At 46.1% G+C, this 130444-nt stretch overlaps 4 protein-coding genes across 8 annotated transcripts; 3 read left to right on the top strand and 1 right to left on the bottom strand.

The window, feature by feature from the left end:
• Positions 1–36127: 36127 nt before the first annotated feature.
• Positions 36128–46349, top strand: cdc37 (cell division cycle 37 homolog (S. cerevisiae)). Of its 2 annotated transcripts, none has more exons than XM_015349261.2 (9): positions 36128–36220; positions 36352–36510; positions 38358–38639; positions 39909–40014; positions 40367–40482; positions 42200–42322; positions 42632–42814; positions 43364–43435; positions 44105–46349. In XM_015349261.2, exons 2-9 carry the CDS (start codon positions 36403–36405, stop codon positions 44243–44245), a joined length of 1131 nt encoding a protein of 376 aa, XP_015204747.1. In that variant the 5' UTR covers positions 36128–36220; positions 36352–36402; the 3' UTR covers positions 44246–46349. The 2 variants fall into 2 exon arrangements, with proteins under 2 accessions (XP_015204747.1, XP_006631546.1); XM_006631483.3 differs by having other exon boundaries at positions 36135–36238.
• Positions 46350–49466: 3117 nt separating this feature from the next.
• On the top strand, positions 49467–93331 carry tyk2 (tyrosine kinase 2). Of its 2 annotated transcripts, XM_015349140.2 has the most exons (25): positions 49467–49676; positions 50253–50404; positions 60504–60724; positions 61360–61483; positions 66026–66182; positions 67191–67354; positions 68156–68543; positions 69458–69649; positions 70298–70455; positions 71047–71164; positions 71469–71661; positions 72778–72896; positions 74441–74629; positions 75291–75378; positions 75997–76124; positions 77083–77218; positions 80548–80699; positions 81373–81523; positions 81693–81787; positions 82593–82785; positions 83603–83721; positions 86107–86279; positions 88138–88255; positions 89157–89267; positions 89813–93331. In XM_015349140.2, exons 3-25 carry the CDS (start codon positions 60544–60546, stop codon positions 89954–89956), a joined length of 3591 nt encoding a protein of 1196 aa, XP_015204626.2. In that variant the 5' UTR covers positions 49467–49676; positions 50253–50404; positions 60504–60543; the 3' UTR covers positions 89957–93331. The 2 variants fall into 2 exon arrangements, with proteins under 2 accessions (XP_015204626.2, XP_006631654.2); XM_006631591.3 differs by lacking the exon at positions 50253–50404.
• A 1409-nt stretch (positions 93332–94740) lies between these two features.
• Positions 94741–110408, top strand: raver1 (ribonucleoprotein, PTB-binding 1). Of its 3 annotated transcripts, none has more exons than XM_015349247.2 (15): positions 94741–95111; positions 96744–96810; positions 97287–97756; positions 99286–99477; positions 99781–99901; positions 100414–100514; positions 101634–101720; positions 103195–103285; positions 103402–103682; positions 104114–104213; positions 104591–104751; positions 105617–105697; positions 105932–106066; positions 106781–106864; positions 107765–110408. In XM_015349247.2, the coding sequence occupies exons 1-15, from the start codon at positions 94797–94799 to the stop codon at positions 107909–107911; spliced, it is 2433 nt and encodes an 810-aa protein (XP_015204733.2). In that variant the 5' UTR covers positions 94741–94796; the 3' UTR covers positions 107912–110408. The 3 variants fall into 3 exon arrangements, with proteins under 3 accessions (XP_015204733.2, XP_015204734.2, XP_015204735.2); XM_015349249.2 differs by lacking the exon at positions 94741–95111 and adding an exon at positions 95970–96243; XM_015349248.2 differs by lacking the exon at positions 101634–101720 and having other exon boundaries at positions 94742–95111.
• A 3175-nt stretch (positions 110409–113583) lies between these two features.
• Positions 113584–127108, bottom strand: LOC102685525 (intercellular adhesion molecule 2-like). Its single transcript, XM_015349203.2, has 5 exons — positions 126949–127108; positions 122120–122389; positions 120641–120964; positions 118299–118550; positions 113584–116249 (listed from the first exon to the last, which is right to left on the bottom strand). The coding sequence occupies exons 1-5, from the start codon at positions 127010–127012 to the stop codon at positions 116140–116142; spliced, it is 1020 nt and encodes a 339-aa protein (XP_015204689.2). The 5' UTR covers positions 127013–127108; the 3' UTR covers positions 113584–116139.
• Positions 127109–130444: the final 3336 nt, after the last annotated feature.

Genomic DNA, 130444 nt, shown 5'->3' with positions numbered 1-130444 from the left:
AAGATTCGGTACCAGGAGGTCAGTCAAAATGCTTAGAAACACACACAAGAAAATACTACAGGCTACTCAATAGTGAGCATAGGTTGGTGGGTGAGGGAACTTTAAATGCTGAAGGGAAATGGATGTGGTTGGATAATTGGTCCAGGAGTGAGAATTTGTGGAATCTAGGGCATGTGGGAATGTGATGGGTTCAATTAGGAATGAGACTGTGAAACTGTGTGGGTTTGGGAATGTAATGGCGTTTGCAAGGGAGAGTGTGGGAAGTGCCACTCAGCATATAAAGGTAACCTATTGGGAACATAAATCCAACATTTGGATGGATTTGGACCATCAGTCCCTTAATTCTACTTCCTGAAGAAAGTTTGGAATCTTGTTTTCTGTTCCTATGAGACAGTACCAGTCCACAGCAGAAGTGCTGATGGATATTATTTAGTTTTTATTTTAATGGAAAAATGACTTAATTTTGGGGGGACTCTCTTTGTGAAATGATGTCACCACATGTCTGCAGAAGATGCAAGTTCTTTCCTAAAATCATTAATATCCATCACTTGAGAGAACCACTGGAGTTGCTGACTGTCAGACAAGACTTGTTCTAAGAGCTCACTAAGGTCATGATGAATTCATATTAAAATGAAGGCTATGATGACAAGGCACTGTGGTGTGGTGGTTCAGGGCACCTTCTGCGTGGAGTGTGAATGTGCTCTCCATGTTCCTGTGTTTTCACTGGGTACTTTGGTTTCCTCCCATGCTACATAAATATGCTGGCTACAATAATTGCTATCTTAATTGCCCCTTTGTCTGTGTCCTGTGAAAGACTATCACCAAAAAATTGTCAAAAATGGCACAGTTCTGAACAGACACCAGGTGGCCATGGCTGGCTTTCTGATAATAAATCACTACCTTTTTCCAAAGGAATAAACTGAAAAACAAAAAAAACAAACTTTTATCACACACACTGTAGACACATTTGAAACGCATGAGTGAGACGGGAAAAAAAAACTAAACAATACACACAGAATGTCACGGAAGCAATAACTGACACAAAGTGTTGTTGGAGTCTGGAGCAAGCTTCCAAGACACGTTGTCAAAGCTGGTGTTCTTGCTTCAGTCATGAATAAATTGGATGAAAGAGATCTTGGGACACTGGGATTTTTAGCACCCCTGCTACTATGTAGCTTCCACCCTGAAAACAAATTCTACCTAGAAGCATCCCTCTTTTAAGAGCAAACATTTTTGCTCCCTGCTTCTTTTTGTCACCAAGTAAAAGTTTTTTTTCAGTCTTGGCTTGCTTTCCTTTTATACTAATGAACCTGCAGTGCTGCCAAGAAGAAAATTATTCTGCCTCGGAGCATAGAGTATTTTATTTAATAAAGGCGCGTGAAGCATTATCAGGATTGGTTGAAAGAAAAAAAGAAGGCACTCAAAACTCCCCAGAGTTCAGTTAGTGAATACAGACACCTCTTAAAAAGCACTTGATTTTTGCAGGGCTGATGAAGTCACAGGTGAGTAAAATCTTTGCTGGCATACCGCTACATGATAAAAGTTTATTGCTGTAAACTGCATGCAAAGCACAGTAAGGTACAATATGGTACAGCACAATCCAATCACAGTGAAGGTGTGGTAACCCAGAGGGAGAAGCAGGAAATCACAAGAGGGAAGCAAAGTAAAGTGTTATATTTGCCATGGCACACTTCCAACAGAGTTGTGCAATGGATCTAGCATGTGTCATTTTGCACATGTGTCACTTTAAGACAATAAACAATAAGAACATTACTGCCTAGAAGAGAGCTGGGGCTTCCTGGGACATGGAAATGGAAGTGCCATCATCAGGCAGTTCCAGGGAAATGAGCTGCAGTAAAATGCCCTTCTGTTCCAGCTCAGGGCTCTGAATGTTTGCCTCCCCTTTTCTGCTTTCCCACAATTCTCACCACATTCTCAACACACTTGCAAGGGATGGAATTCTGAGGGCAGACTTTAATAATTAACGTTTATTGAGAAAAGAGAACCCCAGAGTCTGGGATTGTGCAGCATTGCTTTTAGCACTATTTGCCAAGCTGTGTGCCCCCTGGCTGGCAGATATACGCCAACTGTCTGCTTCGCTTCACACTGAAGCAGGACAGAGGTTTTTCTGACACTGAAATATTCAGGCAGAGTGCAGTGAATAAGAGAGATGTACATGAAGACACAATTCATTAACACTTGAAAAGAAGTTATACAATTCCTGCAGGATACAGGCATAAATCATGCAGTTTTTTTCTGGGACAGAATCCTTGGGATTTCCTGCACATTTCTGGCAAAACTCCTTTGGAACTTCTTCCTGTGAGAACTTCAGGACGAGTTGCAATTTGCCCCTATCTTCAACTGTTTCTTTTTTTGAAAGCAAACAGCAAGTGAATTATTTGATCTGTTGCAAACGGGTCACCCCAAGCACATCTGACAATAGTATCTGGCTTATTGGCTTCTTGGCAAAGTGACTTGACTGGGGATAAACAAACATGCTTTTACAAGTGACGTACTAAAGAGAAAGAAGCCTTTACTCAACGATGATAAATTGAAATCAAAACCAAAGCCTGATTCAGTTTGCTGGACACTGTAACAGCAACAAAGAAACAAATAACCTATACCGATGCCAAACTTAATTATTGCAGTTGAAGAATGTGGTCTATCATAATTTAATTTGGAAAAATGAAAGACCAGACAAATTTCCTCCAAATAACATTGTCTCAATGCCTACCAAGTCAGTGCTTGTATCATTTTAAGAATCAGAAATATTTTCTAATATCTCCCAATTTTTTGTCTAATATATAATTCTTCAGTAGTTTTTCTTCACTACTAGAGATTCAATAACTATTTCCACAGGCAGTGTACAAAAAACTCAGCAGAGCATCAGAAATCTCCCTCATACTTGTCAAGTACTGAATTCCACATAATGTATGTGTTGTGTAATATAACCAGTAACTACATAATGCTGGAGTAGAAAGTACAAATTTCCACTTAAAGAAGCCTTTTGTATGGTAGGGGTGAGAGATAATGGATCAATCACTACATCATTCTTTTCCTGAATACCGGTGTAATTGCATTGAACAAATTGCGCCAGTGTAATTTTGTTCCTTGACACCAGACACCTCTCTCACAATGGCTTAGTCCCTCAGAGGGAGGAAACTGTGGTCCAGGGGAAGGGAGGGATGGGGGGATCTTGCGTTCCAATACACACAGCTCTGAGTCAGCAGAATTTCACAACTGTAATCACAGGCTAGGCCTGCTTGAGGACCAAGAAGGGGCAGGAGCTGCCCACTGCAGTGGTTTGAAAAGATGTCGATTCCCAGCGCGGATCTCACTCAGGGTACTTGATGTTTCTCAGGTCAAAGCACCAGGCAAAAGAACAAGACTAAACTCAGATTGCACATGGGATTCCCTCAAATCTAGCAATCTCTGCTTAAGGCTATTAACCTACATTACTGAAACCTGCCTCTTCCACACTGGGTGTTCATTACCAAAACTTCTGACCATCTCCTAACTGCACCTTCTTCCTTCATCTTAAAGAAAGGCGGCCGACAAATTATCTCCACCTGTACACAGGGACTCCATTTGCAAATCTGCATAAGCAGACTGAAAGCACCTGTTTAAGTCCATCAGATAATCATTTAGTTTTCAAAGATCCTTCAGTCCATGTACTTTTCGATGCATGGCCCTGGCCACTTACTAATATGCCACGGCTGTTTCTCCATCTCCTTTTCAAACTTTTTCTTTGCTAAGAGGTAACAATGAAATAATTATGGACACTTGCTCTGTTATGTCCTTATATACATAGCAAGACAAAATCCCAACACTGTAAAGAAAAAAGAAGCAACTGATTTTCTAAAAGAGACAGAACCTCAAACAATAATCTTCGACCACTAGTGGTGATGATGATGATATAAATTGTAACTCTTAGGAGTTAGTCACTTAAGTGCCATAATTAAGTGCCATTTTATTCACAATACTAAAATGTCCAGATTACTGGATGTCTGACATGGAACAACATTTGCTGAGATGAGTAGATTTAGTGTAAGAGTAGTCAATTTAGTGTAATGCGTAATGCTTACATTACTCAAGGAAATATAATTTCATTTATACATTCCACTGCACATATAACGAGTTTTATATATGAGGAGTGAGAAATATTCATAGAATAATGATTCAGCTACAATGACTCAAGAGTTCAATGAAAAAAATATGTATTTCTATATGGTAAAAATCTGTTATTTTATTCATGCAAAGGATAACTCTGCAGAATGTGTTCCTTGAATGTAGCTCAGATTCCATCTTTTTAGGAACACACAATTCACATCTGGCTCTTTGGGTGATGAACACTGGCCAGTGTCCAGCTTGATTCCACAGTCTAATATCTTCAGCCAATACTTTGTAGTCCTGTCAGGCCAGATGCCCACATTCAGAGACACACTTTTTCTACAGGCAGTACTTTCAGGTCCCAGCCTTCTACAAAAGTTTAAGGAGAACTGTAATACACGCACAAATTCCAGGATCAGGACACCTCTGATCTACTGTTGCCAATTTGCTTAAAAAATTATATACGTTATTATACATTACTTCAAAGGCAGAGTACACCCAGCCTGGACTGAAACAGTCTCTGTTGTCTTTTCCTGCTTCAGGGGTTGAGACAGAAAAAGAAGAATCGCTCAAAACAGGCACAGTAAAGAATTTGAGTGGAAATATACAGTATGCCAATGATAAAAGGAACTCTTTTAAGGGTTACCAACACTACCAAACATTTCTTCTTTCCTAATTAGACTCATGTGTTGCAGGGGGATGCAATTGTAATAAAAGTGCGAATGACTCTGCATTCTAATCACAGAGTGTTCCACGTCTCAATTAAAGGCTTAATTGAAAATATCACATCCTCCCTAATCCTATTACTGCAGGGAAGGAGGAAGGAATCTGGGGGTATTAATGGATTATTTTAGAGTGGGTTTGTCTCAGTTGCTTGCAGTATATCAGGCGATGTGCTATCTGTGCCTTTTCTCATGAACCTGAACGTTCTGTTAGCTGAGAGTTTCCTGACTCTCTGGGAGTGTCTGTGAGAAGAAAGAGGCGATTGATCTGTTTCCATGTTTACAAAAACACACTTCTTCTTTCTTAAACTGTCCTTAAGGATCATTTTAGTCCTCCACGGTGCCTATAAATAAGTTATAGACTGCTGCTAATGTCATCATATCTACAGCATAACATTTTGTACCACCATCTGAAAGTCCTCTGTCCTAACACACTGCAATGACAGCCAACTGTTGACTAGCGTTCCGTCTAATGGGCTTGGAAGAGGAGGGGCTCCTTCACATCTGGAATAAGTCAATCAAAGCCAATGAATTCTGCAACTGTGACAAAAATATCTAACATTGGGAAAGTGCTTGAATGTGTGTTGAAAGGCACAACCATCTGGCTGGATTCAAAGTTTTCTGGCATGAGAGCTGAGAACAGTACTGATTTTGTGCTGGTTAACAAATCAAGGAGAATTATAGCCCTACAACTGTGCCCTGCAGACAGAACACATTTTCTAAATCTTTCCATTAGCTCTAAATTTCATTGTGCACTAACATGTATTATCTATCAGCCAGCTTTCATCACTGCACTGCACTGCATATGTGGAGAAATGGGGAGATACTCCGGATGTGATACGATTGGTATCAGTTTGCCATGTGTAATCCAAGGAGGAGGCCACCGTAAAATATAATCACACTTTGCTGAAAACATCTGTAAGATTCAGCCCCGATCAATGAAAATCTGCACACTCTCTCACAAAGCCTCCCTCCCCTCCGAGCTCAGTATTGCCAAGCAGGAGATCTCGAGAATATCAATTCGACAAGACTTCAGAATTAAGTCACAAGATACATCCAGGCAGGAAGGCATATTATTCACACCTGAGCAGATTATTTTGCAGACAGTCATTTCTGATCAGGTCACGTTCTGAGGTGTTAGGATGTCTGTACAATGTATTTTTTTGTTGAGTAAACTCAGTGTAATAGCTTTCTTTTTTTCTAGCAGATCAAACTTGGTACCCATTTTATTTCAAAATAGGAATGCAGTGGAAAAAAAAGGTTGCCATGCTCATGACAAATGACCATCCAATATAGAGGAATTATCAATGACATTTGCCCAGATGAAAAACCCGGAGACTGAGAAGCAGAGAGAGGATGAACAAAAGCATTCCCTGCTCATCTCCCTCTGTCTCTGTCACTGAGGGATTCTTCAGCAGCGTGTGGGGCAGCCTCAGCTCCTGACGCATCACTTGCTCAGGAGAGCATGGAGAGCGACAAGCCTGACACCAGTCTTCTATTAAAACTATCTTTTATATTATTTTATAAACCAAAATTTGGAAGTAACAATTCATTTAGCTAAAACATGGCCACCCAATCTAGAATTACCAACAACTCCTGGGAGAATGAGGATCAACTGACATGTTCCTCCAATGCTTCACTTGTAAGAGCCATTCAAAACGCTGTAACAGCACTTCCAAATGTTGCTGGGAGGTTTTCGTTTGCTGATGGTGCCTTCAGAAATGGTATTGTGGCCACATTCTAAATTTTTACATTGTGTGTTTAGAACTACTGTAGTTGCCTAGGGATATTTTATACACATTACTAAGACGGCACACTTACAAAATTTCAAGTTGACAAGTGAATATTTCAAGGTTTATTTGACGAAATTGAAATAGAAAATGTCTATGCATTGTTTTTGTTTAGGTGGCTTCTATACACACAATATACAACATAAAACAATATACTGAGAAATATCACTAAATTACCAATTTAGTCATTACTAAATTACCAGTGCCTGCAAATAACCTTATAAATAATCTAAGGTAAAAAAAATTACCTTACTTATAATTTAATATGGCTTATTATTCATTTCATCTCCAGTGTTCACCTTGCAATTCCTTTCTGTGCTCAGCTATCAGTATGTTCAGCCTGCTTCTGTACAAAAACACCCAGGGGAGACTGGAATCCATCAACAGTCGGAAAATGTTCTTCCCAGACAGCCCTTCCAACACAACGTCAGCAGACAAGCAATTGAACTGATAGCCAGAGAAGGTGTAGTAAAGAAAAGGACAGTGGAGGGGGTAAGAGTCTATTAGCTCTGAATGGCAGAGGAGAGTTAGGGATGGAGGGGATGACGGGGAAAAAAGCAGAAGGGAGGTGAAGACATAAAAATGCAGAGCAGGTGAGAAGGTGAGACTGTTGAGGGAGCATTAAAAAAAGTGTCATCAAAAAGGGAGGAAACCAGTCTGAGAGAAAGACAGAGGCAACACAGCAAAAATCTTTTTTCTCCTCCTTGGTTGATTGTTTCCATTTCAATATACTGTTTTCATGGCACATTACTTTCATTATTACTCCAACATGCACATATTTGCACAGTGTGTCCTGAACTTCAGATTAATTTTAACCAGAAATCTGTGTAAGTTAAAAAAAAACAGATCATCCTTCCACAGATACATGCCAGAATCTTGTTTTGCAAAACTCAGTTAGATTCATCTCCAAATAAATAACACTACCTGTTCAATACCTACTTAGTTATTTATGTAACCACAGTGCATTTTCTAAATGAAACAGGGGAAAAAAGTGAACCAGGTGTGAAGTCAAGTGAAAAAAAAAGAGCATTTAGGGTAAGCTTGGCCTTTTTGAACAAACAAAAATGCTGACAATACTGATTTTTTAAAGTCTAGCCCTTCATCAGCAAAGTAGCTGAAGATTTAGGGACATAATTCAAGCCTCATTCCTAATAGTGCCACTCAGGGATCAGGAATGAGTTGTAATGTTCGGGGCTGATGACTGACCAAGACCTAGGGTGAGGTTCTGGGCTCATTAATCTTATGTTAATGAGGAAATTTCCATTCACTGCTGCATGTAAAACTTTCTTATTTTTGCAACCATTCACCTGCATGTTCTTACTATTACAATTGTCTGAATTGTTTTTAATGTAGAGTGTTTTGTGAAGGAAAGTCCTTGGAAAAGTCGCAATGCAACATAGAATTGATGTATTGAAAGATCCAGAACTTCTCTGTTGCACTCAGCTTGGTCTGAAACTCTTGTATGGTTTTTATTATATTTTTAACATAAAATCGCACAATACTGAAAATGTCTTTAGAAAGATCATTCGTGCTGCTAACTTAACAAATACACCTCTCGTTTCTGTTGTTTTTTTAGGCATCAGGAACACTTAATTAGCTAAAGTAATTAGAAAGCATTGAACACTGAATAATCCAGTGTGCTGTACTGAATTCTAATGGGAGCCTGCGGTTGCTGGAATCTGAAAGGAAAGGACAGGGGAAGGGGTAAGGTTTTTCATTGAGTCTCTGAGCTCTGAATGGAACGAGACGGGGGGATAATGGGAAGATGTGGTATCTTGCTTTACAGTTCCAAAAAAGTTAAAATCCTTTCTTAGAATAGGTTTCAAAGTTTTACTGCAAGAAAGAGGCTGGATAGTCTCCGAATTACTCAAACCTTTTTTTCTATGGAAAGCTGCACACAAGAAACTTGTACATAACATCCCTATAGCTGCAAATTCTGGACCACTAGAAAGAGAATGAGACATGTAGAAGTGCTCCTCCGACACATCCACCTGCAGTGCTCTACAGTGTGCGACTGCGTCAGTGCTGTCAGGCCAGTTACCTCTGACTGGAGGAGCAGTATGTCAGGCACAGACATCACTGCAAGCCTGAAGGCACCTGGCAAGCCACGGCTGCTCCTGTCTTGCCAGGAAGTACAAGAGAGCCCTGGCTGGCTTGTAGCCGACAGCTGTCTGGTTGAGACACTCAATTAACCTTAAAAGGACAGTGATGCCCCCTTAAAAAACAATGGAATGTCAAATGTTTCCAATGGATTTTTACATCCATAGTAAATATCAGCATCATAATGTCAACATTAGTCTAAAAGATGTTCCTGTTTTTGTTGTTATCTTATCATAGTTAAAGTTTATAGTTTAAATGTTTCTCTCTGAAAAGATACACTTTTGTGCCTACAGCTAAATAAGCATTACATCAGCTGAACAAAGCAAGGCAAAAGCACAGTAAAGTGTAGTAAATAAAGTAATGTACAATACAAGGATCCTCTGATCCAATTACATACTAACGACTTAACAAGCTAGGCAGGCTGAATGACCTCCTCTTGTTTGGGAAACCATGGTAAAGCAATCCAAGAGCAAGCTAGAGGCATGGGAAAGTACAAAAATCCCATACAGATCTGATCATGGTAAACATCCACAACAGTTACTATGCTACTACTATTGATGTGAGCAAGAAGCAAACAAAAATGGTCTTGCAATACACAGGCCAGCCTGTAATACAGCCGGACTAGCTGAAAGTCAGGAGGACCAAACTGCTGGGTATTTGAGTCTCTCTGTGCCACGCATCCTCAGGGGACGCCAGCTATCAGAGCTTTCGAAACCCTGCTGGAGAAATCTGCTCTGTAAATTATTCAGGAGAAAATGGAGAAAATTTCAGATCTGCAAGCAGCCAGGACGTTTTTACACATTAATGCAACCTCTTCCCTTTCTCCTGTTGACTGTTTAATGTGGCAAATTAATAACCCTATTTCTCATCACACAACTTGCAACCCCTGCCCACACAATATTGGGTCAGTGTTGTATTCTGTACTACAGGCTGGACAACTCTGAACAAAACAAAGGCTTGTGTAACAGTAAAGAATTCTCCAGTATTTTCTGGGAAGTTACATAACAATGTGCCTTCTTCTACCAAACAGTATGACAATCTAAATGTCTCTATAGCATTCAGCACATATACAACCTTTTAATTCCCAGTCCACTTCCTGCAAATCCGTGAGTGCTCTACCTGACATCTTTGGCACTTTCTTTTTTTTCACCTGGTCTAATACTACATGATTAATTTTTGTCTTCACTGGTTTCCCCCCCAAGCCACAAGGCTGCCTTCTACCTACTGTGATACTATGAAAACTAAGTTTTATATTTTAAAAAAACTTTGTACAATAAAACTGTTTTTTTATTGTATGAAGTATATATATGGTATATTGCACTATTGTATAATTATTGCACTTAACCTGTGTTGTGATTTTTTGCAACTCAAGAGTCTTTTCACATGGTGATCATTAACCAATGAACCAAACTGTTCACTGGCAAAGAACTCTCAGTGAAAAAAACATTAAAGAACTCAGAACTTCATTTTGTGTTCACATATTAATGGAGTTACACAGTGTATATACATTCTCTTCTGCTGATTCAGTTCAGGATTGCTGTGGACCGAATTCATTCTGCCCTCATGCTGTGATATTTCAACGGACTTCATACAGTAAATCTCAACACGTGCTGCATCCTGAAATACTGGTAAAGATGGTTGCTTAGAAAACCTTATCTTTTTTCAGGTGTACTTAAAAGTGCATGTAGGTGCATAAAGATATTGTTATATACATTTTATGTATGTTGGCATATTGGTACAAAAGAGCACAGCTGACCAATGAATCCCTTACCTATTAAATTGTTTTCTTTAAGGACAAACAAGATGGTTTCTCTGAAAGTGTATTTACTTGCAGTAAGGTATTGTGTACCACACTTATCAAACTTCAATTTTCTTTTCTGAATAGCTTTCCTTACATATAGCCCAGAAAGGCTTTATACGATATGTCACTGCAGAAAAACCCAATAAATTTGTTCTTGTTTAAGTAACAGTACCAGTATACCTTTAAAAAGAAAGAAAGACTAAAGAGAGACTGCTAGTGCATCTCAAAAGATTATGGAAAAAACATTTGAAGTAAAATAAAAAAATACTTATTGTGTCAAGAAGACAAACTAAAGAGACGTGCAGTTCAATCCTATTCTTCTGAATCTGAAAGATTTTGAAAAAATAATCCTCGTCAGTCATCATTCTATACCTGATGATAGATCCTTGATTGGAGACATTTACATTACATTACAGGAAACATCTCTATAGATGAGAAGTCTAAGGTGGTTAAACACTTGGGGAAGAGAGGCTATTTGAAGTGCAGGGTCAAAGACCTCAATGGCCCAAGCTCTTGTTGGTTGGTTACAAACTAGGTTGATATATCCTATGTTCTAAAGCACAGGGCAAATGAGAACTGTTACTTTGCCACTTTTTTCTGGCTTTGGTACCTTATGGATAGCACAGTAATATGGCAGTTATCTCTGCAGCCTCACACCTCTTGGGTCTTGGGTTCGATTCTGAGATGAGCTGTTATCTGTGAGGAGCCTTCATGTTGACCATGTGCATCTGCAACAGGTGCTATGTCCTTCCATCTCCCAAAGACGCACTGGCTAGGTTGGACTGGATATTCTAAACGGACCAAGTAGGGAGCTGTGTCAGCATGCGGAGGCTGCACAGGAACAAGTGAAGGTTTATTCCTTGCTGAAAAGAGAAGAAAAGAAACACAACGTTTCAGCTGTGGAGCCTTCTTCGGGTGTGAAGAAGGGTCTGAAGCACCCGAAGAAGGCTCCACAGCCGAAACATTGATTTTCTTTTCGTCTCTTTTCACCATGGAATATAGTTTTACTTGATCCTTTGAATTCTTAACGCCTCCCACCTCAAGTACACTAAGACGGACTGGCTTCCCCGCCGAAGATGGGGAGGGCACTCCTGTGTGGGACAGGTCATCAGAACAAGAAGCATTCCAACAATGCACATCTAACAGCCAAGCAGGAGATGTACCTTTCCCTTCAGTGCCTTAGCGGCCACAGGGAATACCCTCGGGAAAAGGCAGCAAGCACATCAAAATCCCATCAGAGGAATCTGATGAGCACATCTGTCAGCCCACAACACAAATGTCATTATTGTCTATTCATTAACAGGAGATGAATGAGGCAATCACCCTCATCGCTAGCTCTCTCACCCCAGCTGTGACCAGGAGGAGAACAAGCTTGGGGTAGATCTAGGAAGCACAATATGTAAGTTAATTTTAAAATGGCATGTGCTGAGAGAGACATCACAAAAGCCAATCCTCAACTCAGTCTAAGTCTCTTCTGTACCCACCAGCCAGTATTTGCTAAGAAAGAAACCGAAATCTTACAGTTTTTCAAGGAAGCTGTAAAATATTTAAAGAGAGTATCTACCAAGAGATACATATGTTGAAAAAATAACAGATAAGGATATGGTTGCACTACCTTTCTCCCATTAGGAGTCTTTTGGGAAGTGAAAAGGTAAAAAATAATACACACTCATAAAACAAGACATGCACCCTCATTAGAATTAACCTACTGTTAATTTTTAATTCAATTAGATCTTAAAGAAGTTTGCAAATGACAAGAGGCTATTTGTCTAGCTTCTTTAGCTAATGCAGAGGACAAAGTCTCCACCTTAAACTCATTACCACAAACATGTAACCTACAGTTACAGCTGTTCTCATTCAACATTAAGAAGGTTCTTCAAGAGTTATTTCCATGTATTGCTCTGGAAGGGTGCTTAAAACAACAAAAACGAAATGATCCATGCTGAGATAGCAGCTGTGCGCGACAGGATGCATCGCCACCAGTTGCAGCTAAAACAAAGCAAAAAAACGCAGACTGCCGTTAAGCAGCATTTGGTTTTTCAGTTTAGCGTGGCTTAATGGGTGTATCAATTACAGCAATTCATTTAAGCACACATCAACACAAGGTTAAACATCCGACTATGCCAGGCTGGCACACTCCACCTGCTGTGTGATCAGCAAAAACAGGCAGACGGCGGTGATTTCAGTGCATCGATCGGGGAAAGGTCAGAGGTGTCCCCAGGGTGATATTGTTTTCAAACTGCTTAGGAGGGGAAAGTTCCTGAGGAACATGTGTGGGGAGAGTGATGGTTGGAAAAAGGATTGTTACCAGTCAAGTCAAGATCATCATCTGCTATGATGATATGATTAACCTGTTATTGGACCAACATTGAAACAAAAACAAATGTAAATCCCATCATCGTCAGGATCCAGATAAACCGAGACATTAACTAATGGTAAAAATGTGTCACGACCGCCAGCCAGCAGAGACCAATTCTTAAGCGATCTAATCAGCACCAGCAGCGGGTTATTATTAACAAGCGCCGCCGCACGCGTTAACACACCTGCAAGCGCTCTACCGTGCGGCACGCCGCACTATTTATACCATCCTAACCTGCTTCCCGTTGCTCGGTATTGAGTCTACTCCTTGAGAGCTCTACCTGGCATTTTCCCCCGTACGTCGTTTATTCGGGATTCTGGACTCCCCTTCTGCCTTTTTCGACTTTGGACCTCGCCTCTAGTCTCGGACTGTTTTCCTCCTGTGTTCTCTCCGGATTACGACTTACCTTACCCCATTTGACCATGGCCTTGCCTCTTGCTTCGTATTGTTCACTTCTATCGCGCTTCCTGGTTACTGATACACCCTTTTCCTTTGGACCACAAACTCGCCTTTCGTATTGGATTGTTCGCCTGCCTTGTCAACTACTCACTCCTGCGTCTGCACAGGATCCTCGTATCTACCCGCCTTGGATTCCTAACAAAATGTAGACCTGCACCACTAACATCACAAGCGATAAGCCTCTTGAAATCTGGCTCACAGATTTCTGAATCTGAACTTCTGAATCAGAGAACTCTGGCTCAAAGATGATTTAAGATGGCCTTAATCACAGTCAGAGAAGAGAAACCCCAGCACTTATCTGACAGTAGTACTCGGCCCTGTTATAATTACCTGATCTGTTCATACCATGCCAGGATGTGCCTGAAGTCTACGATGGCTTTATGACTCCAGGAACTGCCACAGCTTAAGAGGATAACAGCTGGGCCTTGTCTCTATTGCAAGTTGACAGATAAACCCTTAAGTCGATATCATAAATCCAACTGGTGTAAAGCAAACAAAGAGGATTTGCTCTGGATTTCCACTCAGCTCTGAGGCTGAGGTACCTGACATTTTTACGAAGTGAGATGAAGAGAGTGGGAAAAAACACTAGAAATAAATCACATTCAAAATAAATGTACTGTATGTACTAAACGATCATAAATCATAAATGTATGTACAGTCTTGCAAACAAGGAGGTAGAGGAGACAGGCAGCAGAGTCCCTCTGCTCTTGGACAGACAGTTATTGAGCACCAAACCTGGGCAGGGTCCAAAGGAGTTCGAGAGACACCTTGTCCATAGAAGTAGGACAGAGAGACTGTGAAAGAGTAGGCAGTGTTAAGGAAGATATGACCGCTGAACAAGCAGAATGCCTTCAAAGAAATGACAGAGAATTTGCCTCACAAAAACCAGCACACTATCTGTCACCATCGCAGAAGAAAATACAACACTAAAGAAAAAGAAACAATGTATTTTCAGAGGGGGGTAATCTCAAATAAGTATAATAAAAAACTTCAGATGTGAGTAGATGGCAATAATACAAAAGGCTACAGTATAATTGTACAACTTAAAACAAATATTATGGACACCAATCCGTCAGAAATACCTAGAAATACAGTATGATCTCTTCCGCCAGCTTAAATCTGTTTAGCCTGTAAAAATGAGATGCAATATGTTCTTTGGAAGAATGGCTGGCAGGATTTTTACTGCTGTCATCATCACTATTACTATTTCAGTTTACACAATATATGACACAATATAACACAATAAGCATTTTTTATTTATTTTGAAAAAAACAGTACTCTAAATATATTAGCCTTTTTAATTAAACCAAACAAAATTGTAAAGCCAGAAGGCATTTCAGAATTGTACTCAATCTGGCCATGACCTACAGTAGGCAAAACATGAATTGATCCACCTCACTACGGACAGAAAGAAGCACACTGTTATCTACTGTCAAAGGGAATAAACCCACAATGATTTATTAGGAGACACTGCAGGGGATTTGACTGAAAACCCTACTTAAATATCTGCACATGTCAAATCTTTATTCTACATAACACCCAGTCAAGTCCAAGCACAACCCCTTTGGTTACTAATCGACCAGTCCGCCACAAGATGTTCTGGAACCAGTCTGCAACTTATCTTGCAACAGTAACAGCAAACTATTCAAGTAACATGGATTTGAAACTTGGAAGCCAAATCTCCCAGTATGGGTCGGTCTCTAAAACCCCTTGGAGCAGACAGGTGTCCCCTGAACTTTTTTTTACATTTACACACTTCTAACAAGGGAACAGTGTGCTCAACGGAGAAAACCAAGCGTTGTTGCTGCAGACATAAACAGGGATCCTGAATCTTCAAATAAAAGAGTTTTAGAAATATTGCCAAACACTAGGCAAAAAGTGGGGAAGGAGGATACTATCGTGCAATGATCTAAACCCCATAAAGAATAGACTAGGGGGGAAAAATTACTAATACCGTTCTATTTGGAATTTCCTCACATCCATTTTAAAGGCTTTTTTCATGGAACAGGAAGCAATCTCAGGAGAAACAAGACCTACTTGTGTCACATTACAGGACAGGTAACAGGTTAGTTTAATGGATTCACAGGAGAGTGCGGATAACATCATCCACTGTTTAACCATGTGGCTTTCAAAGCTTCTCTGCTCTATTGGAGAATTTTCTTTCCCACTCTTACTTTACGACTTTGTGCCAAAACCAAATGATAAACAGCAGGTTGTGGCTGCCAAAGGTGGTGGACAATTGCATCACTGCTAGGTCCAATAGATGAAGTAAAGCCTCACCTATCAGAAAGTACATGCACTGTTCCAATGCAGCTATTTAAACAAATATACAAGCAGGTGGACAAATAATTATAGTGACAGGTTTAGGGGGTTGACGAATGCATATAAAAATGACAACATCTGCATTCCACCTACCCATCTCCTAATACATAGCCAGAGCCTATTCTGGCAAGCAATGGTCACAAGGTACAGTCCATTGCAGGGCAGACAGACACACACACTCACACAAGGGTCAATACTCCCGGAGGCAAATTGTATGCATGTAAGCTTGTCTTTGGACTACCAGAGCAAATGTAGGAAAAACAAATGGACATGGGGAGAATATACAAAATCCACACAGTATCACTCCAGACCAAATGCATGGCCCCAGCACCACAAAGCAACAATGATAACCACTGGGCCACTGTGTTACCCTTACTTGCAACCCAGCCTTGATATTCCCCTTAATACCATTATGATTCTATGAGTCTCTCAAGCAAGAGTACCTAATCCAGAGAGACAATCAGGCATTTTACAACAATGCAGTGCGCATCAAAGCAGGAGAGATCTTAAGTACTATCTATTCCACTTAGCAACCAGTCAAGTTAAAGCCTATTCAATTTAGATGTAAATTAATCTAGGGTTCTGGTGCAGCTGATGTTAAATGAAGAGTAAACCTTGGTATCCTGAGTAAAAGGCTTTAAAATAACTGTCAGTAGAACTTCTGGGCGACTTTACAAAGCAATTTCCTTTTAGGATCTCTAATAACATTAGAGGTAATATTAGAACAATAAATGGCGCCTAAAAGTCAGATTCAACCAGATGCTACAGAAAATCCTGTTTTATAACATCCTATTCTTTAACAATTACCACTATTATTTACTTTGAGGTTATCTCCAATGCTTTCCCATTGTTATATGGTACAAGTAGGTTGCAGGAAACATATGTGGTTGGCCTTTTCAATTAAGAAATTAGATTAAACAGTTGCAAAATTGATTTTCCTGTGTTAGCCCTCTAAGGCACATATACAGTAATTCAACTGCACATTGTGGTTCAGACAAAATTAGGGCTTGACGATGCCACTCCAAGTCTAAAAGAGGCCATCTGCTTTTTCAATGGCATGTGCAGGCAAACAGCTGAGGCTTTAGTGCCAACTAAGAACAACTAAGAACAGACAGCTCTGGTGTCTTGATAAATCACTCCAAAAATGATCTGCTGGGCATCTGACCATTTGACCTTTTAACCACAACCTACTGGAGAAGGCAATTTTAACATTTGCCATGGCATATCTGCAATGTAGCTTACTTCATTTTTCCCATGCTTAGAAGATACGTTTGCTTTGCCTTCATGATTTAGAATGTTTTATCGTACAAGTTGTATTATTCCTTTTACTTAAGATAGATAATACTTTATTAATCCTGTAGGGAAATTGATTAATTTTATCTTACTTTATCTCACTGTCCTTTACTACGCCCTGTATTTTTCACTCTGCACAAAACCTTTCATAATCATTGTTCAAGGAAGAGAGAAAGATAACAACAATCACTAATGGATGGCCTTTTGCAATGCTTTTACCTCAGGACAGTTTTGGGTTTTGGAAGGAGGGGTCTGCAGTGTCCAATCAGACAAACAGTCCATGGACATCATTCCATAAGTGTCTATAAACAATTGGTTAGCTGTGTACCATTCCTGGTCTCAGTGTGCAAAAGGCAAAAAATGAGATTCGAACCAGCAATCCACAGGATTAAGCTATACAGCAAATCATTTATAAGGTAGTTCTCATGAATTTTTATCTCTTGCCTCCACTGTGCTTTACCCTTCCTCTGTCTCCCTCCCCTTCCACCATTAAAAGAGCTCAAGTTGAACATAAGGAATCGAAAACTGCCAGAGCTGTCGTATAAAAATGAATGTTTCTATAAAAATCCCTTGTGAAATATGGTACTATAAAAGGGAAGTGATTTTCTTTGTGAGATCTTAAAAAATTAATGTAGAAGAGGCTTAGAATTAAATTAAAGAACAGGCAGATTGGCATTTTACGAACATTGTTCATGCGTCCAGTACGTGGGAAATCTGAACAAAGTACCAGAGCTTTTAAAACCTGGGATTCAAATACAGACTGATTAAGTTTGCACTGGCCAGTCTTTTGTTCATTTGCAAGAAGGAGCACTTTCATTGTGAAGCAGTCATTATTCCCTGCAAGATCTGGAGTACATCATGCATTCAATGAAGCAGCAAGTGCTCAAAATGTTGCAATATTCAGGGTGATGATTTACACAAAGATTTTTTTATTATTGTCTTACATGCCATGTACAACGTACTACATACAGAATAACAGTATCTGTCTATCCATCTAATCAGTTAAGGTGAAGTTTAAGTTTGGCTTAAATAGGGGTTGCCCTATAACAGGAGGAGAGGGAAGCACTGTTTCAAAGAGCTTTCACAGCACTGCCTACAAGCTGCTCAGGTCATCAGCCTTCTTGTTTTAACCTAATTTAAGTTCAGAGTTGAACATATATTAACATAAATCAAATTAAGGATTTCCAAACTAAAATCTTATATTTTTCAAAACATGTACTATTACTGCCCTTGGCTTTGTGCTGTAATATAGTTTTCATTTGTTTTCATTGGTAAATGATGCATTATTGTTAAAAGATTATCATGTAAATGCTCTCCCTGATGTAATACTGTATATGTAGCTCTGTTTTATAATTAGTGCCTTACAAGACTCCAAGATGTTCAGAGCAGTATCTAACTGTACCCTTTGGTTACTTCACCACCATGACACCCTTAGAAAGCTCCTGACAGGGTTCTCCATGACAGTTCTTGATTAGCCCGTAGATCCCTTGCCAAATAAGTCCAAGTAGAACACCCACAGGGAATGGCCCAGACTGCTACACAAACGTCACTCCCTTCTAATTAAAAAATTCAGAATGGAGGGGGGTTGAAACAAATGAGAATCCAGATATGTAAACAAGCTTTCTCATTTGTTCATAACCATCTCTACTATCCTTATCTGTATCTACATACAATCCACCTTTTCTTATACTCAAAACAGTGGCCAAATTGGCCACTCCGTGTTAAAAAAGGTCATTGAAACTCTGAACTAATGCTGAATCAATAACTGACTTAAATCTGTACTATTTCCAAGTCTTAGGCTAAAGGGCAGATATATGTACTGTATATAAAACCTGCATGGCCGTGGTTCTCCAGGACCAGGGGTGAGGACCACTGCATTGGACAGAAATTTCACTATTTTCAGTTTATCCACAGTAGAAGACATGGACATGTTACTTGAAAAAAGACCAGAGAGCCTATAAAATTCTAATGAAATCATTCAGCCAGGAATGTCTATGACTGCTATGCAACAGGAGTCTTAACACCATCACAGGCTAAGCACACTTGCTGCATAGACAGAGACTGGGCTGCTGTCATAATATTCACAGCAGACCTGAGAAAGACAGAAGCTAAAACCTACATCAGGTCTTTCGATGAGAAATCATAAGAACTGTTTATGAACTGCAAAACATTCACAGGGTGCTGAAGCAGGAAACTTTCAAACCTACACTGAGAATGCTAAGCTTGTCATCAAAGCGATAAACAAAATATAAAAACAACTAAATAAAAGATCAGCTTTAAAAGTAGTAAAGGTCATTGAAAAATAAGACCAACAAATATCAGACTAAAACTTCTTTGCACGTCAAAGTTCTCACCAGGGCTGATTCTTCCTACTTATTCTCACTTCTTCTCTTTAGCACTTCTGCTAGCTTCTGGGATGAACATATAAAGGAGACACGTAGCTTCTGCAGTCATCAACGTCCCCCCCCCCCTTTACAGCATGCACAATGCATACCGTTAACCACCATGACCACATCTGAACCCCCCCAGTGAAAACTGCCAGATGAACAATGCCGTGGGAGACAGGTGAGGAATCGATTTTTTCTCACTGGGGAGTAAAGAACTTGGTGAGCTGAGAGGGGAGGGGTTGACAATGGATTACCTTAAATTACCTATATTGTGAGCAGATGGAGGAGAAAAATGAAGAGTCATCACATTCACCGACCCCCCCTCTGCCTCCACCACCGTCTACAATGCCCTTTTCAACCCAGCTGTCTGTTATGGGACACACAGACCCAACAAGTAGATCAGAGCTATGGTGCTTCATAAAGAACAACACAAAAGAGACGAGGATCCAAAGTCAGACTGAACAAAGAAACCAACAGAATCTTTTTGGTGCAGGCTCAGAAAAAAAATCTCTCTGATTCTGCAGCAACGAGCAAAAGAAGCCAGACTGGCTGGTCTCTGTGACCATAAAAGATGCACAGTAAAAAACTCAGTAAGGCTGCAACCCCCCCACCGCCAAAGCAGGCATACACACCTCTCTGACTATAGAAAAAAAAAAAGAAAAAAGCAGATATTCATTAAAAAACTGCTCACCTTTTTGCCAAGCCCAGAGTGTACGTTTATCTCCCCACTCTCTCCAGCAGATTTAAGCTCCAGATCATCAGGACCAAAGGATTTCCTCCTCCTCCTCTCCTCTCCTCTACCAAATATCTCCAGCAAAGTACAGTACAGTATCGTACAGTACAGCATAGCCCACTAGCACACAGCGGATGGGAAAAAGAATTGACACACGAATGACAGCCTCTCCTCTGCCTTTTTCTCTCGCTCTGCTCTTCATTGACAAGAGCCTGTCTTTGTTTACTGGTGTGTGTGTACTCACACTACACGCACATACACATGCGCGCGCGAGCGGCAGGAGACAGGAGCACAGAGGAACGCCAATTACGGTTGCTTTTCTTTCTCTTGCTCTCTCACCACCACCACCCCCACCATCCTCCCCTCAGACGCACACACACCCCGCGGTTGTGGCAGGCAGTGTGTCAGGAGGAGAAGCCGAGGGGACGAGCACGGCCGTGCAATCCCCCTTTGATTCAGGATTCCCGGGGAAGGGGTGTAAGGGGAGAGCATGAGACAGTGAAGGAGAGAGGCCAGTGCTGCTGCAGGAACGAGAGGAATAGGCTGAAATGAGAAAAGCTGAAAACACCTGCAATAAACAAACTCTGCAGTAGGAAGAGCATGAACCAGAGTAAAATATCTGGTGGGAGGAGATTTTCTTCCAATCTGTGCATTTTCCTCAAGGGGACAAGGGCAGAGACAGGCAAAATATAATGAATTTAAAGTACAGCACAGATCAGGTGTCTCCATTTTACATGCAGATAAGAAGTATTAATCCCTTTAGGTTTCTACAGTATGTGCCTGGTTCCCATTTTTTGCTGTTTGACACAAAAAGCAAAGCCACACATCTTACAGCAAAAATAAATTAAATCTCTGAATTACATTTAACCTGCACTGGGGTAGGCATTCTCCTCCCTGCATCCCTGCGCTCATCTTGCACTGGAAAGAGATTTAGCCAAGACTTGCCAATCTCTTAACTCCCTTGGATAAACAGTTTTAAAAACAGATCTTTCTGGAGACACTGTTCTAACTGCCTTGTCAAGTGAAAGCAAATCACTTTGTTTCTCGTGGGCGTTGAACTGGGTTCTGTTTTTCTTCATTAAAAGGAAACTGCAAAAAAAGCTTTCAGGCCCTGCCAGCAAAGCCAAAAAAGTAAAGGAGACCAATCAGATTCCCTTTGTAAAGCACTTAGATCCATTTCAGGACTTACCAGCTGCAGGATCTTTTATAAGCCCACATCAGTCTGCTATATCTTTGAAATGTTTTACTTTTATCATTATAAATTACACAAGCACCTTTAGCTCCTAAAACATAAAATGGATCAAACTGCAGTGCGATATGAGTCTGTCGCACAAACCAGACACAGAAGAAATGCAACTTGTCACTAATAAAGGATAATGTAACATGAAGGATTACTGAAATAATACAAAAGTAAACATAGCAGTCAAGTGTCTCATTTAATACAAACAACAAGTGCTCAGAGTCTTTATGAAAAAATCCAAACTGCACTCAAAGAACAGAACAATATACCATGAAGCAACCCAAAGTATACAGTATAGCCACAAGAAAGAAATGTTGAAAACGTACATTTGATAACATGTAAAGCACTTATACATCCTTATTGCAACCATAGCACAAATGAAGCAACGCCTACATATGAAATATGTTATATCTCCATCATTTATCATGATCTCTGCGGCGTGAGAAGTGCCTTCAATGGCTCTTCAGTGTGCAAATCATCCATTTCAGGAACACTGCTTTCCCAAGCTGCAGCCATTTGCCAATATAAAACGTTACATGTCATGACTGACTTCCTATGAAGAAGAAGCCAATGTGCCCTGGACAATAGCACAGTTCCTGCCCTCAGCTGTAGGAAGAGAACGCATGCCCTCTGCAGTGAACACAACTGGGCAACACACTGAGTCAGTACACTTCACTCCTGCTCCATTACCCCCTCACCGCCAAGATTCAATTTTTGCAACAAAACTGGGTCATCCCTGCAAAATATGAAGCCAGTGTTTTTTGTCATTTTTTTAAATTGTGAAAACCTGATCTCATTTTATTGTATCTCCTGCTCTGGATTACCATATTAAAAGCAATGTTACATTTAAAAAATATATCTTGGTCTAAAAGCAGCTCAAACTGCTTTTCATTCATTGATCCCAGGCAAACATTCAATATTAAAGTGCCAGTGTTTCAGTCACACTCAGTCGAACTTTCTTCATGAATACTACTTCTATAACCCTGACCAGGAGTGTGTGTATAAAACACATGCAGCCACAGCATGGAGTCAATAAAGATTTTTACAATTTGGCTTCATGTCTTTCTTTTGTTCTTTTGGTGCAGACTCCATCTTTTGTAGGCAGTAGATTGAAATGAACTTTTATGTTTACAACTGGAATATCAGCTTCAACAACTGCTGGGAGTCTCATTACCCCCCTTCAAATCCTTTACTGGATTGTAATGTTTTTTTTTTCTTCAAACCAGCACTTCCTAAGAAGCATGAGTGTTACCATTCTGTAGATCTGCACACTTTCCTGTTTTTTATTTAATATTGTGCTTCTGAGTGAGCTGAAAAATGCACCCCAACATGTGAAATGACAAGAGGATGAAGCGTTTTGAGCTCAGTTATTCAGTTTTAAATTTTCCAAAAACAACAGACAAAAATAGAAACCCATCTCACCCCACCCCCTCTGTCAGTGGTCCCCCCACCTGCCCTGAGTTTCTACCGAGGAACCCCTGAAATATACTGTAGATGGACAACAACAGTACACTTGAGGCACCAAACAATAAAGATCTGATCACATCAGCAGAGGCACTGCTCCACTGTCTCTCCTGCACATAATATTTATTAAATATACAGTACGTGATTAATATCTTTTAATCCTCTATGGATTAATGCAGTGATTCAAGATTCTCCACTTCAGCTAGAGAGCCCATGCTCTCACTGGGGGCGGGAATTCACTAGCAACAAGAGCTCTTTCAGAGGATACAGTAAACATGAAAAAATAGAAAAGCACTAGAGTTTAAATGTAAATTAAATAGGTTATGGACAGTGTTTTCATCCACCTGTTATTTAAGAGCTTATTTGTTGCAGGTTTTTCCTAATCCTGTTTATTTTTATTCTCTGAGTATTTCTGTATTGACTGTTGTTTTCCATGAGAGCCGAATTACTGTCAAACCAGTTAAATGAAAGAAAAACTTCAAAAAGGAGAAAAATCTGAAAAAGGAGTATCTGAACCACAGATGCACCAGAACTTCATCCGCAGAAGAAATCTATTCTGCACCAGCAAACGAGGGGTCACATGAGAACTCAATGTGACAAGTAAACATCCCTCACCAGAACACCAAGAAGATATAAAAGTTACCCAGGGAGATTCAGAGAACTCTCAGGATGTGTTCTCTCTGACTGATTTACCAGAACAATAATTTCCTTTTGTCACACACAGCCAGGGAGCGGCAACCTGCAGTTACCAATGGCAACATCAGCATCCACACGAGTGCTCGCCTTCCAGACGCCCCGGTGAGGACGAGATTGAATGGTTGCCTGTCCATTCACCTCCCTATCAATCAGGCTGCTAATCCTCTAATCAAGCTGCCAATTAGCCATCACGTTTAAGGCTTGATTCATTGCTAGACTGGTGCTCTGACATTGAGATGCTGTGAGCTGTCTGATGATCAGCATTGTTCCTTTTAGCCCGTCTACCTGATTCCTGCGCAGCTTTGTTCCTGTCGGCCTGTCTGTCTGATTCCTGGGCAGTCCCGTTCCTGTCAGCCTGTCTGTCTGACTCCTGGGCAGCTCTGTTCCTGTCAGCCGGTCTGTCTGATTCCTGAGCAGCTCTGTTCCTGTCAGCCTGTCTGTCTGATTCCTGGGCAGCTCTGTTCCTGTCAGCCTGTCTGTCTGATTCCTGGGCAGCCCTGTTCCTGTCAGCCTGTGTGTCTGATTCCTGGGCAGCTCTGTTCCTGTCAGCCTGTCTGTCTGATTCCTGAGCAGCTCTGTTCCTGTCAGCCTGTCTGTCTGATTCCTGGGCAGCTCTGTTCCTGTCAGCCTGTCTGTCTGATTCCTGGGCAGCCCTGTTCCTGTCAGCCTGTGTGTCTGATTCCTGGGCAGCTCTGTTCCTGTCAGCCTGTCTGTCTGACTCCTGGGCAGCTCTGTTCCTGTTAGCCTGTCTGTCTGATTCCTGGGCAGCTCTGTTCCTGTCGGCCTGTCTGTCTGATTCCTGGGCAGCTCTGTTCCTGTTAGCCTGTCTGTCTGATTCCTGGGCAGCTCTGTTCCTGTCGGCCTGTCTGTCTGATCCCTGGGCAGCTCTGTTCCTGTCAGCCTGTCTGTCTGATTCCTGGGCAGCCCTTAATCACTAGCATTTCACCTCATTGTGCTTTTATTGGAATTACACAGAGAAGTTTGAAGCCCTGCTCTGTCAGATACTGCACTGCAAGTGACCATGGTTTAACACCTTTTCCTTTTTTTAACAACATCAGCATTATCAGTCTAACACTATATCCTTTCTTGCCCTTCATGAACACACACGGCTGTAGCACCAAGTTCAACCTGAAGCAGAAACTATACCATCAGACTATACATTTTAGGGAGGCTCCTAAAGGACTGTTACAGGTTAAAACCTGGGAGGTTTCAGAAAAGCAGATATGAATTTGCCATGGTTCCTAGGTGGAACAGCTCAAACACACAAAAGAATATAGCTTTGAATGCTCTCGGGCAGTCTCTTTCCTTACCCTGTCTCTCTGAGTCTCAAAGTCTGCTTAAACACAGAAGCATGTGGCTTTTAGTACCTGGATCTGGAAAGGAGAGGCTGATTGTCTGATTAACTGTGCATCAAGAACACAAGAACGTGTCGCCATTCTCATGCAGGCCAGTGAGTCGATTACCAGTGCTCAGAGCCTCACACCCCAGTCCACCTGCAGCTAATCAGGGCCTGGCAGCTCACAACCTGCCACAACTGATGCTCCAACAAAGCACTACTGGAATTGTGTGTCTTTTTCACTTTTACTTCTAAGTTGTTTGCTCAAGCAATTTTTATTGCAGGCTTTTTTACTAAGAACAACAAAACAACATGCTGCAAAAACCTATTAAACTCAACTACCTGAATATAGAGAGTCTCACTCCTCAGTAGGGTATAATTCCCAAAGGAGAACCCAAAGGTTCTCTTCCTCCTCCCAACATCCCCTCTGTCTTTTTCCAAAAGCAGGCACACAAAGTCCCAGAGGGGTGCAGAGGAAATGACTCCCCCAATAGCAAAAACAAATAGAAAAGAGTACAACAAATGGAAATTTCCCTATGGAGGAGCTCATCTCTGACTCTTGATACTGGTTTACTTTTTGTCCAGTCTGTGTCTTCAACAGATTGTATTTATTTCCATCCAGATGGTAGTGAGCAATTTACCCACTGAACTGAAACCTCTGGATTATCAGGCCACACGTTTGTCCTAATGAAATATCCTGTTATCTATAAAGGCCTTATTTACGAGCACAGACAAAAAGTCTTCCAAGTCCACTTTCTTAGCCAGAAACCTGTGGCTCTTTAATTTATGCTTGTTAATAGACCTCAGCTGTGCATTAAAAATGATAGGCTAACAATCCACCCACTTCACCATTCATCGAGCAGAACTAAACACAAGGTCCCCTGTTAAATAAACCATAGACAGATGGGAATCAGGTCCAAACAACCGTGTTTTGTAGAAAATTATGTTCTAATGGTTTTATCTAAATGTCACTAACTGATACAGATTGCTCTGCTCCAGGTACCGTACTGTCTCAGAGAGGAGAGGGTACATGCGATATGACGATCTGATATCACAGTGGTTTCAAATTGGTGTCATTTTGCAAGAGAGGGCATTTTGGGACAAGGTGGGTTGGGGTTCCCCTACCAAAAAAAGTGCATGTTCCACTTTTCAAATGGGACGAAATTTGTATTTATGGCAAGGGTACAGGATACCCAAAGTTACAAGATGGGACCGCCGAAGTTTTCTCAAGATTCACCATATCCGCCAAGCATACTGTTCCTCATTCCAGTGGTGCAATCCCAACGGGAGGCCACAGGTGTATTGCCTCCACAGCAACTCCTGTCTCTGTCTGGTAACTGATACCTCGTCCATGAAACATCAATCAGTTGACAAAAGACAGTGCTCCTGAACACTTCATTCACAAAGGTATTCCTTGTTCAAAAACATTTTTTTGTATATCATCATATATTACTTCACAATTGCAGCTCATAATAAACGCCAGTGACTGTTTGTTACAAGCATGGTTGGACTCAAAAGTGACGGTTTTGGTCAACGCTCTCAATAGAAGCTCAGCAACATCATGGTATCATACACGGCCTCTGTGCGGTTAGCAATTGCTGTTAAAACACACAATGAGTCTCCTTAGCGATAAGTCAGCGTACCTGTGCCTTAGAGGGGTAGACTGTAATTTGAATCTAAAGCGAATTAACTTTACATTAGGCCAGGAGACAAAACTATTGAACAAGATGTATAGCAATGTCCTGTAATCTCATTACATTGACTTACACAGCTGTGACAGCTAATATGTTCTGGTTTCCTTTATAAGAATATAGCAACCTAAAAAAAGCTACAGATGAGAGAAGGTCTTTCAGCTCAACATGCTTGTTTGATGGCTGCTTATACTGATCCAAGAATCCAAGACTCCTGTAATTCTCTCTGCAAAGTATTGTCTCTTTTTTCTGTCCTGGACATTCCTAAGCCTAATTTCCACTTGTGTCCTCATGTCTTCATAATGCTGCCTGTCTTGACAACTGTCCCCTTGAACTGGCTTGGGACAAGACGTCATGATGTGTTTGTGTGAGTAGTCAGCTGTGCTACAGAGCAGCATGTCTGTAGAAAGCATGAGAGTATTGTCAATATATTTCTGAGCATCATGGTTTCTAACAATGCCTTACTTTCAGACAAAAAATAGGATCTGTGTGAGGGGGGGACGTGGGTTGAGTGAGGGGCGAATACAATACTTGCATGCACAATTTCAGATCCTTGCAATACAGTTTATAAATTAGGTTGGGCAGTTACAGATCCAACAATATCCATCTTTATTACTGCATTCTAGAAATGGCAGAAACTGCTTTAGAAGAATACTACAAATCAAAACGATAATGAACGCTCTTTGGTGTCTACTGCTCAACATCGACTGCCACACCAGGTGAAGAACAAAAGAATGGACGAAGCTCTCAGCTCTGCTCCCCAGTCTGCAGCTGCAGTGCTCTGTGAGCGATGTCACCACACAATGAGGTCATAATGGCGTCATGCCCACGAAGCAGATGGGTGATCAATCAGGCTGTGAAAAGTGTGACTCATGCCTTAAGTGCAAAGCAGCCTCCCCCCCCCCAACACACACACACACACACCCCGTAGACATTGGCACTTAGCTTAAACTAGCCACTTGGCAGGAACAATATCCTGCAATCCTGTAATCAGTTGACAGCCTGCTGCAGGCTGGGGTGAAAATAGCATGTTATCCTTTCCTTTTGAAAAGAATGACTATGTTTCAGGTTTCGAGAAGGATACTGGGGGGGGCACCCTGGACTGGAAACTTTCTGGTACGTAAATCCCAAGGCACTTGTAGCACAAGCAGATTTTCCGTGCCTTTGGCAAGCTAACTTACCCCCTTCCTTCAACTGCGTCAGACTCTCTCTGGACTGTGTGGAGGTACCATTAATTGTCAGAACGCTGAGCTCATTCATCAGCCGAGAGACTCCCAGTGCTGTCAATCTGCTGGCTGTCAACTAACTGTTCAGCACACCTGCGCAGACTGTGTCTCCATTCATTACACAGGCAGAGTTGTAGAAGCCCTGATGGACAGGAAGAAAGGCAGCTGTGGGATTCCCATTCTCCTGCACGATAACACCCTTTTCCCTCTTTAAAATGAGACAACACGTTCTCTACAGGCGGCAGCAAACTCTACCGTAGATGACATCTGACGAACAGGAGAGGCTGGTGGACTTGTTAAAGATCAGTCTACAATGAATCAGCTTATTCCCAAAATGTTTTTTTTAATTATTTTACAGAGTGCCCTTTCCCTGATGAGCAGCTCGTGAAGCAACAAAGTCAGATCCAATTTAGAACCTACTGAATACGGCACCAGATTAAACAAATCAGTAATCAGATGATCAATAGACCATGATCTAATTAAAAAATATATATACTAAACAATATAAATAAATTGAAGTGTCTTTATTCCAATTTAACAATTGCATTGTGGTTTAAAAAACAATAACCATAGCATGCAGTACAAGGATTTGCAGGTTTAAACTTGAATTGTTTTCCAAATCTCTCCTTAAACTTACAAGAAGGTGACAATCACAAGGCTCAAGGGAAGGTGCCCCTTCAGTCAAAACTTGACGTCAGAGATGAGCACAGATGCACTTCGCAAGATATCAGTAAAGCAAGCAGGTTTACAACACAGGGGGAACAAATGTGGTTTCAGATGTAGATATACAATAGGACTATAGTACAAGGCACTGTAAGGATATGATACATCCATTTAGAATACAAAATAATCAGTTCAAATGTTGCTGCAAAATCAAACTTTACTGTGAATGCATACTTTTCTCTAATAAGATATTATAAATGGGTTTAACAACAGTAAAATATTGTATTTACCAGCCCCCATTGAATGAATTCAATGAATTCGAGTTTAATATGAAAGGTTTCAGCTGTGAAACCGGCCCCCTGCTGGAGGGCAGCGCAGTTGCCCTGGCATACCAGTCCTGGCGGGAATCGCCATTTTAGTCTTTCGCTAACATCCATATAGCCAACGCCGCGAACAATCTGTTTTCTTCGGTAATCGTCAGTTTAATAAAACAAAATTATTACAGGGGTCCAAAGAAATGTAACTCAAGTTTCCAAGGGACGTTTTAAGCAGGTGAGTCATTACATCACCCAACGAACCAAAACACGTTGAAAACAATATCGTGGCTATGAAAAATAACGATTCATACAATACACAAACACATATGATAGTAGAAAAGAATGGTCTTACTGTGTGAAACAGATTATTTTCAGGATTATTATTTCCCCTTGTTAGTTTCTTTAACGGTCACTTCTCGCGCCTCACTTGCCACACCCCGCGTGCACCTTCCTCGTGCGTCATCATCCCCTTCCGGCCTAGTCACCTGAAAATGTGTCCTGGTTTGGTGATGTTACCGTTCGTGACGCCGATTGAATAAGACTGTAAGTGCTGGTAAAATTCCTACTGTACGTAACAACCTGCCCACTAACCTCAGTGATGATGACGAGTCCGCGATTACGTCACGCGATTAGAAGGTGTGGTCCGTGCCGTTTGGTCGCTCCGTTACTTTTGTCTATCATAGTTGCTGGACTGGAGTATCCCTGCAGATAAATGGGTTTAAATTCACTTTTAGACCCCCAGATACAATCAAAAGCACAGCAGGCTACAATAAGTTCCTTCCATGAGCATGGAAGACTGTGGCTTCATGTTAGTCCCAGCTCTGCTGACTGTGACTGTGAAAGCCATCATCTCAAAGCGCTCTTTATTTCTTATTTCTGAATAAGCCATGTTGACACACCAATGGTAATGGCCATATGATTTTTTAAATATTTTTCATTCAGTTTTTGGCACAATTGTATTTTTGCAGCTTGTGTCAATTGCCCTGGATAAGAACACCCACTTAACAAAGAGCAACAACACTAACACTTGTTGGCAATGGGGTACTGCCATCCAAGAATCCACAGACTGGGTGTTAATAATAATAATTGCTTACACTTCTATAGCGCATTTCTGGACACTCCACTCAAAGCACTTTACATGTAATTGGAACTCCCCTCCACCACCACCACTGCGCAGCATCCACCTGGATTATTACTGTTGTGGTGATAAAACGCCGCGCACGACACAGAGCAGGCACAAACACCTTTGTACTTGTCTGGTGCCTTGGCCATCATCAGGGCCTATTGAAGGTTTTCCTGCAGAAATCTCATGGTTGATTTCCTGGTCTGTGGGGAGAAACTGCAGTTTTGGAAGTCAGCTTACTTGTGGCTTCATGAGAGGGTTTTTTATTGTTAAGCATATGTGCTTCACAGGGCTAAGAGCAGATATGCTGAGGCACTGGGGGCTTGATTAAGACAATTGCTCCATTCATCAGAATGATTATTACCCCAATCTGGTGTTTTGTCTGCTAAAGCTACATCAGATAAGAGCCACACCTATGGCTTTCCATGTTCCTGCTGTTAAGATGCATTAGCAGGATATACAAAATATGTAGACAAATAATGAAATCTACAGTAGATGATAACAAACATTACAGATATGTTTTTCATATAGATACAGGATAGTTAACCATCATTTCTTTGTTATTAGTATAGATTTCATGATTTATTGAGTAGTTAAAGGAAAATTACCTCTTGGTACTGATAATTAGAAAGCAGGTGTTATAAGCTTAATAGGCTTGAACTCAAGGGCATTTCCGACAGACTGTCCTCCTTTAATTGGCTGTGTAAGTCAAGGGCAATACTAACAGACTGTCCCTGTTTAACCAGCTGTGTGTATTTACTGTCGTGAGTGGCACTCAGGTTTCTCAAATCTGTCCATCTTTCCATTGTCTTGGGAATCTGTGCCTTTTATTAGGGAAGGTTTTACATTCGAAACCGATGGTAAAACAAAAACAATCTTCTAGGTCAGTGCTATTCATTTCTGGTCCTGGAGGCTCACGGTTCATCAGATTTTATGGGTAACATAATCCTCGGTGAGTAAAGACTTGGAAACAGTGGTAATATAGACCAATTAAATGAACAATTGATTCAGATGAAGTCATTAAGAGTCCAGGGTGGAATAAAAACCTGAAGAAACAGTGTCCCTACAGGACCAGGAGTGAATATCAGCACTCTTTCAAGAAGCCAAAGAAAGAAAGACTGAGAAAACGTTGCACCCAGGTTGTGTCTTTTTCAGGTGTACATAGTCTCTGGCATAAGCCGAGGGATTTTAAAAGCTTTAACATTTGTATTGTCCACAGATAATTTGAACATTTCACTCTTCTGCGTGGCGCTGCAAGCTTTGGCCAGCGAGACAGGCAAGGTAATGTGTCCTAACGGGAACATCTTCAACAGACAGGTAGATATAAATTTAACAGCAAACTGAACAGCCACATAAAATCCGCCCAATCACGAGAGCACACCTTCTTCTCCATTATGTGTTTTGCCTTCCACCCCACCAGCAAACTCTTGAGTCCTCCTGCAATACCTGTCTCGGGAAGCACCGGTATAGATCAGAAAATACTGAAACCAGTTTCCCCTTCTCTCTTTCGGTGCCTCCAACGTCCATTTATTCACCCCCTGGGAAGTGCACTCTGATGGCTTTGGGCACATGAGTCATTCCTCTGCAGTCTCTGCAGGAAGAAGGAAAAACGAGAGTCCATCCAGACTGTGGTGGGCCAGCCCTCCTACCCACCTCACAGACATGGCTGTGCAGGCAGGGAAGTTGGAGGGAATCGGTTCTACTGTTGCCTGGCCACAGGTTTGCTGGGCCTGTTGCTGAACGGTGTATCTGCACTTGTAAGCCTCCGAAAAGGGGCAAGATGTCCATCACCACGCCAGGTCGCAAGCTGTTTATCCCTTGAACTCCGGTTTCCTCAATAAGATGAATTTAGAGCACACAATTTATTCTGGTGCCTTGTCTTTCTCTCTACACGTTTGAAATCCCTAATCCCAGCACACTCGCACAACTGAATCCCCGAAGGAAGAGAGAAGGAGGGTAATGAAAGAGAGAAATGCCAAGGGGAGAGAATTAGGACCTGTCGAGGCTAGGGAGGGATGGCTCTCTGGTGGGAATTAACTTGGCTTTCTGAGCACATGGGGGGAAGGCTGTGTCTCATTACTCTCGGCTTCTGCACACTGCTGCTATCAAAGAGGCTGAGAGGGATTTTGAGATGGAAGATAGAAAAACCTTTAGCACACACAGTTCTCTTTCAAATTATCCAGCTTTACCGTTACTGCAGCTAAATGCATTTGTTCTTCTTCAAGATATTAAATCCGCAGACAAAGGAAAGTTCTTAAACATTCAAATAAGAGTAATTTTATTATTTTGTCTGATCTAGAGCAGGACTTTCTGTTTTAAATCCTCAGATTCCCACACACTCTCTGGTTTGGTTTTTGTTCTTCTCATTTAATTAATTGAACCTTTAAATGAGCTTTATTGGAACCATGGTGCCTTCAAAGGATTTCATTGCACCTCTGCTTTTATGGTCCTGAATGATGTCATTATTGGCCATCGTCGGACCAATTAAAAGACTTCTCCCAGCTGTTGAAGTGCTGGTGCCTCAAAGAGACCAAACTTGCACGAGCAGAACCAGAGCCTCCTTGATCTATAACAAAACAGAACAACTTTGTAATTCTGGCCCTGGTGACAATAGTGTCTAGACTTTCAATTTCTTCATTCAACAAATAATTTGACTTTTTAATAATTAAATTGATCCTTTTGAAAATCGTTTTCTGTGACTAAAAATATTATATTTTCAAGTTATTTAATGAATGTTTAGTTGTACAATTATTTGACTTTTATTATTATTATTAAACTAAAATTAATATTGATGATGATTCAATTACAATGCAGAATAATTAATAACCTGATAGTGCCCTCTGCTGGTAACAAACCAAACTACAACTTTAAATTAAAACTGGGGTGCTATCTGCAGGAGGTTTGTGTGTTCTCCCTGTGTTTGCGTGCATTTCCTCCAGGTGCTCCGGGTTTCTCTCACAGTCCAAAAACATACTGATCTTCTGTGAAAATCAGCCCTGTGTGTCTGTGTATCTGCCCTATGACTGACCTTCATCCCGTCCAGGGTGTATCCTTGCTGGGATAGACTCCAGCTCCCCCACAAACCCTGGATAAAGGGGCTAGAAAATGGGTGGAAGGAATTTATATCAAGGCCTATTCATGAGGAACTCAGGTGGACGTGCATTCCAAACTGAGAACAGAACAGGTGGTGAGAGTTTGAAACCATCTACCCAGCCATGTATTTGATTCCGATACCCTGATTTATGTTTTTCAGGAATCAGCTGAATAAAATCTTTGGATGAATTAACTGCTAACTACCAAATGGACTAGATGGGCTTGGAACTTCTGTACTTTCCAGTTGTGGCCTCTGCCTGATATTTCAAATATTGATTCTAAGTAAGTCCATTGGGTTGAGCATGTCAAATTCTTGTTAGGATTTCGGGTAATTGAATCAGTTCCCCTTTGTACAGAGAACAAAGAATTAATTCAGTAAATCCTATAATGTATCTGGTTGCTCTTTTCTGGATTGGTTCCAGAACAGCAGTATATTTTTTCTAATGTGGTGACTAAAATGGTACACAGCATTCTAAATGAGGTTTTACATAAAAAACTTTGCTTTAAATTTTCCACTTAACTATACATCACAAAAATTCTGATTGTGTTTTTTATTACTGCCCCACAACATATATGATGTGTCTGATAATGGATGGATGAGAGAAGCAGATTTGGGCTCTTGAGTTCTAATTGCATGTGATTAGCATTCCTGTCACTTCAAGGCAAATTGTTATTTGTGAGCCTCCCTAGGTGTGACTCATCATTTTAATTGGATTTCTGCTTTTTGTGTATTCTAAAGACTTTTCTATTCCGGGCAGAGCGTTGGCAACACAAATACATTTTATTTGCCTTTCAGTTCTGTTCATTCTAGTCCATAATGGGAAAAAAAATCAGCTTTCTCTGGAAAGGAAAATGCAACTCTTGCTTAACATCTGTGAGAAAAAAGTGTAGGTGGGTATCTGCGTCAGCATGCATAGGCTGCAACGGAACAAGTAAAGGTTTATTCCATTCTGATAAGAGAAGAAAGAAAACACAACGTTTCGGCTGTGGAGCCTTCTTCGGGTGTGAGGTTTACTTTCATGTGGCAGGGCTCCTTTGCACAGACATCCTCGGTTCATGTTAGTATGACAGAAACTGAGCATAACCACATTGACGGTGCCTGCGTTATATAACTCTTAATGCCTACAGAGGGCACATGAAAGATGAGCTGGCTTCTAACTAAATACAATGCAACCTGCAGTTAAATCTCTCTCTCTGCACCCCAGATGCCACAAAATAAATGGGAGCCTATATCCCTATCCATAAAAATGCACCCTTAACAGGAAAGATGTTTCTAACTGAGGTATCTTTTAACCTGAAACCCAAGTTCCCTAAAAACCCTGAATAGCAAGCCCTCTCTAACAAGGTCAAATACTTACTGTAGCTCCAGCCAGGTTTGATTTGGATGGGAAGAGGCCCAACGAGTCTCCCTCTACGAAGTAGGGGCTCTCACTTGGCGCAACTTCAAGTCCCAACTCCTCCGGACTCCTCTCTGTTCCCTGCTTCTTGTTTCTTCCTCTTTCTCCCCTCTCTGTGCTCTTGTGATCTTATATTGTGTGTGTCTGTACTGCTTCTTGAAAATCATTAATCCACAAGGTACCTAGGTATACTAAGGTCGACTTTACAGTTGTTTCTGTTCAAGGGACCCCCCCAGACCGCAGCAAACATCCTCTGGGCTTTGAAGTTAGAAGTGTTTACTCTTCCAAGTGTTACAAACTTTATCTAAAATCTAAGAGACACTTCTCAGTCATCTAAAGCTCTAGCAATATTGTAACGCTACACATGGTTCACATGGGCACCCTCACCACTGCCACATCAGGTCAGCCCCCCACCGTCAGGGACTCAAACCCAGGCCTCCGGCATCACTCAACAGGGACCCAGCCTCTTGAGCCAAAGGGAAATCTCCCATCAGCCCAGCGGCTGCAGTCCCTGCTATTCACAGGGAAGGGCAGTGACATCACCGCTCTGGTAAGCCAGCTCTCACAAGCAATGGAGGCCGTATGCGTTACAATATGCACAGTATAGTTATTCCTGTCTGTGTCTAGGATGTTGAAGACTTGTGCACAGCAATTTACACAGCTGTGAGTCCAGTTGTGATGACGGCGTGTTTTCTGTTTTTTATATTTGGAAGCAAGTTGCAGAACTCAGCATTTCTTTAAACCCAGAATTTCCCGCTGTGCCCAAGTTTGGTCCATTGCCAATATGTATTGTTGGTAATGAAGGACGAATTAAAACTGGAACGTGTCTGGAGACGCTTCCAGATTCTAGAACACGGCGCTCCTCAGGCGTCTGAGGGAGGAGTGGGGTTTGTGCCTGGAAACGCCATTACCAAATAGTAGTTTTTCACAATGCCCATCCTTCCGTTTTCTAACTGCTTCTTCCAATTCAGGGTCGGGGGGAGCTGGAGTCTCTCCCAGCAAGGCAGGCTGCACTGGGGACGAAACGCCACTCCATTGCAGGCCACACACAGCACACACACACTCGCACCAGGGCCACTTTTCCAGAAGCCAGTTAAACTGCCAGCATGTCTTTGGACTGGAGCGCCTGCAGGAAGCCCGTGGGAACATGAGGAGAGCGTGCAAACTCACTGCTCCACCGTGGCGCCCATCACAATAGCCAGCGAAGTGTAGAAACAACCAACTTTATTCAATCCGTTTAAAAGCCGCCATCTCAAAGTGCTTGTAAGATGCCAAAAGAAGAGAGACAGTTTTTTATCAAGCTCAGTGTCCCCCTAGCCAAAGTGGGACTCGGGTTTGGAAATTCTGGTCCACCGACAGCAGAAGAGCGACTGTAATGTTTGTTCTTTTGTTAAGCATAAATAAAATTTAAAAAAAGAAAACAACTGAGATTGACATTATAGTCTGAAAACAAGACTGTAGCACAATGTCAGTTAAAAATGAAATAGTCCACTTTAATATAAAATGAATTTTGTGGATATCAACCCTAGACTTATGTTTAACAGATTATTTTCCAGTTGGAGTTAATCATGTTTTTAATGTGTAGTGCTGAATTTAATTTGGAACAAAATATTTTCTTCATACCTATAGTATAATCTCTTGCCGTACGGATGTCCGGCCGCCTGCTGCCCGGGTGGGCGCAGCCATATTTGCATGGTCTTTTCCAGACTCGAGCCACAAAGGGGGAGGGACGTCGACGCTAGAGAGCCGCTCCTGCTGCTCCGCCGCGAGCAACAGAGCGGCGCTTCACCGATTTCTCGAAGGGGCGCGAGAGAGGGGAGGCTCCGGGGCCGTACGGAAGTGACGTTCCACACTTCAAACGGAAGCAAAAGAGATTTCGAGAAAGATTCAGAGGCAAGGCGAGTGACGGGTTGGAGGTAGATCGGAGTGTTCTTGGGGTGTTTTTTTTTAAAGATTGCTTCAAAATTTAGATCACCGGGCCAATAAGTGTTGAGGTTTTTGTTTGTGTGCTGTATTTCTTATCTTTTAGAGTTCATTCACGCGCCGGGCTGTCCGTGCTTGATCCGACCTCGCAGCGAAGATGACAACTATAGACTACAGCGTGTGGGATCACATTGAAGTATCTGATGATGAAGACGACACTCACCCCAACATCGATACCCCCAGCCTGTTCCGTTGGAGGCACCAGGTGAATTAAATAATCGGGCCTGACACAATGAATCGCGATGGCGTTTGCAGGGCACATAAGCATGTCTGTGAACGTAGAATTTTACTAGGGGCCGGGGGAGCTTTCTGTTAGGGGCTCACTAATCCACCGCCCACGACTGCAAAAAGTACTGGAGTAACAAGGCAGTTCATTTTATTTTATAATATTTAAAATGCCTACTCCTAAGAGCTTGCCTTGATTCGTGCACGGTACTTTGTGGTGCACCAATAACAAAGACCCGACGATGTGTTTTTGCAAAAAGGCGGTACTTCAAGCACTCCTCAAGTCTTCCCAACACGTTTTGGAATACATCCCCCCCGGGGTCTGCGCTGTTTGTGCTCAGTTGATGCTGTTAATGCGCGTATGTGGTTCTGGGGGTGCTGTCAGCCACAGTTGCTGGGTGTGAGAGGGCAGGAACCAGGCTTTGCACGGCCTCTCGGCTGCTGGTGGGACCTGCCTGCTTTCGGAAGGGGGCTGCTGTGCCAGGAGTGCTCTGATCCCGGCGGAATGCGACTTCCCTCGAACAGCTGTGCTCTTTCTAGCCCGCTGGTGCCGGCCCTCCCGCCCACACTGGGGGGATTAACCCCTGGCTGCTTCACTCTCGGTTGATTTTACTTTTAACTACATGTTTAGCATCCCGGCCCTTTGACAGGAGGGAAGTAATTGCGATAATTAATGACGCAAAGGGGAGGGCATTAGAAACTAGAAAGGAAGGTGGGAGGAAGAAAAACAGCGGAAAAGGAAGTTGCATGGGGAATATAGATCAATGGAGAGCCAAAGGGAAAAACATATCAAATGATCAGGTATTTAAGTGCTTATATCTAAATGCTAGGAGTAGGGGAAACCAAGTAGAGGAGAGAGAGAAGCTACCACGTTAGCAGGCAGTTGTGAAGTTATTTTAATCACAGAGACCTGGGTGCCTGAGAATGATGGAGAGAAATGTAACATTAGTGGAGACACTCCACTCTGTTCCAGAGAGGCAGGAAAGATGAAGGAGGGGAGGGGCTGTAGCTGTATAGATAAAACGTTTTCAGCTTCAGGAAGCTCGAGTCTCTGGATCTGTGTGGGACAGGCTCATTAACGGAACATTCCAAATGTACAGGGTTCGGAGTAAGATATAGACCAGCAGATGCTGATTATAATTTGGCACTGTGTAATAAAGAAATGTGCATAAGAAGCAGTTTTAATGGGAGACTTTTTCCAAGGCAAAGACGAATAGGATTATCAATGGCAGAATCTCTCACCCACTTCGCCAGTGCATCTGCAAGGAGGTGCTTGTATAGATCTCGCCTCATCAAAGTCAGGACAGGCTAACAGAAACAGATGAGTGCACCACCAGCGTGGTGTGCACAATATATTGTGCTGTGAAGTGTTTTTGTGTGCGTTACAGACTGAGTGCCAAAGCGCAAAGTATTACAATTTCCAGGAAGCAGAAATTTAAGAAATGGACTTTTAAGGAGGCGGAAGTGAAATAAAATGGGTTTCTTACCAATTGTTAGCCATGGAAATGAGACATTATTGAGAATACACTGATGCAGCCCTTCAAGAATCGTGTAATACGGTGGTTGTACCCAGGAACTGGAGAAGTGTTAACTGGTGTGGACAAAAAGTGAATACTCAAACTGGGGTGGTGTAATAGGTACCAGAGAGAACTGTACCAGGATGATTGCTTTTCTTAATTTATACAGATTAAAGGCCTTGTCACTGCAGAATACAGTAAAATAGACCAGCTGTGTTTTCTCTTTCTGTTGGGGGCTGCCGTTTCCCTGTGAGGCACAGCTTCGGAAATGGCTCCCCTGCCTCTTACTCAGCCCTCCTTCCCCGATTAGGCCAGGGTGGAGCGCATGGAGCAGTTCCAGAAGAAGCGGGAAGAGATGGAGAAGGGGCTGACGGAGTCCAAGCGGAAGACGGCGGAGCTGCAGAAGAAGATCCGGGAGCTGGAGATCTCGGGCACGGACGACGCCAAGGCGGAGCTGCCGAAGCTGCAGGCCGAGGAGCAGCAGCTGAGGAAGGAGGAGAAGAAGTGGGAGAAGAAGCTGGACGAGCACCGCAGGGAGGAGAAGAAGCAGCCCTGGAATGTGGACACCCTCAGCAGGGAGGGCTTCAGCAAGGTTAGTGTGTGTGTGTCCTCCCCAACACCGCCACTGCCAAAAACCAGTCCAACAAGTTTAGTTTTGTGCAGGCCGCCGGCCCGGGTTTCATGGGGTAGAGCCTCGATCGCGTTTGTAACAGGCAGTGACTGAGATGAGTGCTGGCGTGCTGCCGGCTGAGCACTGCTGGGGTTATGGTTCAGATGAGTGGGCCAGGGTCAGCTCTACCAAATGGCAGCTATTGCCACATCCTGGGTGCCTGCTGGTTTTGTAGTGACACCAGCAAGGGCCAGAACTCTGTTTCATGCAGATGCCAGAAGGTCGGAGGAGCAACACTGCCCTTTCTTATTTGCCTTCTTTTGGTATTGGGATTATTGCATGGGGTTATTGGGAGCTGTAATGAAATGCTGAGCCAGTTAAAACTGGGTGGGTATTACGATGGGAACGTATAATACAAGTGTAACAAAACAAGAAGATAGAAAATGGTTCCTGATGAGCAGTGGCCATTTGGCACATCTTGCTGGTTTGATTGATACTTAGCAGCCTTATAGACCAAAGACGCAGGGCAGCACATGGGCAAGGGAGATTAGCACAGCTGTGAGGGTCTGGGGTTCGATTCTGTGTGGAGTTTGCATTCTCCTCCCATGTTTTCACCCCACCTCCTGAAGACATGAAGTTGAGGTTTGGTTGGCTGCTCAGAATGCCCCCAAGCCTCTAGGTGTATTTCCAGATTCATGAGGAAGCTGGTCTCCTCACCTTGTTACTTTGGTGCATCTCTCCCCATTACCAGATCTGGTGAAGTGTACAGATCCGGGGATCTAAAAATGACCTAAAAATCTCACGCAGTTCCTTATTTAAGGAATCCAGGGAGTAAACCTCAAGAACCTAAAGCCGAAAACGGAATAATTCCCACACTGCAAAGAGTGTCAAGTAAAAAGTAAGTCGAAGGATCTATGTGTCTTTAGTCTTGAGTCAAAGAGGTTATTCAGAATTATTCACAGGACACAGGTGCGCATTCAGAAGTCCGATTTCAGAATAAGGACACAGTGATTTACAAAAAGAGCCATGGAAACTGGGATAAAACAAACTCAGCTGTGTTTTTGAATTCCCTAATTCCCTGTTTTTTTAAGAAAATGGACACAGGGTTTTTAAACTTCAAAGACCAAATGTTCTTTTGTGACTGTTTTTACGTGGGAAGGGCTTAGATGGAGTTTTTTAAGTGTGCACAGTAAAGCCCAGTCTGTCCTAAAGAAGGGGGCTTTGGCCTGACCGCACTATCCCTCTCCTCAGAGTGTGCTCAACGTCAAGCCGGAGCATAAGGAGGAGACGGAGGAGGAGAAGGAGCAGAAGCACAAGACCTTCGTGGAGAAGTACGAGAAACAGATCAAACACTTTGGTAAGCTGGGGGATTTGTTCAGCACCATGTGGTACTGCGTGCACTAAGGGAATGGGAGATCTAGACCAGTTTATAAGCCTACTATATCATAAGTTCTACCTGTAAAGTGCAGTTCTTGTATGTTTTCTGTATTTACTCAAGGCAAATTAGATGACACCCAGTGCAGTTGGCCTCTGTAGAAGAGCCTGCCTCTCAGAATTCTTATTGACAGTCTTGTTGTAAAAGCAACAGGTTTGGCCTTTGCAGCAGTCTTTTCTGTTGTCCTGTCCTCTGGTTCCTGTTGTACGTCTGCGTGGGTATGGATGTTGAGCGTGCTATCAGACAGGGTGCTAACAGCCACGGTTGTGCTCAGGTATGCTACGGCGCTGGGATGACAGTCAGAAGTACCTGTCAGATAACCCCCACCTGGTGTGCGAAGAGACGGCCAACTACCTCGTCATCATGTGCATTGACCTGGAGGTGGAGGAGGTAAGCATCACCTGCCTGACCTCAGTCCAGCTGTGGCCAAATGGGGAGGGGGGTGGGGGGGCATGCCTCTGGAATTGGTCTCACCCGAGTCCTGGTCAAGATGTCCATGTATTTTGTAACCCCTTCTTTCAGTTCAGGGTCACAGGGGAGCTGGAGCATATCCCAACAGAAAACGGGAACAAGGCAAGACACCCCATGGACAGGACACCTGTCCACTGCAGGGTGGATGGACTCTGACACAGACACAAAAACACTCATGCTAGCGCCAGTTTTCCCAGAAGCCAGTTAACCTACTAGCATGTCTTTGGACTGTGGGGAATAAGTGGAGCACCCAGAGGAAACTCACACAAACACAGGCAGAACATATCAACTCCACACAGTGGCTGAGATGTATCCTAGAAAACTCATAAGGGGTGAAAATGGCACCCTGTTGTACAGCAGCCTGTTGTATTCTTGGTATGACAGTGTGCAGGCTCTTGTATAGATTGTACTGTTGAAGGAGCAAAACATTGGGCCTAAATCTATGGAGCAAAGAATGAAATATCAGTCCCTCAGTTAAGCCTTTAGCTAGGAGCCCCCAAAAGGGAAAACCTGAAATGGACTGACCTGCCATAGAGTGGGAGTTGGTCTCCCTTCCTCATGTATGGCAAACCGGATTGAAAGTTAAAGCTGCCCCCTCAGTAGACTGGGAGTGTTCCTGACAGCAACAATGCTCAGTCATTCCAGCTGGATCAGCACACACTTCTGTCCATGTGAACTTGACAGAAACGTCTCACTGTCACGTAGACAATTCTCATCATGAAGAAAATTGTAAGAACCGGCAATTTTTCATTGAATCCCTCTACAGTTTTTGAGAGCAGTTTGACTTGAGTTAGTAGGTTCTTCTGGTGTCCAAGGCCTGGACGTTCCTGAAGACTTTAGTTTTCCCCTGCTTAAAAAGCTGCCAGCGGCAGTGATATTGGTGAGACCTTCGTCCCGCAGGGTGCTGTGCTGTCCAGATCTGAGTCCTCCATGGGATTACGTATTACACATGATGTTCTTGGTATCTTTTTCACGCCTCCGGACGATTCAGTATTTCTCCTTCCTCTTGTTCCCTGTCTGGAGTTGAATGCATTCTTTCGGCAAGTTGGAATCCTTTGAACGATTGTCCAGAATTCCCAAGTGCACACAGTATCTTGCAGATGCACCCGGAAATCTTGTTTTGGCATTTTTCTGACTTAAGTTAGTTTGAAATTCCATCCATCCATTTAGTAACCACCTTCACGGGTCACGGGGGGGGCTGGAGCCCATTTTGGCAAGCAACAGGCCAAAGACAGGACACCAGTGCACACATTTAAAATATCAGAACATTTTAGGTATCTGAAACAGGACTGAGGCTGCAGTGAAATGGCACATGAAGACCGTCTTCACAATCCACAGGTGACTCAGAGAAGTGAAACTGCCACAGCTTGTGAAACCTGCAGTTTCAGCATAGCCGTCATCCTTGGTTCAGAAGCAGTCCAATCTGGACCTTCCAGGTTATTGTGGTGCAGGGTTTTGTTGCAGCCTTATAAGCCCATCAGCAAGAAACAAATCGATGAAAAGGGAGCTGGATCTCCCAGTCAGAGGTGTAGATTGGGAGGTGTGGTACTCGACCTCTTCTCTGCAGGCTCTGTAGCATCAGCACGGTCACTGAAGATTTACTCATGTCCTGTGTGTGTGGGGGGTCTCTCTGCAGAAACACGCACTGATGGAGCAGGTTGCCCACCAGACCATAGTGATGCAGTTCATCCTGGAGCTAGCCAAGAGCCTGAAGGTGGACCCCAGGGGCTGCTTCCGGCAGTTCTTCACCAAGATCAAGGTGGGCCCTCTAGCAGCTCTTCTGCACCCCGATGTGCTGCTGGTACCAGTGCAGGGTGAACAGAGGTGTACTGACTCATAGCATCCGGCAGGCTCTTTTTCTGCTTTGTGCTGTTTGTGAAGGTACAGCGATGTCAACAGAGATGTCGTAGGCTTATTGCTGCCTCATAAGCACTATAAATTGCTTACAAGCACTAGACATTGTGGAGATGTAATGACTTCCCCTTGGGGAAAGACTGTTTGTCTGTGTCTTGTGGGGGGGGGACGCCTGTGAGAGCCGTCACTAACGGAAAAGCCGCATCTCTCGCAGACGGCCGACCAGCAGTACCAGGACGCCTTCAACGACGAGCTGGAGGCCTTCAAGGAGCGCGTGCGGGGCCGGGCGAAGATCCGGATCGAGAAGGCCATGAAGGAGTTCGAGGAGGAGGAGCGGCAGAAGCGCCTGGGCCCCGGGGGGCTCGACCCTGTCGAGGTCTACGACACGCTCCCACTGGTGCGTGTCTCCTGCTCTCCGTCGTTTCCCACAGTTCAATGGGTTCTTGCAGGGCGGGGCTGTAAAAGCTTGTGAGGGCGGACCTTAAGGGTGCCGTTTCAGTTTAATAACACCGCTAACTAAATGGTAGAAGAGAGGCCTGTTAAGCAAGTGACGTGTCCTGCAGCTCCCTCCAGAATTGGCGGGGCTGTTGTCCTCCAGGGCACCAGGCTCTAAACGGGGGGCTGACAGAAAATGCAATTCTCCGGCACCCTAGTGTGATTTATGGGCTTACACAACAAGAGGAGATGAGAGGCTTGAAAAAATAATGTACTTTGTGTTGTTTTTAAATATAATTGGAAAAAACAATGCTTAAGAAATGAAGTGCTTTTTGTTTTTTTCAAAGCCCCTGCTCTTTTGGAAAATGAATAGCAAATGGAGAGTCGTTAAACGTTTAAGGCCAGCTCATTTCGGCAGGAGCAGAGATGAACACATGCCCTGTGCTTATTGGTGGATGGTTGTGGAGCTGTATCCAAGATTTTCAAATGGATTCTCATTTCAATTCCGCAGGAGATGCAGAAGTGCTTTGATGAGAAGGACATACAGCTGTTGCAAGACGTCATCAGCAAAATGGATCCGACGGTAACGTTTCTGTCTTGCCCCCGGTTCATCTGTGTATATCAGGGGTTTCTTCTGGTTTCACATGGGTACAGTCACTGTTGGATGAACCCTTGTCTACAGGTCTAAGGCTTCAGGCAGATGAAATTATGGTGGTTTACACCTCTGCTTAACGGAGATTGGTTGACTCCAGATAAATGTAAATATGCTGTGGAATTAACGAGCACTGTCCTTAAAGAGCACATGCATCCATGAGGTAGCCAGTTTAGGAACCACCTTTAAGTGAAAAGCACTTAAATAAATGCAATTAATGAACAGGCAAAATGAGATTGACATAGATTGCATTATGTGCTGTTTTTCCAGCTATTGAGAATTAGGGAAGAGTCTTCAAAAGACTCTTCCCGTATTTGCACTTTCCTGAAGCAGAGAGAACTGTTCTGGATTCCACAACACACCTGCATATGCCATTTAAATTGTGTCCTTCTCTGGCAGCATCGGCAGCAGGCCCTGCGCGCAGTGCACCGCCAGTGCCCTGGCCACAGCTCTGGGAGCTCAGAAAATGGGGACTAATTAAACAATGTGAATCAAAGAATTTTAGGACCAGATGATCATGGTTTCCTCGCTAGCAATATGAATCCTGCCTGTGTCTCTTTGTCTGAACACTAACCCCCCTCCCCCCGTCTCTCTCAACAGGAAGCCAAGCACCACATGCAGAGATGCATCGACTCCGGGCTGTGGGTGCCCAACTCCAGGACAGAGGGAGCGGAGAAGGCGGAAGAAGAGGAGCCGGTGTACGAGGAGGCGAAAAAGGAGGCGGAAGAGGAAAAGAAATAAGGAAGAGACTCGGCCAACACTGAACTGCCCCTTCCCCCGGCACCCTTTATTTTTCTACAACCCTAGACGTGCCCCTTCACCCCATCCCTCCTCAGGTCGCGCCCTGCTCTGCGGCCTCCTCGCCGTCGTGTGTGCGTGCGGACCCCGCCCCGCCCCGCCCCGCCCCCTGCCTGTCGTTCCCACCTGAAAGAGAAGCTGCTGGCTGTCCTGGCACACTGGGAGAAGGTTGGCTTTTGCCAGGTAGAAAAAGCACTGTGGTAAGGAGTTGCCCTCCTGCCGAGGACCAGCCATTGTGGAGGAAATCCTAAAGCCGTATTTTTTAGGTTTTTATTTTGCTCATTGGCGTTTGTTTGTTTGTTTGTTTGTTTGTTTGTTTTCCCTCTGCCATCGAGTCCAAAGCCCGGTGCTCTCCTCTGAGCGATCTCGGTGTGTGTTTGGCGTGCTGGTGGCTTTGGGGAGCGGGTCTGAGAGCTGGCAAGAGGCAGCTGCAGTTGTGGCTCTTTCCCGGGCTTGTGCTCAGACACTTTGAGCCATTCCAGGTCCTCCTGCAGCCTGCAGCCCCTTGTATTTAAAGGGCTGGGCAGCTCCGGTGTTGGAGGTGCGGCAGGGTTTGAGCACCACCTCCGATCTCCGTTGCTTCGGTCGACTAATTGGAAAAATCAATTTGCCCCTTTTCTTCACTTTCTTTCCTATTTGACAAAGGGCATAGGAAAACCTGCATGATACGTGAGCCATGAGTAGGGGAATATATCAAATTAATGTTTTAGCTTAATGGACTCGTACTGCTTTCTGCCCCGTCAGAACGGTTTATATAAGAGGTCTGCTGCATGGAACACCCGGGATGGATCAAACCGCTCCACAAAAGGAACCCTACCAGTGTGTCTGTTGTGATGCGGAATTGGACACTAAAGTGAGGTGACTTTATGTTTGGCATGAATCCAGGGCATCAAAGTTGTGAATTTATTTGCATTTGTTAATCTGTTTGTTAACTGCAAGCTACTGCATACAGCATATACTGTTATATTTAAATACCTGGGATGAAGGCTTGCGGTTTTTGTGAGCATATCCACGGAGAGTAAATCGAAAACGTCACACTGATGTTTGTTTTATATGTATTGGGAGCGTTTCTTAATAGTCGGGGTAGAAAGAATGACTAGCTACAGGTATGCTACTGCTAGAAGACCGAATCTACAGATTCCTGTAGTGTTAGCAGTGTGCTCTAGAAGATTACTTTCTTCACTTGTGGACTGTGGAATCTCTTCTAAATCCATCAGGCTAATGGAAATTTCTATCTGTTTTGTGTATGAAAGCGATAGAGAAACTGCCTGTGCTTGACTTTTTAATGCAAATTTTGACTGGTTCTCTGACCGCAGAGCGTCCTTGTGTTTTGCTTGATCTGTAATTAGTTCATTCCAACACCAACATGTGTGGCAGTAGCCCCATAATTAAACACAAATAAAAGCCTATGCTTTCACTCAAGAGTTGCATACATCTCTGTAACTGTCGAAAAGGTTTCCACTCATTTAATTGGTTCTGTTCCTAAATCCTGGTTTTTGTTTTTGTCAATGTTGTTTTTCAAACATGACTTAAAAAGAGAATCACCAAATGTCAAAATATAACAGCAATTGGATATTTTAAGCATTATAAAATGCTGAATGCACATGGTCTTGTTTATAATCATTTTCATTCCCAAATCAATTGTTATTTTTTGTGTAATAAAATCCATTTCTGGAGTATTACAGAAATCATTTGCTCATCTGGAAGTGAGGACTCTTCTGCCGTAAATATATTGTGAACTGTGCCTTCAGAAATGCCATCAATTGTCTCACGTGAAAAATAGTAATAGCGGGTCTGTTTAGAAAAATATTTTGTGCAAGGAAAAAATACACTGAAACTTAAGCCTTTTGTCTCTCATTTCCCCTTGACATTGCAAAGCAGTCAATTCACTTTACTGCTGTAAACTGTAAGGAAACTGATGAAATATTGTAACTTCAGGACATTTAAATTGACATTGAATATGTCACAGACGACTGCAAACATTTTTTATGGGCTGGTTCATCCCCAGTACTGAGGGCAGTAATAAATCTGAGTGAATTTCCATTGATTCTTTGGTTCTCTGGTAATTTGTTTAGTAAGGACTTACGCAATCAGTAGCACAGGGATGTCAAACTCAGAGATTTTTTTGGTTGTTCCAAACAAAAAGCTTTCAGATATTTGGGCTAATTATTTAGCTGTACAACTGTAATACTCCTAACTAGGTTTTTGGGTATTTTCATAGGTAACTGTACCTTTAATGTCATGAATTTAAGTAAATCAACTATAGAAATCCTTATTATAACCCTAAATAAAGACAATTAGGTTAATTGACTGATTAGTTTGGAACAGAAGACAGTAGGCCCTCCAGGAACGGAGGCAAACTGCCTGATGTAGCATTTCCAGTCCTCTCCATGGGCGAATTTTGTAACAGCTGGCTCTTATGCGCACAGTGATTCTTTAATGGCTGATTACTGAAATCAATCTAACAAACGCAGAGCTGCTTGCTCTGACTTACAGCAGTGGAGTGGTTAGGAACTGAGGCAGGCTGGGTAGGGCTGGTATGTGGAATAGGGGCTCAGAGCCTGGTGGAGAAGGCCTGGTGTCTTCTGGCTTTTGATCCACCCTGAGCAGTCAATTAATCCATTAACCTAATTATTTTCGTATTAGATACATCTAGCATGTTTCTTAATCTCTATTACATTCATAAGGCAGGAGATTGAGCTCCTTTAAAGTTTAGTTACTAGTAAAAAGGGTTCCTTATCCTGCTCCTGCAGGTCCACGCACTTCCTGGTTTTCATCGCATCTGCGTTTAATTACCGAATTGAAGTCTTAATTAAACTAACAAGTCGCCTGATTTGAACAGTTCTTTCCCAGTAAAAAATTTGAGATTTTATTGCACTTAAGAAATGCTATAGTTCACAGGCAACCTCCAACATGTTTAAGAGCTGATATCAAAGAATTCACATGAATTCTATGGGGTCAACTGAGGCTTCAGTCCTGTTACTGAGAACTGGGCTGGTACGCAATCCAGCAGGTGAGCGTGTGGGTCTCCAGTACCAGGACTGGGAATTCCTGACCTATAAAATGCTCTGGTGCCAGGTTGGAATTATTACAATGAGGTACAGCAGTTAATGAGGTCATTCGACCTGCTGTGTAGTGGAGAGCTCGCGGGGAATGAACAGCAGAAGCCACTGGGCCCAGGGAGGAAGGATATGGGCTCAGAGCAGTCATGCACATCTCCAGTCTCAGGGGAGGCCACAATGTCTCCAATTCTCCTTCTCGTCTCCCGGGGCTCTTAATTACCGAGTTGAAGTTATTTGCTCAATTGGACAAGCTGAAGCCTCGTTTGGTTCGTGAGGAGCTGGGGGTTAAGAGAGACCCATCAAACCTGCTGGACAGCCGGACAGCAGCCCTTGAGGCCCAGAGTGGGGGGCTGTGTGTCCCAGCTGGGCTTTGAAATACTCCATTGGATCAATCAGTTGTGCAGTTAGTTAGAAGCAGATTATGGAGCTCTCCAGTTGTTCTCTGAAACTGGGGTTGCACACCCCTATCGTCACTTATCTCGAAGGCCTGAGCCCGGGGTCTTCAGCCCTGCTCCCAGACTGGTCAGTGTGTCTGCAGGTTACCTCTGGACGTCCGAAGCACCAGCTCCTGCAAGGCTGGGAGAAAACTGTTACACTGATCCAGTTTAGCCCAATAACCGAGATGAAGATCATGGTGAAGAGGGCTGAGTTGGAGTGAGTTACAGGGGCCCCGGATGTCAGGATCTGGGGAGGAGCACCCTGGCCAAGGTAAGATCCCTAGGTCCTGCTTTGACCCCAATATTCTCTGGGGTTTTGTGAGTGTTGGTAATTAATCGTAAGCGATGAAACGACGTCATAAAATTGAAACTGTATCCCCCCCTCTTCCGCGCCCTCCTCTATCTTTTATCGAAGACAGTGCAGTTCCCTCAGGCGAGCACTAGATGCCGCTATTTCGGTTCTGGTAAATCTGGTGAGCTCTATGGCAACACAAGGTCCTTTACTTCTCTGCAGTGGATGATTGGGTCGGTATTGGTTTTAACCAGTGAAACACGAACCCGAGGACGCCAATGGAAATGACTAAAAAAGTGCATTTAAATCAAGAACAGGTGGCGCTTCCTTACCCAGAGAGTGGTAGGAGCGTGGAACAAGCTAGCCAGCCGTGTTGTTGAAGGCGATACCCCTGGGTTGTCTCAGGAAACAGCTGAGAGCGATGGGGCCCTGGAACCAACTTCATTACCATTCATTACCAGACTGGGCAGCTCGCGTGGCCTCCTCTCGTTTATAACCTCTATTAATTCCTTTTTTATGAAACGGGATTTCACATTTCGTAGATCTGCAGCGTCAGCCTTGGCTTTCCTCGGCAGAGATGACTTGGGAGAAGTGATACCGTCTTACAGTAAAGAGGAAACAGAAAGTGGACCTCAGCCGCAGGCAGAGAGGACAGGAAAGTACAGAATATTCTGTTGGTTCTGTCTAAGAGCGATCGCCCTTACTGACCGAGGGTCGTGTGGTAAAACCGGCTTCATATCGAATGGATTGATCCCTCGACAGATAAAAAAACAGCGTTTCTTCTGAGGAATGTATTGATTGCAATCGCATGCCCAAATATCGGTAAAATTTGTTTTTGAATACGCCTCATGGAAGACGCAGTACATGCCACGAATTTGAAAGTGAAATACAAAAAACAAACACACACACAGACTGTTACGCACACCAATATATTTGTTATTATGTATTATTTACTGGCTTGTTTTTAATACTGTATCCAGATCCCAAACAGTAACGATGTACCAAAATAGTAACTGTTTTTCATACAGCTATACGAAAAGCGATGAACCAGGTGTTTGTGCACTCTTTCACACCACGGCAACGTTGTGAATATTTAAATACTTTTTAGGGACTTCAGGGGTTCTCGCTTTTTCTGCGACAGTACAGATTAATTAAAAAAATCACCTCAGCACTCTGGTAGAGACGTCACCTTTTGCTATCCCGTTAGCGTTGCTAGAGCGGAAGGGGGCAAAGTTCAAAATCTCCACACTACCAAAATAAAAAGTAAGGGGGTGAGGGAAGACGGTCCCTGAGCATTACGACTACAAGTCCCACGATCCTCCGCGGCGCTCCACGGTGCATGCGCGTTTCACGTGCTTTAGGGGCGTTCTCTTTTTTTTTTTTTCCTTCTCGGGCGCAGCAGCTCGTGGTTTCATTCGTCTCGGACTGGCCTGCGAAGCGCCAGCTCTGGGAATGTGTGGGTGTAGACTGGGATTCGGGGTACCAAGGTGTCACCTAGCACTGGATTCCGCAAGCTGAAAGCCACCGGTGCATTCGTCCTTCATCGTCGTGATAACCGCTACCTACAGCTTTTATCAGCAAAAGTAAGCGCGCTTTATTTTTGCTCTTCTTATTGCGTTTTTTGTTTTTGTTGGGGGGTTTTCCCCCACAAGAATCGCTTTTTTTAGTTAACTGATCTTTGCTTAAGGCCCTGGACAGCATTGAGACGCGGGGCTGTGAGAAAAGCTGTCAGAAACATGGCACTGTTTACCTGTGACGTCTGATCGCACGAATATGCAACAGCAGTGGGGCAAAGTAGCTTTAACACTTAGTTTTTTTGCCCCTTTGCTTTTAATGCCAGCCGTTTGCTACCCCACTGTGCTGACGTCTAATGTATGGCGTTGTTGGCTACTCCTGTGTTTGTTGTAGGTTCCGGAAGGCCGGGTTGTCTTGGTTTTCTTGGTTCGCGTGCGGAAAAAGGAGTTGTTTTTTTCCCCGTGTACTAAATATATACTGATGCATCTTGTGCGAAAGAGCTCAGAGTATATTACAATGAAAAGGGGCGGTTTGTTTTGCGTCCAAAATAACCTGTTGCCTTGTAAACGTGTACAATAAAACGCGGTGATTAATCTTCGCGGGGAGAAGCAGGTTTCATGTCGGTGTTTTTTTTTTTTTAATAGGTTGACCTCGTCTTTTGCTGTCCTTTCCCCCCGGATCGGTACTGTTGTGTTTGTGGGCTGGAGCCCGGCTGCCGTGTTGCGATGACAGGACGCACACGCCGCCGGCTCGGACGGTGCTGACGTTGTTCACGAGCAGTTCCCCAGTTCCTCAGGTATGCGCCCCCTTGGCGTCTGGGCTCGCGGCTCCGCAGGTCGGGCAGATGCACGCGCAGGGTTGTGGGCTCGGATGCGGCTGTGTCTCCGGGATGCATCTGGGATCCTTTGCGTTGCACGTCCCCCCCTCCCTTCTGCGGGGTGTTCTGTTTAATAGTCGTTATTGCACGGAGACGAGCCAACAGCCACCGAAACCTAAACGCGCTTGGAATGATGCACACTCATGCGATGAGTAAAGTGCTCAACGTGCGTAACAGACTTCGGGGTGGACTGTGCTGTGTAGCTCGCACGGCACTTATTAAATATCCTACAAAATGACAAGGCTGCGGGGTATGTACCGCTGGTTATCGCGGCAGGTAGACCAGATTTTCACTTTCCTTTGCTCTTTTTGGTCTTCGTCAAAGTCCGCCTGTGTAGAAGCTTTGACGTGAATCGGCGTTCTGTTTTTTATTCGGGTGCTGTTGTGGCGGATGCGGGCATTTCCTCAACGGCAAGCCCGCGCTGGGATTAACGGCGTGTAAACAAACCGCGCGGGGGGTATCGGGGCGCCCAGCCCGGCACCCTCGCTGGCCATATTGATGAACCGCTGTCCAGCACTTGACGGAATGAAACCGCTAAGAGCAGAACGCTTCAGCCGTCCGCATCTTTTCCATGAGCCGTGCGAGAAATTCACCTGCCTTCCATCGTGCGGACAGGAGTCCTTGATCTCAGCCCGTTGGTCTGTGTGCTGGCCCCCGCGCTCGACCGAGGAGGGGTGGAAAACCCATGGTAGGGCAGAAACGGGGGGTGCAGTTCGCCATTGTTTCCAGCTGTGCCTCGGGTAGACTGGGGGCTGCGCGCACGAACCCTCGTCGCTGGATTGTAAAGGTCGCTGTCGACGGAAATGAAAATGTGCGCCCAGCGACAGCGGGCTGCAGACCAGACTCCCCCGTACGTCAGAGGGCACGCTGGAACCCCTACTTTTAAAGTCCATGGAGGGCTGCGATAAGACACACATGGCCGTTTAAGATAGTTAATGCGTTGTAATTGTACAGGATTTTTTTTTGTTGCTGCTGCATTGCCGCGGTCCCCCTCGATGCGTCATGTAACAGGCGGTGGGAGTAATCCGATGCCCTCATGCGGATGGCGGTGGGGGAAATCCCTCGGTGCAGATAGGGAGGTGGTCTCTTTCAGAAGAGCACAGACACCAGTGTGTCCCAGAAGCAGCAGGTCTGGTAAAGACGGCGAGAGCGATCGAGCCACGGTGCAGCGCCGTCGGTCTCCCTGTGGACTGCCCCCCACAGGACTGCCCTCGCCGGCGAGCTGTGTTTCCGCTGGCGGAGCCCAAACCCCAGGCCGGCGAGCTGGAGCGGAGGGGGTTGCGTGCGCGCTTGGGCACTCCCGCTCCGCCGGTGCCGGGGGGCTCCCCGACAAGCCGAGAACTGGGGAACCCCTAGCCAGCAGGACTTCCCTCCCGTCCCCGGGGTCTCGGGAGGTGGACTGGATCCCTCCCGGAGCCTCTGTGGGTCTCTGGCAGTCTGCGTTTATAATAATAATAATGTTTCTTTATTAGCCCTATACAATTTCTTGCATTAGGAATTCGTCTTTTCGCATACCCCAGCTTTTTCTCCATGGAGACAGACACGCAGACAGGGAGAGAAGCTTGGTGCCGCCCTCAGAGTCAGAGCGCAGGGTCTGCCATTGTACGGCACCCCTAGGGCAGCTGAGGTTAAGGGCCTTGCTGAGGGGCCCAACGGAGTAGGATTCCTCTGCCGGCCGCGGGATTTGAACCGGCAACCTTCCAGTCACAGGCGCAGATCCTTAGCCACAGAGCCACCGCTCCGCCCCTGGTGGACAGGCTGTGTCCGTAATGGGACGTTCGGCAGGGTTTTGGTCTAGCCCAGCTGTGGAGAGCGGTGATGGCGAGGGGGCACGTGCACACACCTGCGTGGTCCCCAGTGGAGGCTCTGCAGCTGTCCAGCGCTGACCTGGCCCACACGGTCACGTCTGCCTATACCCCCCCCGAGCTCGGCTGTTTGTGTGCAGTGTGTCCCGGGGAGGTGGAGCTGGTGTAGATTATGGGGACTCTTTCTGGTCTCCGGGGGTCACAACTTCGGGTTAGCGGAGGGCGGCACTGTTTGGCTGTAGGATTGCAGAAGAACCCCCAGCCTGCAAAGTGAAGCCACCGGATGTAGACGTAGAGACACAGAGGAGTTCACTGCCATGTGTTCGTGTACACTGGAGTTCTTATTCGCTTATCTCTCGGGACCCACACCACACCACGCAATGTAGACAGCACATCGCAAACGTAATCAATAATAGCAACAGGAACAACAAATAGGTTGTGGCACAATAAATATGCTGAGAAGACAGTAAATCTGACAGGAGAAGAAAGAAACCTCTGAAGGGGAACCCTCTGGTGCAGGTAAGCTCTCGCACCTGGCCTGTCCTGGCCTGCAGGCTCGTGATTTCCAAGTCAGAGCCGCAGGCCTGTCCTGCTCCCAAGCTGAGCCCAGTCTCCCAGCTGGTGAGGATGATGAGGATCTCTGAGGTTGGGGTGTCTGTCGCTGACCCGGCGCGGAGGGCCCCCTTGGCAGCCTACAGCGCTCCTCCTCGGGCGGGGGCTGGCGGCGCTGTAGGTGCCCGCTTCAGGGGAACATGCCAGCCTCCAGGCCTGCTCCCCGCTGGCCCGAGCTTCGCAGTGCTCTGCGGGGCCGATGGTTGATTTGACAGCTGGGGGCGTCAGGTGGCGCAGGATGCTCAACAAAATAGTTGGCCGTTGGAAGACATGGGAAGAAATAAAAGTACCAGCCGATGGCAGCGCGCCAGTCATGCCATGCCGCTGCCAGGGCAGGAATCCCAGGATCGAATTTATTCCCGCACAGCGGGGTGGAAGGAGTTGGACGCCAAGGTGCAGCAGCTGCCTCCAGCAGCGGGAACAGTAGATGTAGCCCGCAGAGCCGACAGTGGGGGAACAAGCCTGCGGTCCGGCTTCGATGGGCGCTGCACAGGAGTCCTGGCTGTCTCTGCCTCTTTTATCATCGTGCTGTGTGGGGTTGTGTGAGGGCCGGACGCCGCTAGTGCTTGGGGGGGCATGACGCGGGTGGGGGTGCGGGCGTGCGCCAGCGCTGTGCGCAGGGGTTTAATCGCGGCGGCTGGACGGGGCCATCATCTCTCGGCCTGCGGCCCGCCGGGTCAGGCAGCGCTGGCCGTGTGGCGGGCCAGGCAGTGGGCCGGGCTGCAGTGCGACGGCGTCCGTGTTGTGCGTCGACGCGACTCTCACTTCGCGTTGCCCGGGGCGCGTTTTCATAGTGCCCAGATGCCCGTCGCTGCAGTATTATATCATTAAACTGGCTTTTCCTTTCTGGTTTGCTTCGCCTCCCAGGAGTTTTCGGGGGGGGGGTTATTCCAGCAGAGGATCCTGCTGTCAGAGTTTGCTTCCCTGGGATATCCTGGCAGATTGGGCAGCGGCACGTCGCTGCCCCCTGCTGCTCGGGGAGAGGTTTCTGGGCGGGGGGCGAAGCAGTAGCTGCAGCAAAGGTATCGTTCCGAGGGTCTCGGGTTCCGCCCAGTCGAGCAGCAGCTGGACTGGCCCAGCAGCTCGTCTGCAGCCCCAGCTGTCGAGCCGCGAGCATTTGGGAGGCGCGGAGAGGGACCCAGAGAGAAAGAACACAGGTGCATTGTCTCCGGCTCTCCCAGTCGCTCTCTGTGGTTTGGGAGCAGTTAAACTTGGCTCGAAGAAGCGCTGGCTGCTTGACATTTAAAAGCTCACGAACGCAAAAAGAATTCCCTGTGCTGGTTTTATGGCTGAGGTTGCACAATCAGTCCGTGCTGCAACCCAGCGGTGATGAGTGCTTCGTTTTGGTGATATTGTGAGTATGCAGAGGCAGGGAGCGGGGGTATTTTTTACGGTGTGTTTAAACGCTGTCTGGATCAAAATCCTTGCCCTTTCACAAGAATGGGTTCCCACGAGCGACTCGTGCTGTATGTGGAGATGCAGTAGAGATTTGGAAAAGTTTATGCAACATCTGTTTTTTTTTTAATCAAAAGCAAAGGTCTGATGAGGATGTGGCCGCGGTATCGGAGTGTTTCAAAATCTAAAATGTGCAGTTGCAGGAAACGACCCCCGGCGCCTTGGGTGACAGGGCGATACCAACGCAGGATGCAGCACCAGTGAAATTACTGATTGTCTGCGTGTTACCAATAGAACGCAGCAGCAGAACTAACTGCTGTGCACTGCCTGCTTCACCTGATACGGTAAAAAAAATCCATGCATATACTGTATAGCCATGTAATTAATACCCTGCAAAGATCTGTCAGCTGGATGCAGGAGCAAAAAGCCCAACTGCACAGACAGGTTTCTAAGGGCTTGACTGATGTTCCAGTCTCGGATGTGTTCTGAGAATGTAGGTGTGTGCGTGTCTGTCAGTGTGGGCAAGCCCTGAGCTCACTCGCTCCTCCCTGACCTTTAAGAGCCAGGCTGTGAATCCTGCCTCGGGCAGGGCCTGGTAAATGGCTGCCTGTCTAGGACAGCGTGTGGAGCAGTCAGGGCAGAGCTGGGAATACTGCTCCTCCTCAAAGTCAGCAGAGCTCCGACTCGAGCAGTCAGCTTTTGGCGTTTGGTATATGATAAAGAGCTTTTTCTTCCCCGGTGCCTTTACTGAGAATTTCTCTTTCTTTGTTAGCTTGATAGAAGCTTTTATCCAACTCGAGATACAAGGATTTCAGAATAGAAAGTCCTTGCCTTGTAGAAGCAAAAAAGAAGCTCGCAATCCCAGAAGCTCAACAAGTGACAAAGCAGTAACGTTTTCAAAGAGTGGACAGGAGTTTCTTTCCTCTAGCTCGCAAGAGCACCGGCTGCTGTTTCCTTAGAGTCTTTGTGTAACACGTGTCTGGAGATGAGATGTGAGCAGATCTACAAAACGCTTCACCTACTGGAATGTAGACTCTGTACCTCAAGTACTTATGCAACAGGCTGAAAGCAGGATCACAGGGCATTATTACATTCATTCAGATTAAAAATGTGCCTATTTTTACTTTAAAAGCAACTCTGAAGGAAGAACCAGTGGAGCCATCAATCCAGTTGGTTTCCAGTTTAAAGATCCTGTGAGTTGAAAGCTGTTAAAATGAGCATGTTGTGTGCACTTCACTTAAGAAGTGAGTTTTTCAGTGGCTCTTTGTTCCCCATGTATAGCAGGTGAGACTGTTTTTACTGACATCGGGATGTGAAGCTGTATGGTTCTGGTTTCGAGCCAGGGGTGTGTGTGGTTCTAGTTTCGGGCAGGGGGTGTGTGTGTGTGTGTGTGTGTGTGTGTGTGTGTGGTGGGGGCTCCGGATTCGAGCTGGGGGTGTTACATGCATGTGATAAAGAGGTGGAGGGGTTGCTTGTGCAAATCTGAGCTCGGAAGCTTACAGGCCCAGCGCCTTGCTCTTTCCAAGCTGGGTCATATGAACAGGCCAGCGTGTCACTGCTGCCTCCCCTCTCCGCCTCGGCTTCTTCCTCTTCGCGGCTTCGTCTCTTTCCCTCCTTTGTCCTCCTCAGTCCCACTTTCGTCGACTCTTTCTCTTTGCCCTCCCTCCTCCTTTCCATGTCCAGCCCTCCCCTCCCTCCTCGTCCTCTCGGCGCCTGTCCGGCGCCGTCTCCTCTCCCTCATCCGACGTTGCTTCGTCCCCTCTTTGTCTCGGCATCTCTTTCTGCTCCTCTGCGTTGTTGCATCTCGTGTCTCGTCTGGGCGGAAAGGCGGGGATGTCATTGTCGCTCGCGTGGCTTTTGCAGGGTTTTGGACCGAGCGGCGCCGGACTGCACTGCAGCCTCTGCGTGCCGCCCGTGTGCCGCCCCCCCCTCATGTGAAGGTGTGGCGATCAGGAACAAGAAAAACACGTGCCCTGCAGCTCAGTGCAGTGCGAGCCCTTACTGGGATAGGGATGATGTCGTCACCCTGGCCTTCCCCTCTCCCCGGGCTGATCTCATCGTGCCCAGCGAGCGATCATCGCCGCGTGGGTCCGGTGAGTCACCCGCGGCTCCTCCGCTGGGCTGAGGGGTGAGGTCACAGGCCCGGCTGCTGCGGCGCGCGGGCTCGGGGGCAGAGGGGCTGTCAGCGCGCGCACCCTGGATCCCCGCGCAGCATCGCCTCGCTGCCCTGGCTGTCTGCTAGAGGAGGGCGTTGCAGACAGTGGTCTAGCGAGCTGCAGCTGTCGTCTTGTGCACCGCAAGCCCGGCGTGCGCTGTCTGCCTTCTGCTTGCTATCTGCAAGGTAAGGCTGGCCCTTGAAAGGCTCTTTGTGTCTGGCTGGCTCTATGCTTCAGCAGAGGAGCCCCAGGAAGCAGCCTGGTTTTTCTTCGCTTGAATGGGTCTTGCTTGCTGCTTGCACATTTCTTTCAAAGCTCCTCCACTTCCCCTTGTAACTGATCTTAGTTTTTGTGTGTGTGTGGGGGGGCTGCGTGTATTTGGCAGTAGTGTAGCACAGGTTTGTTCCCTCGCTCATCTTAAGAGGAGGGGTCGCCCCAGACTGGTTTTCCGTCCAGCAGGAGTGTTGAGCCACCTGGATGAGCTCAGTGCTGACCTAACTGGAGCAGCTGTTCCCAGCACTTCTGGTGCTGCTGGTTTCAAGACACAAGGAAACCCAGCAGATACTGTACAGGGGTCCTCCAGGACCAGAACTGTGGGGTGCTTGTATTTTTGTACTGTGCGTTCTTTTTCTTTTGTTAGCTTCTCATCAGTAAAACACAGCCAGCAGCTCACTTGTGACTTGGGAGGTTCTGCTGAAAGTGTGGCAGAGAGTACTGCTGCTTCAATGGGGGTGGTGTGGCGTGTGTGTGGTGAAGGGGGGTGGGTGCTGTTGTAGGGTGACTATTGCAAAAGGAAAAAAAAAAAGCTCAGAGCTGAGGTTTCCTTCTGCTCGGCACTTCCTCTGCTGGCTCGTCCGAGATGCAGAGCACAGACCCCAGCAGGAGACAGGTGCTTCAGGTCAGACCACACTGGCAGAGGAAGCCCAGTCCACAGCTGCAGGGCTGCTCTGGCTGTCCCCCAACCTCGAGGGGCAGATGCCGGGGATGGGGGTCACGAGGGTCTGTCGTTCATTGCGCCGCCGGGGGGGTTGGGGGTGGGAGCGGTTCATGTTCCTGTGTTGCTGCTGCGCGGCTGAAGCAGGAGCTTGACTCTGCCCGCCTGGCTTGTTTCTTACACTGCGCGGCCTGTCTGCAGGAAGCCTGGCCTCCCCCGCGCCCGATGCCAGCGTGATCCCAGGAGATCAGGACCGGCGCGTGCTGGAGCTGGATCTTTGGCAGGTTTGAGGGCTGCTGACGAGTCCTGAAACGACTCGTACAGCTGCGCAGTCTTCCTGCCATCGCAGGTGCCCCTTCCGTCTTGGGGTCGAATGCCAAACTTTTGTTGTTTGTGCTCTTTGATATACTTGAACGTGGGTATCTCTTTTTTTGGGGGGGGGATTTTTTTCCTAAACCTGGGATTCCCAACCAGGAGACTTTGGTGGGATGTGTAGCGAACCCTGTCTGGTCTCTCCAGTGGTTTCTGTGTTTGCATATCGCTGGGGCTGCTTTTTCTTTCCAATGGATGGGGGTGGGGGAAGCAGAGAGCACATGTGGAAATCATGCGGAAGGGCATTTAAACATCAGAACAGCACTTATTTACACAAAGAGTGGGTAGGAGTCTGGAACAAGCTGACCTGAAGCCTTGTTGAAGCCCTGGCTTCTATCAGGAAGCAACTGGATAAGATCCTCGGGTCGGTCCACTGATTAACCACCGAATGAGCTGAGAGGGCCGAAGGGCCACCTCTCGTTGGTAACACTGGTGTGCGTTTCTGGTGGTAACGGTTCTGCAGTGCTGGACAGCAGGCAGGTGCTGTTTTGGTAGCAGCGCAGGTTTTTAATGGCAGTATTGTCGGCCAGGGGCCTCGTTTGATAGAACAGCTCCAGATCCTCCCGTTGCGCGAGCAGATGCCGAACGAGAGAGCTCAGATCCGGAAGGAGAGGTCAGTGTCGAACATGTGCAGTGAACAAATCGAGCTGAACGCGGGCTGTGAGACCGGGCCAGGAGGGCCGTGTCTCGGCGGCAGCCCTGTGATCAGAAAGCGTGCCCCGCTCCGACAGGGGAAGCAGCGGGCGCTTTTTAGGAAGAACCTTTGGAAAGACCCTGGAGCGGCTCCAGGAAGCTGGGAGACGTGCCAGGGAGTAGGTGCTGGAGGATAGAATGTCGCGGGGAAGGCGGCGCGCTCCAGTTCCAGGACAGATCCCTGCCCCGTGCTTCTGAAATTCAGACCCTCCTCCCCTCCTCCTCCTCCTCCTCTCATGCTGGTGTAATGTAGTGTGCTCTCTGAAGGCACCAGTTCTGTAGGGTTTGGGCATTTACTGGGACAATTATTAATTGTAGCAGTAAATCACAAAGTTGATTCTTTTGATGGCTTTAGAATCCAACCATGCGACATAACTCAAACAACGCGCACACACAGGTACTAATACACGAGGATACATTTATTAATATATAGAATATGCATATAAACCTAACAGATCTTATCGAGAGGGTTATCAGAATACAAAGGGTATATATTCAGTCAGTTACAAAGTGTTACACATATCAAGAGGACATACGTTCAGTATATCATTCATTTAGACCGTTTCGTAAATGAACTTGGTTATAACTTCTACATTGGATACTCAAAACAAGTACATAACTCTTAGGAATTAAATTGATATCAACTGGTTGGGATAACAATTGAATTCTCGAGCTGTAATGCATTGAAGTTGAATACTCATCCAATCTCTGGGGATTCAGATCTCCTGCGGGCACAAAGAAACAGTTGCAGGCTGTTGCTGTTCAATCCGCGCTCTCTGGCTCGGTGCCAGGCTGTGCTGTGCGGCTTGCGACGGTGCGCTGCTGATGCTCACTGACTGGCTAGTTAGTGTTGGCTTTAACTAGCAAAGTTTATGCACAGGAGAAAAGATGACTGTGAGTCCCAGCAAGTCAGGAAGAGGACCAGTTCGTTCCTGATGAAGAGCTAGTTCTGAATAGTGATTCAGCTGTCCACAGTTATGACCTGTCCACGAGGCTTGCTGCTGGTGCCAACCTGGGTTGGATCCTCTGGTTACTCTCTGGTAACCTCCGCTCTAGACTCTTAGAACAAAGGAAAGTTCTGGCACTTGGACACACTGGCCGTTCCGTGGTTGTCCGGGCTGAGTCTCAGGATGGTCAGGAGGCGCGCTGCGAGAATGTCCTGCCCTTGGGAGCCTTCTGCTCCTGGGCCGTCCTGCCCTGGAATTCTCCTTTGAATTCCCTTTAGAATAGTCCACAGAATTCTCCACTGAATCTCACTGAATCTCCGTGTTGCCTGTTTTTACCTGGAGGAACTTCAGCTCGTTGATTGGCTGAAAGTTCCATGGGCATCAGAGTCCCACGTGGGTTACTCGGCCCTACTAGTCCCTGATTGGTTGATCAAGGTGAGATATGAGTCACTTACTCCTGACACTTAGGAATGCAGTCCAGATGTCCATCTGGCACTCCCTAGACAGATAGGCGCCAATGGATGACCATTGATCATGATAGCCAGGCTTAGCTAAGTGCATCCCCCTTTGGGAGGTGTCCCTTATCAAAAGAAACCTTAAATCAGCCTGCATGAATAGTTTCTCTGTGGCTGCACCACAGAGATGAACAGAGAAATGGGGCCTCATTTGGGAAGGTTCAGAACACTTACTTCTTTCTTATTAATAAGCCTCGCCGCTACACTGGTAAGATGTGAGAAAGACACGACAGGTCTGGATTTGGTGCTTGCGTTCATCTTTGAACTCCTCCATGTTTACACTGCCTCCTGTAGGCTGGACGTCTCATGACGGTGCCTTTTCTGTCACTGTTCAGTTGTTATTTAATGTCCATCCTCCGAGCCTAGCAGAGACAAATTCTTTGACTGTTCAGATCTAAACTGAATACTCACCTTTTTCCAGATGTCTGATTCCCTTACATTATATCTGTATGTGCTCATTTAATTTCTTTTACTTTTTATTGTTCTTTTTCTTTATCGAAAATGTCCTTGGGTTTGGACAGGTGCTTTATAAATGTTTTTTTTTTCCTCTTTAAAGTCTGTTTCCTGATGCAGCTGTTCTTGTTCACAGGGTCCTTTCTGATGTAAAAGCAGAGGCAGAAACACAGAAGATGTCTCTGTGCCGGTGCTCAATGAAGGCCAGCGAGTCCTACACTGGGGGCAGCCTGATCGATAAGTGGAGGGGTATTAAGGTGCTTCTGTTCTGGACCCGGGATGGGGAGAAATGGCTCTCGTATGTGGAGGGGAAGGTCTGTGCCGAGGACATCTGCATTCAAGCTGCAAAGGCCGTTGGTAAGTCCAACACTGGGGGACTGGCACAGCAGATCTCCTGTCCCCCTGCAGGACAGCCCACACTGGGGGACTGGCACAGCAGATCTCCTGTCCCCCTGCAGGACAGCCCACACTGGGGGACTGGCACAGCAGATCTCCTGTCCCCCTGCAGGACAGCCCACACTGGGGGACTGGCACAGCAGATCTGTACTGTCAGTTTTTCCTTAGTGTTGGGGGAGGGGGGTAGTCTGTTTGTCTGGTGGTCTAATTATTGAAGTTACTAACTTATTGAAATTAAATAGTTTTGCACAAGATCATTCAAAACAGAGCTGAGCTTGGAGAAGATCATAGCTTCCCCAGATAACATGCCAAGCGTCCCTTGACAGGGGTTTGGTTTTCATCCTTTGCACCCTGGCTGGAATCTCAGAACTGCACCTGCGTGCGCTTGCCTTCGCTTCAGGGTCTGACATGCAGGAAGAAGCAAGAGTGCTGCAATCCACGTGACAGGATGTGCTGACTGTTCAACCAAGTCACATGTTGGCTGTGTGTATTCACAGGGGGTGCTCTGCCTTTGCGCTCCCCCCTCCACCTCCCCTCCGAGTTGGCCTCAGAATCCCTCACTAACACAGATGTTTCTCTTCCAATTGCTCCTGCAGGAATATCCCCGCTGTGCCACAGCCTGTTTGCACTCTATGACCCAGAGAAGAAGTGCTGGTTCAGTCCCAACCATGTGTTTGCAGTGGCGGACGAGCAGAACTTGATTGTCCATTACCGCATGAGGTAGGTCCCTCCGATCCTGCTGTTCAATTCCCGACAATGGCCCTGGAGCGATGAACTCTGTGGAAAAACACGAGGCATGAAAACATTCAGATGACCGGAGGTTGTTGGGCAACATCTGGGTGCTTCGGCTGTGCCAGATTTCCCAGCAGGCTGTTTCCAGACTCCCACAATCCTCCTGGCAAAGACGCGCTTCCTGTTTCCCGTCAGCAGCGAGCCTCAGACAGACTTTTCGTTGGTGCCCCCTTGTGTTGCTGCTGATCCTGAAACCCCCTGGTTTGCCCTGGCCCTGGTGTCTCAGATCTGAATCAAGGCCCCACGTCATCTCTCTTCCAGCCTAAAAGGATTCCGTTTCCTTGGCAACATTGCCCTCATTCCTCATTTCAGCAGCGAGTCTGGGTGATCTGCTCTGTACAGCCTCTGGAGCCAGACGTGCCAGGGGAGCCCTCCTGCTTGCCAGTGCAGGGCTGGAGGTCCCTGCTCTGGAACGATTATGAGGAGGAAGCTCTGGCCTGAGCCAGCCTGGATGTTCTGGGGCCTTTGGTGCTTTTTCACGTCTGGAAAGCAGGAAACATGTAATACCCAGAGGATGGGCGGAGCCTGGTTTTGGGAACAGGGCCCAGCCCCAAGCATAAAGTCGTGAGGCTCTTCGAAGAGACGACTCAGTTTTTTTGGGGGGGCGGAACTGGGGAGCGGGACGCTCGTTTTAATTGTCCGAGTGCAGCGAAACTGCTGGCTATCGACTTCCAAAAGCAGTGTTGGTCTCGAATGTGCACTATGGCGAACAGAGGATTAGTGCTGGATTAGTCTGCGCCCGAGAAACGTGAGCCTTCTTGTGCCTGTCCGCAGTGCACAGCCTGCATGCAGATCACTGCTTTCTGGATGAGTGTCATCAGTTTCTTTTTTTTTTTCTCGGATCACTAGAAAACGCGTTCTCTAACTTGGCGGCTCGTTGATTCATAATTGAATTTTCAGAGTTACTAAACCAAAACTCTGACCTTTGAGCGGCTGCGGCGCGCACTACAGATCTGGCTTTGGTTTTTTGTTGTTGTTGTTGTTGTTGCTGCTGCTCTTGAAACTCGTTTCGGATTTAGAAACACCAGATCGCCCAAATCGTTTTCTTTCTTTTGAGCCGCACGCCCGGCCTCTAAGGCAGAGGCCGGTGCCTCGGCCCTCGCTGGGAGCCGAGCGCATCCGACCCTGGGCGATGTCATCCTCGCACGGAGTTCTCCGATGCCGCAAAATCGCTGCGCGCTCCGGGGGTCCTGTGTGAACAATCGATCGGTTTTCTCTTCTCCCCGCCCCCCCTGCCCCCACAGCGCCTTTCAGGTCATGGGCTGTTCACAGTTCGCAGTTCTGGCGAAAGGAGTTTCCCAAGCGCGGGCTGTGTTCCATGAGGTTGGGTTTCTGGCGCGAGAACAAGAAAACAGAAAGCGAGCCAGAGCTGGGCACCGGCTTCTGGCTCAGAGTTCCCCGCGCTAAAGGGAGAAGGAAAACTCTCGTCCCACTGTCGGGCGCTTTCTGAAACAAGTGCACAGCAGTCGACGGGAAGACTTGTTCCTCTGTTTCTTGGTATTGTATCAGTGCTGTTCTAAGTATTTGAACATCCTGTTGCTGACATTGCGTTGTACCCAGACGCTCTTATTCGTCAGAGACTGTGCATAGATTCTTCTTTTCTCTTCTCCGTACTCCCATGATGCAGAAAGGTCTGTAAAAGCCCAAAATCGATGCTCTTGTATAACGGAAAATGAATTTTTAATTGAAAAAAGTCATACTTGTCATTTCGCACTTACTCATCGTCTCTGCTTGTGGCCCGCGGTAAAGGCCAAATAGCCATTTTTATTTTAGTATCCCTTGAACTCTTTAGTCAAACAGGTGAATGCTAGTTTGCTGAGATGGAAACTGAGGATCAAAATGATGGAGAAGTCCACTGTGTGGCGTGCATGCTAAAAATAACCCCAGCAGGACTGCACACGTTTCCTTCTTAGAATGCAGGAAGCTTCTCTAATCCTAGAATGAGTGTGTTGAGAGAGCAGAGCCTTATCAGGTCTCCCTCTGTATATCCTGATTGTCACAGATCAGGGTCCTTGTGCAAAATATTGGCATTTATTAAAGGATTTTTCCTGGCAAATGGACCCCGAGTTATTTCCTCCAGTGGCCATCGTGAAGTACTTGGCGCAACCCTTGTTGTTGAGATGTTTGTAACCCCGGCGTCCTGGCCAAAATTCCCATTGACCTTTACCAATCACGGCCTCCTAATAATCCCCATTATGAACTGGCTTCATTACTCTGTTCTCCTCCCCACTGATAGCTGGTGTGTGTGAGTGTACTGGTGCACTATGGCTGCCATCACATCATCCAGGTGGGGCTGGACACTAGTAGTGGAGGAGGGGAGTCCCCATTACCTGTAAAGCGCTTTGAGTGGAGTGTCCAGAAAAGTGCTATATAAGTGTAAGCTATTATTATTATTATTATTATTAAAAGTGCTCTAGTAGTCCTGATGGCCTAAAACCCACTGCCTGAAAATGGAAGTCCAGCTGCTTTAAAGGACAGAGAAGTGTCTGAAAAGGGGGCACTGGCCTGGAGTGATGCCACAGCGAGCGGAAAGTCCAGATCTTCTCACGGTGGCTTCGGGGAACATGTTATAAATCAGTGTGCTGTCACCGCTGCTGTCTCGCCAAGAAACAGTGAAACTCCGCTCGAAGCCGTGGTCTGCCAGCGCCGACTCAGCTAAAACCTGCGATCGCTAGAGGTGTTTCATTATTGATCACGCGATAATGCAGTAACATAAGCATGGCCTGGGGGCTTCGGGGACAGCGGTAAAAGCTTCTTCTGGTATCTTCTGCGAGGAGCTGGCCCTGCTATCCAGTTTCAGAACTCTCTCCTCGGCACAGGGGGAGTGAAACATTAGAGTCTAAAAGCAGAAATTTTACCAATAAGGCCCTTCAGATTTCTGTGTGCGTCATCAGTGCTGCCTGTCTCCTGAGCACTGGAGCTCATCTTCTGTCTCTCTCTCTCACTCCGAATCCTTCTCCTCTCTACTGAAATTCCCAGGAGTGGTATGGGAGGGAGTAGGATTCTTCGAAACCGGCCTCTTCCCATTTTGCTGATCTTGGCAATATTAGAAGGGCAAATATTTTCCCCATTTCTTCCTGGAGTCGTCCTTTCGATGGGCTTTTTCATGAGCTTGGCTTTTTGTCTCTTCCTTGGCGGCATTCTTATTTCAGTGTTTGTTTTTTTTCCCCTGTGGTTCAGCTGATATGCTGGTGTAAAAAAAATGCATTCCTGCGTTCCTGCTCTTCTGCTCCACTCCTACATGTTGTGGACGAGTGAGCCAGAGGGTGGAACCAGCAGGTCAGCTTTGAAACCCTGAGAGCAGCAGCTCCTTCTACAGGGAACGCCGAAGCCAATCAGTGACTGAAGGCTTGGAAATTCAATCGATCAAGGCCACACCAGTGGATCGATTCAATTAAGAGCTGAGGGTCCTGCCAGAACCAGGTGTTAGGATCTCTGGTGCAAGAGATGGTTTTTTATGCTAATCATCACATTCCTGGGAATTATTTTTTTGTTCATTCTTTTATGCTTTACTTTACTTTTTTGTTTTCCTTAAGCTCTGATTTATTTAGTGATCAGATTGTCTCCAGTATGTGGACAAACTTGTAAGGCATCTACGGCTGAAAGCTCTCTGTTCTTGCACTGCTTAAGAAAAAGAGAGAAAAAAAACGGCCTTTGTGCTCTTTTTGTTGCCTTCCCCTGTGTGCATCCCTGTCCATCACCCTTCCTTCCTCTTTTACTGCTGCATCTCTGGTTAGGAAGTATTTTTCCATCCTGGCAAAATTTCCCATTGGCCCTTACCAATCATGGCCTCCTAATAATCCCCATCTATGAATTGGTTACATTACTCTGCTCTCCTCCCCACTGATAGCTGGTGTGTGGTGAGTGTACTGGTAGGTGGGGCTACACACCCGCAGGTGGTAGAGGGGATCCCCATTACCTGTAAAGTGCTTTGAGTGGAGTGTTCAGAAAAGAGCTATATAAGTGTAAGTAATTATTATTATTCTCCCTTACATTATTCATCAGTCCTTCTCTAGACCTGAGGCTGTGCTGGGTTGGCCTACCAGAGGCCGGACAGGATCCGATTCCCCATGAAGTGCCTTAACTGGGCGCAGTTTAATCTTTGTAGTAGATTTCAATGCCAGGCGTCTGAAATCCGTATTCTTGTGCACAAGCCAGGTTTCAGTCCCGGGTCAGTGGGACTGGCAGAACAGAGTGTGATGTGCTGAACAGACTGGCCTTGCTTAATGTTGTTAGAGAGGAATGTTTGTGGTAGGTATCTAATGTTCTGTTTTAAGTTTGGATTCAATGCAGCATTGCGGCGGGGGTCAGCTGTGGTTTCTGAGAAGTTGTGCCCTTTGCCCTGAAGGAGCATCGCTTTCTTGCGATTTCTTCGGCTTGCAGGGCCGGAGCCCTGCTGGGGCTGCCGTCCGAGTCCTGCAGGAGGCTGGTGGGCCTGACCCCGGTTTTGCCTTCCTCTCCCTCCCGCAGGTTTTACTTCCGCAACTGGCACGGCCTGAACGAGAAGGAGCCGGCGGTGTACCGGTCCGTGCTGCGCGGCGGCGGGGACTGGAGCAGAGGGAAGGCGAAGGGCGAGCCGGGCAGCCCGCTGCTGGACCAGCCGTCCCTGGAGTACCTGTTCGCACAGGTGAGGGGCGTGACCCCGGCCTGCTGGGTGCGCCTGGACCGCAGCTGCCACGGCAACTTTTGACAAGAGTCAACAGAGTTAGGCACGCAAGACTAGCTGCTGAGAATCCCAAACTCGACACGCGGCCCCCGCCAGCGATCAGAGCTGAACTGGTCAAGCTGAGCGGCCCGCTGACAGGGTAATGCAGGAGGAGGTGATGTGGTGATCTAGTCCAGGGGTGTTAAGACCTGATTGATTTAATGAATGGGGACAGTCTGTTTTGTTCTCCTTCACAGAGCTCTACAGTTCCCATTTTGAAAACCCATCCTTTTCAAAAGTGTTGGCAGCTGTGAAACTCTTCAGGCATTTAAGCTTAACTTTGAAGCTTCGGTTTTTCACCCTTCAGAACATTCAGTGCTGCTTCTTTTGTCCAGAGTAGCAGATGGACCCGGGGGGAACCTGGTGTCCCTGGACATTGCTCTGTGTGTCCATCCCAGACGGTAGAGATGCGTCACTTCAGATTTCAGCCAATGGAGAGAACCCGAGTTGTGGAAAAAGTTATAAAGCTCAGATTCCTAGTATTTACGCCCGTATTGTTTCCTTTTTTCACCCCATTGTCTAAGCAGCTCACTTGTGACCTGGGAGGTTCTGCTGAAAGTGTGGCAGAGAGTACTGCTGCTTCAATGGGGGTGGTGTGGCATGTGTGGAGGGGGGGGGGGGTGCTGTTGTAGGGGGACTATTGCAAAAGGGGGAAAAAAAAACTCAGAGCTGAGGTTTCCTTCTGCTCGGGACTTCCTCTGCTGGCTCGTCCGAGATGCAGAGCACAGACCCCAGCAGGAGACAGGTGCTTCAGTTCAGACTCAGCCTGAGTCCAGTCCAGTGTTTTTTGGTATATTTCTTCAAGAGTCAGGACCCATGAGAGTGAGTTAGCCCCTGTGGTCTTAATCAATGATAAGTCCAGGTAGGTCTCTTCTTGGCTGGTCTCGGCTCTAAGCGGGCAGTGTCCTCCCTCTCCCTGCCCCCTCCTAGGGGAAGCACGACTTCGTGAACGACGCCGTGTCCCTGCAGGACATCCGCACTGAAGCAGAACTCAGCAGGTTCAAGAACGAGAGCCTGGGCATGGCCGTCCTGCACCTGTCCAGCGTGGCCCTGCAGTCTGAGCGCTCTCTGGAGGAAGTGGCCAAGGAACTGAGGTAACTTCCTGTTTTCGCCCGCAGACAAGCCTGTGTTGCATCTGTTTTGAATGTCTGCTGATAAAAGGGACCTGCGATCACGCCCAGCCAGAGTCACACTTGACGCCATCGAAGGTTAATTATGGGTCAGCTGCTTCTCCTGGATTCAGGAGGTTACGGCAAGCAAGGAGGCTGTCCTGAACGCACAAGGGAGAACAGAGGGCAGGCATCTGCTTTCTTGTTGATGGGACACCATTCCTTCACAGGGCAATAGATGGTCCCAGCTCAGCTTGTAGAAATAGAGCTGCCACACTGCACAACTCACCACAGCGACATTTTGTGTGCCTTAACCACAGGAGACTGTTTTTATTAGAGTATTTGCCTACCAGGTAATTAATGCAAATTGTGCGGCAGACAGGCGCAGCTCTTCAGGCAATATTTCTGTAAGTGTCACGTTGTCGCTGCTGCGCTCTTGCGAATTAGAATCAAAGGGAGATCTGCACAGGGCGTGTTTTTTGAGGATTTGAGCTCTTAATTTCTCATTATTGTCGCCTTCTCATTGGTTTGAATAGGTGCTTCTGACATTTTGAGCCAAACGCAAATAAGGAAGCACCGCAATTGTCACAATGTGCTCTTTCTGGCTGGCAGGGAACGTGACCGGGATAAAGTGCATCACCCTTGCTTTGAGAAACGCATGTTATCTGATAGGTCAGATGAGGCCTACCGGGGGAGTCCCGGGTTCGAGCCTGGCAGTCTCTTCCACTGATCAGCTCCCACGTCGTGTGCGTCGTGTAATGTTTGGATCTTTCCCTCCTCCGGCAGCTTCATGCGCTGCATCCCCAAGTCGTTCAGCCGCCAGATCCAGCAGAACAACTACCTGACCAAGCTGCGCATCCGGGGGGTCTTCAAGCAGTTCGTGAAGGGCTTCCACCAGCACACGATCAGCAAGGGCAAGCTGGGCCCCCAGGACATCATGTACAAGTACCTGTCCACCCTGGAGAACCTGGTGCCCCACTTTGGCTGCGAGGTCTTCCCCACCACCTCCCTGGAGCTGCAGACGGAGGGCGAGAGGGCCGCCTTCTACGTGCGGGACTTCTGGAACCTGGGGCCCCCCGGGCCGGAGGGCTGCGAGCCGCCGGACGGCAGGGCCACGCACGAGGTCAAGGTGTCCGGGATGGAGGGGATCCAGTGGAGGGTGGCGCGCAGAGAGGCAAGTGGCGCACGTTCCCCCCACCTCCTCTCACCCGAGTTTCCTGCTGGGCAGGGCGGAGGAGGTGTGACTGCAGCTCGCAGAGCAGCGCCCGCCGCGCTGCTGTTAACTGCAGCTCTTACTTCCTTTTGTTGCCCCAGCTGGGTCAACTCAGTCGTAAAACGTAACATTCACAATCAGTGGTACAATTAAGCCGCTCAATAGCCTTGGGAATTAAAAATTCAAGGGCAATAGAATGACAGTCAGTTGTCTAAATTGCCACTCAGGTGGAAGGAGCTCAGATTGACTGTGCATGGGATGGTCATGATAGTCAGCAATTACCTTGGCTTTCTGCACATTTGTTTGACGTTGACGTCTGACGGCTGTAGCTGTTGTGCACCAATATTTTTGCTGGCTTCCTTCACGGTCCCTCCTAGTCTGTTTTTATTTGTGTGTATTGAGGTTCCCAAACCGGGCTTTCACCTCCGTGAACATTAGGACAGATTCAATGAAAGTTCTGTGGAATAAAGTCACTGTTTAGTAGTATACGCATTAAAAGAGCTGACTTTTCTGGGGAAGAAGAGCTGCTTTCGACTCGTCTTACATATGGCGTCCACATTTTCCTTAAAGGTTAGTTTGTAATCAACAATAATGTAACAGTAGTACAAAGATTTGTAAGTGTTGAGGAGCCCGTCAAGAGCTCGGTCTCTTCAACCAGGGCGGCTGTCGCAAGCGCGCTGCTCCACACCCTGGCTGCTTGGATGTGGTTGACTTGCTTCCCCCCGCCCTGTCTCCACTGTTGTTTCTTCTCTGCGGTGAGCAAACCCTGCGCAGGGTGCGGGTGTTCAAAGTGGAGTCATTGCTGTCTGCTGTTGAAGGTGACCGGCGATGGCCCGGGGCTGGGGGGCCCTGGCTGATGGCGTGTTTGATTCCAGGTGTCGGAGGGCTGCGGGGGCGGCTGCCACACCAGGAAGAGCAAGAGGGCGAAGGGGAGGACCAAGCTGCCGCGGCAGGTGGAGTACAGGAGCGAGCCGCAGTGGAGCTTCTTCTGCGACTTCCCAGAAATCACGCACATCGTCATCAACGGCTACCGAGTCAGCGTTAGCCGGCAGGACAACAAATCCATGGTGAGGAGGGGGCCCGCTCGGCTCCGGCCCTCTGCTGCAGCCTAGTTCCCCCAGTCACCCACCCACCTTGGAACATAAGAACAGTTACAAACGAAAGACTCCTTCCTTCTCGCCCATTTGTGAATTAGAAATGTGTGGGCCCATTTATGGGCGTGGCCACTCGCTTGCCTGGCCCTGGGGTGTGTGGCTGTCTGGTGGGCGTGGCCACTCGCTTGCCTGGCCCTGGGGGGTGTGGCTGCCTGGTGGGCGTGGCCACTCGCTTGCCTTACCCTGGGGGTGTGGCTGCCTGGTGGGCATGGCCACTCGCTTGCCTTGCCCTGGGGGTGTGGCTGTCTGGTGGGCGTGGCCACCCACTTGCCTGGCCCTGGGGGGTGTGGCTGTCTGGTGGGCATGCCCGCCCGCTTGCCTGGCCTTGAGGGGGGTTGGCTGTCTGGTGGGCGTGGCCACCCACTTGCCTGGCCCTGAGGGAGGTGGCTGTCTGGTGGGTGTGGCCGCCAGCTTGCCCATCATGATTGCTACACCTAGCTGTATAAATGGGTCAGCTGTGTGCTACGGTTAGATTTCCATCCAGCTCTCAGTGCACCTGAATGCTATAGAGACTGGGATAATGTAGTGATATTTTTTTCTACATGCTTGTTTTCTGTCCAGGAGCTGACGCTGCGCTCTGCCCTCGAGGCTCGGTCTTTTGTGTCCCTGCTGGACGGTTACTACCGGCTCACGGCCGACTCGCACCATTACCTGTGCCAGGAGGTGGCTCCGCCGAGGGTGGTGCTCAGCAGTGCCAACGGGCTGCACGGCCCCATGCAGTGAGTACTGCCCTGTATGGGCTGGGTGGGGGAGGGCAGGAGTATGCCCTGGACCGCAGGCTGCTAAGGGAACATGGTGGACATGTGCGTGTTCTCATCCAAGCCGGAATCACACAAATCTCACAGAACACGTTCTTTTGCAAAGCAACTAAATGGGGAACAGTAATTTTTTCCGGTGCATTGAACTTTTTCCTCTTTGTAGATGTCCTGTAGCACTGACTAAACCACTCAGGTGTAAATGTTTTTTATATTATAAATACTGCCTTACGGTGTCATAGTTATACGTGGGGTTAGCATACATGGAGACAGCCAAGGCAGTTAGTTTGGTGATTTTTTTTTATCAGAATAGAAGATAACATTACTTACATATTGAGCAGGTGGTGAAGAAATGTGGAAGAAATATTTCCCCAGACGTGAAGCCCGCACACGCACACGATGGGACATTCATTCAGATGAAGACGTGTGGACAGGCAGACAGTCAATGCTTGGCTTCATAGCGATACATGCTCTGTAGATCTCCAAGGGACATTCATTAGAGACGCCTGTTGCAGGAAGCGTCCCTGTCGTTGCTGAATTTCCCCTCTGTCACAGGGAGGAGTTTGCCCTTCACAAGCTTCGGAAAGAGGAGAAGGAAGAGGGCTTGTTCATGGTGCGGTGGAGCGTGCTGGACTTCCACAGGATCATCCTCACTGTGCTGAGCAAGCCCGAGGTCAGTGTGGGAGCATCCGAATTTTTACAGCGTGCTCGCACCCTGGCTTGATTGGCTCACTGGGTGAAATGACCTCAGATTCTGAGCCTTTCTCATGCACCTTACGAAGGGCTGGATCAGCATCCAGCTGTCTAGTTGAATTTAAATACCTGAACACAGCAAGGCAGTGCTGTGCATCCTGCTCCTGTGGCGTTGGATCACAGCACAGCGCTCGTCTCCTGCAGGAGGTGGTTGAAGTGCCGACAGGTGGAGGTGATTAGGAGGAATTTATTCCTCCTGTTTTCTCTGTCTCTGGACCTCACAGACCAGTGGCAACCTGAGCAGCCCGACGCACAAGCAGTTCCGGATCCACCAGCTACGGGAGCAGTTCCAGCTGGAGGGCTGGGACAGGGTGTTCAGCAGCGTGAAGGAGCTCACAGACAGCCTCAAGAGCTGCGTCCTGAAGTCGGGCAACGAGAGCTTCACCGTGAGAAAGTGCTGCCTGCCCAGGCCTGGAGGTGGGAGGTCGTGACCCGGAAGCGTTTCGAAATCGCAGATTTTTTTTCCTGCTTATGTGTTTTTATTTTTGCTTTTTCTTCCACACTCTGCGAACATGGGGATTGGGGTTGGGGAAGGGGAATCGAAGAGACTAGAAATTTAATAAGGCTGCAGTATGAGAGAAGTCATAGAGCCATCAAGAGAAGTGAGATGTTAACTGTGGATTTTGAATGCACACAGACAATGTTCCACGTGCCCTGTAGCTGGAGAAACAGGCTGTCCCTCATGCATGGTTTGCCAGTCTGTTCACCTTGGTACCGTGGCACTGATTCGCAGTGGTGTGATTTGCAGTTCAGAAAGACAAGGACGTTGAAAGGGATAATGTGTGGTATTTGCACTTGCCATCAGTAGATTCCTCACGTGCACTGGGCCAGGGTGTGTCAGCCCTGATGTGGAGGTTCAAACTGGTTTGGTGGTTGTTTTCTTTGGGGCGTGTTTGAGAAAGTAGGTTGCCCCAGGGGACACTACACTCTTATCTACCGTTTCCTAGAAAAATGCCACCCCTGTGCCTTAGGACAGAATCTTGGGGAAGTGTCCCTGTTCTCTTTACCAAGGACCTGCAGCTGTGGTCCAGGAGAGCTGCAGTCGAGCAGGGTTTAGAGGTCAATGTGTGCAGTAGGTGTAAATATTTTTGTTCAGTTAATTATCTGGACTCTGGAGCTTCCCACCTGCCCAATATCCAAAAATAAATTGAAGAAGGTGCTAAGGGATTGACATCCCAGCACTCCCTGACCTCCTCTTTATGGCGAGAAATTATGTCCTTAAGTGCTCAGTCTCTGTCTTAGCCCGTAAGTCAATCCCAGATTTTTAATCAAGCTTGAAAAATCTTCCTCGGCTAGCTGGATGCATGCTGGGATTGTCCCAGCAAGGGAATTTACTGGCATGTGAGGGCAGGAGTGGCTCCGATTCCTCTCGGGAGACGGACAGGGGTGTGGGATTTTGGGCGTCTCTGCTTACCTTTGGGTTTGATTGACCAGTGAAGTGGTTGGTGACATGGGTGGTGTATTGATTTTTTTTTTCTCCATGTGTAGACATTTGTGGTGTGTAACTGGTTTTTGTTTTCTTGACATTCACAGAGCTGTCTAATCTGATCATCGTGAGGAAGCCGCCTGACAGCAGTGTCAGGCCCATCTCCGGCTCTCTGAACCTCAGTCAGCTGAGCTTCCACCAGATCAGAGATAAGGAGATCACACAGGTTTGTCGCTCAGTCGCCGCAGACGCGCCACATCCACCCCGTTACACTGGCAGCTGCTTCTTGACTGTTTTAAACAAAAAAGCCACCTACAAGAACAGAGACCCCTTTCAAGTATTCAAAATCATCACGGGTGCTGGCAAGGGCAAACCTGTGAATTTCTTCCAAACCAGCAGTGAAACGGAAACTAGAGGGAAAGTACATTTAGAAGAGAGACCAGGAAGAAGGTGCCCCTTTACACAAAGGGTGGTGGGAGTCCAGAACAAGTGCTTTGTAGAATCCAGTGCCTCTTAAATGGATGAAGAGGTTTTCAGATGGCTTTAGTAACTCTCAGGTTCTCAGCTTGTGTCATATCTGGATTCTCATCATGATAGTTGATCAGCATTCCTACGAGAAGAGAGGGATACCAGAGATCTTGGTGAATAGGTAGTTCGTTCAAGGGACACCAGCAGAAGGCAAGAACTTGTGACTCTGGCGCATCAAGAAAAGTGTTTTGGAGTCGAGTGACAAAGGCAGGATATGGGTGAGGGGTAGATTGTTTCTGCAAGTTATTGTGAATTTACGCCTAAAAAATGCACAGTCGCAGCATCTGTCTGCCTCTGTCTTGTCCATAGTGCCAAGTCTCCAGCTGAGCCTCTCCTCACGTTGGTCCCACAAGCACCCGGCCCGGCCTGGCTCAGGCGTGCCGGTGGGAGAGAGCGTTCTTTACCGACTAATGACAGGCGGGGTGTCTGCAGGACTGAACCACGTGTTCTATAGCAGTCAGACAGACACACTTTAAGAACGCGCTTTGAGGAATCATTTTTCCCCATATCCGTTCTTTTTTTCATTTAATTTAAAAAGCATTTTAGTTTCAAAATGCTAATTAAAAGCATTGGTTGTGCGAGGAGGTATAAAGTCCAAAGAATTGTATTTTTTTTCACCCCCCCCCCCCCCCCAGGATCGCAAGCACTAAGAATCTGAGCCTGCGGTCTGGCGTCCGGTTCTACAGCTCTTGGGGGCTGGCGGGGGTTCGCTGCGGTGCGCACAATGGCATAGCGCAGGGTGACGCGAGCGCTAGCCATGTACTTGGCCTAGGGTGTGGCGAGAAGTATGCGCAGTGTTCTTCCAGAGAAATGAAACAGAAATGACATGAGAAAAAAACGAAATGAACATTTTCACCCTCCTCGAAGGGCGATTGAATGTGCTCATTTCCTGACGCGCAGCTCTTAAACCTGAGTGCCGTGCACAGGAAGTGTGCTCCTGCCTAGCTCCGCGCCTGCTACATTGATTCACACCCATCTGTTAGTAATTTATTTGGCCGGCACTTTTAAAGCAAGCAACTTAATTTTGTATACACTTGGGTGCAGTTTTGGTACAATTTGGGGTACGAGGGTACAGCAGCAGTGTCTTGTCTCAAACTCAAACCTGCAACTTGCGACCTTCCAGAGCCTTTACCACTGCTCCGTACTGTTGCCCCACTCCTCCCAGTTCCCACTCTGTCCTAGCGGCCGTGGTGGGGTGCGCTGGGCCTGATGGCTCACCGGTCCGTCTGGTTCCTTTTCCAGGAGCATCACCTGGGCAGGGGCACCCGGACCAACATCTACTCCGGCAAGCTGCACGTGCGGGGCGGGGCGGGCGGCGAGGGCGAGGAGGGCGAGGCCTACGAGTGGAACAACAACAGTAGCAGCAGCAGCAGCGCAGACATCCGCGTGGTGCTGAAGATCCTGGACCAGAGCCACCGGGACATCTCCCTGGTGAGTCCGCGCCGGCCGGGTGCCGGAGGGAGGGGGCTGGGGGGGCTGTTCCGCAGGTCGTGGCACACCACATATTTCCAGCTCCCAGCCCCACCCCGACAGAAACTCGGTCCTGCTCCCTGTCTGTAATCCGGCTCTCTGTCAATTAAAAGAATGCTTCAGGACTGAGAACCTGGTTGTGCCTTCTTCATCCCTTCAAAGACTCAAGGGCCCATGGTGCAAGGGCTCTGGATAGTATTTTGGAACGTCTGATGTGCTTGGGAAACATGTATTTGGTTGAGACTCCACTTGCTTGTTAACTATCCCATAAGGAAACATTTGCAGTTGCGGAAGTAGATTTGCGCATTATTTTTGCTGTTTTCCAGGGTTTGATTTTTCCTGGTCCAGATGTATACCACTTGAATATAAGTGCCTGTGTTTGTTGTCATGGTGTTTCTCTGCTGCGTTTGAGGTTTCTCTGTGTCCTTACTGGTGTACCGCTGTAACCTCGTACAGGGGCAGGCGAGCGATTCTGTGGGCTTTTTCCCCCATGTTTTCTTGTCTGGAATCGGCGCGGTCAAGCCTGCCCCTCCGAGCGGTGGCAGTGGTCCACGGGCTGTTGCTTCCCTGTGGCCACGCCGGTGTCCGATCGGTAACGTTTCCCACAATCCCTCTCCCGCAGGCCTTCTTCGAGACGGCCAGCCTGATGAGCCAGGTCTCGCACATCCACCTGGTGTTCGTCCACGGGGTCTGCGTCAAGGGGTCCGAGAGTGAGTTTCCCCCCTTCCCCCATTTTCTCTTTTTCTTTGTTTTTTTGGGCTGTCAGTTTGTCCGGTCACTACCTGTTCTGAGTTAAAGTCCTTACCAGAGTGCAGTGGCATCTGACCAGAATTCTTCCTGGTTACCATGGCATTATGTTGACTATGTAACCCCCCCAGAATGGGATGCTTGTCAATTGCAGGGGTGATCACCCCCCCCCCGCTGGGTGCTGGGTGGACTGGAGCCCCTGGGGTGGGTGAAGTACCTCACTCCAGGTACAACAGGGGCTTGAACTTAAATTGGGTGACCTGAGCTTAGATCAGCATTGTAGGAAGAACACAGTCTTGATTTTATGCATTTTAACAAATATTTAATACTTAACATATGACTAGGTTATGAGTTTATCTCAGTGTCGGTACAAATGTTAAATTTGTCATGCTCTCATAATTAGTTAACTTTGTGCGTGAGACTTCAGAAATGCATCAGTGTGTTTCCTAATCTCGGCATTTATTTGGGCTCTTCAGCTGGTATGCCAAAACAGAAGCTTTTGAATGAGTAACGTAGTTTTCTTTATTGGTGGGTTTAATCGTCAGACTGCGGCTGACCTGTGCTGCTCTCGTCCCGCTCAGATATCATGGTGGAGGAGTTCGTGGAGTTCGGGCCTCTGGACGTCTTTCTCCGGAAGGAGAAGAGGAAGGTGACGCCGCAGTGGAAATTCACGGTGGCCAAGCAGCTGGCCAGCGCGCTCAGCTACTTGGTGAGTGCAGGCCCAGGGACTGGGCACTACTCTTTCCTTCGGCAGGGTAGAAGGTGCATCTCTTGTCTCTTGGTTGAGGACTAAAGGTATCCGTTAAATATAAGGAGCTGCCAGTTTTTTTCCCCATGCTTTACTTTGCCACTGAAATCAATCTCATTTACAATGTCTGCCTGCAAGACGGCGACCAGTTAGCTCAGTTGGGTTGGAAACGGCAGCTGATGACTCCCAGTTCGCAGATTCAATCCCTGATTCTTATTCCTGGGTGGTGGGGAGTGTGGAACAGGGTGCCCAATCATGTTGAAGCCAAAAGTCTGGCTTCTGTCCAGAAACAGCTGGAGGGAGGTCCTCCAGTCAGGACAGCAGACACTTCTTTACACAGAGGGTGGCGGGAGTGTGGAGCCAAGCTGCCCAGCCACGCTGTTGAAGCCAATACTCTGGTTACTTTCAAGAAACAACTGGATGAGAGCCTCTGATCAATACCAACCAGCCAGGTGGGCCTAATGGCCTCTTTTTTTGGACCTCTCCTCAGTTCTTCCTCAGTCCAGGCAAAGTGCCTTGCTCAGACATTCAGCAAAGGGGTTCGAACCCACAGCCTTCCTGTTGCGTCTCCAGCACTTGACCTGACCTCGGCCCTTCTTTCCGTGTGTGTTTTTTCCTGCTGTCAGGAAGGACTAGGTGGCTCGAGTCCTTCTTAAAAGCGGAGTCTTCACTGCATGCACATGTTTGAGTTCTGCCTGGCCTGATCGTGTTCATGATCTTTTTCTGTCCATAGGGGTTGTGGTAATTCCGGGTGGGGGTGGGGGGGGGAGTACAAAAAGGCACCCTGGGTGAGAGATTGTTGCACAGATCCCCTTTGGATAAACACACCCACCTCAAAACCGTCTCTGGGATTTTGTTAAAGACCTTGCCCGGTTGCTTAACGAACGAACACGCAGATCTGTTTCCTCGTCCCCCGCAGGAGAACAAGAGGCTCGTTCATGGCAACGTCTGCGCCAAAAACATCCTGGTGGCCAGGAGAGGGCTGGAGGGAGGCTCGTCCCCCTTCGTCAAGCTGAGCGACCCGGGCATCAGCTTCACCGCGCTCTCCAGGGCAGGTACGCCCGCCGACGGGGGGGGGGGGAGGGGCAGCCACAGGAAACCTGCTCTAGCGGATTGTTTCCTGCCTCGTTTCCTGTTGTCTGTCTGGCCTTGAGGCTTAGAACACTACCAACGCCAAGGCTTGTTTTCTTCTTTAATCCCTCGTGAACGCCTATTCATGAGAAGGGCTTTAGAGAAGATTAAATAGTAGAATTCCGCTTTTCATTCCTGTTGCGTTAGTAGCGGGATCGTGTAGTGCCCACAGGCTGATATTACTGTTGCACGTCGGGACCCTTTTTCTCTCTGAGGGCTTCTGCCAAATCCGACATGTCGAGGTCCGATCCGCCACATCGAAGTCCCCGTTCTTCCTGTTCCGTTACCCGCAGCAACCAGACTTGTTTTTGATGCGTGGCCGGGTTGTGGAGAGCAGCCGCACAAACCCAGCCGTTAGTTTGTCCCCTTGTTAGGGCAGTGCTGTGCGTGTTGAAACGTGCCGTAAAGACGGGGCGCGCAGTTCAAAGTCTCCCACAGAGGTATTGCCTAGGTAGCATTGACTCAACAAACAACTTGACAGGATCCTGTACGTAATTACAGCGTTCCCATCTCTGCAGTGAGGCCCCGAGCCGCGTGTTGGGTAGTAACCTGCGTGCTGGCACGTTTTCCCTTATGCTGTTGAAGAGTACAAAAAGGCCGCCTTCTTTGAACTGCCAAGTGAAGTGAACCGGTGAACCGCGAGGCTGTCGTTGCGTGTCTTCTGTGGCTGTTCTGTGCCTGCACGCCACAGGGGTAGCTGGCACACTTTCGCAAGGGTGGGCATGCCACTGCGGGGTGTGTCTGTGTTTGAGCAGGTGCCCTGTGCATGAGCGAGAGATCTGTGCAGCAGGTTCAGAGCATAGTTTAAGAAAGAAGTTCAGTTACTCTTACTGAACAACATGATTGGAGATTTTGGGTGCCCATGTTAAAGTCCTGCCTTTTAAAAACCTCCCATTATGATAATCTGAATGCTCACGTTAAAGGTTACAATAACCTTCCCCCCCCACTTGTGTAGCACAAGAGCTTTTTCTTATGTAATATGGATGACATAAATGTTATCTGAAAAGTGGTTTAGCCTCTTGATGCGAATCCTTGTGTCCAGATTCTCTGTGAATGTGTTAATGCCAAAAGAAAAAGCAGACTTGACTACAGCTGCCTTCTGAGAGCAGTCACAGCATTCAAGGGCGGTGTCGCATTTCTTTGAAAAATCAGAGAATTCAGACCTGGGAGGTCTGGCGCAGCGGAATGCCGAGATCCCGCCCTGGTTTTTTTTTTGTCCAGCGCGATGAATATTCCGAAGGGTAAAACAGGGCTGAATAGCCGTGTGAGCCTTTCATTTAACAAGTCGTTAAACGTTTACACGTGAACCTGTCACCTCCTGCCTAATCTTTCACCCTGGCTGGCTGTTCCTGTGGCGGGTTCCCTGAACAGTGAGTTCTCGAGAGTGTGGTTGAGCTCTTCTCATAGGTCATCTAGCAGTTTCAGCACCACATCCGTTTCTGAAAAGGTCAGGAAGCCTTTGATGTAGCGGAGCACCGGAAAGTGCAGCCTTTCAGTTGATGGTGAATGGGTGCTTTTCGCACTCTGTGTTCCAGTGCTGATCCGGAGCTGTAAGCCCAGCTATGAAGCAAAAACAAGTCCCATTATTACACACGCAATTCTTTTGGTTAAATCAGAGCGACCGGAAAATCAGTTTTTTAGTTCTCTTAGTTTGCATGTGGGCCTGTTCTAGTTCTCCTGCAGTAAAAGGCATTTTACTTAAAAAGATGTTCTCAGCTCCTCTGCAGCCCTAATGGGTGAAAATTCAGGTCTCCCTCCAATATTTATTGGTTCTGCCCTGGAATCTCTGCAATGGCTTCCAGTTAAATTTTCTGCGGGTTTTACGATTTTACTTTTGATTTTTAAAGGCACAAATGACACCTCTAATGTCTACTGATACGAGACACGCAGTAGGGACTAATGTTCCCACAGTCATAGGCCAAGGAAAGCCATTCCAGAAAAGAAATCCGGGATTCCTTGCCTCCTTTCATGTCACTCCTTGCACGCACTCTGTAAAGCGTCATTTGCTGGGAACAGCCCGTTCTTGTAGGACTGGGCTCTCCCAGTACCAATCTCCTCACTGATCAGGACTCTGACACTCCCAGCCCGCAGAGCCCTTGGGTGCTTCTGGGCGTGACGGGAGTTGGCACCAACTGGAAGATCGGCTCATCTCTGCATCTTTGCGGCACGCCTGAGGGCAGCCAGCAAGCTGCAGGAGAAAGGGCCGGAGGAGAGTACCCTGGCCGTCTAATTCCAGTCCTACCCTGGTGGCGCTGTGGTGCAGGTGGTTAGGGAGGGGACCCGGCTCGAACCCGCAACCATCTGGGCCGCACAGTGCAACCCAAATTCCGTGCACGTGCCTTTACTGGTTGAGTCACTGCTCTTCCCATTTACTGTCTTTCCGATTCAGCTAAATCAGCTGTTTTGAATAAAAAGAGAGTCTTTATTAAAAATATGAAAGTCTGGCATAGAATTTCCTGGACCAGTTTATCCCAGATCAGTTTTTATTGAAAGATTGTAGTGCCACCCAGCCTGACACATCTCCATTTTTACAACAGCCAGCCTCTGAAAGAGGCCCATTGTCCTGTTAACTCGGGGGCCATCCAGGCTTTTCACGAACAAAGCAGGCAGTGTTGCCCTAGTGGTGATATTTGAAACCCTATGGAAATCACTGGGCTTCTTTGAGGTCCGAAAGCACACATTTTACTATTGGAGCAACGGGCAGGATAAGGTTTTAGTTCCTTATAGATTGAACCCCTCCTGTTGAACCAGTTGGTGCAGGTGTCGAGGAGGAACAGGCAATTCCTAAAGCTCGGCCGTTTGCTTAAGTCATTGTTCTGGGTCCTGTGTTAAATTTCTGTTTGCCATTGTGCGAACAAGTTTTTTATGCATTAAAAAGCTCTTTAATATCCGTTATCCCCAAAAAGGGTAGCGTTTGGAAAAGCTATAGCATGGTTTTGCGAAGGCATCTTGGTTTTCAAGGATCGGGCCTCTTGCATGCAAGTCAGGCAGATTCAGAACTGAGAACTGAACATGTGATGTTTGTTGTGCATTTGTTCCATCGTCCCTGCCAGCGTGAGAATCAGATTAGCAAGTGCTCCGATAGGGAATGCTGTTATTTAAAGCAAGGAAGGATACCTGTGGAGAATCCTTGGTTTGCAGGCTTCGCACACAAAAAAACGATTCCTGCTGAGTGCTGAATTCATTCTAGCTCAGTAAAGGATTAGTGCATTGCACCTGAATGTTATAACGTAGTAATAATCTTCCTCCCCAGAGCTCGTGGAGCGCATTCCCTGGATCGCGCCAGAGTGCGTGCAAAACGTCAGCCGCCTGGGGATCGCGGCGGACAAGTGGAGCTTCGGGACCACTCTCCTGGAGATCTGCTACAACGGGGACCTGCCCATGAACGAGAGCACTCTCAACGAGGTGCGCGGCTCTCCGGCTGCTCTGCGCTGTGTCCTGCGGCTGTCTCGCCAGCAGCCATGCGCCCTGTGAACACACGGCTCGGGCGAATTAAAGCGCGCAGCCGTTAGAGAACTAAAACTTCGGCTTTTCTCTAGGCCGCATCGTCTGCACCAGGCCCTGCATCACACGCGTGGTCAAGCACTCCCAGTGGACATTCCCTTATTTTCTTCAGGAATGCTGGAAGTGCCTAGAATCAGTTAAATGCGTGAGGGGACATCCATAATAAATCCAAAGCGATTATGTATATAACGCATCCGTGACATCATGTTTCACTGATTCCACGTCTGTGGGATGGAGAAATTCCCCAGGGAGTAGACGGAGCCGTGGAGGTGCTCTGTGTCCTGTGCCCGCTGCTGTCAGAAGACGCGTTAGCTGTACGGTCCGGGGCTCTCATCGTTCTGCGTCAGGCTCAGCGCACCTCCTCCAGATATTCAATTCAGTTCAATTAAAGCTGTATTGTCCCCTTGGGGAAATTTGATTCTCCTCTGATGCCTTCAGTTGGTCCCCCTCGCTGCATTTGGAGTTTCAGATACAGTAGCGTGCAGGTGCTGAAATTTGCATGTTTCTGATGTTGCAGAAAATCATTCCATCTCTTTTTCTTATCACACCCCCCCCCCCCGCCCCCACTCTGCAGAAGGAGCGGTTTTATGAAACCAGGTCCCACCTGCCAGAGCCGTCCTCCAAGGAGCTGGCCAGCTTCATCAGCAAGTGTCTGAACTACGACCCTGCCGAGCGGCCCTCCTTCAGGGCCATCCTCCGCGAGATCACCGAGCTGCAGCAGAAGAGTGAGTCTCCTCCTCCCCTGATCCAGAAGGCCCGCGCTAGGAAACCGCTGGGGCGTGCACAGCACCCGGCACAAAAGGGAGCAGGCACAAACTGCAGAGCTGCGAGTGCGGCTCATGCAGAATAAGAATACAGAATGCTGCATCGTGCCGTGTCCTTTGTCTTTCACAGACCCCGACATCTCCTCCAAGTGCGACGTCCTGCCCGACGCCGACCCCACGGTTTTCCTGAAACGGTATCTGAAGAAGATAAGAGACTTGGGCGAGGTATGTTTCCGGCTGGCCCGTCAGAAGGAGTGGGGCAGAAGCCGGTCTGGTGAAGGAGACAGATACGGGGCGTTTTTTCCCCAGTATGAAAACCGAACTCGGCACGGCTCCCCCTCCAGGACAGTTCAGTCCTGGGGACCCCCCCTCCCCCACCACAACTCTCTGACCAGCACAGGCACCAGATCCTTCGGCCGATGGTCCCCCACTGCTGCTGCCCCTGGCAGATGAGGCAGACCCCCCCCGTCCTTGTTTCCACCTGCAGCTGGGTGCTGTGAGCACACGCAGTGCCGCTCCGAGCTGAAAGGAAGAACCAGCACCTGCACTGGCTGCTGACTAACATTGTGCAAAGGGAATGTGATTCCTTGGCTCTCTTGACCGCACTGTGTAAACGTAAATGCAAGCACAAGACCGATGATGATATAAAATTGCTGGCACTGTTTCCAGACCCTTTATAATGGATGTCCCATAGTGCATCATAAAATGCTGTTTTATTGCTCATTGGAGACCACAGACAGCAAATCTAGGTGTTCAAATTCCTCTGTGTATTCTTATACATCTTATTGAGCTTAATGTTCTCTTCTACAGCCAAATCTGGAATTGCTTGACAGAACATATTCACCTGGATCCCAGATTCTAATAGAAATCGAGTTAATACATGGTGAAAATTCGGACTTAAAAGAGCTCGAAAGCAGTGCAGTGCAAGGTGGAAATGGGGAAACTGGGCGCTGACGTTGCTGCGGACGCGCTGATGGTCATCTGTGAAGACGCGCTTGCTTGAACCCGGGCTGCTCTCTGACTCTTGCAGGGCCACTTCGGGAAGGTGACGCTGTACGTGTACGACCCCAGCAACGACGGCACGGGGGAGTACGTGGCGGTCAAGTCCCTGAAGCAGGACTGCAGCAGCCAGCTCCAAGCCAGCTGGATCCGGGAGATCACCATCCTCAAGTCCCTCTACCACAGGAACATCGTCAAGTACAAAGGCTGCTGCAGCGAGCTGGGTGTGTCTCCGGTCTCCCTCTCCCTCGCCGTCAGTGTCCGCTTGCTTCTCGCAGAGCTTAATCGGACCTGGAACCTGTAGAGATGTTACGTTCGGCCCCCAAAATGGTTAACTTTGCTTTAGTGCAATCCAGGCATTCGGAGAAAGACTGGCACGGAGGCCGAGCTTCTTTTCCGTCGGCAGCACCACGTGCATCCTGGTCTGCCTCTTTGAAACCTGGCGATGAACAGAACTGAGAGATTTCAGTCAGCTTGAGGGCATATTGTTCTGTTCATGTTTTTAAAGATCATCCCATTTACTGCATCATGTATGAGGAGAGCATTCTGATTTGTGTTTTTGGGGGCTGGGGGGTGGGCCTTCATTGTATGGGATACTTGCGTTTTTCCTGTTCTGGTTGGTTGCATGCAGTGGACACTTGGAAAGCCTTGTCCTTATCCATGTGCTGTGTTTTTGTAACAGGCTGCAGCCATCCCTCTGCACACTGTCACTTTTGCACTGCCTTCTCCAAAACATGTATGAGATATGTTTGAGTTTAACTGCAGTGTAGTGCAGTGCTCAGAGGTCTGGACTCGTAACTGGAAGGTTGTGGGTTCAAATCTCAAATGAGACGCTACAAGTATTTCACCTGCATTGTTCCAATAGAATACCCAGCTATGTAAGTAAGTTAGTTTGGGATAAAAGCATCAACAAAAGAAATTGGTAGGTGGTGTATTGAGGAGGATTATAACTCTTACAAAAATGCGTGGATTAGAGAGTGCAGCACCTCATTACGCCCTTCAGAGCTCCGATCTGACGCCTGTTGTTCGTCTGCGTGCCAGGGGGTCAGGTCGTGCAGCTCATCATGGAGTACCTGCCCTTGGGGAGCCTCCGAGACTACCTGCCCAAGCACCGCGTGGGCATCGTGCAAATCCTGCTCTTCGCCCAGCAGATCTGCGAGGTAAGGCCCGCGTGTGCCGGCGGTGGACTGCAGCTCTCGCGTTCGGGGAAGCCCACAAGAGAGCTGCTCATTGTTCAGCGGCATGTTGACCCGACGATCTCAGCCCGCGGTTTCTTGAAGGAACCAGGGTGGCGACTTCTGACCAGCCTGGCTGTGCGGCTTGTTGGAGACGCCCACAGCGCATTGTGTCAAGTGCTTCCTGTTGTCGGACTTCAGTCTGCTTGCCCTTAGTTTCCATTTGTGTCCTCTGGTTCCTGTTGTGGTAATGACATCTGCAGACTTGACTTGGGCAGTGGCCTTTGGGGGATTTTTTTAATCTTTGGATCAGTGTGTCTTGTAATCTTTTGTGTTTCAGATTAAAAAAAAGAAAATAAACTGTCAGTCCAGGGTGCTCCATTTAAGTGTAGGAATGTACCTAACTCTTGCAGGTGAAGTTTTTTTTTTATTAGGGAGCATCTAAAATTGTACACAGTATAGTACAATTTTTAACTTCCCTTTGCTTAAATTCAGCACTTTTAGTTGTACATCCTAGATTGCTTTAAATTTCCACAAAGGCTCCAGTCCTGCATGTTTTATGATTCTTTAAGATATGGTAAGCAGGTTATAAACTGTCTCAGATAAAACCGTAATTAGGGCAAATGTGTGCTTAAATTTAGATGTAACAAAGGCCGGTCAGCCATACAGCATTAATATTTACATACTGTCTGTCTCTCAGGCTTGGCAGCTATTTGTATTTATAAACGGTTCAAACTGTTGTGCATTTGTTCTCTGCAGTTCATCCAGATGAAACGTGTCACTCACACCTGTACTAACTGCCAGCCATTCAGTTAATCTTGTTCATGACTCTTCTATTGTAGCCATCCCAGTTGTTCCAGGTCAGAACGGTTTCCTCTGAGAGCTGTTCTTCAAATTCAAGCTCTGCCTGCTCCCGGCCTTTTCAAACTGTGTAAAACTACCCCCTTCAAAGCCAGAGAACAGCAGTTCTCCCCCCTAGATCTTAGTGTATAAAGAGAGGGGTATCTCCAGTGAACGTTTATGTTGGTCTGCTTGAGTGTGAATTTTAAAACAGCTGCAGAATTGGACTGCATCCATTTTATACCAGAACATTGAGGAAATAGAAAACATGTAGGCTGTTGAATTTTATTAGTCTTTGTTGGCAGCACTTTCATGAGTTCAGTTATGGTAATTGTGGATAATTATGCAGTGATCTACTTAATTATGAGGTCAATTATACCAGCGGTCCTTGGCCTGGAGATTTTGTTGTGCCTTGTTAAGGTAGATTTGGAAGTGTTCATTAGCTCCTCTTGCTCCCTGCCCCAGCAGCTGTGGGGAAAAATTTCCGAAAAATAATTCTGCTACCTGCCAGCAGCAAGCAGGGTTCTTCTCATGTGACTTGATGCGAGCGCATTGAGGACAATCATGAAGAACGTCTTCAGTGTTTGGGAGCAGTATGCAAATGAAGAATGAAATGGCGTTAATCATATCGTCCTGATCAGCTCCCTGATAGCCACCTCATGTTTCCCTGAAAATATTTACTGCATGTCTAGGTCTTTTGGTTTCTTTCGCCACCTCTGCAGTGACTTTTTAGTGATCTTTGCATTCTAAGTAGACACGCCTCAGTGTTCCTCTAAATGAAAGAATTCTGCCTTTAAGAAGAGGCTGAAGCAGACTGCCTGGATTCTTTAAGGACTGCCTGAACGTTACCCGGGAGGAAGCGAGCCTGATAGGAAAGTCATAGGTGCCTTGCTCCCTTCGTTACCAGTGCCCTGGAGGAACTGTTTTCGTTGGCTTTTAGGTTTAGAATGCTTTCTGCTATTCTTTCTTTATGATGATGCAACGCCTGTTTATGACGCAATTCATTTTTAATTGATTTTAGGCCTTTCACAGTGCCTCATCTGAAGGCTCTTGACAATAAAGCAAAGCAGACATGCGCAGAGCTCCTGCTCAAGTAATGACTTAAGTAGCAAACGCGAGACGGGGTTAGGTATCTGGAGGAATGCAATGCAAGTTACACTTGTGAGTCTATCAGCTGTTCGGTTAAAATTAAGAAGAGCTGGCTCCCGGGAGTACCAGCTGTACCTATACTAGACCAGGGGGCCTCTCTAGGCGGCAGGATGTTTTTCCAATTAGCCTCCCAGGCAGATGGGAGACATGAACACACCTGGGCGTTGGTGCCACTGCCTGTGGGCTGAGGTCCTGTTCTCAAGTACGTCAGCAGACACTGCACACCCGCAGCACTCTGAAATGAGGAAGAGGCAGCTTGCAAAATTAATTCACAGTAAGATGAGTAAAGGGATAAGCGTGCAGAAGGTCATCGGGGAACTTCACAGCCCCAGAGAGCCCCTTCCATGTTAATCCCTGTCGGATTTCTGCTCCCTTCCCCAGGGAATGGATTACCTGCACTCGAAGCGCTACATCCACAGGGACCTGGCGGCCAGGAACGTCCTGGTGGAGAATGAGACCGTGGTGAAGATCGGGGACTTCGGCCTGAGCAAGTACATCCCGGAGGGGGACGTTTACTACCGGGTGAAGGAGGACGGCGACAGTCCCGTGTTCTGGTACGTACCCCGGAGGGGGCCTGCTCTCTCGGGCCCAGGAGGAGCCATGGTCTCGGTCCAATGTGGGCGATCACTGGGTCAGCAGGTTCGCTAGGTGTCCTCCAAGCAGCAGCCCCCGAAAAGCGGGGAGCAGCTGTTGAATTGGTGCCATTGAGCCAATAACACGCTGATTGAGCTCGTTTGGAGAGATGAGCTGGAACGAAACCCTGCAGTCTCTTCTGCCCCCCAGGACCTGGAGTGCCCATGCCTGGTGTATAGATTTTAATTCTATCGAGACATCAAGCATAGTTCAGAATGATCGCAGTGTGTCCAGCTCTGCTACTTGTCTTGGGAATCTTGTCCATGCTCGGACAGTTCTGTCACACAGGGCAGTTTTGTGTAACACAAGGGGCACTAAGATTCCCCTGTGCGCTACTTTTACAAGTATTGCTAAGAGAAATGTTACTTCTCTGATTAAATTAAAACAGTTAAAGCTTTAGTTTTCTCTGTAGCGGTGCCGGGAGGAATCTCCACTGCTTGTATTTGTCGTCTTCCACTGACTGAGACGAGAAAAATTCCTGAAAGGGAATCGTTCACGTGAGGTGTGGCCTGTTTGAAAGTTATGCTTTTCAGGCAATGTGCCATCGCGTGCAGGCAGAGCATTTGCTAATTTCACTGAAAGAGATGCCAATCCCAGGTTACTGAAACTTCCTCCTGGCCTCACCGTCTCCCCCTGCTGGTGTGTGTCGCCATCATAGGCCTCATTTCCAAAGGACCAGTAGCAGTCTCCTCCTGGTTCAGGTTACAGGTCCAGTCCAGGAGAAAGCTGCAGCTGTCTCACAGTTTCTCTATCAGATCAACGATGGGGGGGGGGATAGTCTTGTAACGTCACGAGCCTTTGTGTCTGTTCTAGGGTGTTTCCCAGCTTGCTGTGACTCACCTCCCAGTTCTCAATCTGCGGTGCAGTCTCAAGCCAGCCATTTGCTTCTCGCTGTCTCAGTTCTGTCCTGCGAGGTTTTAACTGGTTCTCACTTCCTCAGCGAGCGTTAACACACACTGCAGCGAGCAGCGGGCTATTGGCAGCGGGCACTTCTAGCTTGCTGTAGCAATAATCACAGTTTTTGTTGGGGTATTTCAAGTTTTGAATAGCGAAAGCAACATTATGACCCAGTACCTTTCCTTTTACAAAGCTGTTAATGACATCCAGTAGGTTGCTAGTTACAAATGTGTCCGTTGAAGTAAAACTGTTTTTATTCTCTGATCATTATAATTGATGACGGCACATGGGTGAGCATTGTATGACATTCAGTTAGACACAGGGGGGATAAACGGCGGTAGTAAGCCCTGTCTCGCAGCTCAGAGCGCTTGGAGGGAGGAGGGCAGGCCGGAGGAAGAGAGCAGAGCTGCAGTGATCTGACCAGTCAAGTAATCAGGAGCGCCACTGCCTTGATCCAGCGCTGCACCGCTGAGGGACGACTTACCGCCCTGTCCTTCTCCAGCGGCGCGATTTTTGTTGGCTTTCTGGGAGCTTGAGGATTTGAACGATGTTGGTCTCGTTTTTTTTTTTAAAGGGCTGTGCGCTTGCCTCCGCAGCCTGGGTGTGCGTCTCCCGAATGTACTCACAGCTGCGGTTTAAGAGCGTGTGGAGAATGGCTCTGCATAGCTCCTGAACTGAGTCCGCAGCTGGAGCTGGGCAAAAAAGACTGCAGGACATGGGGGGGAATCAGTTGATTTTGATGGGGGGGCAGGCCTCGGTTCTGACTGCGCCCCTATGTTTCTGGCGTGTGCTCTGCGGGGTTGCACTGGGGCAGCACTGCCTGCTCCTTACCCTCGTGCTGTCTGTTGTTTTTAATCAACGCCCGATCCCTGTGCTTCGCAGGTATGCCATCGAGTGCCTGAAGGAGAGCAAGTTCTCCTTCGCGTCGGACGTGTGGTCATTCGGGGTCAGCCTGTACGAGCTCCTGACGTACTGCGATAACCGGCAGAGTCCCCCGACGGTAGGTGGGCGGTGTGGGGCGGGGGCACGAGGTGACGAGAGTGCAGATCGGCTTGCGTCTTGACCGTGCGGCCCAGAGCTCCTACCAGAGTCGGCAGGCTGCTCTCGTCTTCGGCGATCTGAGCCTCACCTGCACCCGTCCTCGGGCCCTGACATCACTGGACGGCATCGTGAATAATTAGACACTTCGAGTCATTGTTGTACATTACCACTATCGCAGAGATCCCTTCCCCTGTGCCTCCTGGGTGACTGTAAATGTGTTGAAACTGAAGTGTTGGTTCATTCATGCCTCAGACAGGTAACAGGAAAGGAAGCCGTGATGTATTTGCCGCGATAGTTTTAATGCAGAAACCCTTCTCCAACCACACCTTGGGTCACTAGCACAGGGCTCTGTACATCCGGTATTGAAAAGTCTGGATTCAGTCTAAGTGGTTAACCTCTGTGTTAGCCGGGTGTTAGGGCCTGGGGCGATGTTCCCTTACTTCTGCTTCTTCATTGCATACACTTATATAGTGCTTTTCTGGACACTCCACTCAATTACTGGTAATTGGGAATCCCCACCACCACCAGTGTGCAGCATCCACCTGGATAATAATGTTTAATTTAAACCGCTCCCTTAACATGTTGGAGCTTTAGCCGTCGTATTTTGCGAGTGACATAAAATCCCAAACACTGTGAGGAGAAACAAACTGCAAATGGTTCCATTGCAGCAGCTTCTTGGATGAAGTAAGGCTCCAGTTAGCGAATGAAGGTGGGCTGGAATGAAAACCAGCAGGTGTGGGGACTGGGAACCCCCGCTTTAACGATCCTGGCACGGCAGGGTGGCCTCTTCCCTCTTCCTGCTCTCACACTGCCGAGCGAGTCTTGACGTTGTTCTCCCCGATTTCTCCTCGTGCCCACAGAAGTTCTTTGAGATGATCGGGGCGGTGCAGGGCCAGATGACGGTGATGAAGCTCATCGAGCTGCTGGAGAGGCGGAGGCGCCTGCCCTGCCCGAAGGACTGCCCGCATGAGGTGAGCCCTTAACGCACTGTTCCTGTGCACCCTGAAACCCCCGGACAAGAACCTGCCTACAAATGGCACCCTTAAACCTGACATGGAGTTGTTACTGCAGTAATATGTTGCTGTATGGTCAGAGCCAGCCTGTGCCATTTGGTTATTGAGCTGCCGTTTCTGGGGTTGGATTAGACCCCAAGATCCTACATCCTGGTTTGCTGTCAAGCCTGCTTTTCTGCACTATGTCGCCACCTGTTGTTCAAAAGTCAGAAGTGGTGTTGTCATTGTGTTTTCCAGCAGGTGGCATTCTAGCCTTGAAGTCCACTCTATAACAAAAGAAGAAGAAAAGGCTCACTTTTAACAGCCCAAAGATGCGCCACTGGCACATAGAGGTCATTTGAAATGGAAACGTGTAGCTTAAATCGCAACCTCTGTTTGACCTTTAATGGGTGTCTGGACGTTCTGGGGAAAAAAGCTCAGTTTTTCTGCTGTAGTGTTACTTTTAAATGTTGACTTGATCAATTGTGGATGACCTTTTCTTGTTGCTGTTGTCGCAACCCCAGGTCTACGCAGTGATCGAGAAGTGCTGGGAGAGCGAGCCCTCCAGACGACCGTCTTTCAGAGACCTGATCGCCTCTATTGAAGAGATAGTCCGGACTTACCAGCAGCAGCCTACCGTCAAGCTGAACCTCATCAGCCAGCCCTGAGGCCCGGACATCGCCGAGAACAGGCCTCCTTCCCCGTGATCCCTGCCCCCGGAGTCCGTCCTGTCCTGAAGGAACTGTCGCCTGCCATAGGCCCACCGAGGAACGAGCTGGCAAAAGAAACCGGGACACCAGAGGATTTTCCTTCTTATTGTGCGCCCGCCAGTTCCTTTCCTGTCCTTGCTGTGGTTTGTTTGTTCCCGGTCTGGCGAGAAGCGTTCTAGGATGTTGACCTGGAATCTTGCAGTGGAATCCAAACCCTTCCTGGTTTCTGTTGGTACAGGAGGATGAAGAGGGAACCACATTTCACTCTGGATGTTTTCTTTCCCCATGTCGGGGGGATTATAAACTGGGCCCAAGGTTCACCTGTGAGTTGCTCCATCTGCTTGAACCCTGAGGGGGTGGGCAAGGGAGGCTGCGGAAGGAGAAATTTGTTCTGGGAATCGTGCACCACTGGCGACTGGGAAGTAACCCTGCGTAGTTCGGATCCTTTAAGCCAGATTTGCTTTGTCGTTTTTAAGGACCGGATGTTCTGTGACTCTTAACGGGACTGTTTTAAACCTAGCTGAGCTCACTCCTTAGCGCACTCAACACACAGCATACAAGCTATTAAATGAACCCAACACTTATTCCTCGTATTGTACGTTGTATATATTTCGTAAGCAGGATATATATGTAAATATATAAATATGTAATGTGGTGCCACTTTAAAGTAGCCGTTGCCGTCTACGATAATGTGCATATATCTATACGAAATCCAGGGCCTAAAATGATTGTGGTTTAGTCACCCCTGTCTGATAGAGCGATGTTCTATCGTTTGCCGATTTCTCCATTAAAGCAGTTGACGAAGACCTGTACGACAGAAACTGCGTCATTAGTAAATGAGATTTTAGATTCAGCTTTTTTGCCTGTCTGCCGCCCAGTTTGAGCTTGTTCTCTTGTGGTGTTTTGAATCGGAGTCATCTCTTGTTGTGACAATAAGAGAGGTGGCTTGTGCCTCATGTTACAGAATGCCAGCCATCATACCAAGGCCAAAGAGTTGTTTTTTAAAACGTTGTGTACCAACTTTTTAAAAGAACAACACTTACTAAATGATAGTTTGGTTCCCAAAATCGTGGTAAATGGCCACACTCTTGATGTTAAAATAAATGTGGCTGCCAGCGTGCCTTAATAACCAGTTTGAAGAAAAGGCAGAGTTGTATTTTCAGGCTCCTAACAGCCTTTCAGTCCCGTCACTAAAAGAAAGTGGATGAATTAAAACCAGTTGAAACAGCGGTAAATCTTACTTTGCAGCTGACGTGTTCTAATGGGCTTGAAGGAAGCAGTGTGGCACAGTCGTTAGGGATCCAGACTCGTAACTGAGGTTGCGGGTTCAAGTCCCTGGTGAGACACTGCTGTCTGTACCCTTGAGCAGGGTACTTCGCCGGCATTACTCCAGGAAGATACTCAGCTGTCTTAAGGAGTATAAACGTATGGAGCTTTGGACAAAAGCATCAGCCAAGTATATTAATGTAAATGTAGATGAGCAGAATGGTTGCCTCTCATGTGTAGCTGTTCTTAAGACTGTTTAAGCAACACCTGCCAGTGTCAAAAAACGATAAAGGATTAGTTTAGAAACAGCGACATTGCTAAACTGCTTTTAAGGAAAAGAGGTGACTAAGCCATTCTTAACTGTACTACCTGAAGCTGTGAAGTTCCCCTTGTGGGCCCGGGAGTCTGGAACAGGTGGGAATTCTTCTTACTGTTGGCTGACGAGCAGCCTGGTGCACAGAAGGCAGATGGGGCTCTTAGTTTGCGAGCAAGCCGATTTTTTTTTTCAAAAGCAAAATACGAATTGCTTTTTGTTTTCCTGGTCCTCGCGGATGGGGACAGGTAGTTGGTTAAAGGAACTGATGGTGCTGCAGTAGTGCCCGGTCACGTCACAGATGACCGGCACCGCTGTCCCAGTGCCAGCAGGAGTGTCCGACGCTCTGCAGGCTGAGGTGACCGTGGCCAAAATTGACGAGACCCTCACGTTCTAGCTGCTGCCTGTCCATTTGGAGTCCTGACTGCCCATCCGCTTACGACAGACCAGCCCGGAGCCTGCGACCGCTGGACGAACCAGGCTGGGGTTTTTTGACCGTTTGGTACGGACTTAATGGTCGTCTTTGATATAAATCTGCCTGGTCAGATTGTAATTTAAGGGCTTGCTCGGCCTTTTAAACAGTCTGCTAGTTTTTTTTTCTGGATAAAAGGTAGCACTTGCTTAAAAAAAAAACAGCGTGCAAAAATGTCTTGTTCACTTTGCTCAGGAAAAAAAAAAGAATAGATACCCATTGAGTTGATCCATTTATTTATTTTTTTGTTTGTCTTTGAATGTACAACTTCCACCAGATGAGTAATATTGTCCACAGTGAGTGAGACATGTCTCAGTTCTGAAGGATAATTGTCTTTATTCTTCCTCGGCTGGGGCTGGAAAGGAGAGACTGAAAGCTTGTCCTACTTTTTTCTTTTTGGATAGGAACCTTAGACTTGGGAAATCTATCTGGATGGAATGGGATGCTTTTAATTTCCAAACTACTTTCCCAGCATTCCAACAGGATGTCGGTCAATAGAGACAGTTTGAATGAAGTGTGAAGCACTTCAGCTTTCCTTCAGTTTTGAATGTCAAACCCAAAAGCCTACACATCATAATGCTCTGCAGTGTAGTATTTTTTCAACCAGAATGTGAGCTACTGATGAAAGAAAGCTTCTACAGTCAGAGATGGGTGACCTTCATCTCCAGCTGTTGAATACACATTAAATGTAAGGGTGTTTCTTATAGAAGCCGGAGTGGAAAATGTTTGCCTGTCTCCCTTTTGCAAAAAATCCACCAACTTAAGTGCCAGGAAATCATTGAATATGCATTAAAAGATCAATCTAAACATTGGTTGACAGGTGTGGGAATATGTACCTCAAAGGCTGTTTGAGAAATCAAGCTGGTGCAAAAATATAGTTTTATATAGTAGTTGTTTGACAATGAAGAAGAGGGTGGCTCACGCTATTTGGAGATTTAAGTGTCCCATACAGGATAAAGCACACTAAAAACATGTTTAAGTCTTTGCAGACAGGTAGGAGATTAACTGAAGTACTCTTTTTGCTTTAGAAGGGACAGTTCCAACTGCCTTAAAATCTCTCCAAGGCTGACTGTGCTCTTGCATCACACAATACTCTGTTAATTACACCTGGATCTGCAGTCAAATAATGTCATGTATTGTCTTTGTCTTAAAGCACTATAGTAATTAGACTTTAACAACTCATGTACATTTTTTTCCCTTTGTGTTCAAATTGAGCTGCATGTAATATTTCATATTACAATATCCCCTATGTATGAAAAATTAATAAAATTGTTGAACTGTATTTACATTTCTGATTCTGTCTCTGCTACTCAGGTGTAATTCCCCTCCTTTTTCCTCATTTGCATTTACAGTGTATCTCAACCACACTTAAAACTGGGCAAAATCATGAGCTGGAACAGGATATGTCCTCTTAACAGGGCATGACAAGCCATCAGAATTGATTTTTACTGCGACTTCAATGCTCATACTCATTGAAGCCAAACGAGAAGTAGAATTGTTCATAACAACCCCCACCCCTCATTAATCAGGTTATTGGAAGCAAATGTAAATTTTGATGTATTGTTAATAAAAGCTTGAATAGCAACACTACAACAGGATTAAAGATAGAAGCATACAAGTTTCTGGCTGGTGTATTTTAGGTCTCTTAAAAATTTGCTGTTCCTCTCTGCCTGACCAGAGGGACTGCAGACATGAGAGGATCTATATACTGTAGCTGACATGAAAACAGACCCATTAGATGGGACCCACGGAGTATGGTCGTGTATATCCGGCTCGTACCACAAGTGTGTGGAACATGAGCGTCTGCCTGCTGCCCACGTGTTCCTGAACACCCCAGGAGTTTCTGAGAACGAGAGGACTCTGACAATCCTGTTCACTGTGATTCTGCAGTGCTCTGGCAGACGCACATGACAAACGTTTCACGAAACGTGTTTTTTTTTGTGGGGGGGGGGCTTTGAAAATGAAGTCGAAATCGATTCATCTGTAACGAATGAGTGAATTGTGGCTGAAGGTGACACTGTAGATAATTTAGGCAGATGTCCCCTTTTTTTTGCTGAAGGCAGTAGTTTTGGTGAATTTACAGATCCTTAGTCTTAGTAGTACAAATCAAGAGGCAGTTTCTTTATCAAATCGAGACTTGACTATGACTTGGTCCCAGTCTGCAGAGTGAGCCGGGGTCTGACGGCGTTCTTATTAAATCTTTTTCATCAATTAAATATTTTCCTCCTGACCACAGCACTCGTGAACACGAACACACATTGTTATACTTTCTCAAGTTTTATAACTTTTTTTACATTGTTTTGATATATATTTTTTTGGTTTCTTTCAGTGCATTGTCTTCTGTGCAACAATGCTGTCACAACTACTTTACCAGTTTAAGTGGTTATTAAATAATCAAAGCCTGTTTTTTCCCAAGGGAATGGCACTGGGTGGCAAACGATTGCCTCTTTTACATTCTGAAAAGAATGCAAACGCAATATAAAAGAAACCGCCCTCACCCTATTTCCAGCATCATTCACAATAACCCGTCCATACAGGACAGGAGCGCCTCTAGAGAGAGCGAATCAAATAGCGGCATCTCACGTGACTTTCACCACGCCCCTTTTATGCGTGAACGGGGGGGGGACCCAAAGCAAGTCCTCTCATCCAATCAGCATCGCCCTTACTGCTTTGTCGCTGTTGTTTAAACTGCACCAATACAGCAGGCTGTTGCTGTTGCTAGATTGAAACCTTCCCAGTTCCCAGTGATGGCGGCCGCCGTGTCCGTTGGTGCCGCAGCCGGAGGAGACGAGAATCTGAACCTGGGGCCCATTTTGAAGTCCCCCTCGTCTTACGACTGCGACCCTGCCGCCGAAAATGAGGACTGGTTCCCCGGGGAAGGCGGAGGAGAGCCGGGAGAGGAGGAGAACACGGCGGGAGACGAAGGTCCGCGGGCTGCCGAGGAGGAGCTGTCCGTGCTCAGCCCCGAGGAGATCGCTGGCCGCCTGGACAGGACCCGCCGGGAGTTTTACAACCGCAGGAAAATCCTCATTAAAAACCTGCCACCCGACATCACGAATCAGGCAGGGTTTTGTTCACGCTTGCTTCGAACTTTCGTTTTTTTTTTCCCTAAATTTTTGTTTTCTTTACTGAGTTTACGAGTTAGGCTAGCGGGTTGGCATGATTGCTATGCGGTGCACGTCTGATCTTTTCATTCGGTTTTCCCGGTGTACCCTTAATGGGGAAACGTCGGTGCTTTGTAGGTAGTTGTTACGTCTGAGTTTATTTCAGGGAAGGTGACCGCAAGTTCAGGACTTAACCAGTTGTGTATACATAAAATAAAACACTGTTGGTTTTAAATGGGCAGTATGTGTGTTAGAGGTGTTAGTTTTACCTTGTCCAAGAGGCTGAAAAGATACGGATTTTACAGTCTCATCAGGCGCTCGTTGGATCCGTCTGTCGAGCTGCGATCCGTGAGCTGTGGATACTTTCTATCCATAAAAATAAATGAGCAAGAGTGTTTGTCTACGAACAACATTTTAGCTATGTTATATTTACCGTTAATATTTCCTACCTTATCTTAAATATACCCTTGACATCTGTGAAGCCTTTTAAAATGTTGAGAACTAAATCTGGCGTAATCCTTCTTAATGAATAATTCTGGTTTAATCCGTGCATGTTAGTGTTTTTGTGACTTATGTTGTGTAAGACAAGCAGTTTATTCAGATGTCGGTTTTATTTGGAAATAAAATAATTCATTGCGCCCACACAGTGGCACTGAGGAACACCGGTTTCTACTGTCAAGTTACAGCAGACCTATGAAGTGAAAAGCAGTACAGTTTCAGAGTTGCTTAGGCTGCATTAATGATCCTGCTGTTAATGTAATGTAATGAGTTTTATGTAAATTGCCTGTTTCTCTGCTCTGTGATGCGCTGAGCTCTTCACGTGACACACGTTTTGTTGCCATAACATGACTTTCTGAACAGAGGGGTCAATAGGCGAGAACGCGTTTGCCTACTAGGACGCTGTACACATGAACAGAGTTCCAGATCGGGGCGTTTTGAGCCAGCCCTGATCAAAGAGTAGGCTACGTCCAGAAAGAGTAAAGAGAAAAAAAGACAGCGGTTTTACATTTGCAGTGAGAGAAGCTGCTGGATTTGCTTAGCGCTGTGAAAAGTGAACTTGCCCACAATGGGCAGACTGCATGCAGCACGGGTGAGCTGGACCCCTTTCTCCCTCTCTGAGGGAGAGAGCAAAGCGTGATGTCACCACAGTTGGCTGGGGGCACCTGGGGGGGGCTCAAGAAAAGCAGGGGTTTTTCCCAGCCAGGAACAGCTCCCTGTTTTCCTCTTTCAGGGCTCGCTCCATTGGAAGAGTCCCCCCTTCTGTTCTTCACACCAAAGTGGTTCATTCTAATCACTCTGAGTTGATTTTTGGCTGACTGACAGTTTCTGGTTCTTCACTTCAAAATGAATGTGAAATGCTGGGTGATATTGAGCGCGTGCATCTTAATAGCACTTTAATTTTATGCCTCATAAACATTTACTTAAGGAAATCTAGGAATAGATTAACAATAGGTAAATCACAGCCCAAAATACATAGCTATTCCAGTGTGGCATCCTCTCAGGATTATTAATGCCTAAGTTAACGAACAACTTTAAATGGTTTGATAGAGCAGTAATGTTTATTGCATCCTTTTGGTATTTTTTTGGCAGGAGGTCCATGATCTTTTGAGTGACTATGACTTAAAGTACTGCTTTGTAGACAAATACAAAGGAACAGGTGAGTACCTTTTAAAAGACTTGTATTCCTGTAAGCTTTTGCCCTGTATGAAAGGCTGTATTAAATTGAAGTCATAGGCGGCATCTCCTTTCAGAGAAACCTTTTATTCTTAGTTTAGGGTCTTGCTTAGGGTCTTAATGGGTTTCCAGCATTTTCACCTGAAAAAGAAACTAGCGGTGTATTATTTCTAGTTAGTCACCATATGGCTCTGTGTTGATTTGGATGCTTTGAAATAAGATGGAACCATAGAAGCTGACTTCCAGGGTAATGGAAGACCAGAGACCCAGTGATGTTTCAAAACCAGGGCTGAGAATTTCTGCCCTGTTCAGCGATTGTCAGCACTGTTGGGCCTCCCAGGGTGGGTCTTTGGATTGAGAACCAGTCCCGAGAGGAATGGTAGGGGTGTCCTGCTGCTGTTGGCAGGGATCAGCCTGAGTGTTTTAACCTTTGCCTTCTGTTATTCTTGCCACTCCTAGCCTTTGTGACTCTGCTGAACGGTGAACAAGCCAAGTCTGCCATAAAGGAGTACCACCAGTATTCCCTCCGCGACCGGGATATCTCCGTGCAGCTGCAGCCCACGGACGCCCTGCTGTGCATCGCCAACCTGCCCCTGTCCTTCACCCAGCAGCAGTTCGAGGAGCTGGTCCGCCCCTTCGGCAACCTGGAGCGCTGCTTCCTGGTGTACAGCGAGAGCACGGGCCAGTCCAAGGGCTACGGCTTCGTGGAGTACATGAAGAAGGACTCGGCCGCCCGGGCCAAGTCCGAGCTCCTGGGCAAGCAGCTGGGCACGCGCATGCTGTACGTCCACTGGACTGAGGTGAACTCCCTCACCTACCCGCTGCTGCACTCTCGCTGCCTCTGCGTGGACCGCCTGCCTCGTGGGCTCCAGGACGCCGAGGGCCTGCAGGAGATCTTCACCCAGTTCCACCCTCCCGTCTTCTGCCAGGTACAGCTGGAATGGGAGTCTCCCTTTGCCTCGCCCTGGAGGGCCCCAGTCTACTGGGGGTTGTACATGCTTTTGCTCGGTGGCCAAAGGGCATTTTTGTAGCCTGTAGCTGGCTCAGCAGAGGTTTGACAGGAAAATGAGAATATGGGTGGTTCTGCGGGACCAGATGTGGAGACCACCTAATTTAGATCAAGCCAGCAGGAAAAATAAATCCCCTTACAGGCAATAAAATGGGTAATCCAATCAGGCCAAACCCAAGTGGTTTAGATAGAAACTTAACATGCTGGTTTTCAGTGGGGTAGTTATGTGGGTGACAGTTCATGTACTGGCTTGAAGTTTAGGTAGTGAGATACTCTCAGATTTCACCTTCAGACCATTTTAAGGAAATACTTGTAGAATTAAACTAGCAGGTTTTTTTTCCATTATTTAAAATTAAAATCGGGGACCTTGGCACCTAGAATAAATTTGAGTTCTAGAGGAAGCATTGCTTAACCCTGACCTGATTTGCAGGGTTAGAGAGTGGTTTCTATAGTGATGACCGCCTGACTGTCACAGGTGCAGTGTGTGAATGACCTGTGCGCACATTACTGAATTGCTGAAGCTCGCCCATTCAGCCCCCTTTGTCTTCCTTTTGCTACGTGAGGAAGGGCTTTCTGGAACTTGCATAGTGGCTGGCTGCTCTGGGGGCAACTCATTGTTATGGAAATGTTTTTTTTGCTTGCTATTAGGCTTTACAAAAAGTTGCAAAAATATGAATGCAAGCCTACCTGGGGCACATTCGCTGCTGATTGCACAGGCCATGCTTGTCTAAGTTTACTCGGAGATCTCTGTCAGAACCACATTGGGCTATGACGGGCCTCCTGTTTTGAAGTAATGGCATGGGAGGGAGGGGCTTGATTTAAAGCTATTATTGGCAGTCGAGTACCAAAGCAAACCGCATGACCTATTGTCCACATATCAGCTATTAATTCTGCCGGGCTTGTACTCTTTAACACATCCCCTGAAGTGTATACACTTTGAAAAACGAGCACTGTGTGGGGGTTTCAGTGGCCTCTGTTGCACGGGACTGTTAGTGCTGTCGTTACTTTTCATTGCGCGGTGGCCTTAAATTGACAAGGTGACCTACCTTATACATGCTCCTTTCAATTTTGTAGTGCCCACGTTTATTCTGTAAACATAACATGCAAATTGATGAGCAGGTGAATCTCTGCCGTTTCATTCCTTGACCGCTACCACTGCAATTTTGACCTTGTTAGTTTAGAAATACAGGTGACAATTCAACCTGGTTTTCCCTTTTTGGTTTTTAAAAGCAAGTTCATTTGAAGGTCTCCATCTAGTTATAATAACTTTAGTAGTTTGTTTTTTTTTTAGACACCCACAATTCTTTGTAAAAAAAAAATAAAAAGCCTTGCAGATCCTACATAACCAGCCCACAAAGTCAACTTTTGAAAGTGAATTCCTGCTTGCCAAATTCTTAAAGCGTCTGAGGTCCACAGCTTTTTAATGCCGACTGACTGTGCGCTTTCCAGCTGGCCCAAGGGCAGGATGGCAACTTCAGGCGGTTTGCAGTGCTGGAGTTCGAGACGGCCGAGATGGCAGAGATGTTCCAGAGGAGCACCGACGGGCTGGCTGTGGGCAAGACGCGCATCCGCGTCTCGTTCTGCGCACCTGGACCCCCAGGGAGGAGCATGCTGGCCGCGCTCATTGCAGCTCAGACCATGGTAGGGTTCTCTGGCGCTGCCCTTCAAAAGCTTGCAATTTATAAAATCTAATTTTATGTTCTCTTAATGTCCTATGCAGATGTTTGCTTGCTCTTAGATGTTCAAAATATGCAGAGAGCGATGTCCGGCTTATTTGGGGTTTATGCACTTTAAATACTATACTTCATTTCAGCTTCTCCCTCCCCAATGCTTCTCCTATCCAAAATGCAATGGCAGCTTTTAATTAGGTAGGCTTCTTTTAGTGTTGTCACTGTTCTGAGGGTTGCGTTTTGACTCGTTGGGTGGTCTCTACTCTCTGTGCAGGCTATGAATCGCGGGAAGGGGCTGCTGCCTGAGCCGAATGCCATGCAGATCCTCACCAGCCTCAACAACCCAGCTACGCTGAAAATGCTGCTCACCCCACTACAGCAAGGCAGGAAGCATGGTAATGCCCTGGATGTGTTACTCTGCAGCCCACTTGTCACCAACAACACCTTTAGGTCCATTCCCTAAATATTGGTGCAAAAGGCAGCTTACAGTACCAGGAGGAAAGCCATGCCTTGTTAAGAGGACAGGTCTCAATGTTGGGATGATCATCAGGGTCTCGTACAAGACATTTTTCTGCTTCACAAAATATACAAACAACATTTGCAACATCAGGGGTGGGGGGTGAGCCTGGAAAATCGTCCATGCTTGGGAGGAGCTGGTAATGTATGTTTTTTTTTTTAGTCAGTTAAAGTTAGTTGCTGAAGGGGAAAGTGTTGTAATGCAGAGAAGAGCTATTTCTGGGCTTAGCCTTCCTAACCTTGGCCATAGAGTGCACTTTTAATTCTCGTGTAATTATAATCCTACTTTAGTAGTGAGTGTGTGGTGTATGACAACTTTCCTTTCCACTTCATTTTGAAAAGAAGAACTAAGTGGTCATGAAATGAGAGTTCCCTGTTTTGCTTTTTGTAGGTCTCCTTGGAGCAGCTCCTGCAATGCCCCTCTTGGCGAACCCTGCCCTGACAGCAGCTTTGCTGCAGCTTGTACTACAAAACCAGGCCCAGCTCCAGCAGGTACAGTACTTAAACCTTGAGAGGAAACCACAGTGTCCTGTGCCAAACCACTTGCAAACTACTGTTCCTCCAAACTTGCCTTGTGGCTAAAGGATGAAAGCGACTGTTTATCATCCTGTTTTACAGTGTTTCTTCCTGCAGCTTAATTATGCCAGTGGCCTTCAAATATCAACAAGATATCTCTATACTTTTTCTCTCAATGTACAGTGTGTATTTTATAATTTTATTCTATGGTATGTTCCTCTTACAAATTGTAACGGGAAGTTTGTCCCTTGTTTCAAGCAAATACTGCATAGAATAATATAAATGTGATGGTTCTGGAAATTCTACCCCTTGTTTTTAAAGGGGAACTGCAATCCAAATTTTTCTAACCGGTTATTAAATCTCTGTAAAATTAATTGACTATCACAAACTTTTACAAATTCTGAATTAAGTGCAAAATCTGCAGCTTTGTGAAAGTACATGTTTGCCATGTCACACTGCTGATCTCACCATGGTGAGTGTTCACACAAATTGCAATGTGAATCTTATTAGTCCCTGTAATGACTAATGTGATGTATGAGCTAGAATAAGTACAGGTTGTGCAGGAGACACTTCACTGTTGAGTTAACAAGTAGCATTTGTCAGCAAACCTGTCTCAAATTTGAGAGCAATATTTCTATTGGATTTAAAGATGTATTCACAAGGCTGCACATTTACAATGTAATAGAGCTGGTTCATGTCCCCAGAAGTTTTGTTGCCTTGTTCTAAATCGCAGACATTGATGGCAATATGGCAATGTGCATACCTGAAAATCTGGTGCATTTTGTGATGTACACAGTAATGTTTAAAACCTCCAATTTACATTTTACTGTCATTGTGGTTTGAAATGCACTCATCAAACCAATTCTTTCTAACCCCATAATATAGAAATGGCATTGCATTTCCCCCTTTAAAAGCACAGAAGTGTTTTTTTTCGTTTATGGTTAAGGGGGGGAGGAATGAAGCCTACAGCAGGGTTCCCTTTTCTGCTTTTTGTAATGTGATTTATTCCTTCTCTGAAAATGGCTCTGACTCTTCAGCTGTTCATCTGTCTTTCATCTTGTTATTTTTCTCTGTCATCCATGCACCCTTTGACAGAATGCATTGCTGGGGAGCCCCCTGCTTCTGCAGAATCTTATGTGGGCACAGCTCCTGCACAATAAAGAGAACCAGGCAGGCCTGAGTGTGAGTCATGGTGTGAGTGTGGTTTGTGTGTAGAGCGTGGTTTCCCATTCATTGTGTTTCCTCTAGGACATGGTTTCCTATCTATCCTCCTGGAGGACATGTTTTAATTACCATTAACTTAGCTCTTTGTTAGTTACATTTATCAAACCCCTAGAACATCTGTTCATATTGTTAGAATTTGAGGTAGTTTTAACCCTTTAACATTTAAAATGGATCCAATGCCTGATTCCAGGGTTCTGTTCTTAATTCTTAATGGTAGTGGTAGTGACTCTGGAATTTAACCACTGGGCTTAGGCAAGTGCTTAGTTGGGCATCTGGTTCAGTGCTGTCCCGATCCATTAAGAATTCTTTTAAGAAAGCTCTGGGTAGCAGCAGAACGTAACAGAATTGTATTTGCTGCATCCCTTGGCAGTGATCTGAGCGATGTGGATTTCTGATGGAACAAAGTACAGAAAACTGGGATCGTGTTGTCTCGGCTATAATGAAAATGAAAAGATACTGACACTCCGGGGCAGGGATTGTGGAAACCTGCTCTAGGAAACATTGTTCTCAAATATTCCTTTGGAGCTGCTTTGGCTGAATGGTGTTTGAGTCATTTTGGACTCCTCTCCAAAAGATAAGTTGTTGTGATTCTGTGGATGACCTAATCCAAATTGTGACTCTGAGAAGAGCAGTGTCTGGCAGGGCCAAGCCTGTGAACCGAGTGCTACTATGGGATTGATGTACTGAGAGGTTTACTTGATTGTGATGGATGGAGAAAACCGGACAGGAATTACGGGAAGCAAGTAGGCTGGCGGAACAGGCCGGCTTATTGGAAAAAGTTTTTTTCCTTCTCCTTCACCTCCCACACACCATACTAGAGTACTTTACTCATTTTAATCCAGGATTGTCATATAAATTTGGTTTTGATTTTGAAGAGCAGAGAAAAAGCCCAAATGGCTGGACCCACCATGTAGGATGCTTCTATAATTATTCTGTATATATACATGAATATTTTTGCTCCGCAAAATATTACCGTGTATGGTAACAGCCGGAGATGGATATAGTTATATTTCCATATCTAGGATTTAAAGGCTGGAGGGGAGTTTGTGGGAGGAAAAAATTCATTTTACAGCTTCTCTTTCACTAGTTCTCAATCCAATTCTAGTGTATAACCCTATACTGTGCACTCTTCGTATGGTCCTGTACTGTAATAAATTGGATAACCTCCATTATTTTGAGTGCTGTTTGCATTAAAAAGCCTTTGTTTTTTCCATTTGTCAAAGTTCCCAGAATCTTCAGTTGCTGTTTTAGTGATCTCCATCCCTAATCCCTCAAGATGAATGATGACTTTGTCATGTCAAAACATGGACTGTTTTGAATAAATAATGGAAATTTGGATGTGATGGATCCTGAAGCTTTCCAGGATGAGGGGTGGAGATCCTGTTAGGCTGTAAGGATATGATCAGTTTTTGTTCGTTTGCTGTTTCTGTAGTCCGGGGTGCTTGGAGAAAACCCCCTGTCTGTGTTGCCACCTCAAAACATCCTTCAGCAGGGAATGGGAATACTGGGAGACCTGCCTCCAGGTGAGCGTTTGACTTCGGAGTGCAGGGGTTTACCTGGGAGAAGCTGTTCTGTTCACGTCACTCAGCTGCCTGCGGTTTGTCATGTTATACATTTGCTCTCTGCCTTTTGTCTGCAGGTGGAGTTTTGCCCTCTGTTGGGCTGGCCCCAGAAGTGCCTCCTCCAGGGCCCATAAAGCCACCCACGCTGCCTGGAGGAAACATGCCCCTCCCACACCTGCTGGGTGGTGGGTCTGTGGACCGGGAGTCTCCCACCACCGTGGGGGGCCACTTTCCTCAGTCTGCGCCTTCTCCTGCGCTCCAGGGCATTGTCACCCCTATTCTGGGCAATGTGCTAGGTGGCATACCTCAGCAGCCTAGTGCTGGTCTGCCAGCCGATGGCGGGTCTCTAATGCCAGGGGTAAGAACATGGTGTGGGAGGCTTGTTCATTAGCCCAAAACCCTACTCCAGTGCTGGAGCTCTATCCTGCTTGTCAATTGATCTGGGAACAAAAAAAATCATGCTACTGTATAGTGTTAAAAAGGAATATAAAACCTTCCTCAGTTGTTTTGTTTTAAACACAGACTCGGTGACCATGGTTATATATTAATGTGTAGATTTAGACTTTGGACTGCCGAGCTTTGGCAGAAGTGAGTTTTGGATTTCTTCCACCATTCAACCTCCAAAAATAAATCCCTTTAAATAATTGCATTCTACCACAATATTGAGATCTTCAGACATAAGATTGTGAAAGGACTCGAGCATGTTCAATTCTTCGTTTATTTGCAGGAGGCATAGTTAAGCACAGCAGTTTATGGGAGGGGAAAAAACATTAATTTTATCCTTTTCAGCTGTCCCTACTGGGGGAGCCTCCCAAAGACCTGAAGATTCCCCGGAACCCATTCCTCAACATCCACAGTGCCTTCCCATCAGCAAGCATGTCAGGATCAGGTGAGAGGAGCTGACATGTTTTGTAGATCAAGGTTCCACATTCTTTCAGACTTTGTGATGAGAACTGTGCTTCCATTTCACTTCAACTAGTGGCTTTCTTCTCTGTGACTGTCCAGGGAGCTGTAAAAATACAAGGAAGCCTTCGCCTCTAAGCTCTTGGTACCATTAAATATCTGGTTTTATTTTCCTCTGCTTCAGAGCTGTGTCAATAAAGGAAATTCAGAAGTGGCTTGAAATCTGAATATTTCATAGCTGAAAGCAACTCTGAAGTGGCCCAACAATGGACTGCAGAATCGGTTTAAATGAAAAACCATTCTGGGCCGTAAAAGGTATGAGGTGTTGAGGCATGCATTTAACTTTTCTTGTGTTTTCTGCAGGTGCAAACTCCAGACCGCACCCCTATAGGAAGAAGCCCGCTGTCTTAGGGAACATTTCTAATCCCAGAAACATGCATAGTTCCCATTCAGACTTCTCTCCTTCTTCCAGCCTTCAGTACCAAGACTCCTATTTGTATGGAGACTACAAGCCTATAAATCAAGTATGATGTCTTTTTTTTCTCCCCTTTATTTGTATTTCATTATAGTTACACTTTCAAGTTAATGGAAGAGTTGGTGTGGAAATGAGTCACTAGTGATTAATAAGGTTTGTGACTGGAGATAATACAAGCCTGCAAAAAACAAATTACAAACCCAGAGGTAGATGGCAGGTTTCTGTTTTTCCCCAAAGTTGTTTGGCGCTCCACTATTGAAATGAACACTGGGCTTGGCATGTGGCATTGGAGGAGGTCCAGCCTGTAGCCTCTCTTTGTTTTAATGTGAAATATGTTTTAAGGAAGCATGTTTCAATTCAAGAATTTATATAGAGGTTCTCCGTAAAAAATCGAATGCAGCTCGAGCCCTAGAGTACCAAAGGATCCTTCGGGTCTCATTCTTTTCTATATTAAGTAATGTCTTGTATAATAAGTGGAATCTTCCTGCTTCTTTTGGTCTTAAACAGTTGCTAATTGAAAATAACTTATGTGAAACCTGTAGGACTCCTGCCGTGTAGGACTAGATTTTCCCTTCATTAGTAACGATATATTTGTGTAAGGAAAGAAGTGGTGGCAAGATGAAATACTGGTAGGGTAATGAAATAACTATGCCATGAAATTAAGAATGTAGCAGTCCTCATAATTGTATCCTCTCCAGGATGTCTTTGTCATGCAACTAGAAGGAATTGTGATATTTTACTGAATTAAAAAATTGAGTAAATATTCATTTCCTACCTGCGAAGAGGGTGAGGTCATCTGTCTGCAAACAGCAAGACTGTAGCAACAGACTTTTTTTTTAAGCATCAGCTAGCATCATATCACTAGCCACAACATCTCTGTACAATGGTGTGTTTTTTTTTTTCCCCACTAACAGGACTCAATGTCGCACATGTATCAGCAACTCGATGCCTTGGACCCAAGTGCTTTGAGAGGATACAACCATCACAAGCAAAAGGTACTTTGCAGGCTGATGGCCCTGATCGATTTATAGCTCCCTTTGGGTAGAGGTTTTTATGAAATGTAGCTTTTGAAAATATTTTTGAAAAGCATAAGTTTGCTTTGCCACACCTGGCGTTCTGACCAAGAGCCTGTTTCATAAAACCGGAAACCATCCAAGTCCTGCAGCTGAGCGGGAATCCTGTGGTCTGTCATGATTGATAGTCTTTCCCTGTTCCTTTTTGTGCTCCAGAGTCCGTACCAGTCTGGCTACAGTGAGCGCGGAGCCTTTAACCTCTCTCCTGTGCCCTCTTATCACTCGGGGTCTCCTACAGCATACTTCAAGAGCGGGATGAGTGCTGGGATCCAACAGACTCACCTCAACAAGGTCAGGGGGGTCTTTACTGTTTGAAGTCTTAACAGGGAAGCAGTATATTTTTGTACACTGTGGTATTAATGTGTAGCTTCAATTTGGTTGCCTCCTTCCCATTTAATCACTCACACCAGCACATTGCCAACATGGGGTGAATGCAAGAATAAGAGGTATACATATCTGTGCCCCGAGTCATGGATGATGTTCTGGGCAGGTCTCCTGTTGTGCTGTGCAAGATGGGGACATGTTAAAAGGATGTGCTAAACAGGTTTTAGTTGTTCCATGGTGACCACTGAGAGAACAACCACCTCGTTCTCTAGAATGCAGTTCTGTTCCCAAAAGAAATATCTCATGATCTGTTGCCACATTCTGATAAGAGTTGCATTTGCATGGGATTTAGAAGACAGGTACTCTGCAATGGGCAGGGAGTTAGCCGTCCATGGCAAACCCAGTGCGACAATTGGATGAGCTCGGGAGCTGTATTTTTCTCCAGGGTTGTTTTGAACCTATCTATTATCCGCCTCTCTCCTCCATCGCCATCCCTGTGGATGTGCGGCCAAGACGCGGGTGTCTTGGGCACTCTTCGTGTTCAGAGCAAAGGTTGTGTAGTTTGTGTCCAAATGGGGAACCTGCACTTACTGGCTCAAGTTGGGGAGCTGCATTTTCTGGTTAGTAAAAATATAACCTAATGTGTGTGAAATTGTAAAAACTGTCTCTGCTTATTTTCAGGCAGTAGGTATGCCTCCTGTAAGCAATGGGAACAGTTTGTACGGGTACGGGCCAAGCTCATCTCCTCCAGGAAACATTATGAAGGTAAAGGCTTTTTCCCTCTCAGTGAAACGGGCAAGATTCTTAAGTTAAAGCTTGGAAAATGGTTACAGTAGGCTTCACATCGCACCTTGAGGACCTGAAGTATAAAGATTCTACTATTACAGAAGTGTCCTTGTCTGTTAACCTTATTTCTGAATTTGTTTTAATGCAGCTGTGGTTTATTTATTATTTTGAAACCCGTGCCCAGACAGTGTCATTTAAATTCCACAATTGAGTGCAGTTGCTCAATGGAATGAAGAGTGCTGTTTGTTTTGTTAAAGAATCTACTTTAAATACTGCACGTGAATGTAGTTAATTGGTTAGAAGTTTCAATTATATTGTAAAGCTCTGATTAAACTGAAGTTAATTTTTTGCCACCAGAAACATGGTTTTAAAAGATGGTTTAAAACGGATGTAATGGTTCTGCTTTTTGTAGAAAAAAATAGCATGTAGTGCAAAACAAAGCTTTGCAGGCTGTCGCCAGTTTTTAAAAGTCAGGTTTTATTTTTAGAATGAGGAAATGATCAACATTTTGACCTTGTTCCTTAATTAAATTTGCAAAGTTACTCATTGTGGGCCTTGTTAGTCATTGGTATGCTATAAGAGATTTACAATCTAAGCTCTTGTGGTACAGTAGTGAATTAGTGGGTGCACATGAATCTTTCAGTGACCCAGTGTTCATCATGCTTTTAATATGTAGCCGTTTGCTGTATGTGCATTCAATTTAAACTCGAGATGAGAACAGTACAAGGAAGCATTCTGAAATTGCAGACATTCCAAAAGTGATCATGTATCTTTCACTCCTTCCATGAGGAGGATGTGCAGGACAGATTTAATGTGCCAGGTTTGGATGTTGCATGAATATGCAGTAAATATCTTGTGCTTTTTTTTGTTTTTGGTCAGACGCCAGTTGGGGGTCAGAAACGAGTGTTCTCGCGTCTCATCCCGTCGCCCGAGCCGAGCCCCGAGGGCAGCTATGTGGGACAGCACTCGCAGGGTCTTGGGGGACACTATGCCGATTCCTACCTGAAGCGGAAACGGATATTTTAACTGCGGGTGTCTCCGGAGTTGTGGGGATAAAATGGAAAAGGATGAGAGAAGGGAGGGAGGAGGAAGGACAGACCTCTGACGTTGTGCCAATCATCACTGACACCATGGTTATTACAAGGGTGGAGAATTATTATGTGTGGTGTTCTGTTTTTTTTTTCTGCCAGTGATAGTCAAGGTGGCTGTAAGATGATATACTGGGAAATGTATGACTGTGATTTATCCATTTTATTCTTTTTTTCCCCTCCCCTCTTTCGGTAAAGAACATTTTAAGATCCTGCTTCCCAGCTCAGGGAGGTAAATGTTTCTGTTCGACATATTGGCCTTGTAATGTGAGGTTTTGTTTGTTTTTTTTAGTTTTTAATTTTATTTTAAGTATATAAGTTTTAAGTTTCATTTTATTTTGATTTTTTTAAAGAAAAGCCTCATGTTATTATGTGGGTAGCTGGAGAGTGAACACCGCTTAAAGTGAATTCAGGATTTGTTTTTCCTGCTATTTCCAAGTTAAGGCTTAGTTTAGTTTTTTTAAGTTTTAATTTTTTATCCCCCCCCCCCCCCCCCCCAGGCAAAGCCCTAAATGTTTTATCCTTTCTTATTGTTTGTAACTGTGTGAAAATGTGAATTTTTGCTTTTTGTCATTTATGCTTTTCTGTTAATGGCAGGAACTTTTCCTCCCTTGTACTGCTCATGTAAATTTTATTTTCCCTATTCATCTTCCCTTTTAACTTAAGATTCTAAGGAGGGCAGAGATGAGGAGTAACTTTGTACAGTCTCGTGTCTTAGTGTGTACTTCGATATAGTTATTTAAATGTGCAGCAGTGTAATGTTACATGAAAGCATCTATTTTTACACTGACATTATTCTATAAACCTCAAGAGCACAGTTATTCTGCTGATTTAGGCTTGAAATGTGATACCCTCCTTTTATGCCTTATGTCCTTCACCACTTCTAAACCTTACTGAACATTTACGTTTCTCAGCACAGAATGAAACTGCATTGACGTGACAAAGCAGACTTCCAGTCTTGACCTGAACTGGTTCTTACCTCACTTCTTAATACTTCAGAACCGAAACAGTTCTCTGTATGTTTCAACAGTATTTTTGTGCCTTCTAGGATTTTCTATCATAAATCATTATATAAATTATTAAACTCATGATGCCAAATGGCAACAGCAGCTCTTCCAGATTTAAATGTCCAAAGAAATTTGGTTGCTGCTTTCAAAGCTCAGCCTATGTATGTGTAACAGGCATGCCTTACTGTTTTTAAATGGCCTTTAAATGAGCATTGCTGGGGTACTGCTGCCTCTTCCTTCTTTTAATGATGTGGAACTTATTTTTGCTTCTCATTAATTTCTAAAGTTCTAAAGAAGCTCTGCCCTGTTGGTACTGACCAGTGTATTTATGCTGAGGTGCCTTTTTTTTATTTGTTGTCCAGCCCAGAGCAGGACTTCAAAGCAGGGTCGTTTCTATGCTGATATGCTTCTTTCTGAATCTTGTAACCCTTTTAGATCAAGGCATCTCATGGCCAAATTAGGAATGGAAGAGCCAAGATTCTAACATTTTAAAGGTTAGAATTCAAACTTTCATATTAACAGCTTTACTACAGTCAGTTTTTTTTTAATACCGAGTCAGTTTTACTCTTTGGGTGGTTTTGTATACGGGGTGATGGCTTTATTGCACTTAAACTACTGTATGTGTGTTGAAATCACCGTTCTTAAACCTTCCTTTTGTTTTTGATCAGTGCAGCTTTTTTATTTTTAATCTCGGAACCTTTTTCCTGTTCCTAGCCCATGTTTGCTTAAGGAGATGCTCAAGATGCATAGGTCTGAGGGCATTTCATGTAAGAAATATAAGGCATTAAACATTTTAATGTGATCTTTGCAGCTACAGAAAGTCTTAAATGCAAATTTGTCAAGGGAACTTGCAATATGTTGAAAAATCAAGCAATTCTACTAGTCAGACTGAGGTATTAATATCTAGTTTGACAGATATTCAAACAAGAGCCAGTTTGAGTATTTTATTCTTTCCCCCATTTAACCCACAGTGTTGGGTAATGGCTTTAATGTTCTCAGTTTAAACCTATCATGACCAAATTCAAAGCAAATTTTCTCTTCAAGTGGACATGTATTGATCAGTTTTTGTTTAAGCTGTTTGCTGATCATTATCCGCTTGGGTGGTGCATTTCCAAGTTTAAACTGCCATAGAAGCATGCTTTTTATTCTTTTGTAATACACAAGAAAATACTTGAACAGCTTTTTGATCAACTGTGAAATCGCAGTTTGTGAGGAGTATGTTTAGTAATGTAGGTGGGTTTTAAGTTAAAATAACAAATTCTTTGTATAGCATCATTACCTCCAACCAGTATTGCTTGACATTTTGAGGAAGTTTGGGTGTCTTAGTGTCCGCTAGGGTGATTTTTCTGTTCCATATTTCTCATTGTGACTTTTTCTTACTAAGGCAACTAATGTTTGTGTCTCCTACAAAATAAAACAAAAACGTCATGTTGTGAGTGATTCTTCACTGCCTTGTCGACAAGCACAAGGCAATCTAAAAGCTGTAAGTCTGACAGGTTTGTGCTGGAATGCTTTGGTTTTGGTAGATCTCTAAATAAGTGAATTCAATCTACAATAAATGACACTTGCAGCTACAGATGTCATTTATTTGCTCTAGTCAAGGTAACAGTTGCTACATCGATAAATTTATACGCGCCAGCAGCTGAGTCTTGTCTGCTGTAGGTAAAATGGAGGGTCATCTTTAACAAAACTGCTATGTTTCGCAAAGTTAATTGGAACTGAGATTTGCTGACTGAACACTAGGGGGTGTAAATCTACAACCATTTTTTTTTTCTCAAGCTGCCGACAAGGCTATTTATTTGCGTTCCTTTATCTTACCGGGAGAGTCGCTCGAGCTCGGATTCTTATGAACACTTGCAACCAGCAAACGGTTTAGTGGTGCAATGATAGTGGTGTTCCTCCCTCAAGGTGAAAGCGGTGTCCTGCCTGGGGTTTGAACCCTCAACCCTGCCGCATTCATGCTTTAGGTAGTAGATGGTTTTGTCCCATTTTATTTGGGGAATTGGAATGGGATTTCAATGCCAGAAATGTTCAACGGTTTTCACTTTTTAAATATGATTGGGATTCCTTCTTTTTGGAATCCTTCATAGATGTAACCTTTGCTTGATCTGTACTGGTGCAAGGAAGTTTGTAAATTACATTGAAGGGCATTCACTGCCGATACAGGAGTAGACTAATGCAACACTCCTGGTTCATGGTTGGCTTTTCCTGCTCTCTAAAACAATCCTTACGGAATTAATTTAAAACATCCTTTAAAAAAAAACAGAGGCTCTGTAATCTGCTATAGGTAAATAAATACAAGTGTGGGTCATATACGGTTACCTTTCCCCAGCCAGAGGTTCATGCCTGCACCTTCAGGATTGAAGCTGGGACTAACAGTTCAGGGCTCTCTGGGATCCCTGTGAAACGGTGACCCCTGTGCCCTCTTCACGTGTGAGCTCTGTCTTTTCTAATCACCAGTGGAGATGCTAGGTACTTGCAGAGTTGGACAGGACCAGTCTGCACCTCCCTTTTTTCCCCATGTGCCTATGGCAGGGTGTTGCTGTGAGCCGATGCACAAAGACACAATTGTCGGTTCCCAGATTGGGTGGACATGTAAAACAGGATTATTTGCAACTCTAAAACTGTAAAAAAAAAAAAGCTTATCTCCAGTGCTTGATAACAGTTGTCTTCTATGCCAATGGCCATGCTAACAGACTAACGGCAAGACCCAGGCAGAAGTAGTTCAGGTGGGTAGCTGCGTCAGCATGCATAGTCTGCAAATGAACAAGTTAATAGGTTTATTCCATGCTGAAGAGAGCAAACGTAACGTTTCAGCTGTGAAGCCTTCTTCAGGTGTTGCTCACACCTAAAAAAGGCTTCACAGCTAAAACAGTATGTTTTCTCTCTTCTCTTTTCAGCATGGCATAAACCTATTGCGAGACCAAGGCAGTGCAAGTGCCTTTTGTCTAAGTCGGCCTGAAATATGCGTTTTAAATCAATTTTTGAGAAGACTACAGAAGGTCAGCTAATCCACTTCCCCTTTTGTACGTACAGCTGTCGTAATTCACACCTGTGGTTCAGATCTGCTGCCACTGAAAATGATTTTCCTTTTCCAGTCCGCCACCCAGCTGCTTCTCCCTCTACAGACAGATTGGTGTTGAAGCGACTCTGCAAGTTCTTCCATCTCCTTGGACGTTTGCCAAGTGACACTGAGTGCTTGGTGTATTAATCAGACGATTCAGCTCTCAAAACCTTGAACAAACAGTGCTCTGTTTTCCTTGGAAATGCAGAATAATTTGACCTCCAACATCCAAAATTGCACTTAAAAAGCACTTTTGTTTTCTGCCAGCTGAAGACCCTCCATTTTATTGTAATGCTACTTGAGCAATGTAGACAAGATCCCTATAGCTTTTTAGCTACACACGCATCCTCTCCCCAGAACAGGCTGTACAGGTCTTTTCAAGCAAATAGCTTCATGACGCTTGTTTTTTATAAAAATGTATCGGGATTATATCAGTGGAAGTGTAAAGATGTACATCTACTGCTCCTTTAAGGCTCAACTGTAGAACCTGGCACTAAGATTGGTCACATGGTTTTAGTATGTAATGCTCCGTCTGCAATGAATTTATGCCATCTGTTGAAATCTGTCTTAATGTCATTTAGATATTGTTGGCAGGATGTGATGGATGGGCCTAGCCCATGTCTTTACTCATCATGGGCAGAGGGCAACTCCCTGCCGCTCTTTGCCGAAATCAGTCTGGAAGTTACAAAAGAAAAGACTGATCATATCCTCTTCTGTCAACCACGGTCTTATCTCAGATGGGCACTGTTACTTTACTGAAATGAGAATTAGGTAGAAGTCCTTTTTTTACTCCAGTACATAGTTAAGTACAACTCAAATTTAACTATCCCCCCATTTATCCCTGGTAGGCTGGCCTGCCCGAGCACATTCAGGGAGCAAGCTTCACGTGAGACTGCATTCCCATAGGTTAAAGGGGGCAGATATTCTGAATCCCCCGTGTTGCAAAAACAAAGGCATCCTGTAAAAATCCTAACTTTGAGAAGCATTAAGCATACAAATAACCTGAAGCTTCTGCTCGACTGTACTTTTTTTTTTATCATCAGATTAATGTTGAAAATATCTACATTGCTTTTGTGCTCAGATAGGATCTAAACATGCCAGTTTGTTCACAGCTAAATCTGTGTACAGTGCAACTTGAAACCTATACTAAATATTTGAGGCTACACCCTTTCTGTGAAAACTACAAAAAAAAAACTTCATCCTGGAGTACACCACACATTTTCTTGCCTGTGTGTTTTCCGGTGTGGGGGCTGTTCTCGGAAGCCTTCCAGGATTGATCTGTAGTGGGGTTTTAGGGTAGGTGTGGCGCATGACGTCAGGGGGAGTTGTGGAAACTTGTGCAGCGTATCTCCCTGGTAGCACCTGTGAGTTTTATGATGAATTATGCTGTCAGGGATTGACATTTCCAGTGCCACACTTCCTCATTCATGCACAGTGAGCTTTTTTGGGGAACGCCTGCCAAGAGTAAGCTGATGTGTTTTTTTTCCCCTAGCAAAAAAAAAAATCAGGTTAAACTTTTGTTGTAATGAGTCAACCACATTTTTGGGGTTTTCAGTTTTGGTCTTTATTTGTGGATCACGCCCTGACAGTGCTCCGTCAGCTCTCTCTATGCACTCCGTCCTCCAAAGTCAACATTCATGCTGCAGCAATCTTGGACATTAAAGCAACCGCAGGGAGAAAGATAACTCAGGTGCTCCAGGAGCTGGGCGCTTTCCTCCTGCACTCCACTCCGACACCTCAGCTCAGCCAATTCCTGGCGAACCTCCGGCCAACATCTGGATCTGCATCCATGAGCTGGCTAGTTTCCACCTGGTCTCCTTTCACTCCTGTGGGGTTTTTTTCCAGTCTTCCCAAGCCAGTCCGTTTTAGAAACGGTAGAGGTTGCACACAGCCTGGAAAATGACTGACTGGATGCCGGAATGCGTTGAGCACTTGAGTTTCTTAACCTGTCAGCCCAGTGGGGACAGTTTTGCTATAGGAAACAACCATTCAATGAGTGGGGGGGGGAAACATAAGCATCGATTATATTTTACAGGGTAAAGACGAGTCTGCTTCCCCTGGGCAGCAGATCATGAGATCAGATCAAAAACAAATGCACACAGTTAAATAAATAAAAATGAAAGCCATGCCCTTGTGTGTTAAAAATGACTTTTGTAGCAATGCATTCAAACAATTTAAGGATTACACCGATTGCTCAAAATATAAAAAAAATCTGCAAAAAATCAAAGGCAACAGCTGAACATGGTTTTTTTAAAACTCATTACAGTGCATTCAAAACTTCAAGTTCATGTTTAACAGTATCAGAATGACATCTGATGTCCTATGTGCCACAGAGAAGGAGTCCGCTCATCATGCTGTAGCCTCACTGAATTAAAATGATTGATTTTTTAATCTTGAATTAGTGTAGTCTTCCTCTTAACCCAGTTTTTACTCCACAGTCTAACACAGAAAAGACAGCTTGCTGCCAACCATCCGATTTTGAACAATTTTCCAAAAATATATTTCTTTAAAAAAAGGTAAAAAATATAATTTTAACAAACTAAAGGAAAACAAGAAAGTATCAGAATAAAAAAGGCTGGTGTTACAGTATGTCAACCCTTATCTTTGGCTTTAACCACAGGGATTGTGTAAGTAGCGAGGCATTTTAACTCCGAGATCAGATTTTGTTTTAAATGTCACAGGGAAAACAATATTTAAAATGCAAAGTGACATTTGTCACCCATGAGGGCCTTCTGACTTTACTTCTGAAAATGAACCATCATTACATTTATGTTTGTTCCTTTTCGTTGGAAGATTTGTGGTGGTGTTTTACAAGCACACAAAGTACCATCACCTTCCTTACATCAATTTTCTAATTGTTTTATCCAGTGTAGAGTTGCTGGAGAGCTGGAGTCAATCCCAGCAAGCAACGGATAGAAGGCAGGATAGACCCTGGCCAGGACACCAGACCAAGCCAGGGCACACACACACACATAAACTCACACCAGGGCCAGTTGTCCCAGAATTCCATTAACCTACCCATATTCACGCCGTGAGAGGAAATTGGAACTCCTGGAGGAGACCAATGTGAATGTGGGAAGAACATGCAAACTCCACACAAATAGCACCATAGGAATTGATCCCAGGGTTCCAGTGCTGCAAGGCAGCAATGCTAACTACTGCCCCACTATAGTATCGCCACTCCTCACCCCTAAAAGCAAATGTTTGAACAGCCCAATTTTTCACACGTGTCAAGAGTCCGAAGGTGGTCAATGCAGCTGGAAGCAGCTGGATGTGCTGTACAGCTAACACTTCACGATGGTAAGTGCTGCCTGGGCCTGCTAGAATCCAGACATGCCCCTTCGCAAAACTGTCAGCTTTCAGTAGGATTATGTAATTTTAAAGGAAACCTCTTGCATAACTCAAGGGTCAGTGTTCCGTTTCAGTATTTTGAGTGCAAACAAAAAAAGGCATGCTTAACCTGTATTTAACCTCCAGATTCCCGAAGCCTCACTCTACTTTTGTCTTTTTATAATATACTGTACTGGTCAGTTTAGCTGCCTTTGTAATGCCAAGTTAGACCCCTGGAGATTTCATAGGTGTACACACATTCATTACGATGGGCACAAGGGGAAGTGAAAAGAAGCCATCCCTGCCGAGAGAGGAGAAAGGTGCAGGGGTGAAAATAAGACCCGTATACCAGGACCCCTGTTTCTAAAGATGGAGAACACTTGCTTTAGCGTTAGGAGAGAATTTCATTCAATTAAGAGAGCTCTGCCGCCCAAACAAGAACTGAAAGATAGTCAGATCTTTGTTCCAGATCTTGGGATTAATTCAGCCAATAACCTGTTTAAATCAACCCAACTGAACTGTTCCCAGTCTTCCTAAAATTGATGATGTAATGGTCACCTCTACAATGTGCCATCTTGGGACTCATAAGGATCAGTGTGGTCAGACCATTGGTAACAGCAACCCATCTACTTCTGTGTTAAAAGCCATGGCGGCTGAGAGGAGAGAAAGTAAGAAATACATCCGGGATTATCCAATCTGCAGGTTTCAGACCAGGTCCTTTTCCACTGTAGCACAGGGCGTTCCAATCTTCCTGGACACTGCTGCTCAGATAACAGAGTTCTTATTGCCTCTGTATCTTTTGAATGCATATCCCACAATCAGCCCAACAATCACCACAATTCCAGCTCCAATGATACTCCAGAAGACCGTCTTATCTGTCAAAGGAATAAAGTCGATTATTAATGATGTGGGCAGGGCAGGCTGTTGTAGTCCATTTGCAGAGCCTTCTTTTTTGTTGTTACGGTATTTTTATACAACTCAGCTTAGCTTGGCAGGACGCATTATGGCCGGCAAAGGCATGCCTTCCCCACCACAAAAGGCAGTCAGTCCTGTGATTATTAAACCCAAGAGATCTTGGAGTTCGATAACTGTAGTCCTAATAAATTAATATAAATAGGGAGTTTGTCCCGAAATGCAAAAGCTTAGGTACAGCTCTGATTCCCTATTGTAATTTAATTAATTAGTTTTTAAGTCCCCAACTTAATTCATTTCATCCAATGTCCTTGGAGCCTACAGCTTTGCAATGGCCAACTGCTCAGCATTTCTGCACTGACTGGAAGGAACTAGGTGCATGGTGGACTTGCTGCCCACTCCAGGGGCAGCACCGGATGCGTCCGCAGTGCAGCTCTTGCTGACCCCTGGCAAGTCACAAGAGGGCGCTGCTGAGCAACAAGCAAGCTGCAGAGATGCTTGGATGAGTCGCGCCTACGCCCAGAGTGAGTTCTCCACCCCACTAAATCTGGTCAGTCAGTCAGAGGCGTGATTTAGACTGAAACTGCAATGTCCGAGTGATGGACTCATCCTAGTCTCCCAGTGACGTATTGATGAAATGTAGTCTGAATTGTATAAAAGTTGGTTTGGTATTACCCAGTGACGTATTGATGAAATGTAGTCTGAATTGTATAAAAGTTGGTTTGGTATTACTTGCCAAACAGAGGGTGGGTGCTCAGTGGGTAAGATACTGGTGCGTAGGCGAGCAGAAATAGAAATTTGACCTGCTTCTGAACTGCTGTTAAAAGCAGCATTAAGTAATATTTTTTCTCTCTTAGTGTGATGAAAAGAGCCCTAAAACGTTCTGGATTTGAACCCCCAGGAACAGCAGTGTCAATACTGCATCAGTGCTTGGCTTTCAGCCTGCAGTGCTCGAGTTCCCTGGTGTCACTTGCCATTTCACAGCACACAAAGCTCTCAGTTATCCGAGCAGCAGAAAGCAACTAACTGGACAGGATTAGCACCAGCTGTTCAAGACTGGTAAAATCAGTGCAACTCTATCCCTGCATTCGTGCACACACATTCCTGTGTTACGAAAGACAGTTCGGTGAGAAAATTCTTCAAGAGAAAACAAGTAGTGAACATCTGACTTAATGTCAAGCCTCTACAAAGGATGCTACTTCCATGCTTGAAGCACTACAGACTCGCACTCTGGAAAAACTGCAGTGCTCTGGGAACTGGCATCCTGTTTCTATTCAGATGAACTGTGGAGGGTGTTCAGAGAATTTGGAACTTGCCAAACGCCACCCAGAGCTGATCCATCACACCGAAATCAGCCTGTCAGTGCGTGCAGCTTTCACTTCCTTCCTGAGCCCAGAATCGTTCACAAGGGAACACAAGAACAGGAAGAGGAGCTCTCTTTTTGACTACCTGGTTTGTTACCATCCCTATGAATGAGATACAGCTGTTTCCCCCTTTTATCCCAATTCAGTAAGACATACTTTGCATAGTCAGAGCATCTGCTTCCTAAGATTCTGCGAGAGCCAGAACCATAAATATTTACAAGCCTGTGGCTCAGTGACAAAAGTGGTTTTTGCCCTGGATGTTCAGGCTCTTAGCAGCCCTGCTCAAGTTACAGAGAAGACTACGGCCGTACTGAACCGGCAATTTGGAGTGTGAGGCCACACCCAAGTTGCTCCATGTGATCTTCACTCCAATTTGAATCATAGCTTGTTTTCCACAGCCTACATCTTAATTTTATCTGCAGTTCAATACACAAGATCTTTTCTGGCTCTGATTCTCAGGACTACACTCTTCTTCAACTTTACTAAAGATAAAGATATATAACACTCCAGTGTTATGGGACAAGAACTGCGAGTGAGTGCATGAGTGAGTCTACAGAACTTGGCTAACTTCGGCTTGTTAGCTCTCGGAGGTAGGCTGAAACAACTCAGATCATGCAGCTTAAAGCAGAGGAAAAAAAAAAAACTTACCTGGAATTTTCTCCACTGAGAATATCTTAGAAATGCTCCCTATCTGGTTTTCCACAATGCACTCGTAGTCTCCAGGAACAGCTGGTGCCTGAAACAACTGGTCACCCTCCTTTCTGTTGTCATCGACACCGGCGGGAGTCTTCCACTTGAATGTAGGAAGAGGATTAGCGCTGGTTTTGCAGCTTAGGAGAAGGTCCTTGCCTTTCTCAATTTTAACCCTCTCATTCCCTGAGATGAGAAAACGTGGCTTATCTAAAAGAGAAGTTAAATAACAATAAGCATCTACTGCGCAGCACCAGACAGAATGTAAAAGGCATCTTGACAAAGTCAACACACTTATGAAGGAGCAGCCAACAGGAAGGAAGAGAGAGTCTGGGGAAGGCTGGCCTGTACCTCTATTTTTTTTTAAGTGCCGTTTGTTTTAAAGCAATTCCAAGACATGTGGACGTGTGGAAAGGACTTCGGCACACGCCGACACAGAACAACAGATTTCAGAATCCCAGGTCAGGGTCACACCCGTAGTCAAACCAGACACATGGAGGAAAGCAGAAGGACACCAGCAGCACACAGTCCGTTAAACACAAAGCCAGTGCTGTGTGCAGCCCAGGCTGGGGAACAGTGCTTTGACCCACTGCTACTGGGCGGGGCAATGGGCTCTCTCGTCAGCGTCTCCAAGTGGTACAGTTACCTCTGCTGTAAGGTCACAGAGTCGCCCCCATGAGGAGCTTGTGTACCGTCTTGTCTGGTGTCACTGGTCTTTGTTTAAGGGAATGGGCAAAGCCGCAGATCTCCAATGAAGAAACTGCTGGTGCACATTGCAGGCTATGGTATGGAGTCCGCAGAGCGTACGTGACAGAGTCTTGTTGATCAGTGGTGAGTTCGCCCTGAGAAGAGCTGTGTGGTGGTAATGTGTCAGAGGGAGGAAGGTGTAAAATTGTACATCTATATTGTTACAGCTCGCCCCACCAGTATCACACCTCCTTTAACCTCACCGCTGCATCGCAGGGCTTTTATGATTAGCTACCTCAGAGTTCGGTCCTGTGTTTTTACAACATACTGAACATCTTCCGCTCACAACCAGCAGGCAGAATCCGAGAACCCCAGAGCCCCGTGGGTGACGCACGGCAGCTCATTGCTGCTGCTGGGGGAGGAATGGAGAGATCAGCAAGTGCCTCTGTGTTTGAAACAGGGGACAGGCTAGACTTGAGTCAGCTTGATGTGAAATTCAGTCAACAAACAAGAGACGGAGTCTCTTTAGGATAACCACTAGTTCTGCATTTTCTTGCTCCAAATAAAATTCCAGGCCATTGTAGAAATGTAGCTGCATGTTAAAGCGGAGGGAAAAAATTGCAGACATTCTCTCTTTCAAAATTGACCCATTTGAGCCTTTTCAGTCGCTTTCAGCAAACAAGGTGCAAATCTTGCTCTGCAGTAAAACGGCTTCCTTACGAATAAATTGTCAACAATTTTGGGTTGTCCCCTCCCGAATGCAAAAGCACTTTGAGATCCTTTTACGATGAAAAACAGAGTCAGGTATTTTACATGTTTTATATGTCTTACTTACCCCCATTTTACACAAAAAAAATTTTTACGAATGGAATTAGATTGATTGTTTAAGGGGCACATTTAATTATGATCAGGGAATTACCGATCGCTTTAATCCTTTCAATGGCTGCCAATGGTGAAACAGGAAAGAAAAGCTCTTTAGAACAAGAAATCAGGGGCAGTGTCCCGTGAATGCCAAGACTTTCCAGAGTCCACAGGGAAAGTAATAGATAGGACAGCCACAGTCTGGAGTGTGGAGAGCAATACAGGATGGAGCCCTTACAAACTAGGCGTGGAAACAGAAGGCTCCAACATGGTCTAAATCATGCCAGGGCCAGATCTGGCTCAGCGCCCAGGTCATTTCACTGGACAACGGGCTCTGGGATTTCCCAATGGCAGGCATGGGTGGCTTAAGAGCTGCTTAATGTTGAGTGAGGTTAACCAATCAAGGCTCTCGCCGCACAGCGAAACAGCGACACCATGACCTCCCTCGTTTACATGTGACAGTCCTGACCATGGTCTCCTCCAGTCACCCCCCATACCACACACACTGGGGTTCACAGCCTGTGCCACAGAGGGCGGGTCAGAGGAGCCTGCCTACACTTCCTCATTCTCCCTGTGTGCGTGTGCAGGATTTAGAATAATGAGACCTGAAAACATCTGGCCATTTCAAAATGGTAGGAAGGAAAATACATTTATTTAAAAAAATTAAGCCAGATACTCAGGACTCTTTCCTGACCAATGAACCTGTGAGGTGTTTTAATGAATAATGAAATGACAAGTTAATGTATACTCACACAGCACAGCGATGCGAAGAGGATCAGACTGCTTTGCAGGAGGGGGCTGTGGTCCTTCTGGTCCCAGGTTGAGCTCTGCCTCACAGGTGAACGGCTGTCCATTGTCAACTCTGTCAGGGGTGATCAGGAGGGTCGCAGACACATTCACAGGTGTTCTAGTAGTGTTGGTAAAAAAGTCCTGACTGTGAATCAGTGTCTGTCCTCTGTACCAGTTCAAAGTGAGGTACTGAACAGGAGCGATGTTCTGGACCTCACACTGCAGCTGGTACTGTCTCCCCTCCACCATCTGATCCACTGGGCTGAGAGAGACACTGTCCGGGTACTCTGCAAAAATAAAAACATGGGATATATTTATTTTTCCTTTATTTACTTTCCCTACCAAGCTTTGTGCTATATTTCCATCTGAGAGCCTACACCAGAGCAGTCCCATTAGGCACCATGTGGTTGTCCTAACACTTCCAGGGCAACACTTGTTGATGTAGACCTCACTCATTCTCAGAGCATCTGAGGACACACGCCTACAGCTGTCCTATGCAGAGACCCACAGTGACCAATTCTCCCGGCAGGATCTGGACCCTTTTGCCTGCTGTAGATCTGGGGGATCTCTGGTTTAATAATGACCTCATAACAACTTCATCTTCCAAGAAAACATCAAACCCTTACAAACAGTAACTGTTTTACTGTGGTTTATACCTGATGCTCCTCACTTCTGTCATTTTCAAACTGCCTGCTTCCCTGTAATGGGTAAGTAAATGTCAAAGTCTTCACTAGACCCTCATGGTAAAAAGAACTCATCACATGTGTTTTGACTTTTTTTTGTTAATTTAAACACTGTACACTACACACATCAATTCTGCCAAAATAATCTGGACAAAAAGTTGTCAAAAATAAACCTGCAACCATATAGAATAAGCTGATATTGTAATTATCCTACCTACAGTATGTTGCCTCTGCTTAATCTGTGAATACATTGTACTGCAAAATATTTTCATGAAACAATTTACCCAATTTCAAGATCTTCCTGTGCAAATTGATAAAATTGCAAGTTGTAAATGTAAATGAGAATTTTAATCTCAACTGATTATCTCAAGTGGTAAAGGTTTAGTTAAATTTAACTTGTGTTTATAAGAGAGACTTTTATCCCAGATGATCCAAAAGCACTTCACATACAGGAAGGGACACACTTCATCCACCTCTGAGGTGCAGCCCCACCTGGGAGACACACAGCAGCCTTTTTGCACCAGTGACCTCATATTGAGGTGAGTGAAGTGGATCCCCTCAAACATCTTTATATCCTTTGAGATGAAAATGCTATATCAAATTAAATGGTTATCATAAAAATATAACAGAGAAAGCAAAATATAAAATACTAAGATCTGAACTGACAAAGGAAACCATGAAAAATCAAGCACATGCATGGTGGCGTTAGTACTTGTGAAAAACAACAACCATGAACAAAAGAAATAAAAAGTCACTCACTGTACAAACTGATGTTGAGATTCTTCCTGCACTGCTTGGGGTCAGTATTGAAGTTTCCGTAGCACTTAGGCTCTGCAGTCCAATCAGTCAGACTGCTGACATTCCAGGTGACAGACTGGACATCTGCTTTCATGCCTGTAGACCCAACTGTAGCCTCCCAGCCCATTCCTCTGGGTGTCTGTGTTGTAGTGCAGTTCGCTGTCACTGGGTCCCCATATTTCACCACAGCTCTCTGAGGGCTGATCTCAACAGGACACTCTGGGACAGCTCCTGGAGTAAGGAGAAGGAAAGGAAACAATTGGAATTTAAATTATTTTCCAATCACGTGACTAACATCACCTTTTCAAGTACAGAATATAAAAGCTGTCTTAATAATAATGGTAGTTTTCTAACTGTAATATCAAAATTTCACTGGGGAAAAATGTATTTGTTGTTATGTGTAACTACAGAAGTGTCACACAGGAGTTCAGAAGGTTAATGCTGTACAAGCTTTTTGGTTTGGTGCAGGACGCCGTAAACCTCTGTTCTCTCTCCCAAACCTCTTTCCCTGAGGTGCTAATACTTGATGGCTGCCCATGAGACAGACGTCTGCCTCACTGGTCTTTGGTCCAGCGCTCTGAAAGGACTTCACTCACAGGGCTGTGCAGACTGGGAGAGAACTGGTCAGGGACCAACTGATCCAGTTCATTCAGTCTGTCCCTCACCCCTCCATTTCACTGCCTGTCTTCTGTCTTAGAATCTACCACAATAAACAGATGGACGCTAATTAAATTTGTAACAAACTAATTTTCCATCTATTTCCTAAATGCTTTATCCAATTCAGGGTCACAGGGCAGCCGTAGTATATCGGGCGCAAGGCAGGATATACCCTGGATGAGAGGCCAGTCCGTCGCAGGGAAAATCCATTAATCAGATTATTAAAATGTTATTAATCAATGCAATGTATCCAATAGTTCTCTCTTGTTCTGTTTTTAACCAACAAAATAAGTATTTACACACACAATTTCACTTTTTTGGAAACTTCAACACATTCCTTTTTGCTCTGAAACAAATAATGTTCATATTATTGAATGCATACACAAAAGCATTAAAGAGGAGCATGCCTCAAACAATAACGAGTATAAATTAATACTTCAACAGTCGATACATGATCATCTGTTCCTCAAGCCATGAGAACATCTCCTCTCAATGATGAAAGATCAAAAATGCTAGAAACATGTTTAATCTAGCTCTCACGTGATCAATTACAAACTGTCTGAGCTGGAGACTAGTTTCTAGTGCTGACAAACACTCGAACTCTGGCCCAAGATAAGCATAATGAGGCCTGTGGAGCTGAAGCTCTGGTTGCCTTTGGGATATTGTGGGTCACGGGACGCCCCAAAGGGGCTGAGTTCACCCAGGGAGCAAGCTGACCTTGTGGGTTGTGGGTAACAGGTTGTTTGCCAACAGTTCCCCAAAGAGGGTCAGCCCATGACTGAGCTCCGACACCCCAGCCCCAGACTGAGGGGGGCAGGGCTCTGTCGGCCTTCCCGCAGTGCTGTCAGGGGGGCTCAGTGCTCCTCCAGGCAGTGCCAACACCCCCGTGAGGATCACCTCACAGAAGGCTCTCTCCCTAGCCAGGAGCAGAGCTGCAGCTGTGCCCGTAATCATGACGCTGGCAACTGCAAATGATTCACTTCTTCCGAATGTCCAGGCCCTCTCATGGATATTGTAATGACTCGCAGACGTGGTTTTATAGGCTCCGTTGCCAGGAAACCTCACTGCATCGTTCAGTCTTAGCGTGGAGCCTGCCAGGCAGCTCCTCTTCCAGTCCTCAGCGCTGTTCTGGTGGTTTGTCTGATCAGACCGACTTGTCTTCCCGGGCTGCAGAGCTGGAAGCGACGCGTCCCGCTCGGGCCGGGACCGACGCGCGTCCGGCGGTTGCCAGGGGAAACCCCGGCATTTTATTTTTTTCTTTTACTGCCAGCGCTCTCCAGGTTTCAGCTCCCCAATCAATTCTCTCCTTGGAGCTTCCTTCATTTTCGCCACTTTCCCTTTTCATAGCTCCACCCCTTTTCGCTACAATTTCTGGCAGTCTTTCTGCTGCAGCCCCTTGTGCCCCGATGCCCGCCTGCCTGCCTGCCCTATTACTCTCCCTCCATGGCTGAAGAAGCTCCCGGACATCTGCGCTTGGGCTTCAGCCAAACGCCACACTGCAGCTTTCTCTTCCTGTACAGCAGCGTGAACTTCCCCGTGCCCCGCCCTGATGAGCAAACGGGGTGTGCTACTGCGCTCCCGAAAAATAATAAACCACAGCGCGGGGCCCTAGGGTCAGCCCCTGGGGTGCTGGCTGTGTGTAGTTTGTATGTTCTCCCTACATTTGCATTTGAGTTTCCTGCCACCGTCCAAAGACATGCTGACAGGTTATTTGTCTTCTGGGAACACTGGTCCGGGTGCGAATGTGTGTGTCTGCCTGCCTGGATAGGCTCCAGCTCCCCCGCAACCCTGATTCGGAAGGAGCCCCTTAGAAAATGGAAAGGTGGATGGAAGCAACACCGATTCAAAATACTGGTAAAATGCTGGACACAGTCCCTCAACAGATATCGCCGTCAAATGCTCGGTTAGGGTTAGGGTTAGGAGTGCTCGGAGTTACCATTCTGGCAGCAGTGCGCTTCCGCACCAAGGAAAAAAGAAATCCTCGCTCTGATCTCGTAATTACGACAAAGTTATCTCGTAATTACGAGAAAATTCTCACATTTATGAGATAGTAATCCCGTGTACTTTATGCGATCACGCGATAGCATAAAGTATGTTTCATCAATTACATATAAAGTAAAATTTCATCAATTTCCCTACGGGATTAATAAAGTATTATCTATCTATCTAGCACACGTGTCATATAACACCTATAATATCGCTACCTGCGGACTTAAAAGTTGTACGCAGTGGGACTGATTGCACGTATAAACTGTTCATAACGGAACCATCATTGCTTTGATCTCTAAATTCCCCAAAAAGCGGTCCTCATGCCTATGATGATTGTTCATATTTGCTAAAAATGGCCAGATTTCATTATGACTAAACCCCAGTCAAAACTAAATCCGTACAAATTCTGCAGCGCAGGTCAATGACAAGATCATGAAACCGAAAGTGCCGGCCAAGTGTGGGGCGCTTCTAGATGCGTTCCGTGCACAATGACTTATTGTACATACACTGAAGTAATAATAATAATAATAATAATAATAATAATAATAATAATAATAATAATAATAAACTTTATTTTATATAGCGCCTTTAAAGGTGGCTTCTCAAAGCGCTTGATCAAGTTTACTTAATGATTACTTAATGATCAAGTAATCATTGCTATCTCAAAATAATTCGTTATCTCGTAATTAGGAGATAAAGTGACATCGTAAAACGAGCTCAGCTGGCAAGACCCGGGTACGAGCCCATGCAGTGAGGCACGAAGTAGGGTGGGAGCGGCGAGGGCACAACCCCTAGAACCCGAATCCGTTACAATAACAAAAGGACAGACAATGAAATATGGGCTATTTTGAAGTCGCAATTCTGAGATACCATAGCACGTTTATATTTTACTCCCTGGCGAAAACGGTCTTCCATAGAATTCCTATAAGTGGGAGCGAAAACAGCTCGTTAAAAAGAATCTAGCTCCCCATCTGTCAGAAACGCACATTTCTACAGCTGGTTTTCAGGTCCGTCTTTTACAATTGAAGAGCTCTTGCTGGGACAGCCAAGGCGCTAACCCCTTTCATCGTTTATCGTCTTCAAGTGGGGTGACAGCGAGTGGGTCCCCGATAGTGGACACACGGAATAAGGGAACTCGCGCTCATTTCTCTCAAGAGCGCAGCAGAAATGAATGAAGCCAATATTAAAATAACCCATTATCTACCGGCGCACAATTAATGACTGCGTTCCTTTCACTCAATTCCGCGCTAACAACGTGTTTATTTTGTGCGTGTGTGTCAGAGAACTACATGCCTGTGAGGAGATCAGATTTTTCTGCAAGGGAGCGAACCAAATAATTTCGCGCTGCATACGATTTATTGCTGCATTCCAAAAAACAAAGTTTGAGCAAGGAATTTTAGATGGAAAGCAAAATCCAGATTTCCCAGCAAGGACCCGCCTCCCTGACTCGACCTGTGGACGGGAATGCAAAGTAATGGAAATCCTGACGGCGCGATACGTAAGCTTGACTGCACTGGTGCCACTGGCTCGCTTAAAATAGTCCAAAAAAACATGCAGCTTCTCGCCGGGTAGAAGCACAGAGAGCGACCAAACAAAAACAATCTGTAGGGAAAAGATTCCCACTGCACTCTTTATTCTAGAATATCAAAAGACTTTTACTCCCCTTGTGATTTTTTTCCGCGTTCCGTCCTGCTTTTTTGCGGGACGCTGATTTCTGAACCGCCTTAGTGTTTTTTTTTTTCATTTTCGCCCGAATCCGAGCCATGTTTCCCCCCCAATGTGAAATTCACAAAATATCAGGATTGTAAAGGCGACGTTATTCTGGTTTACCCTATCGATCTTGTTAGTCTACAGCGCCAGCCTGCAAGAAAGCGAGCTGTGACAAACCGGGGGTCTACAGCCACACAGGCTGCGCGGAACACCTGGATCTTCACCTCACGCAGCGACAGTTCACTCGCCGTATGCACGTCCTTCCGGTCAAATTAAACGAAACAGAGTACTAAAACACAACAGATACGGACACGCAATCTGTGTGAGAGTCTCCGAATATACGCCGCCTTCTTCTGTACTGGGGAAACTGATCAAATACGCACAAGTACTGCAACAGAAAAACAAATACGTGGTTAATTCACATAAGCTCCTACCTGCGAAAACAGCACTTAAAGCAAAAGTCAGCAGAGTCCAATATCCCCTTCTAATCGCTTGCATCGTTCCTCTATTGGAGAGTGATTCTACAAGTCCAACGAAAGTAAATGCTGGAAACGAAGTGGATAATACATAGGCCTACACTATATGGAGCGAGTCGGCCACTCCCCGCATTTGTTAACGCCTTCTGAAGATCTGTGTTGTTTCCGGCAGAGAGCGCACCAACCAGCCGGGCTGGATGGAGACAGCAAGTCATCAAGTTGCGATACCAGAGATTCGTGATTAACTTGCGCGCACACTGACCGCAGACGAACAGGTAAAGATTTAGGATACATTTTTAGGATAAAACCTAAAATATAAAACGTGACGTTCCTGCCTGTTGAGCCTTCGTTAGGTGTCGGGGAACCGTAGGGATCTAGAGCACAGGAGGGCAAATGACATAGAGCGGATGAGAAAGTGTCCAAACGAATGAAACGGATCTTTATAAAACGCATGTACGTGCGGGTGCGGGTTTATACGGCGGAGCAGGAAAGGAGGCAAACCTAGCCGAGCGGTCAGGGCGCAGGCGAGAGCACCTGCCGTAGTGAGCCCAGCACGGTAGCGGCTCCAGCGTTTGAGGTCGCCTTTACAGCATGCAAAGGAGGCATCTATGTTTTTTTATTCGCCCGATTTTAGACCAGCCTGCTGAAGTTATCTGCCTCCACGTAGGTGGCAGTTATCTGCCTCTCACGTCTGCTCTACAGACGTGTGAGGAGCTCCTCCGCAGATCTCCTTCTCTCTGTCCCTTCCAGTCAAACCGCGCCCCTTTCCTGCAAGCGATCGTGCTGTACTGCTGCCCTGTTGACCGATTGCTCAGAAATTATTTTGCATCCAAGCAGCAATGTTTTGCACACAGCGAGACTTACAAAAAAAACCCACCAAGCTGTACAAATAAACATTATATTAAAAATAAATACCGTATTATGTAAAAGACATCTGCCCATACCGCAGCACTGCGCAGCACGGATCACCAGAACCTGTACATTGACCCCCCTCAGTCACCCTGAGCTGCTATAATCGCACAATACCCCTTCGTGTTTGCACAGAACCACTAATTGCACCTGTCTATCAACCTGTCCTCCTTTACCGTGAGCTCATGTACTGTATGGAGTAGTTTGATTAAATCCGTTGTTCCATCCGCCCAGTTTCTAACCGTCTCTTTCAATTCACGGTTGCGGGGTAGCCAGAGTCTATCCCGGCAAGCAACGAGCACAAGGCGAGACACACCCCGGTCGGGACACCAGTCCCCCGCGGGGCAGACACAGACACACCAGGGGTGATTTACCCCAGAAGACAGTTAGCCTACCAGCAGGTCTTTGGACTGTGGGAGGAAACCGGAGCACCTGTAGAAAACCCACCTGAACACGGGGAGAACAGACAGACTCCACACAGACAGCACCCAGGTCTATACTCGAACCCAGGGCCCCAGCGATGCTGACCTCTGCACCACCGTACCACCTCACGTTGTGTCCCACTACTGGCACCAGAAGCCAGTAACCTGCCAAGACAGTGAATTCACTGTCGTACGTGATTACAAATAAAGTCAACGTGTGCCTTCCAAGACAGCTCACCGTCTGTCTATATTCCCAGATACGTATAGGATGTAACTTGCTTCATGGGCTCATTACAAATTATAACTGGTTAAGGGTATCGAACCACCTGTTCAAGACCAAAGACAATTTCTTCCATTTCACTAGCATCTAAAATCCAGGCATTTAGGATACACCATGCAGCCAAACTACTGTACCTACACGGTTCGGACACAGCCTAGGGTCTCCATCATTGACCAATATTGAAGTTGCGTGTATATTATTCAAAAGACAGGAGGCTTTTTTTTGCTGTATTTTGTGCTCGTGTAGTTTTAACCGGTCTGTAACCGCCCGTCATACAGTTTGCTGTCATTTATCATCATCCTTTTAGGGCGACGTCCACTGCAACGTCTAGTGGCAGGCTGCGGACGGACAGTACATAGGATTCCAGCACCAGTAAATGAACTGTTGAAGTCTATAACAAGACGTTGTCTGTAGCTTAAGGAAAAGAGGCAGTGCGGCCGTACTAGATCAAATTCCGGTGTGCCAATGTGGTAGTTACATGGGAAGGCCACTAGAGGGAGACTGAAGACAACTTTTCAATTGCAGGAAGCAGTTGATCTGCCAAACGTACAGTATATAAAGAACACAGTATCAGATATTTAACATACCTGTACCGCTGACAGCCTATAAACAACCCTCTCTGGACCCAGACACAAGCTCTATAGAGTCACAGATTAAGCAGTGCCTGGCGCCTCCCGTCCTCAACAATTTTGTTAATTGAATGTAGTATTAAGCTATACTGTACTTATTGGACGCTAAATATAAGTTCCAATGAGCCGCAAAGAAGCCAAGTGTATCGCCTTCAACAACGTGGTTGGGAGCCTAAAACTCAAGCCAAATTACTTGTTGCTCAATTTTAAAAGTTGTATCAGATATTTTGGTAGGTGTGGGATAAAAACAGAACAAATGTAACACATGGAAAATACTTTTTTTTTTGCTCCAAAGTCAGTTTGTGATACATTCCTATTTGTCTAGCACAGGGGTCCCCAGTTCTGGTCCTGACCACACTGACCCTACAACACCAGAACTGGGGACCTCCCTGTTCTAGCACATTAATACCGTGATGAGTACAGTATTCTGCACAGATCTGGAACAGCAAGTTTCTTCCCTTACACGGTGATATCTGATCCGAATCCGACTCCCGTGGAGCGTGTTGTAAAAGACTCCACGCGTGACGGTATGATCCGGAAGAGTCTGGAGAATGACGTCAGGGATGGCACAGCTAGGTATGGTCGGGATGACAGACAGGGGGCGGTGAGTGAGGTGATCCGGTGCATAGGGGGAGCGCAGGCGAACGAGTCCAAAGTGGTAGTAAGGCGCAGTCCAAAATCCAGAAACCCGGAGATCCATCGGAGACGCAAACGGTTAAAAACAGGAACAGGGAACTGGGACCAGGAACACAAAAGGTAAAAACATAACGGGGCAAGGTGGTCTCAGCCCCGGACTTAGAGGTCAGGACGCCGCGATAAAGCCTGTGCCCTCGGACAGCTCTTGAACGCGATAGTAGGCGGGCTTGCGGGGCTTGAGCCCGGAACTCCGGAGACACCGGGCTTAAATAAGGGAAAGGGAATGAAACACAGCGGACACTAATGAAACTAAGAACAGTACGAGAAAGGTAAGAGCGCCCTCTAGAGGAGGTATGGCGACCGTGACACTGAGTCATATTTCATGAGAATTATGATTAATATTTTGCCACAGGGATAGTAAACTGATTATTCTATATTTGTTGTAATACCTAACTATGACCAGCAGAGGCAGATGAAAGACTGTTCTTTACAACTGCACGAGTCATTGCGAGCCCACTTAGCCAAAGTGAACAATTCAGAATTCTGCATCTGGACATACGGAAGTGTAATCGGACCTA

Source organism: Lepisosteus oculatus, chromosome 11 (genome assembly GCF_040954835.1).
Source record: "Lepisosteus oculatus isolate fLepOcu1 chromosome 11, fLepOcu1.hap2, whole genome shotgun sequence".
Lineage (NCBI taxonomy): Eukaryota > Metazoa > Chordata > Actinopteri > Semionotiformes > Lepisosteidae > Lepisosteus > Lepisosteus oculatus.
The sequence above is the reverse complement of the archived record's forward strand: the minus strand, read 5'-3'. Positions and strand labels throughout refer to the sequence as shown.

What these genes read in the sequence shown, in the direction of transcription:
- cdc37 (XM_015349261.2), top strand. Translation starts at nt 36,403, where the DNA reads ATGACAACTATAGACTACAGCGTGTGGGATCACATTGAAGTATCTGAT. An exon ending in GCAGGGAGGGCTTCAGCAAG is followed by an intron (nt 38,640 to 39,908) that starts GTTAGTGTGTGT and finishes CCCTCTCCTCAG; the next exon opens with AGTGTGCTCAACGTCAAGCC. An exon ending in TCAGCAAAATGGATCCGACG is followed by an intron (nt 43,436 to 44,104) that starts GTAACGTTTCTG and finishes CTCTCTCAACAG; the next exon opens with GAAGCCAAGCACCACATGCA.
- tyk2 (XM_006631591.3), top strand. Translation starts at nt 60,544, where the DNA reads ATGTCTCTGTGCCGGTGCTCAATGAAGGCCAGCGAGTCCTACACTGGG. An exon ending in CTGTGCTGAGCAAGCCCGAG is followed by an intron (nt 71,165 to 71,468) that starts GTCAGTGTGGGA and finishes TGGACCTCACAG; the next exon opens with ACCAGTGGCAACCTGAGCAG. An exon ending in TCGCCCAGCAGATCTGCGAG is followed by an intron (nt 83,722 to 86,106) that starts GTAAGGCCCGCG and finishes TCCCTTCCCCAG; the next exon opens with GGAATGGATTACCTGCACTC.
- raver1 (XM_015349247.2), top strand. Translation starts at nt 94,797, where the DNA reads ATGGCGGCCGCCGTGTCCGTTGGTGCCGCAGCCGGAGGAGACGAGAAT. An exon ending in AGACAAATACAAAGGAACAG is followed by an intron (nt 96,811 to 97,286) that starts GTGAGTACCTTT and finishes TGCCACTCCTAG; the next exon opens with CCTTTGTGACTCTGCTGAAC. An exon ending in ACAACCATCACAAGCAAAAG is followed by an intron (nt 105,698 to 105,931) that starts GTACTTTGCAGG and finishes TTTGTGCTCCAG; the next exon opens with AGTCCGTACCAGTCTGGCTA.
- LOC102685525 (XM_015349203.2), bottom strand. Translation starts at nt 127,012, where the DNA reads ATGCAAGCGATTAGAAGGGGATATTGGACTCTGCTGACTTTTGCTTTA. An exon ending in TTTAAGTGCTGTTTTCGCAG is followed by an intron (nt 122,390 to 126,948) that starts GTAGGAGCTTAT and finishes TCCTTACTCCAG; the next exon opens with GAGCTGTCCCAGAGTGTCCT. An exon ending in TCTTCGCATCGCTGTGCTGT is followed by an intron (nt 118,551 to 120,640) that starts GTGAGTATACAT and finishes CTTCTCTTTTAG; the next exon opens with ATAAGCCACGTTTTCTCATC.